General features: G+C 36.7%; 1 protein-coding gene across 2 annotated transcripts; it reads right to left on the bottom strand.

Annotated features, from left to right (window-relative positions):
• Positions 1 to 81,098: 81,098 nt before the first annotated feature.
• hnf4g (hepatocyte nuclear factor 4 gamma) lies at positions 81,099 to 128,724 on the bottom strand. 2 transcript variants are annotated; one of them, XM_004915166.3, is made up of 10 exons: positions 128,527 to 128,724; positions 101,090 to 101,261; positions 98,991 to 99,085; positions 97,924 to 98,030; positions 94,100 to 94,255; positions 90,617 to 90,704; positions 89,544 to 89,696; positions 88,127 to 88,363; positions 86,919 to 87,035; positions 81,099 to 82,318 (listed from the first exon to the last, which is right to left on the bottom strand). In XM_004915166.3, exons 2-10 carry the CDS (start codon positions 101,233 to 101,235, stop codon positions 82,197 to 82,199), a joined length of 1,221 nt encoding a protein of 406 aa, XP_004915223.1. In that variant the 5' UTR covers positions 101,236 to 101,261; positions 128,527 to 128,724; the 3' UTR covers positions 81,099 to 82,196. The 2 variants fall into 2 exon arrangements, with proteins under 2 accessions (XP_004915223.1, XP_002939634.1); XM_002939588.4 differs by lacking the exon at positions 128,527 to 128,724 and adding an exon at positions 103,909 to 104,101.
• Between the last annotated feature and the right edge of the window lie 15,455 nt (positions 128,725 to 144,179).

Below are 144,179 nucleotides of genomic sequence, written 5' to 3'. Positions count from 1 at the left end.
GGATTGCCATGTTAGCATTTCAATTGATTTCTGTACATTTATAATGTTTTTCTGCATTTTATGCTGTACATCTTGAATGGCTGGCTAAATGATTGACAGGGATTTCTTTTTACACAAAGTATTTTACATATGTCCCACTGTTATTTTTTTATATGTATATAATTTCCAGTTTTCTCCTTGAAGGGAGTATTTTTGGCATTTATGCTCTATGGGTGTCTTAGTCTGACTATTTATCTGGTGCTTGAGTATTTGTTTTCTCTTCTGGAATCTCATGAGGGTTCTTTCTTCTGAGAATATCTCCCTCCATGCAAATCACAGTTCTTGCTCTGTAGGTGTCTTATTCGTCCAGCCTAGAGTGCATTATACAGTTATCATCTCCTGGGAGCCCATTTCACTTGTTTGTTGCTTTATACTTGCTATGACTATTCTTTCCTGTCCATCTTTGTGTGAGGGACCTTTTTGTAGGTAAATTTGGAATCTTTGTACTCACCTGTTTAGGGGTGGTTTAAAGCTTTAGCTAGAGAAGGGTCATTTAACTGCACTCAAAGATTGGGACTGGAGGGGGCTAAATCATTTGTGTAGGATGACATAGAAAGGAATATCACAGTAAGTATAATGTCATTTTCCTTCATACAGACCATTATCATTACACGTTCCACTATAAACTATAGCATATCCTCTAATAATTAATGGGCATTCCATGGGATCATATTATTATAATGTAATTATACGATCCCCTGGAATTGTATTATTATATTATAATAACTTGATCCTCTGGAATGCCCATTAACTAGAGGATACACTTAAGTTTATAGTGGAACGTGTGAAGATAAAGGGGTTTAAATAAATGTAATATAAATATATATACTCAAGGTCAAGTGAAAACCAAGTAAATTCCCTTCTGTTAAATAATGTCAGTGATAAGCATATTGTAACATTCTCCTCTGCAGGGCTCTTTAACTAACATAGGATTAAGTTATTGTCTCTACTCCAGCCATAGCATGCATAGAGGGGCACTGTGTACCCCCACAACCTTATGTGTACATATTTGCAGTGCTCTAGAGAAAGAGCTGTCAACTTGCAGGCATTTTTCATCTGGTATACATCTCTTCTTGCTCTTATACTCACTATCCTGTTTAAATGATTATGGATTTTGTTACAGTCTACAAAATAACAACCTTAAAACCCCACTTTTACAGCATGTTGAAGAAAGAGAAAGTGTGTTTCTAAAGGTGTACATATGTTACGATTTGATTAACGGTGGTCTTCTTTTCTCAACAAAACATTGTTCTTTCAAAGTTAATGGATAAATTTGCCCTGCTCTTTCTTTATTATGAAGAAAAGACAAATATGTCTTTTTCACTCCATCTGCTGAGATAACTTGTGCTGATGCCGAAAGGTGATCTGTTTTAATCAGCTTCGTGAAGTCTGATGGAATTACAGGGAATATATTTCATACCTGACACAACTATAGAATGATACAGTTCAGGACAAACACAGGTGACCTGAATAATGCATGACAGACAGATGACCGGGTGAGAAAAGCAATTTTTCACTTATATCACTTGAGTTTCTTTATTAGATGCTGAAACATATTTCAAGTAAAAACAGATTGTTTTGCCAGTTAAAAGCTGCCTTTTCTATTAATAGATCAGTCGCTGCTTACTTGCTACTATATCTGTTCAAATACCTCTTGGGTTCATATGCAAATCAATGTTTTATATCACAAACAGTCAAATAATATTTCTATTAAATAATATTTTTTAAAAAGGCATTATCTGCACAAAAAAACCCTGAAATCCTTATTATAAAGTTGTTTTTGTAGAAATGAGTCAAGAAATATCTTATCAAGATAAAGATGCAGCCAAGTTCTTTTCCCATGTTCGTGTTTCTTTACTGTTATGTCTCTTCCAGCTAACACAGGGAAAAAAATACCAACATCTGCCACATGTAGTGATGGGCGAAATGTTTTGCCAGACATGGATTTGTGGCTGCAACGGATGAAAAAATTTGCCGCGGATAAATTCGCCGCACGTCCAAAAATTGCCGCAAGAATAGTCGCACGTCAAAAGAATAGTCGCGCGTCCAAAAAATGTCTCAAGAATAGCCGTGGGAGTCAAAATAATAGTCATGGGCATCAAAAGAATAGTCGCGGCCGACAATTTTTTTTTGCTGTGCGCCATTTCTGCTGTTTCGTGAATCTTTTGAAAGAAAGATTCGCTTATCACTGGCCACATGGTCTATGATGTTTTCTATTGTGTTTTGCAGGCAAGCCTTTGCACTCTAGCACCATCTAGAGGCAGAATTTAACAATAAAAAAATGGTGTCTGGACATGGTAAATCAAAATGTGAACTTGCTGGCTGCATCTGTAGGAAGATGATTCTTAAAAATGAGTCATACAGTATTTGTACAGGATATACAACTCACCTTGACTTCTCTTTGGTCCACAAAGACAAACTTGTGACAGCCAGCAAAGTTAGCAAATGACAAATGTAATTCTTAATGAGCCTATCCCATTAGGTTCTTTAGTTGAGAAGAATTTGCAGGTATAATATTTTCCTGAAAGTTTTGAGTTAAGTGAAATAATCAAACCTGATTCGTATGTTAGTTTGTCAGAATGTGTTTCAATACTTTCATCTGTCAGATGCCATTCTGATCCAAGACTTTTCTCCTTTTAGGACTTCACACTGAAAAAGTAAGACATTTATTTGACTTCTCTTTACAGAGCAAAAATGACATCCCGAATGGCTGGGGGGTATATCATAGGTGGGGATGTCCATCTAGTGGCAAAAGCATCATAATCAGAGCCCTTCAACTTCAAGCAGACTCTAGTATAGAATAGATACTATTTTCCAAGTAGGGGGTGCTAAATGAAATTGCAATAATTATCCTACATATTGTGAAACATTTCTATAAGTGTTAACAAATTCCAGAAAACATACTGTCAAAATTCAGCAAGTAACATGTCAAAGAGTCACATAGGAGATGAATGTGGCAGTCTATATAATGAGGATTAATAATAACTAGCCTCAAATTCAAGTATTCTATGTTTTCTCTATCAGAATGTAATTATCCAAGAATATGAAACCATGCGTTAAGCAATCACAGTGTTATACTGTTGTCATTCACTTTTAAAATCTTTGCTGGTATGCTATTAAATTGCTATGACATATGTGACGTGTTTTGCTTTATTCTTTTTCATGTGGCTACTATTACTTACTATACTATACCATATTTCTACCTTTAATTAAATTACAGATGCACTTGTAAGACTATGAAATGAAATGAGTTTTATATGAATTCAGTATTAATTTGATTAATTATGTTGAGAAAACATAATTGCAGAAACTATAATGCAAAAATAGTTAATAGTTAATTGTTAATAGGACATTAGTTAAATGAACTATAGTAGGGAGGCCTATTTATTATGCTGTGTAAAATAAAATTCACCGAAAAAATGGTGTAAAAAGCTGGGTAAAAGAAATGGAAAAGTCCGCTGTCAAAATGGCAAATTTTGTGCCATAAGTTCAAGTGGAAGAAAAAATGTGTAAAACAATTACGCAGTTTTTTTATGCCGTTTTGTACATGACAAAGCCTGACGATGTGTGCCAATATTTGGCACTATTTTTTACACTGCATAATGAATCTGCCCCTAAATGTTCTCAATAAGTAGGTTTCAGTCCTATAAATATATTTTAAGTCTTTAATTCTCTTTTTTTCAAAAGCAGTGGTTTTCAGACTTTTTTGGGCACTTAGCAATGTTACACATATATAAAACACTATATCAGTGTTTCTGTTGTAGTCCCAAGAATATCCAGGACAAAAGATACGTTCTTGACAGAAATCTCGCATTCAGGCTAGGCTTCTAGTAATGGTAATTAAACACAAATGTAACCCATGTTGATGTTCTGTTTAACCACTATTTTTGGGAAGCTCTGCTTTGTAGTGTACCTCCCACCCCTCTGTTTGAGGACTTTTTTTAACTGTTACACTTATGACTTGAGTAATATGTATGTCAGTTGCATGAAATGAATAAAGCCAACACATATTAAAATAGGGTCCATGAAAATCAAGAATTTACCGCTGGTTGCATATAAATCCAATCATACATGGGCTGAATTATTATGAAATGTTATCAGTTTTTAAAATAATTACACTTGTGTGCATATGCACCCCACTGAGCAATGATCAAACTGCAATCACGCCAGGGCTCTTTGTACAAAATTGAAACTTGAGCTAACTATCCTCTTGAAACCCATATATACAAGACTCCACAATTCTGTAGAACAATGCAACCAGTGCATCCAAATAGTACACATTTTTTAACTAAAATACAGTTGAACCCTTCCAAATGAACCCAGCACACACAACTTATACTTACAAATCTATACACTCACATACATAAACAATACCTACAACCACTAATACTAAGGGACTGATTTACTAACCCACAAATTTGAATCCGAATGAGAAAAATTCAGTTTGGAAAACGAACATTTTGCGACTTTTTTGTATTTTTTGCGATTTTTTCGTCGCCGTTACGACTTTTTCGGAAATTGACGCAACTTTTTCGTAGCCGTTACGACTTGCGCGAATTGTCACGACTTTTTCGTAGCCGTTACGATTTGCTTGTATCTTGTCGCAACTTTTTCGTATTGAGCGCTCGTAAACTGCGGGCAAAACTTTCAGACCGAAGCTTGAATGAATCCGAAACTTTCGTACTCGGCGCGATGGCTATGAAAAAGTCGCGACAATTCGTGCAAGTTGTAACGCTATGAAAAAGTTGCGACAATTTGCAAAAAAATCGTAACGGCTACGAAAAAGTCGCGACAATTTCCGGAAAAAATGCAAAATACCGATCATTACGAAAAAACGCATTAGGATGCTTTTCGGACGTTCGTGGATTAGTAAATGTGCCCCTAACTGTAGATATTAGTATCACAATAGCCTTGGATATTCTGATAGTTCAAGAACTCATCCAGGCCCCTCTTAAAGGCACTAACAGAATCTGCCATTACCACATCACTAGGAAGGGCATTCCCCAACCTCACTGCCCTCACCGTGAAAAACCACCTACGCTGCTTCAAATTAAAGTTTCATCCCTCTACCTTGATTAGAATAACCTTGATATGAACATGAACTGAGTGGCCCCATTCATATATTGGACAATATTTTGATCTCACAGCGATCACAAGTGTGATCTTGATATCAAAATGTCTAAAAAATGTTCTGGTTTATATAATGTTTGAATTATAGTGTCTTGCTTTCTCCCTACATTGCTTCCAGTAGCATACTGTAGGAACTGCTTTTATTTATGTTCTTCAACTCCTGTGCAAGAGACTCAATTTAAGGCATGAACCATGTAATGTGCAGTTAAAAGAGGTGCCATTTAATTTGCCTTTACATTTTCAGTAGCACAAAGAAAAAAGAGGTAGGGCTGCCTGCCACTAATATAAACAGTACTCACAGCAATTTTAGCACCAATTTAACATCCTAAACAGCATTGCTTACATGAGGTTGAAAAGGACCAGCTAGTTTGAGCTTCAAAGGAATATCACATTCCCAAACTCATACATTTTTGCTATAGTAGCAACTTTTACTGATTGAATTTAAGTGTATATACCAGAAGCAAGGTTTTTACATCCTCAGTTTTCCTCTTAGGTGCCACCAAATTTCATGTCAGAATTCATATTAGGCTTTTAATAAAGATTATTTAAAAAATAAAATCAGGAGAAATTTACTGAAATTCTAACTGACATATCCTTAAGTAAAAACTATACCCCCAAACAATGTAGGTCTCTATAAAAAAAATAAATTGCATAAAACAACTCATATGTAAAACCCATTTTCATAAAAAGATTCTTTTTTAGTAGAATGTGCCATTGGGTATTCTGAAATAGAAATACACTGTTTTAAGTACTAATGGCCCTCTAGGATCACAAGGACACACATACATATTAGGTAACATCAGTCAGTTAATGGACAGAGTTCTGCCTTTTACTCCCACACTACTTCCTGTTACAGTTAGAGCTGCATTATTTCCTGTCAGCTGATCTCTGAGGGAGCACACAGCCATCAAAATGGCAGCTCAAGGGAAAAGATATGAAAGGGCAATATTTACTGATTTATTCCAGTTTGGTGAGATTCTTTAATTGATAATAATATAATATAAACTATATTTTTGTTAAGTGTTCATTTTGGGGGTATAGTAATCCCAGCAATTTAAATGGTGACAAATTTACATTTTCTGACTCTCAGTAAAACATTGCCATCTCTGTGTAAACTTTTATACTTGATAAAGAAATTATATTTGATGGGAACCATACTATTTCAGGTGAATCATGTAATCATGGAACTACTCAACACATTTAAATCTATCTATCTATCTATCTATCTATCTATCTATTTATTTATCATCTATCTATCTATCTATCTACTGTATCTATCATCTATCTAGCTATCTATCATCTATCTATCTATCTATCTATCTATCTATTATCTATCTATCTATCTATCATCTATCTATCTATCATCTATCTATCTTGGAAGAATTACTCTATGTTGCCTTGAATATTAGCATCTCTTCTCATTTGGCTTCTATAACAAAAGCTTGTTGTGACAATTAACTAGGTATTTTAAGTGGTATCTAGTGTTGTCAAGGTATCCAAGGTGACATGGAGTTTTCACAGAATTGTAATATGCCAAGGCCATATTTTTATTTAATCTTTAAGGGTATGCAGTGTTTCAAGTGTCAGTCTTCTCAGTATTGTCTAATCTTGTTATGAATTTGGGCTTTGATATGAATGAAAAGCAATAGCAACGCACAGTCACATCTGAGAGTAAACTACATAGACAAAATGACTTACAAGACTAATAAATCAAATACTATGAACTGTCTGTGAGGATTATGAGAGATTATTTGCATAACTTTGAAGTATTTGTACAGATAAAATTACAATAATTAAAATCAGAGCCATGTCAGCTGCTGCATACCAAAGACATTCAATTGTTAGCATGCAAATCAGCCTTCATGTAAGCATTTACCAGACTTGTTTTCCACTTTAACAGTCATTGTGGAGTCAAGAAAGACTATGTAATGGAGAAATATATAGTGCAGGTAATGCAGGAAAATAATACTTTATAGAAAGTCTAGAAATAGTAGGCATTATGGCATTAACATTTTTTATACTGAAATGTACATTTTCTTATTACTAAATACATTTGTAACCTTCATGTAAAGTTGAAGAATGTAAAGTTGTGTGAATTGTAAGGGAAAGTACTTTATTAAACTTTACAAATACAGATATAGGATCTATGATCCAAAATGCTTGGGTCCTGGCATTTTTCTCTGAATAGGGATCTTTTTGTAATACAGATCAACCTTACCTCAAGTCTGTTAGAAATCACTGAAACATGTTGCTTAAAATGAGAGTCAATTAAGAATGCACTTAAACTTAAATGAACTTTTGGCAAAAAATAAAGTTTTGTTATGTACACTGAGTATTAGTGAAAACTAAATATAACAGACAGATGGATCACTAAATATCTTTATAGGTATATTAAACATGAATATCTGAAAAGCAAAAATTGTTTACACAAAGGATATTTTCTATTGCCATCTTTTATTACATTCCTTCACTATTATTTTATGTCTTAGCACTAACTGTTTTTTTAATGCAGTGAATAGGGATTTGAAGTCTTGTTTAAAAATGTAGAAAAAAAGAACAGACCTTTTTATTACTTAAAAAAAATGTGTGTGTGTGTTTATATATATATATATATATATATATATATATATATATATGCTACTTTAAATATTGTTTTATTTTTAATTTTTTCACAAGAAATCCCAGTGTTGCTGGTCTTTTTTATACTATTGGAACCTTTTACCGAGCACCCGAGGTATGTTATGTAGTGGTGTGCCATCCATTGTGTATATATATATATATATACAATAAGTTCAAGAATGGACAGCACACACTTTAAAGTGCAAAAGGTATATTAAAAGATCAAATTCATACTGTACATAAAATGCGACGTTTCGAGCCCGGCCGGGCTCTTCCTCAAGGCATGTGGGCAGTAATTGCATATACAGATTCCCAAAGGAAGCTACTTATAGTCTACAGAGAGGAAATGACCACATAACATATTATACAAACATAGTACAGGGTTCCATCCCCATTTCAGTGATAACACCATTTATGAAATATACAGAGTACAGAGTTTCATCCCTGTTCGCATACATAACTCATTAGCAAAGTTATAGCATCTCATTATATTATACAGCAGCACTATGCGATCTCAATTATAACAAATCCTTAAAGTTAAACAAACAAATACAGATTATAGTCCTTATTCAATCCATTTGGATGCAGGGAATTTAATCTCTTAATCCACCATACCTCCCTCTGTTTAAGTCTCAATTCCCGGTCTCCCCCCTTCTTCTGTGGGGGAACTCCCTCCAAAACGGTATACCTCAACTGTTCAGGGGTATATATATATATATATATATATATGTGTAAAAAATGGTGATGCACACCAGGAGAATTTCATCAAAAAAAGATACTTATTTTATTTAGATCGAAGTTTTGGTCCTTACCCGGGACCTTTATCTTGATAAACGGGACCTTTTACATTGTTTTTCTGATTTGCACCCAGGTTGTAATCCCTATAAGTGTGTGCCTCAGCCTTTTTATATATAATAATATATAATAATAATATATTTTGCTTTAAAACCATCACTCCAATGGTACTTACAAAACTTTTATTTATACATCTCTTGATGAGAAAATGAAAGAATTAATAATAGGGCTCATTTGCTACTTGGAAGGGGGCAAGAGCACTAAGGGGCACAAAAACTTAGCAGCACTTGCACATCAAAAATCCAGCCCTCTATGAGCACCCCAGCCCTGTCCTCTAAAATTGAGTTTAGAGGTCTGCAGCTACTTGCACAGTAACCCAGTCATTGGCAAAGTGAAAAAAATGGCCGATTGTGGACTTTTTTTGCAATTTGCCCACTGCGGGGAGCATAGTAAATTGGTCCTATTGACGTCAGGCCTATAAACTAGTAAAGTGTCAGGAACCAGGGGCCAAATCTTATCACCTGGGTCACAGGCTCTTAAGGATTGGAGTAAAGTCCAGGAGAATAGACCGAGAACACAAGTTTGCCTACAGGCACACCTGTTATTAAAGGCACCAGAACGTAAACAAGGAAAGAATGTAGGTAGTAACACAAGCAGGGTAATCAGCCAGACAACAGTTGACTACATGCCAAGACAAGGCACACAATGGGTTAACATATTTGCATTGGGCCAAGCCAAGCAGTATACAAGCAGGTCAGGAACAGACCAGTTCAAGAGATCAGAAGGAAAATAAATTGGATACTCCTGGACAGCAGAATGACCGACCATCAACAAGGTGCCCATACAAACTGACAATGTCCATTGGTGTCGGTCTAATTATTCTTAACACCACACTATTCATTAATCTAAGAATAATATATCATCCATCTACAACCAAACCACAAGTGCATACTGTTTCCTTGATTCCTTGATCTGGTTCATACCTTTTATTGTACAATGGATGTTCAGATGTCTTGGGTGCTTCATTAATATTTATTCATTTCAGCATAGAGATGATAAGGCAGGAAGGTCTTTGGAGTGAGGTCCTCTGTTGTTCTGATTCCCTTGATTGTTGATTTACTTATGTTACTTGATGAATGTAATCATTTTATTGTAAGATTCTATGTAGCTAGCACTACATCTCAGAGCCACATCTTAGCAAGTATTTAGAATGCTGGGACTTTTTCCTGTGAGCTAACATCATTTTTAACAGTTCTGCTTAGCATCTCTGAAGGGACTTATTTCAAACCATATAACAAATGCCTTTTATGATGTACTCTTGTTGTATTACTGTAAACTGGCTTCCAATTTCTAAATCATCATTTTATTAGGAATGCAGATTTTCAAATTTTCATACTTTAGTGCATTTTAATGACCATACTGATTTAAAGAAGGGAAACCCCTTGAGAAAATTAACGGTGAGCTCATACAAGACTTAAGGGCCTATTTATTATGCTGAAAAAAACTGTATAAAATAAATGGTAAATAAAGGTGTGTTTTATTTTACACAATCTGAATGCCAGATTGATGCTGTTATTTCTGGTGGAAGTCTCTCTAAGAAAAAATGAATAAAAAATGTACAGTTTTTTTTACACTGCAAAGCCCAGCAATGTGTGGCCAATTTTGTCGCTGTTTGTTATACTGCATAATAAATCTGCCCCCTTAATCTGCATGAGTATGCCAAAGTACAAAAGTCATAAACGGAAACAAATGCACACAAACAAGAATACAAATTTGAATTTTGCAATGTACAGTAATATTGTTCATTAGTAGTGATGAGCAAATTTTTTCTTCAGGCATGGATTTGCAGCAAATCTCCACATTTCGCCATTGGCGAATTGTTTTGCAAAACTTCAGTGATAATTTGCCACAAATTAGCGTGATCGTGTAAAAAAAAGTCAAACACTGAATGTGTTTTGCTAATTTTTGCCATCGCAAATTTTTGAGTGAAGCGAAACGGGACAGATTCGCTCATCACTATTCATTAGATTGTAATTGCATTGCGAATTTTAATTGTGCATTGCAAACTTTTTAAAGGAGAAGGAAAGGCTAATAAAGAGTTAATCTCAAGCTGCAGGCATACCTTCAGTTCTCTCAATAGTGCCCTTTAGTCTCACCATATTTCAACCGTTCAGATAATCAGAAGCCAAACAGGAAAAAAAAACTCTGAGCTGGGTAAAGAAGATTCCCATCATGCCTTGCTCCTGCACCGAGACCCAGAACGGTGTACATGCTCAGTTTTTAAGACTATGAGAAAGCTTCCTGCTGATTGGCTCGGATCCACATTTCTAAGGGGGGGGGTGAGTTCTTAGCATTCTTGAGGGAGAGGGAGCAGGAGAGAGGAGAAAGCTGCGTGTCTCTGGCAGAGGAAAACAGACACAACAAATCTTTTGACAGAGAACTTCTGTGAGTGCTTATGGCTGTATTTACATAGACCTTTCTGATAAAGCTTACTTAGTTTTTATCTTTCTTTCTCCTTTAAGGCATGTTTGAAGGTGGCTTAATCTTTTGAAGCAAACATAACTTTTTCATTAAAAAGTTTTATTACATACGTGTCACAACCTATAAAATTTGCAAACTTTCTTCCACTGTCGGAAGTGGTCGCTAAATAGTTTCTCCGTTTGCAAAGCCCATATGAAATTCGTTTGTCAAATTTGTTTGCACATAGGCATTCATTTTTGTATTGCGAATCTTTTTTCCCGTTACCAACTTTTATTTAATTCCCCCCTAAGCTTCCTATCACATTCACACACACACTATTGTCAGTCTGGAACCACGTTACCTGCCTGTATATATTTGGAATATGGTAGAACACTTTCAAATGATATCATTAAGCATCAGAGAGCTTATAACATTTATAGTAAACATACTTCTTAGTGTTAAAGTGTTAGTTCATGACCAGATCTCTGCTATAGAAAGCAATGGGCAATATATCTTATAAGTAATTTTATATCCGGGTAATCCAAGTGTTTTATATGCAGACCCCAAGAAAGGTCATCTCCCATAAAGGCGACTAATATTCACTCTCTTACTTTATTGAAGGATGGGATATAATAACATCAACTATTAAATGTATGTTTTTAAAAGTTCATCAGTGAAATAAATTGTACTCCAGTTGCAGATAATAAATCATGACAATTTGCTGAATAAATTCATGCCTACAGTTTGCATGATAAATATATTGTTTTCAAATAAAACAGTTTTATTGTTGCCCTGAAAGTCCAAATTCAGTAAATAAAATTCTTATAATCAGGTTAATTTATATTACTTTAAAATTATGACATTTTCATTATTGAAACCATGTTTGTCATTATAAATTCTTTCGACAAAGCTTTTTTAAATGGTCTTTAAACTTCTATTGATCATGACCTTGGCATTCAAAGTCTAATTATAATAAAAACTGCCCTATGCCTCCAGTGTGCTAGAAAATCATTACCTGAAATTAATCAGAGCTTCAGCTTTCTTAATTACAAATTGGTTATTCATAAGCTGTAGATGGGAGTACTCTATTAAAAATAATTTACCTTTATCATATTAAAGAACACTAATCATATTTCTTGGAGACGCTGATAGGATATTGCACAAAGTAGTCTTGTTATATGATTATCATTAAAATTATCCCTTTAATTACTAAAAGCTAAATACTTCATTTCTATTATGATTCACTAGCATATACTGAAATATAACATTTAAAAAAAATGATGTGTTGGAAATTCGCCATTAGTGGCTGAAAGACAGTGTTTATTAAGGGGAAAATGTATGACACAAACTGCTGTGTGATATATTACCACTATTCTGTTTCTTTAGTTTATTTGATAGTGTGTACACACATATATATATATATATATATATATATATACCTGTATATATATATATATATATATATATATATATATATACAGTATATATATATATATATATATATATATAGGCATAGGCAACAATAGCTAACTTTATAGATAGATAGATAGATAGATAGATAGATATAGATTTGCTAGATTTTGGTGTCAAAGATATATACAGGTATAGAATTCATTATCCAGAATGTTTGGGACCTGAAGTTTTTCCATGTAATGGATCTTTCTTAAATTTGGATCACCATAAATTGTCAACTAAGAGAAATTTCAAGAACCTAATAGGATTGTGTTGCCACCAATATGAGTTTATGCAGCTTCGTAAGTACAGATAGAGGATCCGTTATCCCGGGAACCCATTATCCAGATAACTCTGAATTACAGGAAGGCCATTCCATAGACTCCATTTTATACAAACAATTAAAATTTTTGTTTTACTCTGTAATAGTACAACAGTACTTAGCATTTTATCCCAAGATATATTTAATCCTTATTGGAGGCAAAACAATCCTATTGGGTTTATTTAATTTTTAAATGATTTTTTAGCAGACTTAGGGGCACATTTACTAATCCACGAACATCCGAAAAGCGTCCGAATGCGTTTTTTTCATAATGAACGGTATTTTGCGATTTTTTTTTGTAAATTGTCGCGACTTTTTCATAGCCGTTGCAACTTTTTCGTAGCCGTCGCGCCGAGTATGAAAGTTTCAGATTCATTCAAGCTTCAGTATCGTGACTTTCCTTGGGCCAGGTTGGAGCTGCAGAGTGCCATTGAGCCCTATGGGAGACTTTCCTTGGGCCAGGTTGGAGCTGCAGAGTGGCATTGAGCCCTATGGGAGACTTTCCTTGGGCGGGTTGGAGCTGCAGAGTGCCATTGAGCCCTATGGGAGACTTTCCTTGGGCCGGGTTGGAGCTGCAGAGTGCCATTGAGCCCTATGGGAGACTTTCTTGGGCCGGGTTGGAGCTGCAGAGTGCCATTGAGCCCTATGGGAGACTTTCCTTGGGCCAGGTGGACCTGCAGAGTGCCATTGAGCCCTATGGGAGACTTTCCTTGGGCGGTTGGAGCTGCAGAGTGCCATTGAGCCCTATGGGAGACTTTCCTTGGGCCCAGGGTTGGAGCTGCAGAGTGCCATTGAGCCCTATGGGAGACTTTCCTTGGGCCGGGTTGGAGCTGCAGAGTGCCATTGAGCCCTATGGGAGACTTTCCTTGGGCCGGGTTGGAGCTGCAGAGTGCCATTGAGCCCTATGGGAGACTTTCCTTGGGCCGGGTTGGAGCTGCAGAGTGCCATTGAGCCCTATGGGAGACTTTCCTTGGGCCGGGTTGGAGCTGCAGAGTGCCATTGAGCCCTATGGGAGACTTTCCTTGGGCCGGGTTGGAGCTGCAGAGTGCCATTGAGCCCTATGGGAGACTTTCCTTGGGCCGGGTTGGAGCTGCAGAGTGCCATTGAGCCCTATGGGAGACTTTCCTTGGGCCGGGTTGGAGCTGCAGAGTGCCATTGAGCCCTATGGGAGACTTTCCTTGGGCCGGGTTGGAGCTGCAGAGTGCCATTGAGCCCTATGGGAGACTTCTTGGGCCGGGTTGGAGCTGCAGAGTGCCATTGAGCCCTATGGGAGACTTTCCTTGGGCCGGGTTGGAGCTGCAGAGTGCCATTGAGCCCTATGGGAGACTTTCCTTGGGCCAGGTTGGAGCTGCAGAGTGGCCATTGAGCCCTATGGGAGACTTTCCTTGGGCCAGGTTGGAGCTGCAGAAGTGCCATTGAGTCCTATGGGGAGACTTTCCTTGGGCCAGGTTGGAGCTGCAGAGTGCCATTGAGCCCTATTGGAGACTTTCCATGGGCCGGGTTGGAGTTGCAGAGTGCCATTGAGCCCTATGGGAGACTTTCCTTGGGCCGGGTTGGAGCTGCAGAAGTTTGCCATTGGCCCTATGGGAGACTTTCCTTGGGCCAGGTTGGAGCTGCAGAGTGCCATTGAGCCTATGGGAGACCTTTCCTTGGGCCAGGTTGGAGCTGCAGAGTGCCATTGGAGTCCTATGGAGACTTTCCATGGGCCGGGTTGGAGTTGCAGAGTGCCATGAGCCCTATGGAGACTTTCCTTGGGGGGGCCGGGTTGGAGCTGCAGAGTGCCATTGAGGCCTATGGGAGACTTTCCTTGGGCCGGGTTTGGAGCTGCAGAGTTGCCAGTTGAGCTCCTATGGGAGACTTTCCTGGCCAGGTGGAGCTGCAGAGTGCCATTGAGCCCTATGGGAGACTTTCCTTGGGCCGGGTTGGAGCTGCAGAGTGCCATTGAGCCCTATGGGAGACTTTCCTTGGGCCGGGTTGGAGCTGCAGAGTGCCATTGAGCCCTATGGGAGGCTTTCCTTGGGCCAGGTTGGAGCTGCAGAGTGCCATTGAGTCCTATGGGAGACTTTCCTTGGGCCAGGTTGGAGCTGCAGAGTGCCATTGAGTCCTATGGAGGCTTCCAAAATCATGCAAAGTCTGAAAGGTTTGCCCGTCGTTTACGAGCGCTCAATACGGAAAAGTCGCAACAATATACGAGCAAATCGTAACGGCTACAAAAATTCACGACAATTTACGAAAAAGTCGTAACAGCGACGAAAAAAACGCAAAATGTTTGTTTCCAATCCAAATTTAAATGTGCTCCTTAAGGTATGGAGATCCAAACATGGCAGTTGTAATGCTAAACCAGCCACTGCAATAAGGCAATAAGTGCCACAGAGTCATATACCATGGGAAACAGTGCTGTCTCAGCTTGCAAGCCACATGCTAACTACACTTAACTACACATCCCACAAAGTAGTTCCTAGATAATAAAGTACTGTATCCATTTAAACAAAGAAAATATATGGGGGCAAATTTGTGATCTATTGAGGATCGTGAGTGGGCAAATCAATGCTACAAAATGCGAGTTTCTGAATCCTTGATGAACCCTAAATCTGCCCCATACCGTTTATTATAGAATGCTAATTTTCACATCTGGAAACTACAGTATATGTACCATGTCTAGTACCTGTTGATAGTGGTTTAAATTATGCATTAACTATTGCTGTACTATCTGGCCAACCTCCAGTAAGTGTGAGCTGACTTTTTCATTGATCATCTGATTCTTTAAAGTGAAGTCAAAAATGTATTACAGCTTCTGAGAATTCAGTGTCCAGTGTTCCATGATTTTGATGATTTTCTCTGTCTTGGAGAGACATATCCTGCAGCCAGATAAAGTAGGAAAAAGAGTGAGAAGATGTGGGAGGAGGATTCGAATTGACTGTGAATCCGTGTATGGACAGTACCTGCAGGACACAGGTGTTGCAAGTAAGGGTATGGGATCCAGAAATGAGAAGGCTGTCTCCAATAGACTCTATTATAATCAAATAATCCAGATTTTAAAAAAAAATTGTATAATAATAAAACACCTTGTAGTAATAAGAAAGCCCTGGTGTTACATGAAGGTTGGGACCCAGTCCTGGACTGGCAATCTGTGAGTGCTGTTAAATGCCAGAGGGGCTGCTGTTAGATGTCATCGACAGTCATTCTTCATTCTTCTCAACCTGTCTGCAGGTTCCCTTCATCTGATCCTTGCTCTGATTTTTTTTCCTATTCATAATACTAAATGCATTATTTCTACAATCCATTTTATACCAGCAAACACTATAGAAAGGGTTTTTTTATTTTTATCTGAGACGATGTGATGAAACCATGAATTGGTGTTGTCTTAATTAAAGGAAAACTATACCCCCAGAATGATATGAAGAATTTTGCCAAACTGGAATACAGGTATGATCCTTATCCGGAAACCCGTTATCCAGAAAGCTCCAAATTACGGAATGCCCATCTCACATAGACTCCATAAACAAATATTCAGATCAAACTGATTCCTTTTGCTCTGTAGTTACAACAGCCTTCCTTCCACTGGATATTATTTCCTATGGATGCAAAACATCCTAGTGGGTTTATAATGTGTTATTGGATTCTTTAGTAGTAAGGTATGGAGATCCAAATTACGAAGACTCTTATCAATCCTTGGTCCGAGCATTGGTAACGGTCAACTGTATATATTCAGTATTGTTGCCCTTTACAACTTCCTTGAGCCCCATTCATGGCGTGTGCTCCTGAATCACATGGTCAGAAATAATGCAGCAACAGAAGTAGTGTGAGCAAAAGGCAGATGCTGTCATAATTGGTGATGGCCTAGCATGTATGTGTGCTTGTGATGGGCACTGTGAATCCTATGATCCCAGGAGGCGCCCTTAACTCTTATAATGGCCTATTTTCTATTTAGGAGTACCCAATAGCACATACTACTGAAAAAGTATATTTTTATGAAAATGGTTTATTTAGATAAAGCAGGGTTTTACATACAGTATGAGCTTGTTTATGCAATATATTATTATAGAGACCTACAATGTTTGGGGGTATCGTTTTTGGGGTGGCAAACTATTCAATGATTTTCAGAACTCTGTATACACCTACCTAGATACTACATTACATGATTATAATAATTAAGCCACTTAAAGCTATGCTCACGTGTTGGTGAAAAGCAAGTATTGTATTTGAAATCTGGCCAACATTTTGCCTTTCAGCTGCAGCCATTGTTAAGAACAGTGGTGTAAATTGTAAAAGGAAGTATTATTAGCCAATTAAACTGTGAATTGTACATATGCACAGATTTACATATAGCAAAGTAAGGTTAAAAGATGATTAGATGCCATAATGATATAATTGCTTTATAATGACACTCCTAATTAGATTATGTAATTATAACACAACAATAATGTTGTGCTGCAGCTGGGTCCTCACACAGGGGCCTGTACCCACCATTGTAGTCACATGTAAAAGAGCAATACAGGAAATGGGACGATGTGGCAGAAACTGCTCAGCAGATAAATGTTTTCACCTTTTTCACAGGACAATGGGGAAAGCGCTTTTTATTTTCCTTACTAGGCAACTGAAGTGGTAAGGACAATGCCACACTGTCTTGCAAACGATACTGTATTAGAGGTATTTAGGGCTAAAAACATGTTTTATTTTAGTGGTGACATCACTTTTTTTCTTCTTTTAAAAAAAACCCCTAAATTTGCAATATTGCTATGGATTATAAAGAAGGCTGTTGCCATGGATATGACTTCTTAAAAAAAAAAAAACTTGATACTATTATTGTTCTAAATAATAGAGACTTTGAAAAGCAAAGGATAACAAGGATGGTCTTTTGTTTTATTACACTGAGATAGGCCTTTTGTTTCAATCTGATATCCAGGACAGCTAAGCTACGATTGGAAAATGGTCAGCTTGCCTTTTCTATTATGTGGAGTATTCCCGAGGGTGCTGGATATGGCTTTCTAAATTAAACACAGGAAGATGTGTTATGCTCTTAAGCTTTTTAAGAAAAATGTTGCTAAATCAGAATGTGATATGGTTCATATAACTTAGCCATATTTTTAGACAGACAGATAGACAAATAGACGAATAAAGTGACAGATGAGCATGGGAAATACCATACAAAAATTCTGCAATTAGAATTTGTCACATACACACAACAATTTAGTTTTTTTTCTCCTCGGTCAGTACTTCCCAACTCCTATGCTTGACTGCATCTTGTAATTGCTAAACTATAACTCTTGTCTTACTGGGGAGGATAATGGGAGTTTAGTGTTGGTAGAACATTAATTAATAATGATATGATTTCAGGCAATATGGGGATACATAAAAATAACAGCAAGGGTTCCCTCACACAGATGTACAAACATCGCTCCCTTGCCAGTGCCAATGTGATGCATAATAGTCAGATGTAAATAGTACTAATGTAATCCTAGGCAGAAATATACTGATATGGTCATTTTGTAGCCAGGTTTATTGGGCTGCAGTCGGGTTAGTGTCAGTGAATTTAAATGCAGCATACAGCTTTTCAGGTCTGAGCATGTAGCTGTTTAATGATGCTCTTGGGAGTGCAGAAGTGAATGCTGAACAAAAATGATCATGCATTTTCATCTAGTTTTCACCGCTTTGGTTTCTCTGTCATAAAATGCCTGTTAGACTGAACCCTAAGCAGCACCAGGTTTGAAGCAGTCACTGTTGTGGCACGACCTACATGCAAAGTGCAGGCTTAAATGGACACATTAGCATAACATACTTCAGAACCCTACTGGCAGGACACTCTTGGGTCACAGAGGAACCACTTTGGGTGATGTAATCAACTGGACCTTATTTGATGTCCGACCCCCTTATTTTATTTGCAACTGGCTGCTAAGTCCCAAATAAACTTACTGAGTTGAAGAATAACTAGTGATACAGAAAACTTTTTGTCTATGTTTCATTTAATTTAGGGTGAATATTTGCTATTTTTTAATTTTCCTTTTACTTGGTATTGTTTTTCGGCTGCACCGACTCCTTCATTTTATGGCTACCTCATTTTTAATTTGCCAAGTGATGGAATCTCCAACATGAAGAGTTGTCTTTCCCTTTCAAACACAGAAATATTCCTAATTATCTAACATTTCTATAAAGAGACTAAAAAGTAAAATAATATTACTAATTTGATCAAGCTGTTATTAACTAGAACCATACATATTTTCCCTTTAAAAAATGCTATAAGAGGTGTCTGGTGTAGTATGCACATTAGCTAAATATGGGGACTGTGAAGGTTTATGAGTTGAGAACACATGGTTAATTGTCCCCAAATAGGGAGCTATTTCTTGAATTATCCTATTGGGTTTATTTAATATTTAAATTATTTTTTAGTAGACTTAAGGTATGGAGATCCAAATTGCGGAAAGTTCCCTTACCCCAGGTCCTGAGCATTCTGGATAATGGGTCCCATACCTGTATTTGGCTTTTGAGCAAGGAGAAAATAAATTTACAGCATGGTGTGGAAGTGCAGATACAAAGTAATACAGGTTAGGGATACATTATCCAGAAACCCATTATCCAGAAAGCTCAGAATTACAGAAAGGCCATCTCCCATAATCATATAGTGCAAATTCAAAATAAGAATGTACTTGATGCCAACTAAAATATAATTAATCCTTATTGAATGCAAAACATTCCTATTGGGTTTATTTAATGTTAAAATTATTTTTTAAGTAGATGTAAAAGCCAAATTATGGAAAGACCCCTTCTCCAGAAACCCCAGATCCCAAGCATTCTGGATAACAGACCCCATATCGTTATACACTAAAGATTTTTATGGAAACAAAAACAGCTGTAGAACAGAAAACTATAGAATATTCATGGAGGGTAGGCTATTAATACATTCTTATATAATGTATGTAATCTACTTTAAGTTTTCCCAAGTGTTAATGAGTAACACTACCCTTAGGGGCATATTTACTAATCCACGAACACCCGAATGTGTTTTTTATGTAATGATCGGTATTTTGCGTTTCTTTCGTAAATTGTCGCAACTTTTTCGTAGCCGTTATGATGACTTTTTCGTAAATTGTCGCGACTTTTTCGTAGCTGTCGTGCCGAGTACGAAAGTTTCGGATTCATTCAAGCTTCAGTATCGTGACTTTCCTTGGGCCAGGTTGGAGCTGCAGAGTGCCATTGAGCCCTATGGGAGACTTTCCTTGGGCCGGGTTGGAGCTGCAGAGTGCCATTGAGTCCTATGGGAGGCTTCCAAAATCATGCAAAGTCTGAAACGTTTGCCCGCCGTTTACGAGCGCTCAATACGAAAAAGTTGCGACAATATACGAGCAAATTGTAACGGCTACGAAAAAGTTGCGACAATTCGCGCTAGTCGTAACGGCTGCGAAAAAGTCGTGACAATTTACGAAAAAGTCCTAACGGTGACGAAAAAAATCGCAAAAATTATGAAAAAGTCGCAAAATGTTCGTTTCCAATCTGAATTTCCCAATTTCCCATTCGGATTCGTGGATTAGTAAATGTGCCCCTTAGACTTTGTATGGCTATGTAAAGTAGGTTCAAACCCCAAACGTTGGTCTGATATTTTTATCAAATATTATATGTATTATATTTCAGATTTCTGCTGAAATATGATAGTGTTGGCCATTCTACTGAATTGTATAGAACTGTACAGAACTTTTCCACAGCTTTACTTTTATTTTTAATGTTAGGATGACCTAGCTGATTAAAAAGAAATGCCACAGAGGAACACTTAAAGAAACTGTACATCAGACTGTGTCTTACGTCCTTGCTACTTTGTTCTTAGCAGCCTCCGACCCTGTGGCATCACAGCAGGAAGAAAAATGCAAGAGCCTAATAGAGAACACAGGTTAAATCCTTAAAATTTAGATCAAGAAAACATGACAGAGCAAAGATATTTCATTGCTAACCCTAACCTTAAAGCTGAATCCTAACAATGTTAGAAGCCTTTTGCTTTATTCACTCTTTTATATTTTTACCTGCACAAAACTTACAATAATTTAAAAAAAATAAACAATAATTTTATAGGTTTTTATTAATCATTTAGAACACATGTACTCTATGATTGTATTGTCTCCCCGTAGTGAGTATTGTGGGCACTTTTTTCTTATTTTCCAAAGCAATAAGTTCATTGTGCCATAGGCAACGCCATAAGTCAGATTACCATCCTGTTTTCTATAGGTATGCACAACTACTCCAGAGATCTTGACATCTCTGCACACAATGTTTCTGGGGATGCTCCCCCTTCCTTAGGGGATTTCATGCTTTGGGCTCCAGGGTAACAGAGTTTACAGATTTGAGCACCACCTTAATTTTTGAACATTATTACACATGACCCGGAAGGTGAAAATTTATACTTTAGTAATTAGTTATTTCAGCACCAAGTATTTTATCTGTTGCATAATACAACATGTTCCAACAACAAGAACCAGTGAAATGAGGTAGTATATCAATAAACTAATACCTAGAACAATTATTGCTTCTTCTTCAACTAAACACCCATAACCCAAGGTACCAGAGTGTTCAGTTCTATGCCCATTGCACTCAAACATTCATAATCTGTGTTATTGGCTCACATTTCCATTAGAATAGTGGGAGAAATTTTTAGTGGAGATATAAATAATGTTAAGAGCTTTTACCACATTCCTTGTAGAATTCATTTATTTTCTTGAATGTAAATGAGATTTATGTCACCATGGTTTAGTAGCTCAAGAATGGAAACCCTGTGGATGGTCAATGTGGGAGAGCCACTCCATCTTTTCTCTGATTTGCATTAATCTGTACCTTGATTCTGACATGATTTGGTCAGTGAGTTATGAACTTAATACTCCTTAAATCTCTCATCAATAATCATGATATCTAATGTTTTATTGTCCTTGGTTTTAAGTTCACCAGCTTTTATTAGTTAAAAAAAGTAACCAGTGGCAATAAAGTAAAGTTGCAATCCAAAAGATGTTTTCTATGATATTAGAGCTTTGGATAGTGGGAAGCTGATTAATTAGGCAGCCCTATAAACAACATAGAAAAGATTTCTGAGCAAAAATGTGTTTAAAGGGGATAAACCTCTCAGACTGTTTGTGCTTTTAGATGTGTTTACTCCATTATATAGAATAAAGTGAAATATAAAATGGTATGTCTAATGCAGTTCGATAATGTATCAGTAATACATCAATACGGCAACATCAAAATCTTTACACACAATACAATCAGCTGACAAAATATAGATTGTCTGGACAGTCAGTGGGGGTCATTTATAAAATTTTTCACAAATGTTTTTTTGTACGTTTCCCCCGTTGCACTGCTGTGTCCGTCTTTTCCTTTCTTTGCACAAAAATTAGCAAATGGGATTGTGATTTGCATGAGCTACCCTCTGTGCGCATTTATTATGGACAAATATAGCGGCAAATTTCTCTTTGTGGATATAAATTTGCAATTTGCAAATATTTTTTCTGCCGCTAAAGTTGTGGTGTAACTCAAATGCAGAGTGTGCCATAAATTGTAGCAATTAGTGATAGGCGAAATGATTTGCCAGGCATGGATTTGCAGTGAATTTCCGCGTTTTGCCATTGGTGGATTATTTTGCAAAACGGGCGAAAAAATTTGGAGCGTAAAAATTCGGCGCACAACAAATAATTGTTCCTGTGTCAAAAAGAAAATTGTTGCGCACGTCTTTTTTTTTATGTGCACGTCATTTTTTCTGATGCGCGCAAAAAAAAATTGGCATGCAAAAATGACGCACGTGAAAAAATTTTTTGACGCTCAACATTTTTGTGTTCTGCTGATTTTACACTGTTTCACTAGCGAATTTCACAGTGAATTTCCATATTTTGCCATTGGCAAATTGTTTCTCAAAACTTCTGTGAAAATTCCCAGAGGAAAAATTCAGTTGCGCATCAAATTGGGTGCAGTCGAGTCAAAATTGGGCGCGGTTGTGTCAAATTGGCCTAGGTTGCATTAAAATTGGGAGCAGTCACGTCACAAAAAGGCGTAGTTGCACCAAAAAAGACATGGGCGGCAAAAAAGACGCAGGCGAAAAAAAACGAGTGATAAATGCGTTGGCAAAGCAAAACCGGACAGATTTGCTCATTACTATGTTTCAAAAATCTTTTCAAAGCTTTAAGAACATTCACACTGTGAATACAAATTTTGCAATTATGTTTGCACATTAAATGCACCAGTCTTGTTTAGCTTTGTAAATATAAACACGGGCAGGGCAAATATGTTCACTGTGTGAATAATTCTGCCCTGCACAAGTTTAAGAAATGACCCCCACTCTGTCATAACCCTCTTATTGAACTTGCAAAGCCAAAGGAGCTATATTTAGTCAGTTTGTGCAACATTTCTAAAGGACCTGAAGCTGTGACTTCTGTATATTTAAGGACACAAAAATTTCAGGATCCATTAATGCAAAATTTTCTAACACCGAGATCACCAAATGAAGGGCCTGATTCACTAAAGTGCGATAAAAATTATCGCACGCTTTTTTGCGTTAAAAAACGCAAAATAATTTGCGCGCGATTCACCATAGTATTATTGCGTGCGAAAAATCGCCATTTTCGCATGGGTTATTTCTCGCACTAGTTTTACTGCATGCGTTAATTTCCGCGCTGAAAAGAATACGATCGCATGATTCACTATAACTTTTGCGCGCTAAATATTGCATTTGGCTATGCGAAAATTAATACCGGCAGGCAGGCGAAAAATTATACAAAAGTACAGTAAATGATTTTTTGCAATAAAATATGGACTTACAGTTTTATTTATTCAAGTATGTGTTTCCCCTAGAGTGACACAGCCGCCAGTTTGCAGCGAAATGTCATTTTTAATACAGTAATTTTCTGCAAGTATTGGCGTGTATGGCTAACATGGCGTGCGTTCATTTGCGCGACTATTTATATTTGGTTACAAGTGATGAAATGTTTCGCCAGGCATGGATTGGCAGCGAATTTTTGGACGTGCGTTGAATTTTTTTGCGGCGGATTTTTTCATGGGTTTCGCAAAACAATCCGCCAATGGCAAAACGCATGAAAAAATTTGCCACGCAAAAATTCACCACACATACAAAAAATAATAGTCACAGCAACAATTTTTTTGCCCGCACAACATTTTTGCCGTTTCGTGGATCTTTCGAAAGATTTGCTAATTTTTCACTAAAGATAACCAGAACACATTTGCTCATCACTAGTGGCTACTATTTATAAGCATCTACTATTTATATGCTACCATTTATATGTGGCTAATATTTATATACACCATTTATATGCGGCGACAATTTTTATACACTATTTCTAAGTTACCATTCATATGCGGCGACTATTCGCGGGTGTAATTTAGCACATGTACCAGCAAATACCGCATTGAAATAGTCTTCGCGAGTTAAATAACGCATGCAATATCGCGCGTAAAAAAGCGCGAGTATGCTTATAGTGAATCGTGCGAAAAATCGCCAAAATTAAGACGCGGTAAAAATTTTAGCGCACAATAAAAATAGCGCACGTTTTATCGCCCTTTAGTGAATCAGGCCCGAAATGTCCAAAATAGAAAACCATGGGATGAAGAAAAATGATAAATAAAATGTATTAGCTGAAAAACCAGAAGCTGCCTATTTCTCAACATAAATTTGCTTTTCAAATGTTGCTGAGCAGATGCATCTTTTGAGGTTTCCCTGACTACTTTAGAGCATTTTCATCAAGTTACAATGAATTTCTCTTTATTAATGTACAGCGCACTCACACATATAAGTGGAAACTAAACCTTAGAAAAAAGGTCAGTATCTGGCCAAACCGTGACCCAGTTTTTTGGCAGTTGCCTGAGGTAAACAAATGAAGGCCTTATTAGTGGTATGATAAGTGATATGAGAAACATACTATTCAATGAGACCTTTATTTAACATTTTTATGACACAAACACAGAATCTGCTTAAATGGAAAATGTAACTGGCTTAGATATATTTACACAGATAATTCAAACATTATATTGTATTCCATAATAAAGATGCCTTATTAAATTAAATTCATTTGTTTAGAGTTGCATCTTATTTTTATTAAGAAGAGTTTCTATTTTTGCTTGACAAAATACATTTGGAAAAAAGTAGCCAGCTGCCACTTAACTGGCATTTGTGTCTAATCTAAATAATACACAAAATAAATATAAACATGTGTTCAATGATGTTCACTGTGGATTAAATATTTATGGTCACTGATTTTAGCATCCATAACGCCCATGCCTTTTACTCTTTATTACATTCAGTCACTTGACACACTTAATAGCCAGTGGCCCATAACAGAAATTGATTGTGCAATCAGTAAGGCAAAAATCAAGTTGAAAAAAACTATATGTGACATGTGATTTGCAAGCAGCTTTGATTGACATGTTTGAAGAGTCTTAGAAAGGTTAAAACCTTTTTTTAAAAAATAAGGTGTATGTTATAAACATATAATATTCTTACAGTTTTATTAAGGCTGCCCAGACATACAAAGTAACTGATTTATTTATTTATTTGCAACTAATACCAACGGCAGTGTTATCAGTAATAATATACTGACGGTACTAAGAAGAATTGACGTGTATTGGATAGATCTTTAGGTCTATTCCCAGGAGGAACTGACTACATGAACTAACACTTTATTTTGGTTAATTTGGTGACTTCCTTCCACAGAGATCAATAACTACTTCTCTACTACTGACAAATGCTGTTTTCTGTAGGCACATTCCTTCATGAATTCAGAGCAATTGTTGATAGGGCTTGGGAACAATGAATATGTTGGCCATAACCAGCCATTAAATTATGCTTTTATGTATTATAATCTATTGTCATATTGACTGGTTGCTATGTGCTAGAAGAAATTACTCTACTACTACAAAAATGGTTTAAATTAAAAGCAGCATTCAAAATAACATCAAATATACAGTACTGTATTATTACTACAGAGATAAAGCACATGAAAAGTGAAGAATACAGGGGGTAATGTAATAAATTAATCGAAGTATACTACTTGTCTACTAAATAATAAGAGCTAAATAGAATATAGTTGCATTTACTGGTCAGCTGTTTGAACAAACACCCGATTGGCTGCTTTGGTTATGGACACATCACATGACATATCTCTAGAAAATTAATCTATGGGGAATTACAATTCTGTATTTTGGAGCTTTCTGTATAGTTGGTTTCCAGATCCAAAATCTGTCTCAGTAATTGCAGCAAGAGTGAGTGTATAAATATTTATGTGGTATTTGTGAAGTCTACCCAAAGGCCAGTTTGTGTTCATCAGTGTCACTCAAAAACCAGGTAGTGAGATGGTGGCCTTTTAATGCCATTGTAGCAGAAATCATTGAGTCTTTGTAGCAAAATATGGGTGCAACTTAGTTTTTCATTTCACTGTTGACTCTGTATGACTTTAATACTTATTATTGCATAGTGTAGAGTAGAACATATCCAGCCAAACATTATATTATGTTGAAACATACATTTAGCTCATCAGCACTTCCTTGGTCAACCACATTCTATTTTGTGCTAGTTCATAAAAATTCAGAAGTACCAAGCAAAATAAAGAAATCACACCATAAAACCTTCTGACTACAGCATTATAGGAATAAAAATAGATCTGAATTTCTTATGAATCCCTAGCACTAGACATCGTCCATTTTCTGAAGCAAGAAGACGTCTTGCAGGTAAGGCTTACTTAGGTAACCTCCCCTTTATATTGTTACATAGCCTAAAAAGGGTGGAAAATAATGGAGCACTTTCACTTATTTGTGTTTTTTTCTCTACTATTAAAATTTCTCAGGTCTAGTGACTTGGATTGTCATCTTATATTGTGTACTTCATGTATTTCTATTTTAACAAATCATTATTATTCTGTACAAGGGATCATTGTTATCCTGGAATATCCTAATTCCTTCAGAATAGCACCACTTCACCATAAATAGGAGATGAAGGAGACTTCTCTGGCCAATACGCATGTTATGAGGACTCCCAAACTATAGACAGTTGTAATGGAAAAAGTTGGTTTTCAGAGGCAGCCCTGAGTGTATTATTTAGAAGAAGATGTCATCTGGGGACATCCACAATATATGTAAAGATAGAAGATTTTAACAAACAAAATAAAAAAGTGGTTTATATAGACTGCATAAGACAATGAAAGCTCATAGCAAAGTATTTATTAGGCTACTGCTAAGCTTTGTGTATGCTTGCTTTTCTCATAGAACTTAATGAAATAATATTTGGTTGGATAAAACACAGAATTGTAACTATGTTGGTTTTAAAATACTTTTACTTACTGTCCTTATATTGCCCCATTACTTGAGAATACAATAAACTAGTCATTTTCAATGCAAGAAATAACAACAACCATAGATATGTCTCTGTCAAAACAATATGCAAAAGATATATTCAATGCAAGGCCTATTCAAAGGACTCCTGGTCATCCCAACTTATTCTTAAGACATATGGCATTATAGAATATGGCATTCTGTCTCTATCCACAAAAATAAAATCAAACAGATTATATGAGTGATACATAATTCTGTTAATTAAATATAATATATTTGCCACTGCCTCTACTTGTATAAGAGCCTCTCTATTTCTGGAAAGGCTTTCCACTAGATCACGGGTCCCCAACCTTTCTTAGTCATGAGCCACAGTCAAATGTGGAAAGTAGAGATGTAGCGAACTGTTCGCCGGCGAACTAATTCGCGCGAACATCGGGTGTTCGCGAACACGTATGTTCGCAATTTGGGTTTGCGTGGCGTTTTTCCGCTGCGTTTTTTCTCGGCTTAAAAACACTGTGCAAGCCACACATGGCGTTTTTCAGCAAATCCAGTTTCCATGGTGGTAATAGCGCGAAATAGCAAAAAACGCCGCGTATTTCCGCTAGGTCTGCCAACTGCCTTTGCGATTTTACGCAACGCTGTGTCAACAAAGTATTTTTCAGAGAAATTTTTGCCCTTGATCCCCCTCCTGCATGCCATTGTCCAGGTCGTGGCACCCTTTAAACAACTTTAAAATCAGTTTGCTGGCGAGAAATGTCTTTTCTAGGTTTTAAAGTTCGCCTTCCCATTGAAGTCTATGGGGTTCGCAAAGTTCGCAAAAATTTGCGCTTTTTGGCGTAAGTTCACGAACGCGTTCGCAAACTTTTTTTTTGAGGTTCGCTACATCCCTAGTGGAAATGCTTGGGGAGCAACACAAGCATCATAAAAGTTCATGGAGGTGCCAAATAAGGGCTGTGATTGGCTATTAGGTAGCCTCTATGCACACTATCAGCTTACAGGAGGCTTTATTTGGTAGCACATATTGTTTTTATTCAACCAAAGCCACCAATCCAGGAGTTCAAATATAAATACATGCTTTGAGGCCACTGGGAGCAACATCCAAGGGGTTGGTGAGCAAGATGTTGCCTGCGAGCTACTGGTTGGGAATCACTGCACTAGATGCTGGGACATTGTTGATGGGATTTGCTTGCACTGGTTAACATTCAGCCACAAGAGCAATGAGGTTGGGAACTGAATCCTGGTGCTCCAGTTTATATAACAGGTGTGCTGATGGATTGTTCTCAGGGTTCTGTGCAGGCCAATCTTCCACTACCAGTAAAGAAAACTGATTCTGTATGAACCCGGCTTTGTGAATGGGGCATTATTGATTTTACATCAATGTGTCAAAACAGCATTAATTCCACGCAAATGTAAAATCTAAGAAAGAAAAAATGCAGTGTAGGACCCAGTTAATTCTGGTAAAACGTTTAATCCGGGGGCATACAATCCAGGTTCAACTGTCTTTATAAATAATGGTGAATGCTGTTCCACCACCAGTGTTTCTGATAGCTCTTGCATGTTGCTACTAATCAGTATGAAATATACTTATGAAATAACTATCCAGTGTATTTATTAACTTTTTAGCATATTTTCATGTAATACCTTTCTTGTTATTAAAACACCTTTAAAAATCTCTTTGTCATTTGTACAATAATGCTTATTTTATACATTAAAATTACATATATGTTAGTTTCTCTTAGCATAACCTACATCTTCATTTGTCTTTTCTGAAGTTTATTCCTCCAGACAAGGAAACCAAATAATAAATGTAACAGAGAGTAACAAGCAACAGCAGCAATCCTGAATTTACTTGCATTCCTTGACAATTCAAATATTTTTCAAATGCATTATCTGTAATTTTTCCAATGAACAGGAAATATATGTATATATTTAGAAATGTACAGGCATATCATCATCAACATTTTCATTTAGTTTGTTATTAAAATATTAAATCCATCAACTTTACAGAACAACTCATCTACTGTAGATTTCAAGTTCAAATAGACTTAAATTGATGAGGTATGTAATTTGAAAATCTCGGCTTTCTCATTTAAGTGATTACTTTCTCTCAGCGTAAGCAGCTTAGAGCTTTTTCATTTAGAAAGCCAAAATATTTTAGCTACAAAAACATGAAATCAACATAATTTCGTATTTTATACAATCCATTGTTTTAATCATCTTCTTCCAATAATCTAAATGATGATTAGTCTTGTCTGTGAGACATCTTTAGTCTTCTAATATACATTTGAATTAATCCCTTCTTATATTCTGATTTTGTAGAGCAAGTCATTATTAAAACTCCCTCTAACATTGTAACTGCTGTGGCATTACATTTGTAAACTTCATGGGCTCTGTTTGTCATGCTGTATAAAAATACATGGATCTAATACACCAAACAATGTGATACATAGGGGCCCATTTACTTACTCACGAACGGGCCGAATGCGTCCGATTGCGTTTTTTTTGTAATGATCGGTATTTTGCGATTTTTTCGGAAAATTATCGCGACTTTTTCGTTACCAATACGATTTTTGCGGAAAAACGCGAGTTTTTCGTAGCCATTCCGAAAGTTGCGATTTTTTCGTAGCGTTAAAACTTGCGCAAAAAGTTGCGATTTTTTCGTAGTGTTAAAACTTGCGCAAAACGTCACGCCTTTTAAGTTTTAACGCTACGAAAAAATCTCAACTTTCGGAATGGCTACGAAAAACTCGCGTTTTTTCCCGCAAATCGTATTGGTAACGAAAAAGTCGCGATAATTTCCGAAAAGTCGAAAAAAATACGAAAAAGTCACAAAACGTTAGTTTCCAATCCGAATTTTTTCCATTCGGACTCGGATTCGACCCATAGTAAATGTGCCCCATACTAACTGTTATAAGGGTTTTATTTTGACTCTGCATTTTAGAACATCCTCCCTGCAGGTTTATGAATCCCTGTACAGCTGACATTTAAAAATTACCAATACCTCTATTTCTTAATGAAAACTTAATGTTCCAGTAAGGTGCCCAGAAAGACCAGCATGACTCCCTTCTTCTCGGTGCTGAGGACCATCTATGCAGGCACGCATTTGCTTGTATCATGAGGTCACTGAACACATGCTTTGTGACATGCAGTAGTGCTTTGTGATGCTGTGACATCATTGTAGGCACCAAACTTGAAAATAAATACATTCCCTGACCGGCTCTCTTTACCACCGTTTACTGTTTTGATCTTCAGGTTATTGACTTTGTGCTTAGTTCCTGACTCGTTGAACCCTTGCCTAAACTCCACTGGGTTCAAGTTCTCTCCGGGGCCCTAAACGGGTGCCAGGTCTCAGCAGGGCTCTGCTACTCACTAAAGACTGCAATCTTTCAAGCAGTCCCTGCTAAACACATTGTGACAGTTTCCGGACTGTTGTTTGCTCATTAACATTAACGCCATTTTAGGACCTTCAAACCACAATTTGTAGTACATGTAACTGAGCTTCTAAAATCAGAAACCCCATTATCACAGTGTGTAATATCTCTTAATGTCAGTACATCACATGCTTATATTAGAAGCATGGTAAATTTTTTGAGGTGAACAAAATTATGATTGTAGAAAACTTAGAACTGCAATTTACTATACTGAACTATACTATACTGCAATGTAACTATGCCTCCTATGTCCAACCCCCATAACATCTTAAACATAGGCCGTAGCCAACAATAAGTTAAAAATAAAGACGAAAACTAATTTATCAAGTAAATATTAACTTGAAGCCAAACAGATACATTATGCTAGATGCTGCACTGGTCAGCAGGCATGAAAAGAGTAATAACAACCAAGAGTGCACAACAGGCAAAGCCAAGGACTACAGGAAGGCAGTGCAGTGTCCTGTAGGGCTCTGGTACACGGGGAGATTAGTCGCCCGCGGCAAAACTCCCTGCTCGCGGGCGACTAATCTCCCCGAGTTGCCTTCCCCCTGCCATCCCGCCGGCGACTTACATGTCCTTAAGGAAAGGACAATGATAAACACATTGATACACTAACAAAAGATAAGATACATGATAAGTAGTGATGAGCAAATGTTTTCACTAGGCATGGGTCACAAATACTTTTACTTGTTTTGGGAAACTAATGCTAATGTCCCTAACAGTGATTTCCTCACTAGCAAAGAAAAAAAAAAGCTAATTCTGCCCCTGCCACCTCAGTTATGATTGCAGAAACAGAAATGCGTAGGAATGAGATCCAGAAATACCCTGTCAATGTCTCATTGCACATTTCTTATTACTCAAGTAAGTACTTTTCCCCATATCATTGGTAACTGGTACAGGTATAGGATCCCCTATACGGAAATATGTTATCCTGAAAGTTTCAAATTACAGGAATGCCACCTCCAACAGAATTCATTTAAAGCAAATTATAACATTTTTAAAAAATGATTTCTTTTATTCAGTAACATAAACTGCATAAATCTACATCTATGACAAAAACCAATCCGATTGGATCTAGTTTACTGTTTAAATGTTTTTACTAGACGTAAGGTTGGAGATCCAAAATACAGAAAGACCTTTTATCTGGAAAACCTCAGGTCCCAAGCATTCACAATAATAGATTACATTTTCACATTGCCTGTATTTTGTTCTTTTAAAAGGGACATTCCAAGTTTGAATGGCTTTACCCTCACCTTCTCGTCTTTTCACAAAACAGCAGCAATTAGCTAAAATAATAATAAGCTAAATCTTCATTGCAAGCAACCTCAACAGTAACTTTCTTTTTGGTTAAACCGAACACCCACTTTAGCATAACCCAAGCATTTGAACAAATATAACCCTAGGTAAAAGCACTACACTATTCTGAATCGTTGCATATAATGTACCTAAAATAAAAATAAAAAAGTTCAAAAGGTACATCAACCCTAGCTGCAATTCAGCCTCATTTTCATAACATGTTCTCGCCCCCCCCAAATATTGTCCTTTATGTGTTGGTCCACATTCCCACAAAACAAAGAGTCAGATGAATATGCAGAAGCACCGCTGAAGGTAGGAACAAAGCCTTTTATGATCTGTAATGGGTTTTGTTTCATCTTATCATTTTGTGAGTCCTCCAACCCATAGCATGAAGGATAAAGCTAGGAGAGGTTATAACATGATCCCTGTCGACACATTTATTTGAACAGATCAGCATGTGTGAATCATTTGTCCTTTTAAGGCTTGAATAGACAAATAGTATGCAAGGCTGCAAGAATGGAACGTGGGAGCTATCTATTACATGTATACAGCAAAAATAAGCTGATAACACACATAAAGTCCATTTATTAAGTATAAAGTAAATATGGGCTATTGTGTGAAAAAAAATCCTCTTTATTGTACTAGAAGAATACCATATTAGCATGCTTATCTACATTTTGCATAAACATTAAAAGACTGGAAAGACATCAGAGCTGTGTTAAACACAATATGTCTCCTTTTAAACAGTTAAAAGAAGCCAAGCAAATCCTTCAATTTACCATACACAATATGCCATCTGTCTGTAAATCATGTGTAAAGAAAGGCTTTTGGTTTCAAGTCAGTGCTAATTTGACATGTTGAAACATTAATCACCCCCTAAGGCCAATATAATTGTAGCTCTATGTTAATTACCTAACAATTAACAACAGAAATTTCCAAGGGGCAATCAATGAATTAGCTTGTGATTTTCCCACTGACTTTAAGCCCACACTGTCAATCTGAATGCATTTTAAGCTTAGTGCCATGGTTTATCAATGACACTTCTACATATGAAATAAAAATTCATTGCACTCTAACTAATTAGACTCAATTATATCCCTTTGAGTATTGAAAACCCTATACGCGCAAAGGAAATCTTAGCCATAGGCATTTTTACCATTTAAAAATTCATTTTCTTTTAAATTTGAAAGTGACCTGGCAGGAAAACTACCTAATCAACATACTATCTCTAATGAATTCAAGAGATTTAATAAGTATTTTAATTAAGTAATCCTAACAAGCTCTAACTACTCGCTTGAAGCAGGTTGAACAATAACATGTAAATATGTTGTGAGTCTCTATTAGTAAATTACTAATCTATTAGCAATATTTCTCTTACTGTCAGTACTGTTAGAATAAGGCTATTTATAACACTGAATATGCCTTTTGCTATTTTTTTCTTTATTATTGCTATGCTCATTTATGTTAGATGTGAATCCATGGTGCAGGTAACATGTAATATACATATTTTAAAATGTTTTATTGTATTTGCTTTTTATTTATATTAAAACTAAATATTGATATTAAACGTATAGCATGTAAGCCATTACATTAAACCAGCCTTGTCTATGTGGAAAAGTTGTAGAATAGTTGAAAGTAGCATATCTAACAAGGTAGGGCAATGTATATGCTATGGCTGAGCTAAAAATGCTCTAACCACAATGTCATTTTGCCTTTTCATTGACTTAAATGCATTTCAGCAACATTCAGCAGCATTTCAGCAAAAGTTTTGCAAACTTTCATGCAACGCAAAATGCAGCGAGTTTGCTTCTCCCTACTTATGGTGTGATTTTTCATTTATTTGAAAAGTCCCCAGAATTTTTCCCTGCTTCCAGTCTGTCATTGACTTGAATGGTAAATCCAGAAATGCTCACTGCGTGAAAAGAACCATTAGCAATATACATTAATGCAGATAATGAAGAAAAGAAGAGAATAAAAGCACACACATAAACACACAAGCACAAAAGTCCATAGAGTTGAGAATATGTTAACATCATTTATGCTAATCCGCAGAGTGGTCAGAAAGACTTCTTGGAAAAACCATTTCTTACAGATTCCACAGAATTCATTATTTTAATAATATTTAATCCTCATAACCACAAATGCTTTTTCTGCCAGAAAGGAATCCAATTCATTTTAAATCAAACCATTAAATCTATCTCCCTCTAGACTTGGAGTTTCATAGTTTAACTATGCTGGTAATAACAAAGGCCTTCTTAAGCTGATGGAGATTTCTTGACCTGCCCCATCCTGAATTTGAGAAAGGGCAAAACATGGAGTTTGTCTGCATTTTTGCACCTCTAGCAAGAGTATAGAGGTACAGGTTTTTGCCCCCTACCCCCCCACTCCATCAATCGAGTATCCAGCACATTTTTGTGAACTTGTTTGCGTTTGTTTATTCATGAAAGCACAGTTTAGCACCGGTGTAGTAACCCATAGCATCTAATCAGCATTAATGTTAATAACTTAATATGCCCCAACATATTCCACAGCAAATCTCATGAACTGTATTTAATCATCTTCTCTGACATTGAGTTTCATCTTTTATTCCCTTGTTGAAGAAGCCTATGGACCTCAAGCTTACACTATTGAAGAACCATCTTCAATGGCCCATTTCAAGGTATCATGTCTTCAGCACTCTAGAGACCTACATAATGTCATGCTACATCAAGTTGTCATAGACAAAGAAAACTTCTTCATATGCCAAGAGCACTTCTTCCAATGCTAAGAGCAGCTTCTCTTAGTGTTAGCTACGGCAGTACCCAGTGACAGGGATTGTTGAGTACATCTTGTTTTATATGTTGTGTAGTCTGCTCTATATGTACCATAAGTAAGCAATATCTGTAAGTGCTCTTGGAAAACTATAAGTACATTGGTGTTCAATGTCTTGTCTTCAATCTAAACAATCGAGGTGGTCAATATCCAGCAATGGCTGGCAATCATTCCAATTCTGATGATCATGAAAAGACAATATTAACTAACAAATCTGCAAGATCTTAGAAAAAGGCTCCAGTGACAAATGCATTGTTTCTCTAACCTGTGCCTTGGTAAGAGACTTGACCCAGAGACTACTTATCCATTCAACAAGGATATTGTATTGTACTCAAGAAATGCTATACATTTCTTGAAAACTTGGATGAAGGAAGATAGCAACTAAAATCAAATTTGCATCAATGTATTGCACTTTTACTGAGTGTTTTTCTGGTTGCCATGGTTACTAATTGACATGAGCCTTTATGACACACTTGGTTTGTTTTTGCACTCTGAATATTGTGCACTTGACTATTATTATACCTGACCGGCTATGTGAATGCAGTAATTTGCACTTGCAATATATGCTGTTTACAGTGTGATTTGAAATGGGAAATGTGACTCACATTTTACAATGTTTTACAAAATGAATGTTTCTTTGCATGGTCAAAGCAACAAAGATAAAGATCTGCTGTAAAAATAATCATAAATCAAATTAATCAGTAAAGTAATTATTGAGTGGGAGAAACCTTCACCAGTTAGACACTTTAGAGCAGTTATCCCCAACCAGTGGCTTGTGAGCAACATGGTGCTCACCGAACCCTGGGCTGTTGCTTCCAGTGTCCCCAAAGCAGGTCCTTATTTTTCAATTCCTTGCTTGGTGGCAAGTTTTGTTGCATAGAAACATGAAGAACTACAAAACAAAGTCTCCTTTAAGCTGATAGACTAAACAGAAGTTTTCAAATAGCCAATCTTAGCCCTTATTTGGCACCCACATGAACTTGTATGGTGCTTGTATTGCTCCTCAAGCCTTTTTACATTTGACTGTGGTTCATGAGTAAGAAAGGTTGGGGACCCCTGCTTTAGAGAGTGGGAACATTGTTCAAGCCCCCTTAAAGCAAAAGGAATGTAACACTCTATTCTAAACATGAGTCAGTTAAAAAACACATCTGTATAAGAAAGGTGGGTTTCTATACCTAGGTTATCAGAACCCCACTTGGATGAGGGATGGAAACCCATAAAGATGTTCAGATGTCTAAATTAAAGCTAAGAAACTATTCATGACCTCATGCTCTGTGCACAATTTATTTGAGAGCACCTAGAACAAAGTTTGCCTTGAATATAAATGGGGGTCAGAGCTTTGGTGCAGGGCTTTAATGCATGGTTTTGCCTGTAATGGAGAGTAGCAGAAAATTAGAAAACAGAAAAATTAGTGGAATTGTATTTCACAGTGATAGGTGGATTAGGAATATCTACTAGCAGATGCACCCATCATTGGTGCTTAGGGCTTTTACATTTTTTCTCTCTTTTTTTTTTTCTTCCTCCTTAAAAGTCAATATTATCTAACCCTTTCACCACATTTTGTTTTCTTTCTCTGCCCATCCTTTATACAATATTACTACCTTTTATGTTCTTTGACATTTTTTGATCAATGGTAATCCAATATAGGTAAGCAACACTTTGTCCCTATCCTCCACCCTATTCCTCAATTTGGTAATTTGCTGACCTCTCATTTGCATTTTAACACTAACTATTTATGCCCCCGAGCTTGACATGTGACCTCAGTTAGTGCAGCTAACAATACTGACTTATGAACACTAGCTGAAATAATTAGATAAATGTAGGATACATTGCATTTTGTTATGTTTATGGAGTTTGTAAGATATGTATGACTTCATTGATATGTCCAGAGCTATAAATTCAAACCACTTTCATATATAACCCAGATTGTATATTGTTATTTGTCTGAATGTGAATATTTAGTTGCTATTCATTAGCTTTGAAAATAAGAAGGACTGAAGTGGCAAAGCAAGACTGACTTTAAATACCTCCGTAATATTTCTCCTTCATACTGTACATCGTAACATAGCTGGCATTTTTGAGACCAGACACCCATCCCGCAAGCTATTTACTCAAACAAATATTTGTGATCTTCTAGTTGTCTAGACAAAGGCACAAAAAAATAAAATTGTCTTCAGTATATCCCAGAAAAGGATAAAAAAAATCATTCCTGGCTGCAGAAAGGTGATTGCACTAGTCCTTACATCTGCATTATATCACATGTATTAATACCCATGACCTTGTACAGGCATGTAGCTAGAATGCTGTGTCACTATGTCCCCCCATGTAACTCTATTATCCCACATTCTTCCACTAAAATGAAAGGTATGCCATGATACACTGTGAATAGCAACATGCAATACATTCTTCTCTAACTTTATTTTCACTAGATAAGATGGTATTCAACCTAAAATGATTCATTGTAACTATCAATACAAAACTAAGAGGAGAGAACTCTATAACTTTTGTCTGTTTGGTTAAACAGTAACTGTAAAAGCTCTTGCTGAACAAGAAAAAACGTCTTGCTTCTGATTTAATTACAGTAAAACATCCTTAAAAACATTTATATAAGGGCTTATTTGTGTATACGGGATCTCAATGTAACACATTTTCTGCCTATACAGGTATCGGACCCCTTATCCGGAAACCCGTTATCCAGAAAGCTCCGAATTACGGAATGCCCATCTCCCATAGACTCCATTTTAATCAAATAATTCAGAATTTTAAAACTGATTTCCTTTTTCTATGTAGAAATAAAACAGAACCTTGTAATTGATCCCAACTAAGATATAATTAATCCTTATTGGATGCAAAACAATCCTATTTGGTTTAATTAATGTTTTATTGATTTTTTAGTAGACTTAAGGTATTGAGATCCAAATTACGGAAAGACCCCTTATCCGGAATACCCTTGGTCCCGAGCATTCTGGATAATGGGTCCTATACCTGTACTTGGTACCAGGGCATTTAGTGACTGCTTTTAGTAAGAGATTTACCAAATGTCAGACTGTCAAGGGTCAGAAATGTAGAAAGGACTTTGGCGAATAGGCAAATCTGACACCAAGTCCAATGGCCTGGTAACAGAATGATTAATTAGAGTCACAAGTTTGCAGTGATCGTGGTGTGACCAAACACAAAAGCTAAGTACTAATCATACAAAACAGAATATACTGAATTTTCTCTCACAGGTGTTACTGATACAGTTTGCAGTTTAATCATCTCCAAAGCCTCTACGGTTGTTAGGATGACTGCATTATTGTCATTTAGGTGATCCATAAGTGCTATTATGTAATTGCAAGAAGCTAGCAAAGGGTGAGTCCTTGTAACCTGCCAATGCCATCAAAGATTGGAGGTGTTACCTGCAGCAGGATCACTAGGCATACTTATACCTTGTTCCTTGAAATTACACCAGCATATGGCATTAGTCTGTTCTAAGTATGGACATCCTAGTTTACTATTGGATGCCCTCCTGGTGAATGAAACCCCTGGTGCCTCCTGGCAAATTATGTCACAGCATTACATAAATGAGAAAAGAAGGATAAATTACTAGTTGAGAAGTACTCAATTGATATACATTCTTGTATCATTATCTTTTGAGGTCCAATGAACATTTCTGTAGTAAGCATCTGAAATAATTTTGCATATGATTGCATTTTGGACATCAAGTAGTTGATCTAGACCAGTGATCCCCAACCAGTGGCTCAGGGGCAACATGTTGCTCCCCAACCCCTTGGATGTTGCTCTCAGTGCCCCCAAACCACGTAGTTATTTTTTAATTCCTGACTTGGTGCAATGTTTTGGTTGAATGAATACAAGATTTACTACCAAATAAAGCCCCCTGAAAGCTAATAGTATGCATAAAGGCTACCTAATAGCCAATCAAGTAAATGCTTTGTCCAGCTAAGTTAATATAGAGTATTAGTTATGTTAGACTCACACAAGGATGGGCCTCCCCTTTGTGGAAGGAATGAATGAAGGGGAGGTGTACAAACTACAACTCACTTGGGCTGTTGTGTTAAAATGAAAATAAAGGATGCCAGCAGGTTCTTGCAGCAACAGAACAGAATGGATTTTATTGGTTCAAGACAAATCCACAGGGTTTGCATATACTTACGGACAAATAAGGCAAATTAGCAGCAGTAAATCATGAAAAATTTCAGGCAGTTATAATGCATGTGACACCATGTGGAGACAACCTAGGGAAGTGTAAGGTTCACCTTCTAGGGTTTCAGTGCCTCATGCGGTCCAGATCCCATACAGCAGAAATGGATCAGGTAGATAAACCAAGCCTGAAGCCTTCATCAGTACTGCATTCCCTTCACTTGGGCAAGCAGAGGCTGGGGGAGAGCTGCTCCCTGCTATCAATTCTTATTGGAACACAGGCTGCTCTTGAACAGCACAGGCTCTTGCTAAATCTATCTGTCTCACTTTCCTAGAGTGCTATAACAACAATTAACTAAAAACAATTGACTAAAGCCACATTCCCAGGGTCCCTGCTCCCTGACTTCACTAGAGGGGTTGTCCCTCTGGGGCAGACTACTTACTGGGCCTTGTTGATCCCAGGCTCCCTGGGAGCACATTCAGCTGGGTCAGCAACTGAAGGCCAAAAAGATCCTACCCTAACCAAACACTTTAAATTAAAGTGTGGCAGGAAGTGCTCATAAGCCAATAATAGAAATATGGAAATTAGATAAATTAGATATGTGGGCATATAAGGAAAAAAGGAGGATAAGGAAGTGTAGGATTTAAAACTATAGAGACTATTAAACCTATGAGTTCCTACATTGATATGAGTAAAAAATGTTTGCTCATTTACTTAAGGAGTAATGTGCATTCAAGCTCAGTTTGCCATATTTTACTTGCAATACAATGTTTTTTTCAGGATTCCAGGTTATTAGTACATGCCAAAATTATGAAACTTTTTCATTGGTTAGTAAATGGTTTGTAAATGGATACAGCTTGCTCTACTGAGGAAAGAGTCCTGACTGAGGGAAAAGGCATGTTTCTGACAGCATATTGTAACCACCATTCCACTTCATTTAAGTTAAACCAGCAAAGAGAGCCTTACATTTACTGCTTGGTTAAGGCAGTTGTTATATATAGAGCTTGCATTGCCAAGACATTGCCTTGTGCCTTGGGCCTCATACACCAAAGTAGGTGCAACTGGCTTATTAGTACAAGGCAACAGGTATAGATGAAAGCAAGTAGATACAGAATTGCTGTGTATTGTATTTCAATACACCAGATTCAGTGCTGCCCCTTATAATTGTAAATGACCCTTTAGATTTTTGAATATAATCCCTATGTTTGTGAGTACTCCTCGAATGAAAAACATAGAATCTTTTTTTTCATTACTATATTGGAGGTTTGCCTACTAAGTGAACCTTGCTTTTCAGCCAAAACTTTGATACAGGACAATCCCAGCACAGAGACCTAGTAAATCTATATAGCATTGCAATTGCAAGATCAATTTTTATATGAATTGACAGCATTTCCCATAGCACTTTGTCAATATTACTTATTGTTGGAAGATTTGTAACCACTTAGATATCATGTACACTAAGATCTCTGGATTAACCAAGCATGTATAAACCAGATTGACTTTAAAGGAGAGAAAAGGAATTGTTTCATGACACAGTTGGTACTGCAAAATTCTATTGATTAATATTTGTGCAGCTTTTTGTTAATATTAAGGTTGTGTGAGCAAGAAGTAATTGCAGGCTGGAAGATCACACTGAAGGTCAAATATAAGGATTAAAAGTAGTTCATTTTATATTTCTTTCTGTATTCACTAGTGTTATATTTAACATTTAATTTACTAAAATTATATCAAGAAACAATAGACAAAAGTAACCTTGAGAAATAAGGCATTACATGGGCATATATCCTGGTTCATTCTGTCATTTTAACCTTTATACCATTGCTCATTTAAATCTGTGCCCCAAACAAAAATTGCTTAAAGGTACAGGTATGGGACCTGTTATCCAGAATGCTCAGGACCTGGGGTTTTCCGCATAAGGGATCTTTCCATAAATCGGATCTCCATATCTTAAGTCTTAAAAATAATTAAAACATGAATTAAACCCAATAGGCTTGTTTTGCCGCCAATTATGATTAATTATATCTTAGTTGGGATCAAGTACAAGGTACTGTTTTATTATTACAGAGAAAAAGGAAATCATTTTTAAAAATTAAAATGATTTGCTTTTAATGGAGTCTATGGGAGATGGCCTTAATTCAGAACTTTCTGGATGACGGGTTTCCCGATAAGGGATCCCATACCTGTACCTGTACTGACAAATGTCATTTTACAAATGTAAAAAAATGTAACCTGTGGTAAAACCGAAATATTTGAACTTTATTTGAAATTTTATTATTGTAGAATGTCCATTTAATTCCATGCCAATCTATAGGAAAGCCAGAGTTTATTAGTTTGTACCTTTAAGAGTGTAGCCAATGATACTCCCAGAATTCACCCCAGTAATAAATCAAAAATACATTATAAAAAATGCATTTTCTGTAAAATCTAATTATTTTAGGTAGTGAAAAATTCTCTGTCTGCTAGTTGCATTTTATGGCATATTTATTAAAATATTTGTTTATATTCATGTTTTTTTTTTACCACAACTAAACTCAAAAGCATGAATGTCTCCTCATTTATTAAAAAATTCAGTTAAGAAAAGCACAAAAGAAAAAAATAATGGAACAAATACCTCAGAATCCTCATTTACTTTTAGGGGCTGATTTACTTACCCACGAACGGGTCGAATGGAGTCCGATTGCGTTTTTTTCGTAATGATCGGTACTTTGCGATTTTTTCGGATTCTTTACGAATTTTTCGGATCCAATACGATTTTTGCGTAAAAACGCGAGTTTTCCTATCCATTACGAAAGTTGCGTAAAAAGTTGCGCATTTTGCGTAGCGTTAAAACTTACGCGAAAAATGCGCAACTTTTCGCGTAAGTTTTAACGCTACGAAAAATGCGCAACTTTTTACGCAACTTTCGTAATGGATACGAAAAACTCGCGTTTTTACGCAAAAATCGTATTGGTAACGAAAAATTCGTACAGAATCCGAAAAAAACGCAAAACATACGAAAAAGTCGCAAAATGTTCGTTTTCAAGTCGGAACTTTTCCAATTCGGGTCGGATTCGTGGGTTAGTAAATCAGCCCCTTAGAATTAGAGTTAGATTTTCATGAAATTACAAGCAAAGAAAAACACCCAAAAAAACTTGGGCAGGCCCATTTATCAACATTCTCATTTTTGTGGTTTTAGAGGTTTTTGAAACTACAGTTTATTAAAACAGGCTTTTTAAGAAAAACACAAATAAGAAAAACACGTAAAAAACCCAATTAAAACCACAAAATGTTACCGTTTTTTAACAAAAGGAGCATCCAATAAATCCAAAAACATCTATTACCACAAAGCAAAGACAGATCTTTCAGTTGGAATCAAGGACAGCTCCCATTGATTTCTACATGACCTTGACAGATTTTAGATGGTACACTTTACTTTTGGATTTGTTGCAGTTTTGACTCATAATAAATGAAGAAAAAAAAGAATGTAAAAAATACAAATCGTGAAAAAAACCCCCACAACCTTTAGTAAATGCCCCCTTAAACCTCAAAGTTTGCAAAGAACAGATCCCGCTGACTTCTGCATGACCTCACCAGTAGTGATGATAAACAAAGGGCTTGGTTGCGAAAAAAACGGTGCAGTCACGTAAAAAAGGCGTGGGCGACAAAAAAAAATCGTGCAACAAATGCGTTTCGTGAAACTTTCGCCGTTTCGCGAATCTTCTTGCCGTTTCACAAATTTTATGGCGAAGAGAAACGGGACAGATTCGCTCATCACTACCCACCAGCTTTTAGATGAAACATTTTATGTTAGAGTTTTTTGGTGTTTTGAAGCATTAATGTTGCCCAAGACAACCAACCAGCAATTAGATTCAACAGTTAGAAAACTAAAACAAAGCATCTGATTGGCTGCTATGAGCAACATCACCGGTAGAGTTTATATCCACTTTTTACACAGCATGATAAATAAACCCCTAAATGAATTCCATTTTTTGCACTAAAAAGTTTGATTGAGAGAAAAGAAAGAAATACAAACACTAATAAATCTGTCCCTTTTCTCGTTTTCTTATTCATTAATACATATTTATCTGGATTCCCATATCTTTTATATGAATAAATGTATTAATGTAGTGAATATTTAACAGTAATAACTACATTTTGAAAATAACTGGAAAATGTTTTTTTCCATGGGAATGTATTATTCAAATGAACACTGAAGAGAAGACCTCTAAGTTTTCTCTTTATTTCAAGTTTGAGCTCAACATCTTAACCCTACAATAAAAATCATCAAATGCTAAAGAAATGCTTTGTGCTTACCTTGTCGATCCCCTAAAGAGACTTAAAAATTGCTTAATATCCCCTTCAGTCTCCGTAGCTGGAGGCTAAACATGGTTATGGTAGGATAGGCAGTATTTCGTTATAGCTTTTTCTTGACATACCTTTTATTAATTTTGCTGCTATTAGAAGACAGGCCTCACTTCTCTGAAAACATTTCTGTTATTAGCAGAGCCAAAAATGATTTGTGTTTAAATCTCTTTGGATTTTTATTTTTGACTTAAAAATATATAAGGATGCCATTGGGCTTCATTAGAGTAAAATATTATTGTTCTTTGGCAAGATTGTTTTATGCTATAAGATTGGCATGCTATAATAGAATTAAGTGGAACAGCATTAGGAAAAGCTAATCTGTACATACCTGTACTATATTTGTATTATGTATATGATTTAGTTACCCTTCATGTTTGCAGGCAGTTCCCTTAGTTCATAGACAGCTAAGTTGGGTCCTAAATCACAGTTAGGATAGGAAACTGTTTCCTGATCATGTGTAGAGTATGCTCCCCGAGGTTCCAAGGACTTGCAAGGAACATTGTTCTATAGTATAAAAGGGTGAAGCTGAGAGTGTTCACACTTTTTCTCCTTGGAGGAAGATTGGAGCCCAGGCAGAGGCAGGCCTAGTAAGGGAAGTTACGGGGAAAGTAGAATTAGAGCCCTGTGTGTCCTGCCCTTAGGATAGGGAAACAATAAAAAGAAATAATTTTGAGGAAACTTCTGATAATTTGAAATTTTCATCAATATTTCATAAGTGAATCATTGTGATGTTGTCAGTTATAATTGATGTTTACAAAAGTTTTTAAGAAGACTTAAGGTATGGAGATTCAACTTATGGAAAGATCCCTTATAATTCACGTTTTTAAAAATGATTTCCTTTTTCTCTGTAATAATAAAACAGTACCTTGAGCCCAACTAATATAAAAGTAATCCTTATTAGAGCCAAAACAATACTACTGGGTTTAAATACCGTTTAAATAATTTTCTTAGTAGATTTAAGGTAGGAGTTTTGAATTACGGAAAGACCCCCTATCCGGAAAAACCCCAGGTCCTGAGCATTCTGGATAATGGGTCCCATAACTGTATATATAATTGTATGGAAGCTATCTTAATTCATCGTTGTAGCAGGTCAATATGCTGTTGTAATTTAATATTCTTGAAAAAATCTTGTGAGGCTGCAATCTAAAGAAACTCATAAGGCCGTTTAGTAAGTCTTTGCCCTAATTGATCTTATGGAGGGAATGTAATATACGTCACTAACGGAAAAAGGGTTCACAATGCAAATAAATATCCATGAAATTATAAAGATGTGTGTTTACTGTAATGCTGGTATTTCGCTCCATTATTTTACGCTATTATTTTTACAGTGTAACCCATACAAGTTAAAAACTGTTCTTTCCGCAGTATTTTCAAGCAGCCACTGGATGTTACACTGGCTTTTCACACTGCAAATACTCAGCTAGATAAGACACTGCTTTTTACACAGTGATGCCAGGCACTCAGACGGCGCTGTTATTTTAACGTAGTTTGATAAATATGCCCCTTAATATAAAATAGAGTTTCATCTGAATAATCAGGAGCCAACTGTGGGGCCCCTGAAATCATGCTGGGCGGCCACATAACCTCTTTGAAAGCAAAGTCTACGCCAGGAATCTTTTAAATATCTTTTGGTTTTCTTCATAGGAAAAAGCCTAATATAACTTCTCCTATACACCGACACAAAAGACTATAATTTGATCTCTCCTTGGGTTACTCTTTGAAATATAGATTTTTATGTAATCATTACTCATAATGTTCTGACAGATAATGCTATTACCATAGTTCCCTTCGTTCTGTTATTACAAAACTCTTCTAGCTTTGCAGAAATTTTAATTTGTTAAAATGTAATAAAAGTACATCTAAGTCGAGCCATCATTTATGAAAATTTGAGACGTGCTACTCGGCATTCATATCATCCGACATCAACACTTTTGCATGTCAGATGTGCTATTATTAAGATTTTAACTGATTGCATATCGATGTGCATTAACTGACACTATCTCGCTGTAATTTGTATGTGTTTGGCCTTTAAAGGAACAGGTGTATGCAATTTTAATGTCAGCTCCAGCATCACCAACAAGTACCCAGTGGAAAGGTTTAATAGGTTTTCTGTCGTGTTCTTAATTTGATGAAATTACAAAATCAATACTTTCAGATGTAGCTCCAGTTACCAGTTTTACTGCTTGAAGATAAAGTCTACCACAAAGTAACCTTCACTTTCAATTTTTCTTTGCAGAACATAAGAGTATTCTTGGTTACTAACTAGCTGGGCTGCTTGATCCACTCTACCAAATCTCGGGAATGTTCTGTTATCTCTCTACATAGGGACAAAGGCTCTAATTAGGCTGCTGATAAATTCACAGCACATAACAAATGTGTATTAACACCTTCTTTCCTCCATAATAGCATTTTCATGTTTGCAACTCAGCAGGTAGATGAATGATAAATGTGTGCAAAATAAATGCTGCATGCATATCTGTGGAAATTGTAATGTATGACTTCAATGTATATCTCAACCTGTGGAAGATTTACCCATCACAATGTAAGATTCTAATGCAAAAAGAGTAGCACATATGTAAACCTGACCATCACATCTAAAGCTGGTGCGTGTATGGCATGTCGGCGAGTCGACCGATATCGCAGGAAGCTGCTGATATCGGACGACTCGCCGATCGGCCAGGTTAGAAAATTTTGATCGGGCGCCATAGAAGGCGCCTGACCAAAATCTGCCGTCAGGGCTGAATCGGCAGAAGGAGGTAGAAATCCTATTGTTTCTACCTCCTTATCTGCTGTTTCAGCCCTGACTGTGTGTGGCGGATCTGACAATGTTTTGTGCGACCGTTGGTCGCACGAAACATCGTTAGATCGCCATGTGTATGGCCAGCTTTAGAGGCAAATATACGCTATGGACTTCACTTGCAATTTGAAAGCATAGCACATAAGACTAATTCCACATGTAGCATATTCTCTTGCCTCCTACTTGTGTCTGCACTGGGAAGCATTGAATACGCTAGGGTGCAGGTACACAAAGCTGATATCCACCAAAGAACGTAAGACTTTACTTTTTGGCGGATATCAGCTACATGTGCCGGCTCCCGAGTATACTCAATGTTTTTCCGGGTGTAGGCACAAGTAGGAGGATTTTACAGTAGCAGGGCTATGAGTGGCATTAGCCTGAACAATGAGGGGCAGATTTATTATGCAGTGTAAAAAACTGTGACAAAATTTGCCACACATCAGCAGGCGTTGCCGCGTAAAAAACAAAACTTAATTTTTTTATTAATCCTTTTTTAGAGAGGGCTGGGACCTATTATTCAAAATGTTTGGGACCTAGGGTTTTCCAGATAAGGGGTCTTTCTGTTATTTGGATCACCATACCTTAAGTCTTTAATTATATTCTAATAAGGATTAAGTTGGGATTATTATAGACAAAAAGGACATCATTTTGAAAAAAACTGAATTATTTGATTAAAAGAGAGCCTATGGGAGAGGGCCTTCCTGTAATTCAGAGCTTTCCGGATAACAAATTTCTTGATAACAGATCCCATACCCATATACTGAAAATCTATATTTAAAAGAGTGCTAGTTGGCAGGTCAAAGCACCATTTTCTATTGAAAAAAATGCAGTAATAACATCCACTAGCACAGTAATAAAAAAAACCACTGAGGCACAATTAAGAATCTGCAAGTCTTGGCCCAAAATGCAGAGTTGTGCAGCAGGTGTGGAAGCCTCTATGTCTAGCTATCACATACTCTCAAATCTTTACAAAACAAATGTTTCAGATGGGTGAGACCTGGATATGATAAACATATGTCATGTTTGAGAGCCCAACTGTAAAAAGTAGTAAAAATTTAGTACAAGCTGTTTAAGCCTTGTATTGGGATTGTAGCAGGCCCACACCTGATAAACCCAGCAGACTTGCATACACCAAGCAAGAAAAAATTAACATTTAGGGCACAGAGATAATAGCAATGTGCTTTAGCCTTTCTTTAGAGATTCCCACCGATTTTATAGCAGTCATTTTCTTAGACTGAGACTTGGAGGTTAGTGTCCCCTTTACAAATGCTTGTACAGTTACTGAGTGGAACAGGAAGCTGAAGGATCATGCAAAAAAATACATCTTTCAAGGATATAATTCTCTACGCAAAAGGCCCAGAAAGCTGCCATCATGGACAGATTTCCATTGCCAAAATTGTAACTGCCAAGCTAGTAGGTAGCGTTAAAAAAGTGCAACAGGAATTCTCAAACAGAGTCGTCATTAATTTGTTCACACTCAAGTCTCTTGCAACATACAAGCATATCCACACTTACTTTATCCCATTTATGCACATAAGCACCTACCTGCAAATTTCTCCTCACATTTATAGATACCAGTTCCCATACACCAGGGTATTCACAGACCACCACATACTAGGATTCATTACAACACACAGGGCAACATGGAAAGTGCACAAAACAAGTTATTTAAACATGTTATTTGCACTTTGTACCCTTACCCATACTAAGGGGCTGATTTACTAATCCACGAATTCGAATCCGAATGGGAAAAATTCGGATTGGAAACAAACATTTTGCGACTTTTTCGTATTTTTTGCCATTTTTTCGTCGCTGTTACGACTTTATCGTAAATTGTCGCGACTTTTTCGTAACCGTAACGACTTGCGCGAAAAGTCGTGACTTTTTCGTAGCCATTACGATTTGCTCGTACATTGTCGCGACTTTTTCGTATTGAGCGCTCGTAAACGGCGGGCAAAACTTTCAGACTTTGCATGATTTTGGAAGCCTCCCATAGGACTCAATGGCACTCTGCAGCTCCAACCTGGCCCAAGAAAAGTCACGATACTGAAGCTTGAATGAATCCTAAACATTCGTACTCGGCGCGAAGGCTACGAAAAAGTCGTGGCAATTCGCGCAAGATGTAACGCTACGAAAAAGTCGTGACAATTTGCAAAACAGTCGTAACGGCTACAAAAAAGTTGCGACAATTTACGAAAAAATCGCAAAATACAGATCACTACGAAAAAAACGCCTTCGGACCGTTCGTGGATTAGTAAATCAGCCCCTTAGAGTCCATAAGCGCAGGCCTCTCAAACTCCAAAATGAAGAGCAAAGACGTGAGGCTGCCAATGATAATGCTGATGCCTGCGTGAGGGGTGGACATAAGGGGCCCTGTGCTTAACATCTGACATATGGATATATTGTGCTATTTAGTGCTCTAAGACTTGAGGCAGGGGATTTCATAAATCACCATTTTGTACCTAATAGGGTCAGATAAGAAGCCACCTTACCATAGCCTAACTAAAGTATAGATTAGATCTTGGTGCAGAGAAAACATGTGCAGACTAATATATCTCTATTTACTCACCCAAATATGTTAGTAGTGCTCCATGCTATACTCACATCTTCCCTTTTAGACCTGCAGCCATTTAAAGTAGATACCATACTATTCCACCTCTTGTTCACCAAGGTCTTTACCCTGTCCCACCACCAGTGAAGATTTTTTGGAAAACTTTTACTTACCAACTTTACATTGGTCATCAGAATAGTAATGCTATATTAATTCTACATGATTGTTAGTGTGAGAATTTGCTGAACTTAATGAGTACCCTTTCCATATATACACAAAAAAATCTTGTTCTGCACCTTCTGCACATCAGAAGAACGGACCAGAGAATACACTTACCATAGCCACTTAGTTGTAATTGATACATTTGCATAAATCATATATTTATTGCATTTGCATTCATTTGAATTCATCAGGGAAATCGGATTCAAATACAGATTGAAGAAAAGACCCTGGTAAAATACATAGCATTATTTCATTGTTAAAATATAAATCTAGAATTGTGCAGACATTTATTATACAGATATGGGACCTGTTATCCAGAATTCTTGGGACTTGGGGTTTTTAGGAAAAGGGGTTTTTCCATAATTTGGATCTCTATACCTTAAGTCTACTAAAAAAATAATGTAAAAACTCACTATATCTTAGTATGGATCAGGTACAAGGTACTGCTTTATTATTACAGAGAAAAAAATGTCAATTATTTTATTACAATGGAGTCCATAGGAGATGGCCTTCCAGAAGTTTTCTGGATACCGGGTTTCCAGACAACAGGTGTCACATCTGTACTATAAGGGGGTGATTTATTATCAGTCGAGTTTGATATTTTTCTTGATTCGAGTATTGAATGTAAAAATTCACCATGTAAAAGCTTGCAAGTTTCAAATTTCTCGAAAATTTCTCGAAAAATTTGAGATATTCCAGTTGTTTATTTGAGTGAGTTTTCCTTGTTAATAAATAAGCGACCATTCAATATACAAGATTATTCGATTTAGAAACACAAACTCCAATTCCCAAACTTGAAAAAAGCCCATAAATATTTTCATTAAGAGATATTACAAAGAGGAACCTTTAGTTTTGTTGTGTGTTGGTGCTCGGAGAAAGAATTGGGGTACTGAAAGGTATTTCCTGTACTCAGCTGATTAAAAAATGATATATGTATAAATATATATACGTAATTGCTTGGTTATTTATGTGAACCTCAGATATAAAACCAATGCAACATGCAAGCAGACAAAAATCTGTTTGACATACAATAAGATTTTTTTAGATGTCAAAATTTGCATGCACTGTACACTGCTGTGACTATTTATCCAGTCTTCAAAGAACATATAACGTCTGTCGACAAAATGGAAATCAGTATATATTCTGGGCAGTCTTTGAAGCAATTGGTTAATGTCTGAATTGAAAATTGGTGTTTATAAAGAACACATTATGTGGTTTGGTCAGTTTGCTGCTTAAACAGCGCTTTTTCTGATTAAAAAAATTCTCAGATAAGAATGTTAGTAATGACTTGAGATGACTGAATGGAATACTATCGATCCTCTCATTATGAATCATGGCAATTCATGCATGGCAAATCAACTTGAACTTCTTTATATGGGATTCAATGAATTCTGGGGCAATTCCCAGTGAAGCTTTGTAGATCATGGAAAATGGAACTGGTGAGAATTTGGCTGCAAAGTAAAAGTAAGGACAATTTCTCTGGTTATGAATAAACTTGCATTTAATTTACTGATAAGCTGCAACTCGCCTCTATTTAGTTTCTCTGAAGTAATGGCGGAGGGTATAGGTTATTCTGTGACTAGAATATTGCTTCTCTGTGTTTCTACTTTCAACACGTTACTTGTCACGGTTGGGTTCAACCTAAGATTTCGCCATACATCTTAGCAGCAATATCATCATCTTAGGGTCATAAATATATTTCCCAGAAACTGTTAAAAGCAACATTTCTAAGCTATAAAATCCTTACATTTACTGCTGAAATTTTACAAAAAATACCCTAAAATATACAATACAGGAGAATGTTTGCTCTTCCAACATGACTAAGATGCTCTTAAGAAGAATTTGTCTCAAAGCAGTGTCACACTGTATACAAACAACCATTATATAAAAGGATACAGTATATTGTAATAATTGATTAATTAAATACATTTTTTAACATCCCTGTAGCCTCTATATATTACTCCTTCCATATATACACAAAAAAATCTTGTTCAGCACCTTCTGTATCAGAAGAACGGACCAGAGAATACACTTAACTTACCATAGCCACTCAGTTGTAATGGATACATTTGCAAATATCATATATTTATTTCATTTATATTCATTTGAATTCATCAGGGAAATCAGATTAAAATACAGATTGGAGAAAAGTCCCCGGTAAAATAGATATCATTATTTCATTGTTAAAATATAAATCTAGAATTGTGCAGACATTTATTATACAGATATGGGACTTGTTATTCAGAGTAATTGGGACTTGGGGTTTTTCAGAAAAGGGGTTTTTCCATAATTTGGATATCTATACCTTAAGTCTACTAAAAAAAATAATGTAGAAACTTACTATATCTTAGTTGGGATCAAGGTACTGTTTTATTATTACAGAGAAAAAAATGTGAATTATTTCATTAAAATGGAGTCCATAGGAGATGGCCTTCCAGAAATTTTCTGGATAGCGGGTTTCCAGACAACAGGTGCCACACCTGTACTATTAAGGGGTGATTTATTATCAGTCGAGAATTTGTTTCAAAGCAGTGTCAGACTGTATATACAAACAACCATTATATAAAAGGATACAGTATATTGTAATAATTGATTGATTAAATACTTTTTTTTAACATCCCTGTAGCCTCTATATATTTTAATTTATATCCTTTATGACACTGTCGGCAGGGTTTTCCTTTCCACACAGTGATTTTATTGAGGCAGCTGGTACACATTTTTACACTGCTTCACCCACTTAAAGGAATGGTACACTGAGAGTGCCAGATGCATCAATGCAGTCTTCTCCATCTGCTCCATTTTTATATTTATTTCTCTATGGAATAAAATACTTTTTGTAGGCAAGAACATTCAAAATACTGAGAAAAAAAGGGGCAAAGGAGGAGAACATGAGGGGGGAAATGACATATGTGGAGTACAATATCTTTAAGACAAATTTTACTTATGAAATGTATTCATGGGATGCAACAGTGGCCATTGTATCTATAACATTATTATCTAACTTGTTTTGATGCACATTTTAACCGCTTCGCTCAATTAATCATTTTTCTAACATTTCGATTTAACTCTATTTGTAGTAAAAAATGAATGCATGATACTGAATCTATGGTTCACATCAGGATATTTTTAGTACATGTGTATTACATTGCATAAGGCTGATTTTTTATAACTGCAGTATCTAGACCAATAAAGCAAATTGGCACTTTGAGCGCACTATTATAGTTCATCTGCACCAATTAAATTCACCGCAAGGAAATGTAGAACCACTGTGGAATCATCATCTATGTCTGATCCTAATGATGCTATCCAGTGGACACACTGTAGACGTGACCTCCTGCAATTTATAACACTGTGGTAATATATAGGCCCCAAAATTTAGGCAAAAAGCACTCTCTATTTCTTCTATAACTTCTACATTTAGTGCTGTAAATTGGTTTTTGAAGCACTATGAACTAACCTATAACAATTCACCCCAAAGACAAAGTTTCTCTTTCTTTGTTTCTGTGTGGAAGGACTTCATGTCTTTAGTTACCCTGTATGTCATTATAATATATAATAAAACACTTTTTTAATAACACCATAATTTAAAGAAATATTGCAATAATTCTATTATGCTTGTCTTTAATGTGTTATGCTTGACAAAATAAGAAACCTTGTTCAGTTATACGTCCCTAATTATATCTGTGGTTAGTTAATATAATTATTTTATAATCTTCTGTAGCTAGCAATTAAGTGCAAAGTATAATATTATCAAGAGAAGCATAAAATGGAAGCTTTCTGAAGACCATGCTCAAATGGCTTAATATGTCCCGCCATATCCCTACATTAACTTTGCTTATAGGTGCACCTTTTCACATTGAAATCAATACTGTAGTGTAATATATAGTGCAGTCATGTGCCAGTGCATGCTTTGTGCCCCATTCCAGCCACCCAATGGCAAATGTTCTCTCTATCACTATCTATGCGTAGAGGAAACAATTTCATCTTCTGGTGCCTATATGGATAGTGGAATTTCCTGTTGTCTGTGTTTTGAGGCCTTTAGGCCTTTTATTGACATGACATCACAATTGTTGCGATAGATTCCATCTTGTTGCTGTTGTTGTCCAAACCAACACCAAAATTCCAAATCACCAACAATTTTTCTGTCCTGCTTTTTAATGCCCAACTTAGCATCCATAGAATCATGGAGAATGCCACTGAGATACATAAGTACATATTTTTTTAGGTGTTTCATCCTGTTTTTACAAAGGTCTTCGGGTCTTCTTCACATTCTGCTATGGTCCTGAAGGTTCACATGATATTGTAGGTAGGAACACTTTAATGAAGTCACCAGTACAGCTTCTCAAGTAAACGTTTTCACACAAATTCCCCATCAATATGACCAGCATAAGGTATCCTGGGCAACTGGGCCCCAGCCTGATGCCTACTTCCCCTGCTCCTCCCTTCCATTCAGGGGTGCTGTACCTTCTTACAGACTTTCAGCACAGGGGCAGCCTTGCGTTTGAGGCAAACTAAGCCCTACTTAGCCCAATCCCTCTTCCACTGGGTGAGGTACCACCTTGGTGAAGCCTCAGCTGCTCGTCTCACTCATATTCCACCAACTCACACTGACTACAGTGAGCTCCACATATCTTACCTACCATTATCTATCCTAACTAATGATTTTCTTTGGAACCTTTCTATTCTACTGCCTAGAAGTGCTTACTTTTGGCAAGAAAAACTAGTCAGTAGCAAAAATAGCAAACAGATTGCGAAGTGAAGCTATTAAATTATAATTTCAAGAGGCAAAAGAGTGGTTGCACACAGGATCACCAACAGAATTGCCAAGAACTGGGAACCTCTGTGGTAAGGGGGGATGGACTCAAAGCAGCAAGTTCAAGTACTGTAAGATCATATAACAGCACTTTGGCCCCATAGCCTGTTAAAATGAGATCATTCTCCAATCTACAGTCACCAGGAGCAACTGCATGTCATAATATTAATACAGGTATGGGATCCGGAAACCCGTTATCCAGAAAGCTCCAAATTACAGAAAGCCTGTCTCCCATAGACTCCATTTTAATCAAATAATTCAGAATTTTAAAACCGATTTCCTTTTTCTCTGAAGTAATAAAACAGTACCTTGTAATTGATCCCAACTAAGATATAATGAATCCTTATTGGATGTAAAACAATTGGATTTGATTGCTGTTTTATTGATTTTTTAGTCGACTTAAGGTATGGAGATCCAAATTACAGAAAAACCCCTTTTCCGGAATACCCTTGGTCCCGAGCATTCTGGATAATGGGTCCTATACCTGTACTTCTAAAATGTCCATTTTGTTGCAATAATAAAATGATATCATATTTAAAAATTATATTACTAAATTAAAATGTAACACTATAGATGACAAAGTAGAGGAGAAGGCATTTTAACATGTAATTACAAAAGAGCTGTATATGAATCATGAAATAAAAGGTACAAACACTGTAAATTCATTAAGAGTGAAATGTATTGCTATTTGAATACACTGCAAAGCATGGTTATCTGTAGTAAATAGCTTATGGGAAAAACAGTGAATTCATTGTTAATGAGTATGAGGGATTTTATCAGCTGAAAATTAACGCATTATTGAAATCTTGATAATGTAATAAACTAAAACTATATTTTACCAGAAACTGAATTATTACCAGAAGCAAAAATATCCTTCTGATTTAGATGATGTGTGTTTCATGGTACGCTAAATAATATTATACCTCTTGTAAAATTTGCTATTCCTTTTATGCCAGAGAATCATTTAAAAAAAAACAAAAAAAAAAACCACTAAAATGATAATAGGGGAAAAATTAACAGGGTTATGGCACCTATAAATTAGAAGCTTTAACATGATGGATGCATTAATATCTATGTCATTTATTATGTGCATAGATAATGCATAAATTTGTTTAAAATAATGATGAAAGCAGTTTTGTAATAATGGGGCAGCGATAAAGCATTTGGCCTCAGTATCCGCAGCAGATGGGACACTGGTGTTCTTGGAACTGGTCAGCCTTAAAGTAGATAACAGGGAAAAGTAAAGATGTTGTACTGTATCATTGTGTTATAAAATGCAAGGGCTGTGCCACTGTTTGTGTTACCTCTCACAGTAATTGTATCTCATACAATAGATCAGCTGCACAAAATATTCATAGAAATAATCAAGTGCACGTGGATTGTAATAGAAGTAAAATGGCATGGGGTTGGATGTGCTCCTTAGGGCAACAAAATCAGAGCATTCAAGGTTGCATTATAGCAAAGTTACTAAGTTGCTTCAACAAAATAGTGTGGCGAGTTTATTGTGGGTGCTTACAACTACAATGAATTTGTGCGTGTGTGTGTATATAATATGAACAACCAGAAATGGACACTTAATGGTACAGGTATGGGATCCCTTATCCGGAAACCCGTTATCCAGAAAGCTCCGAATTACGGAAAGCCTGTCTCCCATAGACTCCATTTTAATCAAGTAATTCCGAATTTTAAAACTGATTTCCTTTTTCTCTGTAATAATAAAACAGTACCTTGTAATTGATCCCAACTAAGGTATAATTAATCCTTATTGGAGGCAAAACAATCCTATTGGGTTTAATTAATGTTTTATTGATTTTTTATTAGACTTAAGGTATGGAGATCCAAATTACGGAAAAAACCCTCATCCGGAATACCCTTGGTCCCGAGCATTCTGGATAATGGGTCCTATACCTGTACCAAAAAGCAGCACAACAGCCCCCTTTTCATCATGCGCTGGAACCACTCTAATCAACTCTAATGTTTTCAAACTAAGTCTTAAAGTTATTGGAAAGTTTTTATCTTCGATTTCAGGCAGCAAACAGAAACGGAATATTATTCAGAGCAGTGTTTAAGTTATGCATATTCTTATCAAGGCTTATAATAGGGGTGTGTCTATAAGGGATCTGCTCTCTGGACAAAGCACCAAGTTTAAAGGCTAATAAATACATTTAAGCGATAACCATTAAATATAAAGGAGAAAAGTATTATTTACTGTTGGCAAAAATGAAAAATTGTACATATAGTACACTATGGGTATTGAAATTGCTGTATTTTGGAGATTAATATGATTACTGTTTTATGAATAATAGATCCCATACCTTGATACATACTCATATATACATGTGTGTGTGTACTGTAAATATATATATATATATATATACACACACACACACACACATGCACACACATACACATGCACACAAAGATACACTTCAGAATGTCATGAGGAATATAAACATTACTATAAATGCAAAAGGTTGCTATATGGTTGTACTGCCACCTATTGCTAAAAAATGTTAAGCACAGGCTTTCTTATAGCCCTTTTTTAAATTCTGAACCCTATTTTTCATTATCAAATTATTTGCATGTCATTATTGTCCCAAAGTCATTATCTGCAAGACCCCTTAAAACACATCTCATGGTCTAGCAATAACAATGAGTCTAATTAAAGCTACATTAAAAATATAAAAATATTTACTTATACCTATGTGCACAAGTCTTTATTTGATACAAACATTGGCACATTGGCTTATCATTGTGGTGGATCAATAGATAGATAGATAGATAGATAGATAGATAGATAGATAGATAGATAGATGATAGATATGATAGATAGCAGGCAGACAGATGATAGATAGATAGATACATGATGGATAGATAGATAGATAGATAGATAGATGGATTGATATAGATAGATAGATAGATAGATAGATAGATAGATAGATAGATAGATAGATAGATAGATAGATAGATGATAGATAGATAGATATGATAGACACACAGGCAGACAGATGATAGATGATTGATAGATAGATAGATAGATAGATGATAGATAGATACATGATGGATAGACAGATTAATAGAAAGATAGACAGTTAGACAGACAAACAGACAGGCTGTAGACAGACAGACAGACAGACAGACAGATAGATAGATAGATAGATAGATATGATAGACACACAGACAGATGATGATAGATAGATAGATAGATAGATAGATATAGATAGATAGATAGATGATAGATAGATAGATAGATAGATAGATAGATAGATAGATAGATAGATAGATAGATGATGGATAGATAGATAGATAGATAGAATTCTGTATTTCTGTGTTTAACACTGTAGTGATATAATTCTGTTTTTTTACATGTTACTTAATGTTACAAATAGAGATAAAGAATGCTGCTTTTTGTACTATTTAAAACATTCATTTTGTTGATTTAAATTACCAATACCCAGGAGCATGGTGTTTTGTCACTTTAATGTTTGTAGGGTCAGAGCATAAATAATACAAACTGTATAGTGAGATATATGAGGCAATGTATTACCAAATCAAAACATATATCTTGTTGACATGTTCGAGTAGAACGACAGTCATGTACTTAACTCCACCATGGATAATATAGAAAAGGAAAATTAAGGGTTGTTTTTTTTTCAAACTTTTTTTTAAATATTTTTTTTACAGTAAAATGCACACTGAACCACACCAAATCTATCTATCTATCTATCTATTTATCTATCTATCTATCAATCTTTCTTATAAATCTATACATCTTTCAACAACCAAACAAGTTTGTCTATTTATCTAGGTATAGTTACCTCTGTCTATTGATCTATTGATCCATTTATCTCTACCTACTGGTTTTCCAGCCTAACATACAAATTCTTACACGTTCTGCGCAAACAAAAAGATGAAATAGAATGTTATTACATTTGATACTATAATAGGACAGGTTTTGCTTCATAACTGATATATGACTAACATATATTTATACCTAATCACAAAATGACGATATTACATTTTAAATCAACAATTTGAAACTACAGTATTTATATCATTCTTTATTCCTGTCCTTAATTTGGATGCCAGATGTGATTAATAAGAATTATCATGAATTAGTGGGGGACCTGCATGGACATTTTTTTTAGGGTTAATAGGGGGGGCTCTTAATCCCAGGTGTGCAGTACTAAATTCACTTTAGTAGTTTAACAAAGAGTCTCTGGATGCTTCAATGTAAAAGGCAGTCATAAGGTTCCTACCAAATGGTTAAAAACTCAAATTGGTATAAATACAGATCTGAAAACACAGAGATATTTTAATTGAATATCAAAGCAGAAAATCAATTCAGTCTAAAAAATTCAAGGTTTGTTTTAATGTTTTTGTATATAATGAATATATGATTGCATTACTTTGACAATTATTTTATAAACTATTTCCTAATTATTGCTATTGGCAAAGCAAAAACAGAATGCATGTAGTCAGACTGTTTATTAAATGGTCTACAAAAGATTATTTTTTACTCTGAAATATTTGCTTTTTTCGAACAAATGGAGATCATTAAAAAAGCATGAATTTGAAACAAAAAAGTATTTGCTATTTTTCAATAATATTAAACATTTTCATAGGAAATAAATACCGATGATAGAGGCAATAAAGGGTTAGCAGAGACATGCTGCAATATGGGAAAAGAAACAAAGAAAAGCAGATTCTGCTTCTTGTATGAGAATTGTTGGCGTTGGCATTGTCGAATATTGTTAAAAGAGAAAAGACTTGATAAGTTACCAAATTCAGGACTTTTGCATCTTGTCATGCTGCAGATTGTTGCTTTAAATGAGCATCACAAAATCAATGAAGCTTTAATCCCTTCATTTCGTTTTCTTCCCCAGTCTTGTTTTTATTTTATTTTTATTTTTTTTACATTTATTTTTAATTTGTGTGTGTGTCATCATTCTAATGCAAATCGTATTCTTTTCAGCAAAATGAAATGATTAATTCTGTATTTGTGCATGATTAACAATGATGGATAAGCCTGGGTGGATAAACATCTACTAACAATCTCTGCACCTCACATGTCACAATCCTCCTAATCCTAATGACAAGGCACAATTAGTGTGAGTATGGATTGACAAGATGAAAAATAATATATGAGTTGATTATAAACCAGATTGACTAGCCTCTCCAAAAGAAAAAAAAAAAAAACATAAAAGAGAAACGTGAACCAAAAAAAAAAACAATTCTATTCTGCTGAACACACATGCCTAATACATAATATATAGCTTTAAATCTATAAATATAAGTGCACTCTAGGGCATTAAATTAAGAGCAATTTAAATACACAAAAAGTACACACAATTTTTGTACTATGTTTTAAAAAAAAATGCACACACACACACACATATATATATATACATATATATATATATATATATGCACACACACACATAGTGATATTTACCATTGTGCCTCTTCTTCTGTAGCCCTGTGCAATATGCCTTCTTCCTTTTTGACTGGAAAGTCAAACTAGAAGGGGGATATTGCAATACAGAACATACATTCTGCAATCGCCTCTAGACATTTGACCCAAAATGATGCTAAGGAGTCATTCTTTGACCTCCTGCTTACCAGCCTCTTGTGATTAATTCAGCATGTCCTTGAAAGTATCTGCTTGAGAGCATTGCTTTTTTTTTAATTTAGGAGTTTCTGAAGCCCACCTATAGTTTCACCACTGGATTTTTTTTTTCTTTATCATACAAAACCTATTAATCTGTGAACCGAGGTCCTTGGTAACTGAAAGACACCACCTGCCTAAAAAAAGGAAGGGGGGGGGGAGAAAAAAAGCTATAACCACCCTGTTTCCTATGCCAATGTCAGAGAAACATACTGTAAGCTATTGTTGTTTTTTTTTTCATTTCTGCTTCTGACAAATACAATTAGATATATTTAATTCATTTCTGTGATTATTTACAGAAGAGCAAAAATCTGGTCACAAAAATGCTAATTTCTAACCAAACACCATGACAGCAATCACAGCCGTCACAAGGATGGAATAAAGAGAGCAATCTAACATCCAGGGATATGAATTTCTGATCAGTGGCTGGCAGACTGCCGTGAAGGCTTACAGTAATCCCATTGGACAGCTCGGGTTGATGAAGCCTGGGAACAGGCAACCACAATGTAGGTAGTTCACAATTGCAAGCATTTGCCCATAATTTAGAGCTATATGAGAAGTGGAGAGTATTCATCTGAACAACAAGCTGTAATTTTACTACAGTAACATTTACACAATTGTTAACCCCTTACATTCCTGTTCCCTTAAGCAAATGGAGGCAGCTCATACAGTAAAAACCAAATCACTCTGTGACTCTGATAACAGCATTCTGGTCCCAGGAAAGAATGATAAGAAATTGACTTGCTGTTTATTGTAATATTTTTATTTACATTCAGTGTGTGTGTGTGTGTGTGTGTGTTTGTGCTTCATTTTACTTCCAATTTCATTCTCCTACCAGACAAATTACTGTCACAGAATTTCAGAATTGGAAGAAGAGGCTCAAAACAAGTTTGTTTTGTAACCAGGTTCTTTCAGATGCAATAATAGTTTGATATTGGAAATATGTTTATGATAGCTTGCACTCTAAAAAACATACAGTTCATTTTATTAGTAATTATTATATGTCCACTGACCTCATGTTTATATATGTGTCCTATAATGAAATAAGGCAACAAATTATTAGGCAAACACAAACATCCCTGCGTGTAGAAATTATATATTATCTACTTTATTTCACTTATTTAAGGGTGGGAACCTAAACATTTTATTGAAAAAGACCTTTTAATATAGCAATAAAAAATATAAAAAGGTGTTCGGCTACATAAAAGTTTTCAGTAATGTAAACGTGTTCATCTAAATGGGCATAATCGTTATTTCTATCCTGAACATGGGAAAATGTTTTCCTTAGAAGCACCAGTTGCCACAAGCCCCATCATGTCTGTTAAATTCAGCGGTAGATTATATATATTGAGGAAAAGCTAAACTACAGCTATATCTAAATATCACATTTCTGAGTAAATGATAGCAAGTTTTTACATTTACAAATAAAATAAACATTGCATGTGCATTCATGTTGGGGATTTTATATTCCGTTTAGTTGAGCTATGCCTTTTAGCATAAGACACCTTGCTTCATATCTTATTTTGGGCCCATACATATATTATATCCTACACACAATTCCAGCTATACTGCATTGTTCAAACCAATAGCAGCAGCAAAAGTTAGTTGTATAAGAAAAAACTGTAACTGTAATTACATTTTGTATAGTAATGAGTAAAAAAGAGGCATAGACTCCAATATATTGTGAGCAGAAAGGAATTAGAAGCCTCAGATTGGAAAAAGTTGCAGCAAAAAACACCCATTGACTTCGATGCATTTTGTGAATTTTTGCAATTTCAGGAATTCTTTGGTGAAGCAAAATGGGACAGATTTATCCATCAGTGATTCTGTGTTCTAAATGTAAACATTTTTATCACTTTGCAGCTTGATTTGTATAGAATACATATACAATAGCAGTGGCTTTACTACAAAAGAAGCAAATGTGGGGGGTTGGTCTGGGGGAGAGGGGGGCTTCCTCTATAGTTATTAGAAATCCCCCTCCCCAGCCACTCTCTTACCTACACTAGCAAGTGAGGAGAAGGGGGCGTGAGCAGACAGCAGGGCAGAGGGAGTTCCAGTTATGGGCTGCTTGCCAACCCTCTTCCTCCAAAGATTTTTTTTTTGCAGGGAGGGACCACCATAATTTTGTTCTGTCACTGTACATTAGGGGTCATTACAAGCAAGAAGGCAGTGTGCAACATACAAAAAAAAGGCACAGAAACAATTTCTTACAAAAAACATTATTATTAATCATTGCTTGACTCTCACAGGGTGCAGCCTAGTAAAACAATCTTAGCTCCCTGCCATTTTAGGCAGTTACCCTGATATTCACCACTTGGAGCACTCATAACCTGTTAAACTTGCACTTTTGCTCAGTTAGGTGCATCTCAGTGATATCTAAAAGGGGTCCATTTATCAGTCATCAATTCATCAGGTCGTATATCTTTAATGTCACAAACTTGCATTAGTTTGTTCTAAAAAGATTCATAGAATGAGTTGGAGTATTGGAAGCTATTCAGATAGATCCCTGTAGAGGTACTGGGGTATTCTGGGAAATTTTCACCATGCAGGACTTAATTACAATGTGTGAAATCTGGCCTGGCCAGGTCCGATGGAGAATGTGCCATCAGATTAAGCACAGCATGGGAATATTTGAAATGCCCTGCACTCCATCTGCACATATAGTTTTTTTCCTGCTATTGATGTTACACTTCAAGGAAAATGAAAACACGAGTAATTAATGAGAACACCAAAATAGCAATGATAACAAATATATTTATGAGCTTGTGAAAAAGGTAGAGGGGTGATCTCACTGATCTCAGCTTGGCTGTTTGTCTTTCACACAACATCACACTCTTCTTGTAGTTAACTGCTTTATTGTAATGCCCTTTGATTCAAGCTGGGTCAATCCTCTGGGCTATATTCCTATCTTAGGCCCTCCCAATATATTTGCAGAACCTCCAGGGGCCATACAAATCCATTCTGCGCTTGACATGTTTAGTGGCCCTATAACTTCTCACTCAGATGCCACCTATCTCTGCAACCTTTTCTTTACTGTAGTGGGCACCAGCTAATGTATGAGCTGGGCTTTCTACCTCATACAGACACCTATATTTAAGGACATGAAATCTCACACATGTTTAATAGAACTGCATGCTACTCAATCAAATTGTTTTTATTTCTGATGTGCACCACTAAGTTGTTGCTTAGGTGCTCCCTAAATTCCCTCATCTCTCTCATGTGCAGCTGCTCTTCTCCAACATGGCTTCTACTTCTTCAGCAATATTGGTTTGGTGGTACCTCCACTGATTATGAGAATTATCTTTTTTCTTAAAAAAATCACTTGCTATTACTACAGGGTCCCCCATCGAATTCCAAAAGTTAAGGGTGAAAATGCACATTGATTTTGGAATATACCTAATTTTCTTTGGAGCTCCCATGTAATGTAGAGACAAAATGGATTAGAAGAATGTTCTTTTTTTAAACCAGAGAGTTAGTTGTGTTTAACTCAGACACCTTGGTGTCTGCCATAACCTGTATTCTAAAGGATATTAGACGCTACCATGAAGTGCCATGTTCATCATAGAACATTTAACCTAGTTCTACATATTAAATGTGATATTATAGTACTCAGATATCTGTTATATATTCATAACTATTTATATCAAAGAAGAAAAATTATTGAAAGGTTACTACCCATACCAGGTAAACTACTGTTGGATTTATACATCAGTGCCAAGGAAACTCATTTTAACACCAGTTATAACATATTATTGTGACAAACATTTGGATGATTAGAAGGTAAATGTGTCAAGGGGTGACCCTGGATTGCTCAAGGTTTAGTGGGTAAAAACCAATAGTACTTTGATGGCCAACGGTGCTAAACACATTGTACATAAGGCTTTTTTACATGACAGGTGACTAAATGTTAGTGGGTGCCGTTCCCTCAGGCCATGTACCAGGTCCTATATATAGGAGAGGCCAAGGAGTGATGGTGAACTTTTCAATTAGGTGACTCAGAGATCCTTATTGTGAATGTACTGTTACTTTGTGTCGCCATGTGCAACTGCAAAAAAAAACAAAGTGGCAACCATACATTGAAAAAATGTGCATAAAAAGCAGTTACCTTGGGCAACAAGTTTATTTATCCCTTCTTCCTCGTGTCTGTTTTACAATAAATTGCTTCTGTAAAACATATTTAATATAGTTTTCAATAAGTACAGTAAAGAGATCATAAACTGCCCTGTAATATTATGTAAAACCTTATGCCATTATCATGCTATTTTGCCCTGTGAAAAAATCTAATATGATTCCAAAAATAAGAATATATCATTTTCTTTAAGGGAAGTCCAAGTCACCTTATTTTATTTACTCTCCTGATTGTCCAGTGTAAAACCAAAAGTGTGTTTCTATCCTGTTATTAGTGGCTAATCCTTGAAGTGCACAGCAGTGAGCTCCACATAAATTTTACATCAGCATTTTCAGCATTATAATGAAGTAGGGCAAAGAATGACACTATAGAAAGACTTGCTTTCCTGTTACACTTCCCCATCAACCATGACCCAAGTGCTTCGGAACTGAGGGAAGACAACGTGCAGTAGCCACCTTTGTCATTTTCATTCAGGAGTGCGCACAATAAATAATTTTGGGGACATACAAACAATGATAATACTCACATCATGTGCATGACCCTCACCACTGTATAACAAAAGCCAGTTCAAATTAAGCAGTCATTAAATCTGAGGGGAAGCTGTGCACAGCCAGTCCATCTTACAGAAGTGCTTCTTGAACAAGATAAAGGGAAGGTGAGTTTCCTACTGCTGTTCTAGGTTACTGGATATACCAAGCACGTCTATTAAAAATGGAATAATATTTTTCAAATGGAATGCAATTAAATTGGGTATTAATAAAGCCACACCTTATTGTAAAATGTTTAAATAGTGAATGGAAATCATAGATACCAATAATATATTTTCATAATAATTCTGGTTTATACTGTATCCATTGTTTATTTCAAAGTTGAGTTAATATCACCTCCAGCTATATCTCAGACTACATATAAACCCCTCCATGTGTTAGATCAGGGATCCCCAACCTTTTATACCTGTGAGCCACATTCAAATGGAAAAAGTGTTGGGGAGCAACACAAGCATTAAAAAGGTTCCTGGGGTGCCAATAAGAGCTATAAATGGCTACTTAATAGCCCCTATGGGGACTGGCAGCCTACAGAAGGCTGTGTTTGGCGTTATACTTGGTTTTTATGCAAACAAAACTTGCCTCCTTACCAAAAATTCAAAAATGAGCACTTGCTCTAAGGCCACTGGGAGCAACATCCAAAGGGTTGGGGAGCAACATGTTGCTCACGAGCCACTGGTTGGGGAACACTGTGTTAGATCATAGAACTTACTTTCAATGAGCCATAATTTTAAAAGCAAGAGATGAGTTTTTAGATGAATTCAAACAGTGCAAACATTTAATTGCACAAAAATTACAATTTATAAGAAATAGCAAGTCCTATTAAAAGTTTCATTAGAACCTTGCTGTTTAGCAGACAAAGCAATTTTATGTTTCAGATCCCGTAATGAGTATTGCAATGATCAGGGGTTGCTGGAATATCTGCAGTCCATTGTTTAAATGACTATGAAACTGTCTTCCAAAATCATGAGCATCTCTATATTGGGTCTGTTAAGAATTCTAATATGTTTTGATACTGTCATTAAGTTATATTTCAATACCGTTCTGTCACTATAAAACATATGTCATGTCCATGTCAGATGGGTACCAGGGCCTCAATACTATGAGACAGGGATCTTAAAAATTATATGAGATCTTTCTCATTCCTTCAGAGCTGAGACCAATGGATTAGCTCCTTTCCTGCCAGCACTGCATCAGTCCATGACACCACACCATGTACAGTAATGGATCTGGCAACATTCATTTCATATTTAGCTTAATAATGCCTAAAAGGTTTCATTTTAAAAATTCTGAAGAAATCACATTTAATTTAATTTACTTTGAGCTTTTTATCATGGATAAAGACAACCAGTGCATTCTACTTAGTAGACCTTAGTGATCAGAATATCTGCTCCCTCAAAGCATGGGAACATCTAGCAGTGTCTCCTAACATGAGGTCTACACCAATCATGTTCTATAAAGTTAAGCAGTTTGTTTAAGCCTCAGATCAGCGTCTGCATGGCAACACAGCACAAAAGTAAGGACAACACTTGGCAGTGGTCGAATCAGAGCATCTGGTTCGACCACAAAACTAAAAGAGATGCAAAGAGACGCACCTTTGTTTAGTCCGGCATGCCATCTGTCCTACCTACTAAAGTGCTAGCGTAACATCTGATTCAGTCTAGGCACTTATGAGATAATGACTCAACCTCTTTAAATTTCAAGTACTTTTTACCCTTCTATTTGTGTCTGTAAGTTACAACCCCCATCCCACGTTGCCTGTTCTATAGGTATGTATCTGCTCCTTATTGTGACTCATAAAACTTAAATTTGAATGTAATTTTATATACTGTATATATTTATGCTCCATTTCTATTATATTGTTAGTTGTCAGTTGTCAGCAAAAGATAATAATGGCAGTGCCATGTCACTACTTACCTACCCATCATTTTTGGCAAGCTGGTTTTCAGTAAAAGCTATATGATATTTTGACCACACCTATTTTTATACCTTTAAATAGATACTAGTCGTTTACCTCACAGCCAAGCTAGAGTCTGTTTTTGTGAAATCCTGCTGAAGTTCCTATACCTGTTCTGACAATTCTAGTAACTGACCTTGGTCTCTTTTTGGTTCCACTAAGGCAGTGATCTCCAACCTGTTGCTCACAAGCAATGTGTTGCTCCCCAATTTTTTTTTAGATTTAAATGTTGTATATGGGTAAAAAATGTTGTACTAAGGCTTGCTGCCTGATATCTGCCTGACTATATTTTTTTGTTTGGTACAGAAGCAAGGTCTTAAAAAAGTCTCCCATCACACTTCATTAGTTGGAGAATATACTGTATAATGGAAAGGGACGCCTTTAACAATCTAACAATGCCCTCTAACAATGCCCTGCTTAACCAAGCCCTGCTAATGTATACAAAAGTACAAACTATTGTGTACATGGATGCATCTTTTTTGTTTTCGCCAATGCTTTGACCTAGAATAATTTTTGTGTTTTGTTTGCATATAATCCCAGATAGGTAAAAAATACAAAATAGTAAAAAAAGCTATATGTAAATTAGTCCAGAGAGACCAATCACCAGACAGAGTTAGACACATGAGGTGTATATTATATAGGTATATATTATGTTGCATAGTAGAATAATAAAAATGTTTTTTGCATTTTGGTTTCTAATAAAAAGCACAGTTGATGACAAATGTAGATGTAATGGCAGCTCTTTACTGTATTTTATGTTATTGTAGTCAAAGTTAAGGGCATTCTTTGATTTCCATTAAACTCCTTGGAAAAGTGACCCAACTGCACATGTCTGATACAAAAAGAACATGCTTTGATACAGGCCCAGAATTAACCTTCCCTTAAATGGTAGATGATATAAATTAAACAATAAGTAAGTTTACAAGTATGCTAGCAGTAAAACCTGCAAGGTCTGTACATAGAAGAACCAGGAGACAGGAATGGCAGTCAGCAGTCTCCGGGTCCAATAAGAAAAGATAATATGTAGAGATAGAATGCCCATAGACTCCACTGGCCACAAAAAAGTCTTGCAGTAAAAAATTCCCATTGATGTCAATGTGTTTTGCGAATTTTTGCCATTTTGCAATTTTTTTGGCGAAGTTAATAATGTTTCATCTTTCGAATTGTAAAAACACACAGATCCTCCTATGTAATCCCCTGTGTAATGGGAGCAAATAAAACTTGTAGCGCACACATTAACATCAGTGAATGAAACCAATATGAGTGGTTGTTTATTATTACTGGAAATAACATCATGTGCTCCATTCAAAAAATTGCCCCCAAAAGAAGAGTATGCAAGGATTTTTCATTATCAATAGGTAATGGTTTGCCCCGGTCAAACGTTAATATAATTTCATTGAAACTCACACTGAACAGTTTTTCCTCTAATATTATTTTCATCAGGTTTACTAAGGTGCAATGTGACTGATTTGTCTTGCAGCGGCTGGCACAAGTTACTAAGGTGTAAGAGCTAATGACAGCATTTAGTTTGAAGTTGGCACAGTATCAAGGTCAGTTGCATTTTCTGCTAATATTCTTTAGGGGTTTTTGGACTCCAAAATATAACACCGGTCTTATTAAAAACTAGACATCACAAAATGAAAAATGATTTGAAATGATCTAAATAAACAGTTCTTATTTTTATGCAACTTTATTTCAAATTGACTCCTCTTTTTCACCAGAATCATCTTATATTCAGTTATATGTATATACTATGTGGCTTTGTCACCATTGTCGTATTTTATACACACCTCCAAAAATATGCCTCCTGTGTTGTATACGGGTTACCTGCAGACCCAGTATTATATGTATTATATTAAGAGAAGCTAAATCAGTTTCGTCTTTTAAAATGCTGTCTTGTATGATTATTGTGGCATTATTGTGTCCAGGCTAGAAAGAGCAACACAAAGAAACCCCAAGGATTCTTTTTGTCTTCCATATTGTAAAATATGAAAAAATATAACAACCTCCACCTTAGGATCAGAAATTAGCTGGTGGGAATTCAATACTTTCGGAGGACGACAAAACTCTTGACATCTACATCTGTATGGCACCAGTTATCCAGAATGTGGGGACCTGCGGTTTTCCAGATAGGAATTTTTCTGTAATTCGGATCACCCTACTTCAAGTCTACTCAATAATCATTGATAATAAACCCAATGGGATTGTTTTGCCTCCAATAAGAATGAATGATATTTTAGTTAGGATCAAATACAAGGTGCTACTTTATTATAACAAAGAAAAAGAAAACCATTTGTAAAAATCTGAATTATTTGATTAAAATGGAGTCTATGGGAGATGGCTTTCCTGTAATTTAGAGCTTTCTGTATAACGGGTTTCCTGATAAAAGATCCTATTGGCAAACCTATTGTGGTTGGCAAGTCTAACTCCTACTTACTTTTGCTTTTACTTCTATTACTAGACACTCCAAATTCTGATCACACACCTGAAAGATATCAGGTGAATCAGACCTCGCATTACCTTGCCATCCAGACCATGTCCCTCAGACAGTCTTATTGTTAGAAGATTATCATTCCTTGCATCGGTGTGTGGGGATTTTGGAGGAGATATATAGACTGTGAGAACAAATTACAGCCAGTTGATCTTTTGGAAAGACAGAAAGGCACATCTATGAACACATCTACAAGTGCAAAGAAAAAAACGCTCAAAAGTGCACGAATTTAAACACAATTCATAAAGTATATATATATATATATTGATATATTCAGCAGGTGATTGCAAAAAAGGGAAATTGTGTACAATGCTAAAGTTTTAACCACCAGGAGGGGTGCAATATAGGCTGTGACCACAAAATTCATACAAACAGAAACAAGACGTCTGCTGCACTCACTTATTATCAATATATAGGATATAGAGGACTTTGACGTAGTTGGCCAGTTTAAATATATTGCAATATATGGACAAACAATCCCTGTTTTGCTTAAAGGGGAGGTCATTTCATAGTAGCTTAAGGCACAGACTGTATTAATATCCTATATATATTGAGGACATTGAACATTTTCATTAAGAAGGATCCACACAAATAGGGATATGTGGTACTTCCTGTAATCCTTGTTGAAATGATTGTATGAAACATGATTAAAATGGCATGGCATGAAATGATTAAATAAAATATTAAATGGTATCCCAGAAATCTTTGTCAGCATATCCTGAGCAACTGAGGAAAAATCTAGTTTGATCTTGTGCATCATTATTTTAATTAATAGTACAGGTATGGGACTTGTTATCCAGAATGCTGGGGACCTGGGGTTTTCTGGATAAGAGGTCTTTCTGTAATTTGGATCCTCCATACCATAAGTCTACAAAAAAATAATTTAAACATTAAATAAACCCATTAGGATAGTTTTGCCTCCAGTAAAGATTAATTATATCTTAGTTGGAGAAGTTCAAGGTTTGGTTTTATTATTACAGAGAAAAGGAAATATGTTTTAAAATTTTGAATTATTTGATTAAAATGAAGTTTATAGGAGATGGTCTTCCCAGATTTTGTTTTTGTACATACCTATACAAAAGACTGAGCCATACTAAGGGGGCCATTTACTAACAGTCAGATTTTTTTTTCCTGACAAAACTGCGGCAATGCCAAATCCGAAAATACTCCATCTTAAGACCATGTAAAAGTCAATGATAGAGGCCCCTTCCGTTCCCTGGAAGATCTTTCATTCCTTCTAATCTTTGCGGATCTTTACAGGTTTGCAGATTTTTGATGCTGGCTTTTGTGCAACAATAATAAAGAAGAACAAGCCTTCTGTAATAGCAATGGGGCTCATGTCTGAAGTCTGAACATTTTAAAAAGCATGGCGTTTTATACATGAGTTTGGTTAAGTGGAATGGACCTACTCACATACAGAAACATAATATTTTACACAAATCTTTTTACTTAAAGAAAAGCAAAGTGATTACAGTGTTGTTCCCGTAACATATTGTGTTAAGTTTTCTTACTAAAATATATTCACTCATTATAAAACTGTGCTATTCCTACCATTCTGAGCAGGAGCATCATGGGAGTAAACATTTTGCTAGCATTACTTTTTTAATGGAACCTTTCTAGAATAAATGCACATATGCGTGCAATATGCAGTCTGTTATACTTATAGGTCACGAATGGTCAAGAAGGTTTTAATGTGCCTGATGGCCTAATGGATGAGGCTTTAAGAAATTCATGCTCATTATATTAAATGAAAGGTCCCTTTACTCAAAAGGAACCTCATATGGCAACACCTGATCCCTCTGCATTCGACATATATTGTATAAAGCTAAAACTTATTTTAAATATTAATTCATTTCAAACACACACACACAAACATCAGTTCCGCTTTTTGTTAAAAATGCACTGCTGTAGTCAGCTGGAAATATATTATTGGTGCTAAGAGATGGTGATATTAGCTCCTGAAATTGTTTAGGAAGGACATCATTTTATCCAATTTTTGTATTCTGGACGATTTTCAAGTACATTCTGAAATGGCTAAAAAAAGGTGTTAAACTGAAGCCAATTATTAAATTGTGTCTTAAGGATATCCGTAATTACTTCTCATTTCTAAGTATGAATATCAGACAAGTAAGCCAATGAGCAGAACTAGCTCTGCTGCAATGTCACAATGTGTTATTAGAAAACTGAGGATTTTACCATGATAAACAACCATGGAAGAGAGTAAATTGCTTTTAATTTAGCACCTCCGCCAAGACTGCTTTGGATATATATATATATAAATATGAATAAAAAATATATATGAAATGAAGTGACACTGAAGTAATAAAGAAACCTGGTCATACAATAAATACTGGAAAGAAGTGCTGGAAATGTATCTCCTCTATACAGTAGCTTGTAATTGAACAGGGTCTCCAATTTAGCTCATGATTTATGAATTACACAGTTCTAGAAATTAGGTAACACTATTTCGGTGTAAAACACTCCCAAGTAATGAATATAAATTTGTTGTGCTAGATGTTTCTAACAGGATATAGACAAAGCTGTAACGTTCCTTTCTTAACCTCTGCAGGGAACAGAGAGACTTATATTTCCCACCTCGCTTGGAATGAAACAGATAGGAGATACCAAAAAATAAATCTTAAACACAAAAGTATATGTATATTTATTCCCTAAATGCGCATTCCCACGTTGAATGACTTTTACTTTATTCGAAGCGAATTATTGTAAACAAAACGCAGGGATGTTTCACTTGACCAGAGCCCATCAATTACAAAGCTAATTTCTATGCAGCCTATACCTTGCCAGTATACGATTTTCTATAGTAAGGAAATTTCTTTTAAAGAAAATGGTTTATACAGTTCACTTCCTACCATAATCAAGGTCTTTCTAACCTGATATCTGAAGGTTATGCTTCAGTGAATAATTCAGTAGGTTAGTAAAACTGTAGCAAAGAAAAGTGCTAATCTCAGATAGAAGCTGTGAGGGATATTAAGAAACAATTGCAAAAAGTGACATATTTAATAGAGAAAGATTACTCCGTGCTACATCTATTTAATTTGAAATGAATAAATTTTGCCCGTGTTTTATGAGATGCTGTCTGCAAATTATGTGAAAATTCAGAGTGTCACCGAACACTTTGGCAGAGAAGAAAAGGGGGTTTATTAACCGTTTTACTGTGATTTCTGATGACTTTTATTCTTTCAAAAGAGATCTCAAGGAAACTGAAAATTCATTCTCTGCTGGACACTTTTAATTTGATTCTGGAAAGGAGACAAGAAGTAAAAAAAAAGAGGGGTATTTTACACAAGGACATATAACTAGAAGCAACAGAAGAATGTCACGTAATGAGTCTGCTTGATATAACTAAATTCCTTCTGGATTGTGGCTGAGTTAGGGCTGATACGTTCTCAATCTTTCTGGGGAAATGTATTTGATGCCACGGAAGCAAGTGAGGCGAGTCTGAAATTACGAGTTAAATGCAAGAATGGAAAAAGGGAAGAGGGAACTGGGGACTTGGTATTTACATATCCAAATATCTTTGAGTATCACCATAGACCTTTCTTTGAGTCAATTCCTTATCACTTATTCTCCCAAATCAAAAACTGAATGGCAACTCAACTGCTGCACCTAAAGAGTTTTCTGTATGGAACTTAATCAAATTATTGGCTAGTAATTTTGATTGTTACTATTCGTAGAAGTGGAAAGATATATATTTTATATTAAGGACCCTTTCCCCAAACTTTTCTTAATATAATAACTTATAGAATGAATACTATTTTAGAACTATCATTAATAATCATTGGAGTCCTTTAATAAGTAAATAAATATACAATTAGTATTTGGAGTTTATAATTAAGCTTCTTAAAAGAACATTCAAATGTGCAAATTCTAAACTGAGATTAACATAAATACAATTGTTGCGGTAAATTTACCACTGATTTTTTTTCTTTCAAATGTGCTTAGGACCATGAAGAATAGGGGCAAGCTGCCAATATTCGAGTATCTAAAAATAACTGTATTTGTTTGGGGGTTAAAAAAACCCATAGATAAAAATGAATGTTATTAACAGCCAGCGTATAACCTCCACTGAGATGCACAAATGTGAGTAATGCTCTTTCTGCTTATTTGGAAAATGTTAGTGTGAAAACATAAATAAACATTTTGGATTCGTATTTAATCAAATTCATCTGTGTTTAACAATTCATGATAACATTTTATTCTTGCGTCCAAAAAAAAAAATCCTTTGTGCGGCAAAATGTATTGTTATGTCTCCACCTAGTGGTTATGAATTGTATGAAGTAGAATTTTTATAGTAAGGGGAGAACTTATTGACACATTTTTCTTTTTCTTTCTTTTTTTCTTTTTTTTTAAAAAAGGTATTTTGTAGCTATGTATCAGCCTACAATTTTTGGAAGTGTATTTATGGCTTGTCCAGTATACAATGCTATATATTCATGTCAAAAAAGAAAATGGTACTCTCTTATGTACGGAAATTAAACTGCTTTATTCATTGCTGCAGTAAAGGGACCCAAAGGTTTCCTGGGATACGGTAGAAGGCCAGTAATTACTGAGCCCCACAAAGCTTCACTCATGTCATTGATAACTTGTGTGCAGTTTCACTAACATTGTGCTAAATTGCATCAGTGTAGTTACCTACTGCAACCAATAAGATATTTGCTTTTTTTTTTATAAACTCACAGTTAACTAACTCAAAACTAGTTGTTAATTGGTTGTTATGGGTAACCACATTTAGGGCTTATGCTAGTATATAAACCTGGGAGAGTTTTTAGCCCTACTATTTACTAGACCTAAATAACATAAATACTAAGGTATAAAGGGCATAAACTACAACCATAGATATCTATTGCCAAAATCATGGAATACACAGCATTTATAGAAATAATAAGAGCCTAAGAGCTAAATGAATTAAGCTAATATACAAATAAAACACAAAATCAAACCATATCATGCAATAATACGATTTTATGCATATAAAGATATCCATAGTAATTGATGGTATGAAAATAAAGAAAACTGTGGCCCTAATGTATAACCGATGGAATAAGGAGGGCAAGGCATTGCCCACTAGTGTTACTGATATGAGCCATAGGCATGCAGTGGTGGCTCTAGGGGGCAGATTTATCAAAATGTGAGATTAGCGCTAACCACAGGAAATCAAATCTCCCACTTTAATACATCTGCCCCTATGTGTTGCTACTATCTGCCCCTTTTTTGCAAAATATGCTTTTGTTAATATCTGCCGCTTAATTGTCAGCTTGTCTGGGTGATGTTCTATATGAGAGAAGTCAATAAAAGGGGGAGCTCTGCTGCTTATAATGAGGGTCTGAGCCGGCGCAGCCTATAAATCACAGCATGTTCTGACTCGCCCGGCTAACGAATTTGTGACCTAGTTAATCAGCCTCACCTGGGAGTTGATTAGCTCATCAAGTTACTAGAAAGCTGCAGCCACCACCGCCCCCCCTCGCACCCTCCTCTTCCAACAGAACAAAATACATCATGCCCGCAAATATTTGACTGATGTGTCCTTGTTTCTCTGGCTTTTCTCTTTGTTACTCTGTACAAGGGGTTGCTGGCACCGCTCTCAAACCTTGGAATTGTGTTTAAATACTCTGAAAAGTGTCATTGTGCATTTACTGGAGGTGCTGGGTGACACGGCACCCTAAGCACTGAGGGAAGATCATATTGTTCCATCACTGTATCACTTAATCTAATAAAATATTTCAATTCTTCTCCATCAAGGGGTTTGTATTATCAATCACCCTCTCCTTAAATATTCATGCAGTTCCATTATGAAATAAAACACAAACCACCTCTTCCCTTCTAAAGTAAATAATAAGGGCTTTCTTATTTATTCTGGTGCCACCAAATGGTACAAAAAGAGTTTGGATTTTTATTTGGATTTTCACCATAAAGTCTGTTAAAGTAATGGCAAACATGCCATTTCCCTAAGAGTTAGTGGGGCATTTATTAACATTTGTATTTTCGTGGTTTTAGAGTTTTTTTGAAACCAGAATTAAACTCGTTTCCACAAAAACCACAAATGTCTAGTCATTTATTAAAAGATCTGAATGAAAAAAGCACAAATAAAAAACGAGACATGGAAAAAGACCTGAAAAAACCCCAGAAACCATGAAGAAAAGAAAGATTTTTCATTTGTAAAAAGGACACCTTACCAGGGCACTAGGGGTAGGCAGAAGATGCAGCTGCCTAGGGTGCAACGATTGGGGGGCGCCAGACAGGAGCCTCTCCTGCCTACCCCAGTTCAAGCACGGGGGGGCGGGGGTTGGTGCGCGATGCAGGTGCAGGGGCGAGGTGGCCGACTGGGTTGCATCTACACAATTTCGCTTTTTGATGTTGTATTTTTTGTTTTGGATTTGTCGCGGCTTTGTCGCATAATAAATGGTCAAAAATTTTATTTTTTTCCATGACAATATCATATTTTTCTGCAAAACAATACAAATTGTGAAAAAAATTGAATGTAGTAAATGTCCCCTTACTTAATAGTAACTAAGCTTCCTATAGGTGTGTAGGTATGGCAAGCAGTGACAGGTGATAAGGGTTTATTTTTTTTTTTACCAATAAGCACAGAGTGGCAAAAGACATTAGGTGATCAATCTGGAAGTCTTTGTGCCCCTTTGGCTGCACTCTACGTGGAGGTTCGGGTGAAAAATTCAGGGCTCAGTGACAGGAGCAGTGTCAGGACACACCCTGATGCAGGCTGCACCTCAGAGACAAAGGGGCATATTTATTATGCTGTGTAAAATGAATTCGCTGAAAAAACAGCGTAAAAAGCTGTGTAAAATAATCTGAGAAGATCACCAGTTTACACCGTTTTAGTTCCGCTGAAAGAAAAAACGCATAAAACAATTTTTACATGGCGCAGCGTGGCGATATGTGGCTTCCCCCTGCCCAACCTTTACTAATACAGTACTGTTGCACATATGATAATGAATGCAGAGTGCGGGGTAGGGTAAGAGAAATAATTCCTTTTATTGCAGGGAGCTGTAAGTCAACAGGAACATTCACTACTGGACATGGAAACTGGTGCATCAGGTAAAAGTTCCCAAACTTCTAAACATGTACTTCTATACAAGTATTTCAGTATACAGGCAGCATAACATATTAGTGTATAATACTGTTCTGGAAATATAACTTATATCTTGCTGCATAAAGGATCTGTAGCCAGCATTAACTACTGTGCAACATGTGCAATGATTCTGCAGGTTTAACTGTGTGTCTGAACTGTAACTCACTGCAGGCTGTATGTGCTGGAGGCAGTGTAAAACTGGCTTGCAGCGGCACATAAACAATTTTGAATAACTTTATAAACATTGGGATAAGGATTTCTACACATGGAAACTGGTGCACCAGGTGAAATTGCCTACCTTAGCTGTGCACTTTGGTTCCCTCTGCAGGAGCAGAGCAGGAAGTGTTCCTGGCAAATGTCTTATAAGAGACAAAATGTAAGTAAGTGCTGAACTTGCTGAAATACACAATTTTTATAAGGGGGTGTGCATAATAACCTTATTTCTTACAGTACGGAATAACACAGTTAGCATTGTATTTGTAAAGGGAGCCGCAGGCCTTTGAGCTCCAAAATGGAATAGTGGGATATGTGAGGGTTTGAGGCCGCACATGTTAGGGAAACTACAGTAAATGGAGTACCTATTAGGGCATGTTATTTTATTGATATGAGGCTAGTCTGGGCCAATTTAAATTGGCTCTGTTATGTACAGTAGGTGATTTTAATACTGCTGGGATATGGCTGTGGCATATGCATCAGGGACCCTGCTTGAAGATTGTGTAAAAGAATGCATTGTAATTTTAAACTTGCATGTTACTGGCTCTGGGTGCATGTGCAGTACCCGTGTGTATGGAGGCTGATTTGATTTTCTTTTACCAGGGCTGCTTTTTACTCCCAGTCCAGCCCTGTACCCCAGTGAATCTAATTGCTCAGTTCTTACAGGATCTTACCTGGGTAACTTTACTGGGAAGGGCCTGCCAAGTATCCCCTGCGACTGACAGAAAGACCCCTTATCCTAAAAACCTGAGGCCCGGAGTATTTAAGATAATACATCCCATATCTGTATATATATATATATCATTTTGGTTTACTACAAGTATGGCACCCATTATCCAGAAAGCTTAAAATTACAAGACAGCCATCTCCCATAGACTCCATTATAATCAAAAATTCTAATTTTTAAAAATGATTTCATTTTTTTTGTAACAATATAACAGAACCATGTACTTGATTGCAACCAAGATATAACTAATCCTTAATTGAGAGCTTATAATCAGGTTCAGATAATGAACCTGTTGTAAGATCTTTTGGACAGGGCTCTCTTCACCTCTTGTATTGGTTATTGATTGGTGCCAAAAAAGTCGCACAATAGCCGTTTTGTTCATTTTTCCCCATTTCGTGAATCAAAACTTTTTCGGTAAAATGGGACAGATTCACTCATCAATAAAATGTTGGCTTTTAAACAGGTGAATATAAAATTCTATCTGCTGATTCTTTGCTATGGGTTACTGCTCCTGGACTAACTTAATTCCTTTTAGTACATAACCCCCATGTCTAATTTAGATCAAGGAAAGGGAATTGCAGTTATTAGGTGGCCATAAGTGCTACTTATGTGCTTTTTCTACATCTGTTCCATGATTCTCCTGTGCTTACATTGTACAGTATGCTGTGCTTACATTGTACCCCTTATCCAGAAACCCATTATCCAGAAAGTTCCAAATTATTGAACGGTCATCTCCCATAGGCTCCATTTTAATTAAATAATTCACATTTTTAAAAATGATTTCCTTTTTCTCTGTAATAATAAAACAGTACCTTGTACTTGATCCCAACTAAAATATAATTCATCCTTATTGGAGCCAAAACAATGCTATTGGGTTTAATTAATGTTTAAATACATTTTTAGCAGACTGAAGGTAGGAGATCCGAATTACAGAAAGACCTCTTATCCAGAAAACCCCAGGTATTCTGGATAACTGATCCCATACCTGTATAATACACTGGTAAAAAAAAATAACACATTGCACAATTAAGGGCTTATCACGGACTTATTTATTATCCTGTGTAAAAAAAAACAGTGACCAAAACACCCCATATTACTATCTGAACACCAGGCATCACTGCTTATAAAATAGTATACTTGTCAACAATTTGAACTATTAGTAAAAGGCCTCTGACAATTTGTACAAAAAGGCAGTAATTTAGGACACAAGGACAAGCCTAATGAATTTCGTGTCTGATGGGCCCTTACCCATAGGCTAGCCTCTCTGTACTTTAAATAGCTTCATTAGATTAACTTTTCCTTCCTTTTCAAGCAGTCTGAACTCAAAATCATAGAAGTGAATTTATCAAGTTGTTTATTGATTTTCAGTGATGCTGTACCACTGTGTAAAAATCCGGCATAAAAGGAAACAACATTGAAAATGCTCTCTGCTCTGGCAATGTGACCCCATTTGCCCTGCTCCAGTGCTGTAGGGGAGGGGCATCACTTAGGCCACTGCAAGGTGGCAGCAGGGGTTAAATCACCCCTGTTTTTCCAGGATATGATAGGAGCCATGTCAATAGTAGGTAAATATGAGCTGCTTTATAAAAAACACATTCACACCACAAAGCCACCAAAAACAGGCACGTCATAAAACTATTGAAACAATTTGTGCAATTGAATCTTCTTATATTTGTGGTCTTCTCCATTTCTTTATGATTTAGCAGTCCTTCTTCTGTGGACCATTAAGAGCTCTAACAATAATGGCATGTTGTGGTTTCTCTTACTTGAGCATGTCATTATAAAATAACCAAGGGCAAAGTTAATGCCTCATCATTTTCATTCCGGGTCTTGATTAGCTGATAGGCTCATTTAGGTTTCAGTGCAACGTGTTTGCGATGATACTCAAATCAACAAATCGTCTCTAGACTTGCCTTATCTTCTAGCTTGTGTCACCGACTATTTAACAGCAATTACCGAATTTATGTCCTCTTGTGGTCTAAAAATCAACATGAATGAAACTAAATCCTGCCATGTATTCTGTGGGATTTATACATGGCACTGACACATCCTTAATGAATATTTTTTAATTAGCCTTACCCTTCACCTATCTATAAGAAAGACATATATCAATAGTATCAGATTGGTTTGGTTCAAGTCCCAATATGTATCTTATTACATGGCTATTGCTATTGCTATTGCTCTATTAGAATAAAATACACCTAATTCATATATCACCTTAAATCCCACTTTGACTTTAGGCTGGGTTTCTATTAATATTTAGGCCAGTAAAATAATCATTTTTGCCATATGCATCCCAATTGATCATGAGGTGGGCTTCACCAACCAGTGCTTAGGACCCCCAATAGGGGGATCAGCCCTACAGTTATGGAGCCTCTAACACAAGGCAACTGTTAACAGAAATGAATAAAACATATATATATACAGAAGTAGTGTTTTAGAATAACAAAATGTATATTTGCTGTTTCAAGGGTAAGCATTTCCAGAGCCTACCTGTTTGTTAAAGCTTTGCAGCATAAATGTCTTTCTTATTGTCAGTCAGTATAATGATATATCATGAGCACATATAAGCAGCCTATACACAGTGACGGAAAAGAAAAAAACTTTCCTCATATAAAATTACTTTTAATTTGTGCAAATGCCCTTTAAAATAAAAGATGCCGCTTTCCTTTTCTGTTTATCACGTAACAATCATGCTAAAAAATACATCTTTCTTTTTTTTAAGTTGTCAGAACTAATTAGAACCTTGACATTTTTATAGTTCCTTTCTGGGGGTTTTTTCTGAGTGACATTTGCATTATTCTGAAGGGTGATTGCATTAAAAATACATAAGATAATGGGCATTCTTAACATCAATAGAGCGTCAATGGTGAAAGATTAACTAGCATATAAGCAAAAATTTGGCATCTACCGTTTCCCGCCTTGTCTTCATCACTATTCAAGGTAGACTGTATTATTAAATATCCTGAACAACCCTTATGAAACAATGGCAGTTTAATGTGATTCAGATTTGTATAAGGTAAGAGTGTAACTTCGGTAGTCACGTAGTTTGACAGATGCTTTATTTTTCCTTCATGAATAGCGACAATACTTACAATAACTTAATCAGCACATGATGCGATGGACATGAAGTGACAATCTAAATACAAGGCTGGAATCCAACGTTGATCTTTTTTTTATGTGCACATTGTAATTATGTCATTTTGTAATTAAGGTGTATAAAGGGAAACACTGTACATATTTTCAACAATATTATATAGAAAGTTTGCCAGTGTAATTGCTGCTTAGAAGTTGCAACTTGTGCAAAGTTGAGTCTGTCTAGTTTGATTACAAGGTTAAGATAATGTGTGGGTGGAGTTCTATGGAAAAGTATGATCTAGTCATATCATTATATGAAAAGACGTGTCTGCAGATTCATTGACAGTACATTTTAAGCTTTTGGGAAAGGCAATTATGACATACTTTCTATAAAAGATAATTATTAGTACATGCGAAAACCTTCATCTTTTGAAAGTCGTTTCTTCTGGTAGGATGAGTATAGAGCAATATTCCTCTATTGAACAATGGTACAGAGCCACGTTTACACTGTTTCACATAACAAGTTTATTAGACTTTAAGTGAAGGATGCAGAAAGGATGTGGGATGTTAAAAAATGTGGGGAATTGTGTAAGTCAGTGTGTTCCACTCACTTTAAACTGTATTTGGTAAAGTTACTACTCAACTATAATTTTATTTTTATTCCAGTTTATCTTCTGTTTGGAAATGGAACTGTAAGGTGCGGATTTTCTTGAGCATTGTCCATTTCATTCCATTGGTTCCATATGCTCAACAGCACTGTATCTTATTTTGCAGATATTTAACATTTTTAACAAGAGCACTTCCTTTTTAAATATTTGGAAGCATGTATATTTGTAATAGGCAGTGCTTGTCATTTTCTATTTGTAAATGCCAGCAACCATCTAATGCCAATTAGGGAGCCAACACTTCATGTGTATAGTGCTAGTGGCCTTTTTTGGCCCCTGTCATCAGAAAGCTCCAGTGGTGATGTGGCTCCATAACATCTTAAGTGTCTATGTGGTCTCCTAATTGCACCATAACCCTTGTGGTGTGGGGGGGGGCAATATGTTTAGAAGAGGTCTAAAGGGGATTTGTGAACTGATAAAATGAGAAAGCCGAGCAAAGGTAAAGAAAAGGGGTAAGTTACTGTGCAAGTTGAAATGATGTTATACAATTATAGATCACCTAGATTCCCTATGAACTTGCATCCTTTTATCCACCTGAATTAACTTAATTCTTCTCACCTTTTTTCCTGACTTCCCCTCCAGTTGTTTTTTTATTCTATCATCTATCTATCTATCTATCATCTATCTATCTATCTATCTATCTATCTATCTATCTATCTATCTATCTATCTATCTATATCTATCTGTCTATCATCTGTCCAAAAACAGCTGGACCTACACCACTAAGGGAGGAAAATGAAGCAATATATGTAGTATCAGGTCTTTGATAGCAATTAAAGATTGCATTGTTACAATCTACTGGGCAAAGTCCCAGATGCCCAGCATTAGCTACTCCAATGAATAATACATAAAGGAAAAGAACCTTATAATGAAAGACATAAGTGAAAAACAAATTGAGAAACAAGTTCTATTTGTGTGGGGCGGGGGAAAACATATAGCTTCTTTTGTTTAAGTTTCAGAGCAACATTAACTTGAGTAACAAATCACGAGACGTAACCATACTTCAGAGTTTATTTACAGCATATGTTGTTATTTATAATATACAGCAAATAACATGACAGTGCAGTCTATAAAATGTGTATTTGACAGTGTTCTCTAACAATTAAAATACACGTTTACAGGACAAACATTTGGAAATACAAGGGGAGAAGCACCCTCCGGTGTATAAAATCTTCTTCAGATTCATAAGGGGGCCTTCATGCCTGCAAGTACAGTGAGCAAAGCACAATTGCGCAAATGTGGCATTTTTTCCAGGAATTCCCTGGGGGAGTTGTGATGGGCACTTGCACTGCATTGCCAACGAGACACTTCTGCCCTATTCTTTAGATGCAACTGCAATGCACACAGTAAGGCACTGAGGGCACATGCATACAATAATAATAATAATATTTTACAATTTTACTTAACCGCACATCTACAAGCCTAGATAGCCGCGAGGGAGCCTTGCAAAATGCTAAAAAATGGCAGCACTTAGATATAAAGATGCAATTTTTTTCTCAGCAGGAACTTGGTGTGGGGAAAAAAGCTAGTGATTCAACATACTGGGGGGGGGGGGGGGGGGGGGGAGATCCTGACATATTGTCTCCCCAGTGTGTTTCCCTTATATATTAAGCCACCTAGAAAGTTTAATCTTGAACTGAAAGCACTACTGCTTAAGGGAACCATAATTGCAGCTTTGGTCATAATAGTTACATTTTTATTGATCATAAAACCCTTTATTCACATAAATTAATTACAAGAAACCTTTATTGCAGACTTCATATGGATGGTATAAATTAAACATTATACATGTTTATTAAATGCAGGCTTAAAAATTATTACAAAGAAAAACATAGAGCAATATACAGTACAGAATATTAATTATAGTAAATAAAATGAGCTCAAGACATTGGATACAAAATCTACATAATAAAACTTACATTTGTGGAACTGTAAAAGTATTCACAACAAAAACAAGCACATCCAGTTAATCCTATATGTTACACATATTTTCAGGTATCCCTTTCAAAATTCACTTACAATTTTTGGTTTTGCTGTTGGCGAATCTTCTCATTTATGTTCAGAGTTCCTTTATATATATTTATATATATTTCATAACTGTTTCTGCTTTAGGATAGACTGATGTGTGATAACTGTTGCATGGTTTGTGGATATTTTATAATGTTCCTGTGCTGATCCCTGGGGTGGAGAAGGTAAGGGAGTCTCTGGAGTAGCTAAAAGAAATAAATAACAAAGAATAGTTACTGTAAATGGCATAGACGAATTCATTGGTACTTTGGTAAAGGGTGTATTTTAGTGCAAAATCAGTAATTCTTGTATAATTTACCACTGACATATATTCAAGGCAGTGCTTTGTTTGTGTGGGGAAAGTTGGTGGACCCCTATTCTAAAGGAAATGGCAATAACAGCATAAAAGGTAAATTAAGTTAATAGTAGTCCACAGTCACTCAACAGAATGCACATAAAGAGAAACATCCATCACATAAATAGAAAAATGGCACGTTATTCTATACTCTGGTAACAAGAGACATAGATTACTATAATCCAGGGCCAGAACTAGGAGTAAGCAGAAAAGTCATGGGCATGTAACTCTTCTCCCTGCCTTTTACTAGTTCCGGGTGGCACAAAGTAAATAAATTGGTACACGGGTTCTTTTCACAAGTAGATTCATTTTGTTATCTGGAGATTTAATGGCATATGGTTTTAGTGGTGTTAAATATTAATGACCTCAACCCAATACCTTCAACTAGAAGAGGTTTCCCTGGAGCCTGTTGGTTTTGATATTAGGTTTTTGATATCTTAACGGATAACCAGGGCCCCAAACATGGATTTTTTATTGCTCCTTTCTCTGTGTTTTGTTGTTTTTTTTTTTTAACTTGCCTCCAACAACAGAACAGAGAAAGGTAGGAACTAACCAACATTTGAATGAACCCCCTACCTTTAAAAATATTTTAAAGAAGGAAGGGACTTAATTTTATGGAGTGTTTTCAAGTATTTTTAATGTATTACTTTTGAGGAAACTTGCATATGATTGATGTACATTTTGGTAGTACTTATGGAGAAATTCTAGGTTTTAAATTAATTGTCATCCTTCATGTTGTTGCTTAATAGAACACTAAACAAAACAAACACTATATTACAGAGATCAGGACTTTAGTTTGATCATCTATAAAATACATCCAAAAATACTGGCAAAAGGACAAAATGATCTGAGAAATAAACAACATTCTAACCTTTAAATAGGATACACTTTTAAAAGAATATGTTGAAAAGTAGTGTCTGCTGGGTACCAAATTTAAAACAAAAATTATATTTTAACATATTTACTTCAAAGTATTAGGCCATGAGTCCTATAATGTATGTATGTATGTATATCTTTATTTATAAAGCGGAGGTCCCTGCCCCGTAGAGCTTACAATCTATTTGGGAGGGTAACTAACAGACACAAATAGGCAAATATAAGTGCTGCATGTCACAGCGGGTGACACTACAATATAAGTGCCAGTTCCCAGATCAGGTGCTGGGCGAGTGCTCCAAAAGGCAGTCTTTAACTTTAGTTTTAAAAAGACTGAGGGAGGATTCTCCGGAGGAAATCAGGGAGGGCATTCCAAATGTAAGGGGCAGCAAGGCAGAAAGGTTTAAGGCGGGAAACCGTGGTAGTAGTGGGGGGCACAACTAAACGATTGCTCTGCGAGGAACGAAGGAGTCGGCCAGGAACATACGGAGACACAAGGGAAAAGATGTAGTGAGGAGCAGAGGAATGGAGGGTTTTGAAGGTTAGCAGAAGAAGTTTGTAAGATATTCTTTGTTTAATAGGAAGCCACGATAAGAACTTTAGCAGGGCAAGGGCCTGAACTCTCCTGGGTGAGAGGAGGAGAATTCTGGCAGGAGTATTTAATATAGACAGTAGGGGGGAAAGATGGGAGTTAGGGAGGCCGGTTAATAGCAGGTTACAGTAGTCCAGTTGTGACAGGATGAGAGCATGCATGAGCAGCTTAGCTGTTGCAGTAGAAAGAAAGGGACGAATTTTGGCAATATTGCGTAAGAAAAAGTGACAGGTTTTGACAGTGGTGTTAATGTGGTCAGAAAAGGAGAGACTGGAGTCAAAGATCACCCCCAAACAACGCGGCGAATCGATGGGGTTGATGAGGGTGCCATCAATAGAGATAGAAAAGGGGGGGGGGGGGGTAGGACCAGGCTTAGGCGGAAAGATCATTAGTTCAGTTTTTGTTAGGTTCAGTTTGAGGTGGCGTTGGTTCATCCAGTTAGAGATAGCCAGGAGGCAGTTAGAGATTTGAGTCTCAGTTTCAACTGTTAACGAAGGGGTTGACAGATAAATTTGGATATCATCAGCATACAGATGGTATTTGAAGCCAAATGAACGGATAAGATCTCCCAAAGACAGCGTGTAGAGGGAGAAAAACAACGGGCCAAGTACAGAGCCTTGGGGTACCCCCACATTAAGAGGAACTGGAGATGAGGTTTTGTTAGCATAGGAGACAGTGAATGAACGGTTAGAGAGATAAGAAGAGATCCAGGATGCAGCCTGACTACGGAGACCAATCGAATGCAGAATTTGCATCAGGAGGGAGTGGTCAACCGTATCAAATGCAGCCGATAGATCTAGGAGGATTAGTATGGCAAAGTGACCTTTGGCTTTGGCAACCTGAAGATCGTTTGTAACTCTGCACAAGGCTGTTTCAGTAGAGTGCGCAGGCCGAAAACCAGATTGCAGAGGGTCTAATAAATTATGGGCATTAAGAAAGTTATTGATACGGAAGAAGACAATACGCTCTAAGATTTTGGAGGCAAGCGGTAGAAGTGAGACAGGGCGGTAGTTAGAGAGACAGGACTGGTCCAGCGGGGCCTTTTTTAGGATAGGCTTGACACAGACCTGTTTGAAGGAAGAGGGGAAACTTCCAGAGGTCAGAGAAGAGTTAAAGATGTGAGTAAGAGCCGGAGTAATTTCAGGAACGCAGTGTTTAAGCAGAGAAGAAGGCATAGGGTCAAGAGAGCAAGTGGTGAGCGGAGCCGACAAAAGAAGGTGGGAGCTAAGACATGAAGAGGGGGGCTGAGGAAGGAGGAGCCGGTTTGTATTAGTAGAGGGGGGAATCTGATTGCGGATGGACTCCACTTTGTTCATGAAGAAATCAGCAAAGTCCTGGGGAGATTGCATAGAGTGAGGTAATGAAGTCTGTGAGGGACGTAGAAAGGTATTGAAAATAGAAAACAGGTGTCGCGGGTTGGATTTATTGTTGTTTATAAGGGTATTATAGTATTCCTGTTTAGCCTTCGACAGGGCAGAGTGAGTATTGGTTTCAATAGCATTTAAAAGAAGGATACATAATAGAGAAAGTCTATTGCATAGGACTTGCCCTGGGAAGAGCTATGCATGAATAATACTTTCAAGGGATTCTCAAGAGAACTTTTATTTCCAGGAGAATACAGGTGCCACTGCCTCAACAGTACTTGACATTGAAGGGAAAACAAGTGTATCCACCAGCAAAGAAAAGGATTCTCTACAATAAGATATTGTTGTTGAAGAATTTTCTACCTGAAGAAGATGCAATCACTGATTCACTAGGATAACTTAGAACTTTCTTTTACTTTTTTTTTAATTTCTGTGTGGACCTAATTTCGTCAGATTTGTTTTATCTTTTTTTTTTTCAAAACTTTATGATTGCCTGACCTAGGTTATAAAAACATATGAATCAGGGGAAGCTAATGATAACTTCAGTAAAATGTTGAACAGTAATGATTTGTTTGATTAACCTAAGGGTAATTATTGCCAAATATGTTGTGCACATGTGAAATAATAACATTTAGCCAATGTTATTGGAAACAAAAACACACAACATTCCACAGTCTTCTTTGTAGAAGACCACTGTCAGAAGGGTTGCAATTTTTCCAAACTATTGCATGCCCATCATTTGCGTAGCCGTGTTCAGTGTAGGCTTTCTGGGTGGCACAACTCCATATGCCATGACCCCACTACAAACACTGTATTTCCTGTTAACACTATATATTACACTTACTGCACTGGCATTTTGGTTTGTGGGAATGGTGAATCAAAGGATACTAAATTCTCTTCAACACAAATCAAGTAGTTATAGTTGCCACATAATATAGCTCCAATCACTTATATATTTTTTATTTGTTTGGGGGATTATTAAATTTACACTCTCCCAACATAGACTAGAGAAATAGTTTCCTCCACTAGTGGCAAAATGCCTAGGGGAGAAAATGACACTGCAGTCCTGTGTTGTGTCAGGAAAAACTGAGATCCTAGAGAACTGAGATCTGTTACTCAAGTACTAACAAAATTACTTAATATACTAACAAAATTAATATGCTTTCCTGGGTTCCTAATTTCTCCTGTCATCCGTATAAACATTAGATGCATATTTGGTTCTCTAGGATCAATGTTTTGGAAGCACCATTTAAAAAAAAAAAAACACGAGCTTTCACAATTTCAGCAGAAAACATGATTCTACTCAGCCATTTGTCTCTTTATAATTTCTTTTAAGTTTGTACTTTTTCATTTCAAGCATATTACAGATCTTCAAGTGCTCTAGGCAAAGTTTAGTTCTACCTCCCTGGTCTAATTTCTGGTGGATTCGATTTGATCCTATCTTTAGAGTACTGGAACCTAACCCAAGTTTTAATTAAATAACTCAATACTTTTAGTTCCCTTGCCAATGACCCAAAATATGCCAGGTCCTATGGCTAACTTTTACTTCTGGTTCTGTCAGATGTGGGTGATCATTATGTTCTACTATAGCAGTACAAATAATTATAGAGAAAAAAACTTACCAATCTGGTCAGAATGGATAGAAGCAGAACTTATCAATAGAGTCTGACCCAGCAAAGGGTCTTGAGAGAAATGAGGGTGCCCTTGATGATGAATATGACTTGCTTCATTAGCCGAACCTAAGATATATAAAATGTGTTGTTATGTACACATACAAGTAAAATTAGATGAATACTAAAGGGCAGATTTGTGAACAATCACAATTTTGAAAGGACTTAACAAAACTGTGATGAACTTATTTGAGATTTTTTTAGAAATATGCTCACAATCTCAGTTTTATGTTTCAATTAATTTTTATCCATTCACTTGTATTGAAAGGAACACATGGATTAATGATGGGTGGAAAGGAATTGGATTGGTGGTGGTGGACTAAAATGTTGGGATAGTTGTAGGAAGGGAGATCAACATTTTTGGCCAGTCATTAGTTCCTTCAGCCTAATGAGAATTGGTGGTTTTCAGCCAGACAACGCAAACACAACCAAAATGAATCACATTAATTCCTGTTGCTTCAAACACATGGGATGATCTTGCAAGATCCATGTGAGAGCTATATGAAAAAATATTACACTACTTGCTAAAATATGTTTTATTTAGTATTCCAATCACAATACAGAATTGTATAATAAGGTCTATAGGGGTCTTTGCTAATAAATATACTCCATAATATGCTATAATGACATAGTATTATCTACACTAAAGGGTAGATTTATTTTGCCACAATGTAACACAATTGTGATAAATCTATCTGAGATTTTTGCATAAGCACACACACACAATTTTATTTTCAATGAATTTAATCAATTCACAGGTATAGAAAGAAACAAATAGGTTAGTTATGGGTGGAAAGGAAATTGGTGTTAGTGGACTAATATTTTGGGGAAAGCAAAAGGAGGCCAAAATGTTTAGGGCAGTCATCAATAGGGATGGATTTTAGCCAGAAAATGCAAACACAAGCTTTCTGACCAAAAACTCTCAGTATGGGCATTCATTCCTGTTGCAATTGCATTCATTCCTGTTTCTGCACACATATGGGATGATCTTGCAAGATGCAGGTCAGATCTAGGTGTAAACATTAAGACTACTTGCTAAAATACATTTTATTTACACTACACTCACAATAAAACAAGGATGGTTTACTGTAATAAGGTCTTTGGAGCTTTTGCTAATAAATATGCTCCATTATATACTATAATGACATAGTATAACTTACCTCCTAATAACATTTCCTGGAGAAGATTGTCAATCTTTACCATTCCAAACAACTTAACAAACTGAACCTGTTCAATCATCTGCCAAGTAATACTCTGTAGTGTGGGTAAAAGTAGAAGCAGTTCTCCAAATCTTCCTCTTGAATCATATTGTCTGTCATTAATGTAATCTTCCAAGCTGATTTGAACTTGATAACGCATAGTCTTAATCTTTATAGGATCGCTTAGTCCTTTGGCATCTGGAATGAACAAAAAAAATATATATTTTTTGTGCATTTGAACTTGGTATGACCGAATGCATCAAAGTAACTCAATTACTTTGCAATGTCTACAAAGAATAAGTCAGTGGAGGTGGTTTCATATCAGATGCAAAGATATAAGGAATAATGTACCTCTTTTGTAAAATATGAGGAAATTAGAAGTCACCTCTGAGTTCAAAGTTACCTAGTGGAACTATTCAGTGACTTTTAGGGGCTGATTTCTCAATGTTTGAATTCAATTTAAATGCAAAAAAGTTTAAAAAATTCTAAAAGCTTGTAGGTTCATAAAGAAGTTAATAGGAATTGTCATAGGCAAAACATATCCGATATTTTGTTTTTCAAGTTTTTTGTTATTTTCCATTTTTTTAGATTTTGTATACTCTTTAAATATAATGTAAAAAACATGAATTAGATGCACATTTGTTCACAGTTTAATGGGATTTTTATATTCAAAAACTCTAAAATTCACAAATTATAATAATAAGTCTTTCAATGTCTTTGTATTTTACAGTAGTGGGTATATTATCTTTGCCCTGATTCTAAAACTAATATATTGTTTATTAATCTGCTTTGCTTTAAAAAAAATATATTCATTAATAGATTCAGCATCAAAATTCTTGGGCAGCCTTTAGAGTTGTAATCATCGTATAAATGCATTCAACCTTTTTCACGAAACGGCGAAAAATTCACGAAACGCATTTGTTGTGCAAATTTTTTTGTCGCCCGCATCTTTTTTGTCGCCCCCCCGCCCTGTTTTTTGTCACCCACATCTATTTTTTGTCGCCCGCAATTTATTTGTTGCAACAGCGCCCATTTTGACGCGACTGCACCCTTTTTTGTCGTGACCGTGCCCATTTTGACACGCAACAAGAAAAATAGCGCGCAACAAATTTTTCAGTTGCGAATTTTCACGGAAGTGTCATGAAACTATTTGCCAATGGTGAAATGCAGAAATTTGTTGCGAATCCATGCCTGGCAAAAAAATGCACTCATCACTAATTACAATGGGGTACTTTATTTACTATATTAACTGTAGAGATAGATAGATAGATAGATAGATAGATAGATAGATAGATAGATCGATTGAGAGATAGACAGATATATGTAACTATGTAAATAAATGCATTCCAAAAAAAGTTATATGATTGGAAATAGTTACCTGGATCAAAAAATACAATTGCTTTTAAGCATGCATACTCATTGTCATCTATCTGTATTTCTTGGAAAGGCAGCACAAGTTCATCTAATACTCTGCTGGCTACGCGACTTATTTCCATTTCTGAGCAATTCCGGTGAATGACATAGTTGTTACCTTATGGAAATAGAAATATTATTTTGCACGTGAATGACAAACACAGGTGTAGTTTACCTAAGTGTCAGTTAACTACTACAACATTTCAAATGAAAATGATTTCACTTTAATCACACTCATTATTTTACCATCGACTGGTATATTTTATTGAGCTGTAACTTTTACAATGCTACATTGACTAAATTATATAAGACTGTGTTTTGGATTCTTCACTATAATAAGTTGCATCAAACTTGGTGTTGTAATCTGACTGGCAACATTTTTTGTGAATCTGCGCTGCCATTTCAGCATGTGTTTTGTCTTGGAAAAATAAATTTCGCCAAGGAAAAACATCCACTGACTTGATGGATTTGGCGTGAGAAAAAAACTAGAGAAAAAATACCTATTGTCTCCAATGCATTTGGGGTGAGATTAAACTTGAGAAAAAAATGCCTGTTAAGAAAAAACACCCATTGACTACAACGCATTTTGCGTTAGAAAAAAACTCCCATGAGGCACCCTCCCATATATTCCAACTTCTGTCAGGTGATCAATAAATGGGCAACCACTTTTAGCTTTAGAAAGCAGGTTCCAGATAAAACAGTCACTGTAGAAGTTGTCTAATAAAATACTAACACTCATCAGATGAAAGTGATTGTAGGACTGGCCAAACCGGGGATGACTTTGACTTAGTTGGCCAGCTTGAAGTATATTGCAATATATGGACAAACAATCCCTGTTTGATTAAGTGTTTCTTGGTAGCTTAATGCACAGATTATCTTAATGTCCTATCATGTATATAAATATATATATTTATATACATGATAGGACATATTGTTAATTGTGCTTTTATTAAAAAATACTGGTTTGTAATCCTGTTACCTCCCTGTATAAACTTTTTTTGTGGTCATCCAAGTAGGGTCAACATAACATGCACTTACCTAAAAATAAAATATCTTTGAAAACCATAGATCGTTTGGTCACCCCCAGCAAGAGCTGTTCTCCAGCGTGTGCTCTCAATAAGGCAACCTTTGTAGGAATAAAAATAAAGATAAGAATAATTCATTAGCAATATATAAATTAATGAGCTTATTATTTGTTGAGTTTTGTGAAATGTGAGAGTTTTTCTCTACTTTAAATAAACCACAATTTAAAACAAAAATAACTCAAATGTTTGCTTATTTATTAAAAATAAATATATAATAATACAGGTATGGGATCCCTTATCCTGAAACCCATTATCCAGAAAGCTCCGAATTACGGAAAGCCTGTCTCTCATAGACTCCATTTTAATCAAATAATTCAAAATTTTAAAACTGATTTCCTTTTTCTATGTAATAACAAAACAGTACCTTGTACTTGATCCCAACTAAGATATAATTAATCCTTATTAGATGCAAAACAATCGTATTGGGTTTAATTAATGTTTAATTGATTTTTTTGTAGACTTATGGTATGGAGATCCACATTATGGAAAGACCCCTTATCCGGAATACCCTTGGTCCCGAGCATTCTGGATAATGGGTCCTATACCTGTATATTAGAATCATATAATAATAAATATGAAAAATGTAATTGAATAAAATTGTGTAAAAAAAAAACTTGAATGCCTTGTATTTGTGAGATTACAAGTTTAAAAAAAAAACTCAAAAACCACCAAAAATCTCAAATTGCAAAAATGGCTTGAATTTTGCCTAGGGCAACTCCCATTGACTTCTACATGAACTCACAAGCTTTTACATACCAAAGTATTATATTTGAGTTTTTCAAATTTTTGCACTTATTAAATATCAAACATTCGATAGGGACCTTTTTAATAATGTGGATCTCCAAATTTTTAGGGTACTAAAAAATTTTTTAATTTTAAATCCATTAGGATTGTGTTGCCTCCAAAAATGATAAATTATTAGACCCCATTTTAAACAAATGCATCACATTTTTAGAAATGATTTATATTATCTCTGTAATGATAAAACAGTGCCTTGTTCTTGACCCTAACTAAGATATAATTAACCATAACTGGAGGCAAAACCATCCTACTTGGGTATATTTAATGTTAAACTTATTTTTTAGTAGACTTAGGGGCACATTTACTAATCCACGAATCCGAATGGGAAAAATTCGGATTGGAAACGAACATTTTGCGACTTTTTCGTATTTTTTGCGATTTTTTCATAGCGGTTACGACTTTTTCGTAGCCGTTACGATTTGCTCGTATATTGTTGCGACTTTTTCGTATTGAGGGCTCGTAAACGGCGGGCAAAACTTTCAGACTTGCATGATTTTGGAAGCTTCCCATAGGACTCAATGGCACTCTGCAGCTCCAACCCGGCCCAAGGAAAGCCTCCCATAGGGCTCAATGGCACTGTGCAGCTCCAACCTGGCCCAAGGAAAGTCTCCCATAGGGCTCAATGGCACTCTGCAGCTCCAACCCGGCCCAAGGAAAGTCTCCCATAGGGCTCAGTGGCACTCTGCAGCTCCAACCTGGCCCAAGGAAAGTCTCCCATAGGGCTCAATGGCACTCTGCAGCTCCAACCCGGCCCAAGGAAAGTCTCCCATAGGGCTCAGTGGCACTCTGCAGCTCCAACCCGGCCCAAGGAAAGTCTCCCATAGGGCTCAATGGCACTCTGCAGCTCCAACCCGGCCCAAGGAAAGTCTCCCATAGGGCTCAATGGCACTCTGCAGCTCCAACCTGGCCCAAGGAAAGTCTCCCATAGGGCTCAATGGCACTCTGCAGCTCCAACCTGGCCCAAGGAAAGTCTCCCATAGGGCTCAATGGCACTCTGCAGCTCCAACCTGGCCCAAGGAAAGTCACGATACTGAAGCTTGAATGAATCCAAAACCTTCATACTCGGCGCGATGGCTACGAAAAAGTCGCAGCAATTTGCGCAAGTCATAACGCTAAGAAAAAGTCGCGACAATTTATGAAAAAGTCGTAACGGCTACGAAAAAGTCACGACAATTTACAAAAAAATCGCAAAATACCGATCATAAAAAAAAAAACACATTCGGACACTTTTCGGACGTTCGTGGATTAGTAAATGTGCCCCTTAGAGAATGGAGATCCCAAGGTACTGTTTTTTTTATTACAGAGAAAAAGGAAATTTTGCATTTTTTTTTTTGGAGTCTATAGGTGATGGCCATCCCATAATTTGGTTTTAGGTTTCTGGATAACGGATGCCATACTTCTATTTTTTAAAAGTTTCATTCTGTGAGCAAAATTAGTCATCAACAATTGTCATTCAGATCAATTCATAATGATCATTGCAAATAATTATATAAAATCTGAACAGATCAATGTTGTTCAGAAAAGATAATAACATAGTTCTCAACAGAATAATATTGTTTCTATGGCATTATATATTTGAGACCAAATGTTATTTTGGAAGTCTAAGATGATGATTTCCTGAAGGCTTGGCCTAAGATAAGTAATTTTAAACAGATAAGTTGAATTGTACAGATTTTTTTTTTTAAATGTCACAGATCAATTACAGAACTGTCAACCAACCTCATGTCACGAGGGAGATAATTATCTACTCCACACCTTATTAGGACCTTATTTCATGTTATAATTTGGTGTGAAGAGGAATTTGGATCTAAAAAATCAGGACTGGATCATTATCTCCCTTATGACATGGGGCTGACTGACAGCTCTGCAATTAGCTAGGAATGGTACTGGAATTCTGGAGTATTTCCCCATATGATGTTTGATAAATCAAGCAGTGATGAGTAAATCTGTCCCATTTTGCTGAAAAATGTGTGAAATGGCAAATATTTGTAAAATGCATTGAAGTCAATGGGTGTTTTTAAACAATGACATTTTCCATTCTGCAAGGTTATATATTTGTAGCCATGGGCTTTTTTTCTTGGCAAGACCTGGCAAAGAAATTTGCTTATCACTAGCACCATGGTCATGGATCACAACGATAATTATAAGTTGTCACAAGTAACCCTTGACAGGTCATGGCTCCAAAAAATTGTTGCAGAAAGATTAGTAAAAGCAACCAAAAACATATGCCCGTCATAAGCCATAGGCCTAAAGTAGCAGATATACTGTATGTTTATAGGAGCCATGTAAATATGAATTCTCAAACATGTTTTCATCTTATTAAAACATGGATAGAAATCATTAAAAAACAGCAGCAAACACCAGCCTTAGCTTAGACAATAAAACTATATGTGTATATCATGAAATTCCTTGAACTCATGCACAATTACATTTATGGGAAAATTCTCTGGAAACTAATGAAGTGACCCATGGCAGGTCAACCTCAAGACCCTTAGCTGTTCTTATAAACCCTATATAGGTTTTTTATGTGTTACATGCATGTTTGATATGTAAGTTGCACCCAAACAATTATTACAGGTGATCATATTTGGTGGGACTACAAAATATTTCAACATAATGACATCATTTTTTTTACCTGATCATCCAAAGGCAGCTCACAAAAGGCAGGGATGTATTTTGCCCACTCAACTAACACCAGCAGTTGCTCCTTCATGGACTCGCAAACATCACTAATACTTGCAATTTTCTTAGTATTTATTTCTGTATTTGCATCTGGGCTTGAGGCAGTGATCTACCCATGTTGAAAACCAAAATAAAGAAGAGAAGAAAAATACAATTAATAAGGAAAACTTAACTTAAAAACCAAAACCATATAAAGTAGACAATGAAACTTGTAAATTTAAGCCAAATTGAACTTTTTCTTAAGGCACCCAACCATGATCTTGCGATCCCTCTGTTAAATTTATTTTAAATTTTATATGTCACTTGTTTAAATCAAGAGGAGTGTTTTTTTCTCCAAAAGAAGTTGCTGGATAAAACCAGATGACCATCATTTTCAACATAATTTTGCCAGTGCTTTGATTTTGTTGTTTTAGGGGCAGGTCTATTAAAATTTGAAAAAGAGTTTTTACTGCAATTCACATTTTTTGCTCATCAACATCGCAAATTTGAATTTAAGTTTCTGAAACTGACATTTTCGAGATTTTTTAAACTCAAAAGACTCTTTTTTTAAAGTTTTAAGCTTTAGTTTTTGATTTACAAGTATTTTAATACACAAGCAGAGTCAAGATTTTCAAGATTTTCTTCTGAATTTGAAAAAAAAAAAACCTAATTTTTCAGACTCATTTTTTCCCTTATTTTTATTTTTAAGAAGCCATGAAAAAACTCATTTATATGAGTGGCAGCAATTTACCAAAAGAGCTAAACTGAAAAAGTACGAAGGGAAAAAAAGTGGAAAACTGTAACTTTTTTTTTCATATTGTCGCACAAAAGCTAGCCCCCCCACCCAAAAAAACCTCTAAAACTACAGAGTAAAGAAAGATCTTTTAGTTGTAAAAGGTACATTGACTTCTACATGATCTTGACAGGTTTTAGATGGAGTATTTTTGGATTCAGAATTGTCAGTTTGTCGCATAATAAATCTTGTTAAAGTTGTGACTTCTTTTTCCACAACTTTTTCAGGTTTTTGGCAACAAAAAGCCCAATCTGAAAAAGTCATGGATACAAAATACCCGTCAAAGGAGCAGGTTTTTTTTTTCTCATCTCTAAAAAAAAAGTTCATTTTCTACGAATGAGAGTTGCTTTTCAAAAGATGTGAACTGAAATATGTGGAAAAAGTCATGAGAACTGGAATTTTTTCGACTTGTCTCACTATAACCACGCCTTTTCGTATTGTCGCACAAAAGCCAGTGTGAAAAAACCTGAAAACTTCTAAAACTACAAAGCAAGAAAGATCTTCCAGTTGTAAAATGGACATCTGCCATTGACTTCTGCATGATCTTGACAGGTTTTATATGGAATATTTTCAGAATTGTCACAGTTTTGTTGTATAATAAATCAAGGACTAGGACTTTTGTTCCACGACTTTTTCAGGTTTTGGCGACAAAAAGCCTGACCCGGAAAAAAATTTTGGCTTAGAAAATTGCCCTTTGATTATTTATGGATTAGTTCACTTTACTTTGGCAAATAAAAATATATAGCAGCCTCCACACATATTAGCACACGCAAAATAATGCATTGGACGCACATGCGTATTTGAGTTTATTCCCAGCATGCCTCCAACATGATGTCGTTTGTTTGTTAGGAACTCAAATAGCATTAGCTATGCTTTTACAACTTGCGCTGCAAGATGTTTGAAGAGGGGATGATATGAATCTCACTTTATCTAGGCCTTGACAGAAAAGTCAATAGATGTTAAAAAACAATACCACTGTCTCTCTAATATTATTGTGTAATTGTTTTATCAGTAAAGATTTTTTTTGTTGCCTTGTTTTTCAATCCCTCACGACAGGAGGTTCCATAATATATATTATATTTCCTCTGATATAAAATCCTTTGATATTTATTTACCTTTAGCTGTTATGACTGTGGCACATGGATCACTTTGTTCACTGCTATTTGCCCTATGGCACAGGTAACAATTCTCCACTGCATATTTTTGGGTCAAAGGGCCAATAGGTCAGATAATGTGGGGGATCAGTGTAGTTTCACTTGAAGACTTACAGATTCTAACAACTATATCCTTATATACACATTTAAGCACAAAGAGACACAAACTTGCCAGGGGAACAGTTATCCACCATCTGACCAGCGCAGAAGGCCTAGGGGGCACTCTAAGTAGGGTTTTAAGAGGGGGGGGGGTTAATTATGTTTCTGAGGAGGAAGGGAAGCACAAAATATGCTATTGCATGCCCCAATATATCTAACTGCTTAAAAAAAATTCACCAAGTCTGGCTGCAGTGACTTGCATTTAAATCCTTAAATCCTTCTGCTGTGTGAGCCGACCCATTACCCCTCCAGTGTCGTCGTATAAATACGGCCCTGGGTACACCCCTGTTTTTCCATTAGCGCATGGGCAATACACATATGGGTGTATTTATTAACATTGAAGACAAACATCTCAGATGATGTTGCCCTTAGCAGCCAACCAGATCTTGTAAGTGACCGTTCAAATCTAATTGCTGATTGGTCACTGATAATGTTTGTCTCCAGTGTTAGAAAGAAATATGCCTGAAACTGGAAGCACATCTCTGCTCGAGCTTAAATAGATTACAAATATATATATTAGATAGATTACAAAAATAGATATTTTATAATGTGGGACCCAGCAATTTGAATTGAAGGCTTAACAAACTTGGCTGGGGAAGTTTCTTAGCTGTCAGCACAGCCCCGGACGACTGGTGAGGGCAGGATGGTGGATTTGCAGAGCAGTTTCTCATTAAAGCCACCTTTATATTTAATTAAACCGCAGCCTCTGCCATGTCAGCTCTCAGAACATGTCAGAACTTTGCTGCGAAAAATGAAAAATATCTTACAAGTCAATGTTAACTATGTAAGTAAAGTAATGAGTTCTTAATCAATGTAAATGCATTTTTCCCCATTAGAATGACCCTTGGATCTCTTTCTAAGCACATCAAATACAATTTTAGAACTTAAGAAGTTTGCTGGCATTAAAATAGCTCTGCCATTGTCCTTCAGTTGTTACATGATATAAGACATTTAGGGGGCCATTTACTAACAGCCGTATTTTTTTTTCTGATTCAGATTGTTTAGCACTAAAAGTCGCTGAAAAATAGTCACGACTTTCCGAGATTAACTGTGCAACAATATTGCCACAATTCCCAATTGGACAATTAGCCATATAAAACTTGTTGAGTAATGATGGGCGAAATGTTTCATCAGGCATGGATTTGCGGCGAATTTCCGTGTTTCGCCATTGGCGGATTGTTTAGCGAAACAGATGAAAAAATTGTTACAAGAATAGTCGTGGGCGTCAAAAGAATAGTCATGCATCAAAAGAATAGTTGTGGGCATCAATTTTTTTTGGCACACATAATTTTCGCCATTTCGCGAATCTTTTGGAAGATGCATGAATTTTTCGCCAAAGCGAAACAGGACAGATTCACTCATCACTATTTTTGAGATCATGTGGAAGTTAATGGCTGATGTCTCTTCCCTTCCCTGAAAGATCTTTCTTTCTTTGCTGTGCAACTTAAGAGGATTTCGGATTTTGGTGGAGTTTTCGTGACTTTTCCCACACAGTTTATTCGAATTTTTAAAAATAAAAAAATGAGAAATGTTAGCGTTTTAGTAAATCTGCCCCTAAATGATATCAAATCGGAAATACAAAGATAAATATTTGACATCTATCCAACCTTCCATCTGTTCATCTATTTATCTTTCTTCCATAATGTATTATTACCCATGGCACATGTTAAAAAAAGTCTAATTGTTCTGTACCTGCCGAGAGAGAACCTCTGCCTGTGACAGTGTGTTAATGGAGGGAATGATGCTTCCTTCAAATGCGCTTTTCCGCGTGCTTATCCGATCTCTTTCATTTTGAACTGCTGCAATGAAATATATAAACTCTTACTGTCCTTGTAACATGTTGATTTGCCTCAGAGTAAGTACACATATAAATGATTAACCAACACAAGCAAACACAAGACAAAAAGTGGTTAATGAGCATAGGTTGGACTAAATATTCCTAGTTTTACAAGGTTGTCATAGAATAATTAAAACCCATAACACCTCTATTAAGCCATGTTTAGTGAGAGATTGTAGCATTTAGCCACAGTGCACAGAAGCTAGTCTGAGTTGTACCACAAAGTGTACAAAGAAAAAATAAAGGCCAAAGAACAGTATGAATAAAAATACTGTGTTGTATATATTGAATTTATTGCTCTTATAACAGTAATAATGATTTGTCGCTGACTCTGCACATGATCAGTGTGCTCTGGGCTCAAGGGGTCATCAGAAAAAAATCAAAACCTTAGCAGAAAATTAGGTTAGGCTTGTAATAAAGCATAGTAAATCATTCAAAATATGTTTAAAAATAGACATGAAAATATAAACGTGTTATTTTGGAGCTTTTCAGTTAACAATAACTACAGAGCTATTAACAATTAGACAGAGCTCCTAAACAAAGGAAGCATTAGATAGCATTTCAAAATTCTTTGTTTTGCAGCTCTGTATTATGGAATATTAAATTTATATGCAACCCATTTTCAAGTTTCCTTTTCATATGCCTTTTCCTCTTTAATGTCAAAATGATTAGCTTGATCAGAAAGCCAATGCAAAATAAAAAGCATGCTGTATCGAATATGACCACTAGATGGAGTCATGTTACCAGACATCTGGAGCAATGTTAGCAATTAGCTAATCAGCTTCCAACAAATGAAAATTATGCAAGATAACTCCTAACAATAAAAATACCGTTTTCCATAAAGTCACGTACAATTATTACCCTCCTTGAAACATATTGTATTGTTATCAATTTTTTTCACACATAAAAAAACAAAAAGTACCTTCTTTCTTCATTCCAGCCCTGAAACATTTTTTTAGACGGCAATATCTGCACTGATTCCTTTTGTCTTTATCGACTATGCACTGCCGACTAAACCTGGTAAATGCAAGGCAAATAATTAATTTGAGATTATTCTCCAAATGTTGTTTTAGAATATTTATTCAGTTTGCAGGGACACAGGCACAGGACTCTGTAAATGCATTGTAAAGATATAAAATACAATTTTTTAGTGTTTGACACTTGTTCTTATTAATATTGTGGTTGTGAGAAATTGTTAAATGCATAAAAGTGTATCACACGTGTACTGTGGCTACATTTGTATTCATATGCACTTTAGTAAGTCACTAATGTGCTCCTGGCCAAAAACCCATTGCAACCAATCAGATGATTGCTTTCAGTGATCAACCTGCTGCTGGCTAAAAAAGCAGCTGATTACTGTTTGGTTGCTATGGGTTACTGCCCAGGTGCAAATTTGCCCAGTGTTTATGAATGAGCCCCAGGGTCTATCAAACATTTCTTCACCCAAGTGCCATATGTCTATTGCAGTCAGCAACCTGTCCTCACCCATTATCTGTTATAATATGTTTATTATCTGTTATGTATATGTTGTTACTTCAGAAATTTAGAAACCAGAACAAATGGAAGGTCTTTAGACTCCATTTCTAGGTGTCAGCACCTGCCTTTTCTGGACCTTACAATGTCTGAAAAGGCATTTTGTGGTTCTGAATGACCAAATTTGTTAATATTTATGATATGGTTATATCCACAGCCATTGACATCCATCTGCCAGCTGAAAGCAATCAGGTAATTGCCTTTATAAGCCAGCATTTTCTTCTTTCCCTGTGCCCTTCATTATAAAGCTGTTTGCCTGAGGCCTAGCTAGTTCTGCTTTGTTCTGCCCCTGCCTTTTTTCTTTGCTTATTTTCTGTTGCCATCCTTGACCACTGCCCTGTTCATTGTACTCTGTACTGTCCATGTGTGTATGAAGTATAATCCCCATTTACAGCAATTTCTGGTTTTCACATGTTAGTCAGCAGATGGTCTCCAGCCAACCTGCAAGCAGTATTTCATGACACTTACAAGCCATTTCAGTGAAGTAGATGCAAAAATAATTATGCTTTATAATTAGAAGCAGCATGAAATGCATTGAGGCCTGGACAGAACTGCAAGCCAGCCTCACCAGTAACTGTGCTCCAATCCTCAACTTTACACCATGGAGTCAAGTTCTTTACCATATTATCTTAATGAACCTCTAGAAAGCATTGTTTAATTCTATGCATGCAAATTGTGATTAAATATAATAGAGTGAATTGGTAAATCTTGAGGAATGCAGACATCTAGCCAAGCACATCATATCTGGCCCTCCCTTTTTAAATAGCAAATCTAAGTATTGTAGCCCTTGGTGGCTACTGGTAAAAAGAGTCGGAGGAGAGCACAGGTAACATAAATCAGTCAGGAGATGGAATTAGCGTTGCCACCTTTTTTTCCCCCATAATAATGGCCTTCGGGTGGGGGGTGTCTTGTGATGTCCTTTTGGGGGCAGGGCTATGACATAAGAGGCAAGGAAATGGGCAGACTGGGCAGGGAAATTGGCAGGACAGAGGTGGGCCTGGGATTATAAAGGCTAATCAGCACAGAGAAGGTGAGGAAAAGTGGAGGATTTATAGAGTATTTCAAATTTATTGTCAAGAACATTGCCAGTAAATTTGTAATACCAGTGCCGGCCCTAGCTAGGGATTTACCTGCTAGGTTGGTTAAATACTGGCCAGGTGGCAACTCAAGATGTTACTGTGATGACACCAGGCCGGCTTTGTTTCAGTAGTAAACACTTTGCTTGCTTTTGTTGGACTCAGACACTGCCTGGTGGTAATGTTTTCAATGATCTCGTTTTATAGTTTGCAATAAATCTTTGTATATATCTATTAGTGATAAGTCTAAAGCCACATGACTTGCTGAGTAATCTTCAGCTGCTTCTTGCATTCATCTTTCATTATACAAAACAATGTAATCCTATATATTGAAGGGTAATGGGAGTTTAATTTCCAGTAACATCTGATGATTCACTGTTAAGAAACCCCACTTTAGACCCACACAGAATACCTGCAGGAATAAACATGGCATTTCCTAATGCTTCTTCTGAAGAATCCTTTACAGCCATCACAACTCGATGCACCATAATGCTTTCCAGTAGCTCTGTCTCCACATATTGCACACATGCTGTTAATCCCATTGTCTAATGAATTCATGTTGGCCGATCCTTCAGGGGAACTATCTAAAATAGAGAGAGAAAGCAAATAAGTGTGATATATTTTGTCAGTTCAGGGGCAAAGCATGAGCGGTCCATATGCTTACCCCCTTATAGAGTACCATTCTGCAAGTGCTTGGGGGGGGGATACCTTATGCTGAAACACATTTGTCTTTGTCTCGATGGTTGGGCATATTACCACAGGTGGACTTTTGCAATAAACCACTAGAACAATCATGGATAGGAGCCCTTAAACACTTAAACATAAATAATTTCTTTTTATTCATGAAAGTCTACTTAAAAGTGACATTTTTTTGCTTCTGTAAAGTTGACCATAAATGGGCAGATGTGACAGTATGTACTATACACTGGCATATTTAAGCTGCCAATTTGGGCCCTCCAAACTGATTTGTCAAATTATCTGTCCATGTATAGTGCCCTCCAATGGGCCTATTTGAAATGTGTCCATATGTAATTGGACTTAATTTTCCCCTCGTATCCAATGGCTAGTATTCCTTTTTGTTGTAATCGATCATTTGGCTCTATATCGGCCACCTTAGGTGGGTATATTGGGGGAACAATCTGTTCATTTGGCAACCTTGCCAAACAGATCTTAAAGCATAAAGCAACTTAAGGAATACTTACGTGCTAGAGATATTAATCAGTAGGTTTTATATAGTAATATGCAAAAATCTGTAATTTTGGCAAGCACAGTCAATATAAATAACAGCTGGGGTTTAAACTTTGATTTTTTATGATTGTGGAAGGTATAATAAGTGTGGGTTGTCTATATGCATACAATGAAAAGTCTGCCTAACTTTAGGATATGTAAGAGTGATGGACCATGGGGAGATTAGTCCCCATGTTTAAATCTTGACTAATGCAGGCAACTAATCTCCATATGCCTTTCCACCAGTAATTCACTTTATTGTCAGTGGAAAACCATTTCTGGGAGATAAGCCACCCATGGTAGCCAAGTTAACCAAGGGCGACTAATCACCTGTGGGCCATCACCCTAAGACACAAGTGCAAACCAGACTATTTGTTACTGGGTTAGCATGTTTACTTTTTAATAAGTAGGATGGTGGGGAGTCAATTCTAGGATAGATCTGAACCCCTGAATAATTTAATATACATTTAAAATGGGTTTTACATGATGACTTATACTTAAGGCTATACAAATAGTGTAACATATTGCAACCTACAGCTTCCCTTTGTATAACTAATTCCCTAACTTAATCAATTCATGGTGCTAAAAAGACCATGCCATCTTATGTATCTGGTTCTAAAATGGCCTGGTTTTCATGTAGAATAAGCATTTCTGGGTGGGCGAGTCTCTATATCTCACTTTATCTGTAGCTTTTCTTGCCCTTATACTATAGATGAATACATTCATTTGATTATTATTTTCAAATTGATCCAAAGGTGGCCATTGGAACTGAGACTCTAATCACTATATACCTCCCAAATTATTATAATGTTATTGATTACTACTGTTAAATGATACAGAATATTGCACTGAAAGCCACAAAGAATCTTAGAATTTCAATTCATTACCAGAAAACCTTTGCAGTCAAATAGCCAATAGCAGCAGGCAGTTAGTAATTCATTTTGAACAGTCTGCCACAAGTTGTTAAATAAAAGCAAAGGCCTGATCGGTTGGCATTGGCACTACTACTGGCAACTGCACTTGTGCGCTTTAGTACCTACATTTATTAGTCCTAATGACTGAAGAAATGCAAAATAAAATATATATATGTGCCTCCTCTAGTGAAAGCAAAGGAGGAACATTCATTAAAATTCTCATTCCATTCCAGCAGCACTACACCACCCAAGCCCTCCATCTCTGTTAGAAATTTAATTGCGTTCATCCTCTGACATTTTTGTGGATTGTGGGAAGGACTTTGCTAATGCTTCTTGAGCAGGTTAAAGCCCAACTGCTCCCTTCAGAGGAACATAAGCACTCAATAAACCCTGTTAAACTAATATGACACACAAATGATCATACCGTCACAAAAGAGCAATAAATTCCCATTCTTGTCATGCACTAAGAATAAGCTCTTATCATCCAAGAAGTGCACGCAGAACAAACCTCTAAAATTTAACCAATAGTTAAAAAGTTACACAAGATAAATATTTAGTGGGTTTGATGGCTAACCATTAGCCTGCAGAGGGATAAATGTGTTAACAACAGCCTTTTCTACATGCACACTTTACAATTCTTATACGCCATTATAGAGCACTAAATGTCTAATTTGTAGAATGTTATAAATCACTACAATTCCTTTCATACCTTTAACTGTCTAACCAACACTTTAAATAAGTTGGATAGTGCAGTGCAGGCTGAATGGTTCAATAGCACTATTATGTGAATATATGTTACAATTACAGTTAGTCAGTCGTTGCTTCTGTATCAGCTTTATTTAGGATACTCTTGTTCTGTTACATCAAAGTCCAAGCTAGGGATGGAATCCTGAGTCCTCTTTAAGAATTTTAACCTACGTAGAAAAGTATATTATATAAATAACGTTAGTATTTAAATATTCTTATACAATGTTGTGTTCATAGGGTGTCATGAGAAAACGAGCACATTGTAGAAAGCCATAATGTTGGATTAAAGCATATAACATAAATCCGTAGTCTTTTGTCAAGTATCACTTTGAAACCAACTTACCACTGTCATTGTAAAGCAGTTGCATGTTTTCGAATTCCAGAGATGTGTAGGTTGGATCTAAAACCTCACCATAGTTGGCCATGTCCATCTCCAGTACTGTCGTGGAAAGTTTCATTCCTTAACATGGAATTGAGCAACTGGCCATGCAGTGCTCTCAGTTCAGTTTGGTGAGTTGTGTGGGATTGATAAATCCCTGCAACTAAATCTTAGTTGTGGGAGGGACTTGGAGAGTGCTTCTTAATTCTCCTTTGCCTTCATTTTTATGGTACTCTGAGGTAATTCTTGTGATAGTCTTGGAATGTACGGTGAATGCTCTTATCAGGCATTCTGTGGGTTATATTGTTTTTTGTAAAGAGAAATGTTTCATAGATGCAGAACAGCTAATTCTGTTATAATAAAGTTCATGTTAGCTTTAATGGATTATATAGTTATCACCATGGCAAAAAAATGACAACTTCTTAAACTTTGTTTTATCATTAAGGGTAAAATTCAAGATTTTTCTAGAAACCTTATTTTCAGTGTCTGTTTTCTGATCAGTGCTCCTGTGGTAATATTTTATTTCACTAAAACCATTGAGAACTGAGAACAACTATATGGAAGCACTCAGAGTGCATTTGGACGCAAATACCTTTAATGAAAGTGGTTTTAGATGTAACTCACTTTTTGATAAGGCATAAATTGCCACTATATCTGCGGACATAAACAAGCCCTACTGAACAGAACAATGTAATACATACATGTGTATGACCACTCGCATCATATCCATCTGTTCTGCCTGTGATAAGCTAGATATGATGGGTGCTCAGGAATTGGCTACCATATATCTCAGAGCATCTCCCTTCAAGCTTAACAACTGCATGAAATATTCAGAAACAAGTTTATGTTCTTTTCTATTTGATTTGAAATAGACCATGATAACTTAACACAGGTAATACTGTACATTACTTCCTGTAATTACATTACTGTTGCCACCTGAGAGTGCTCACTCTACATTCTATGGGAGTCAGAGAATGTGTTTTTGTTTTCAAGTGGTGTCTGTGTGTTTTAAGCTCTTATAATGTACAACAGTGGAAAAAGACATTCTAGCTGAAAGCCCAATGGATTGGAACTGCAGCAAGTGAAGAGGAGCTGTGGTTACCACTTCTCTACCTTATCTGCCAATGCACCATGGACCCGCCAACATGGTGTGTCAACAGATAACATTCTGAAACTGGACAGATTATTTGTGTTCTAACAGGATGGCAGTCTGTTGAAACTGACCTTGTCCCACTATACATTCCCAGGTCATCAGGCAGCATGGTCAAGCAACCCAACTAAATATGATCAATATGGCCATCTTTATCCAGTTCACAGTTCTTACTGTGAATTTCACATTTTAGGATGCTGACCACTGCTAAGTGATATCCAGGCTTCACTGAACATCTAAACTTCTCTTTTGCTCCTTTGCCTGTTGCTATTATTTCATTTTGTCAGAAATAACACTGCAAGTTAAGCATCTTTACCAAGGCCTGATTTTCCCTAGTTAGAAGTAGCAGCAACTAATCTCCTTGGGTCACAAGACTTCAAGTGCGTTTTCAGCCTTTATGGGCAAAAAATACTTTCACTTGCTTTTTCCTTACCATGGTGAAAATGTATTTTTTTTATGAAAAATTATGCTTTTTGTGTTTTCCAGTTCCAAAACCAAAGCGAAAGTGAAGGTTGTGCACCATGTGATGTGTGACATGAGAGGGGATATTGTAGCCTAATTTTATAGAAAGACTATGAACTATGTACTAGAAACCCTGCATGGTGCAATCTGGCATGAGATGAAGGTAGCAATGAAATTAAATATCCTAGTATTTTACTGCACAAATCTAAATAATCAGTATAGTGACAACAAACAAACACAGCACTTGTGCTGTCATAATATCCATAGTAATAATAGCAAGAGGCTACAGTTCATTACCAACGTTTGGGAATATCACACCAGCAACAATATGATGGCTTAAATCAGCCTCAATCCACCTAATGAGGAGGTCAAGTGATAACATATAGTTGAGTGCTATCATTGGAAACATATTGTAAAAGTGCTTGGGTTCTTTATGTTCATAATTTTGGTTGTGTTATCAAAAGGCCCAGTAAGAACCAAAGAGCAGGAATTATTTAGATGTTTTTTTAATATTATTTCTATAAACGGAATCTGCAAACAAACTATTTTTTGGTTGCAGCAGTAATATTTAGTATAAGAATGTTTTGTATCATTGAATTTTAATTGCCCATCAGCCTGGGCAACACGTTAGACACTCCTAGGATCACTGACCTTAATCTAAACTGTCATTACTGAGACCACCTTCCCAACCCTTCTTCTCCCACACATATACCAGCTACTGGGACACTGATTTTCACTATATGCTTACACTACAGTTTTGACCAACTACTTAATGTCTCTCTCCCTCTTGTTTTGAGATTGTAAGCTCCTGTGTAGTATTTTTATCCTAAGCAAGAACAATGCTTAATGCTTGGTTAAAAAAACAACAAACACAACACTATTTTCCATTTTCTTTCAATTCAAAGAGATCATTCAATTTGTTAATCCCCACATTAATTTGTAACAAAAATGAACATTTTAAAAGGGTATTATAACTCAAGGCTGTCCCTCAGCTCTAATAGCCTATGACACAGAATGGTGTTTGACTACAAAAACTGCAGTCAACTACACAGATTAAGCTTCCTGACAGTTGGGAAAGTGTTTAGTAAATAGGATTACACTCAGCTTGGCAGAAATCCTTCAGAATTTCCTAGATTAAATGATGGTAAATCTGCCCCATAGCTTTGTAAAAATGCAGGGTAACAAAAGAAGAGTATTCAAATGTACTGTATATGAAGTCATTGGTCCATCAAGCAGGCTATTTACATGGGCAGTTTAAAAGGCCACAGCAATATGTTTATGATTTGTATTACTTGGACATAGGGTCATCCCAGGTGATTAACAAATATTTTTTATATTAAAACATTAGTACATAGTGCTGTGTGTAATAATCCTGTGACCCATGTATGAGTTTTATTAAAGCAAATATAAGGCATGTGTATACATTGAGCAAAGTGCAATTTAGAGCAATCACCATGTTCTTCTTTCCACAATGCGGCGTTTTTTCCTACAATTCCGGAGTCATTGCAGTCATCATACTCTTGACGCAACTGCACTGCTCCTACCACAATTGTGTCTGATTCATCCAAATTTATTTAACTGCACATGCACTTTGTCTCAAATAGGGCACAGTTGCCCTGATCTTATTTAAGAGTGACCTGCTCCAACAGGCACAGCGGTGCTCCATTTGAAATGGAAGCCAGGAAGGACTGAGTGGTCGTTTTACTCACAATTGACTGCGAGGAAAGTGCAGGGACTGCACTTTTATTATTTCTGATTCCTAAGAGACTACTTCATTTAAAATGAAGGCATTCCATTGGCAGCAAAGGTTGGGGAAATGTGGCACCACAAGTGAATTGAAATCATAATAACGTTAAACTAAGTAATTTATAGATATCACAGTGCCATAATTTGTAATTAGCAGGGCAGGCTACATGTGTACATGTATAATACAAAGGCAAAGAATTCCTTGTCTATGTTCAGCTTGTCTATTTGCAGATATAAACCAAATTGACACATTAATTGTGCTGTGTATACGTTGTATATCAAATTTATTTCAACACTAATAAAGTATGTTTCTGAACTGAAAAATATAACATACTAGATACCTATACCTATACTTAATAGGTGTAAAAGTAGCTTTCTAGTTATTGAAATAGATGGGGTATTTAGAACTGATCTGTTCTGTTCCAATATTCTGATATGTACAGGTGTTCGATCTATAAACTGGACTCCACTTATCCAAAAGGCATCAAAGTGCAACAATTCTTTTTTCAATTGTGCAGTACATTATACTTGATGGTAACTAAACTAGTTTATATCCATGTTTAGGACAAAATAATTCCACTGGGCTTTTTAATTTTTAAATGTTTTATGTATCCTGTTGTAAGAGTGCAGAAGCCCCAACAAGCAATTACTTAATATATATAGATATGGGATCTGTTATCCAGAATACTTGGGGAATGTGGGTTTTTAAGTAAGGGAAAGGGATTTTTCTGTAATTTGGATCTTTATACCATAAGTCTACTAAAAAATAATTTAAACATTTACTAAACCTAATAGGAGTGTTTTGCCTTGAATAAGGAATAATTGTATCTTAGTTGGGATCAAGCACAAGGTGCTGTTTTATTATAACAGGAAACAAAGAAATCATTTTCAGAGTAGAATTATTTGATTTAAATTGTATAAAATATATATGATTTTTGGTAAAAAAAAATATATAGCTGGCCCCAGCTCTTGTAGGACGAGACAATCTAACCTGCATAGTTGCTGTGAGCAGCACTCAGCATTGGCTTACTGGAGAGCCAGTGTTTTTTATGGTCAACAATATCCATACCATCCTTACTCTTCATTATTGTGGCAAATTATATCAAACACACATATAAAGAGCAGGTTTGTAGGTTCTATGTACAGTACATATCTTCTTTGTGACAAATATGAAAGCAATACTGCTGTATGCTTAACAAAATGAGCACTGTTATCAGCTACAGATTAGAGCTAGAGCTTTTTTCTATCTTATCTATAAGACTATTAAACTTGTACTGTTTTCTCATTAGATCTAATCATGTCCAGAAATCACAGTGAAGAGCAGAACACAAGCCAACACCGCTGTAATAAAAGGGGGGCTTGCTGATGTAACATTTTTGTATGGTTCTTTTAAAAAAAAAATCATCATTGATATTATCGTTAATATAATGGATACATGTTACCCCCAAGGACATATAGCAGCTTTGTTTTAAAGAATTGCAGTACATTGTGAACAAATACAGCTAGAAATGCCATGTTATTTACATTGACCATCTCTATAGTTGTAATCATGCAGGACTTAAGACTCAAATTTGTCAAAGGAGCTCCCTATTTTGGATTTTGTTAAAAGTGTCAGTGACACTCACATGCTCAGTGGGCTCTGGGCAGCTATTGAGAAGCTAAGCTTAGGGGTTGTAAATTATGAAGCAGAAAATGAGGTTTGCCCATCATAGACACTGATGCTACAGATCTGACTATTGCAATTTGATGCAGAATGCGCTGGTTTTAGAGCTGCCATTTACTTATAATCTGTATTATTTTCTAATCAGCCTTGTATCGTGACATTTATATTCTATATTATACAGCATATTCTATATATACAGTATATAATGAGTTGCTCCCTAAGCTCATGTAAGTGACAGCAGCACAGAGCATGTGCAGGGAATCAGCAGAAAAGAAGATGGGGGGTTACTGGGGGCGTCTTTGGGTGCACAGATCTTCCCTGCTAAAGGGCTGTGGTTGCCTTGGGCTGGTACAGAAGCCCAAAATATAATGTGCAACATTTCTAGCCTACGTCTTTAGTTAGGCTTTAGTTCTCCTTTAAGGGCTTGGGGATTTTTCTTGCCCTGTTTTCCTTCCTGACTGCAAAACTTTCAGTCAATAGTCTTATGTGTAATGAAATTATGTTTCTTGCATTAACCAATGAACAGCCTTGCGGCATGCCTGTACATGTTTGTAAGGCAAGGGGTTACTCCTTTAATTTACAGAAAATGATGTAAAATCTCCAGAAAAACACTTCCAAAATATCTTACATCATTTGTTATTTCATTGCACTGCAAAAAGCAAATGCCCATAAAAATGCTGTTTAAGCATATATCTTAAGTTACTTGGTAGACCTTTGTTATTAAAAATAGGGAGTTTACCATGCATGTAACATTGATTGACTGGAGGGACTGGCAGTGTAGTTGGGCAGAGTAGGAGTGACGGATAAGATGGATAACTGGTGGGTAGCATGATCAATCCATCTAACTGCATGCAGCTCTGCAGCTTCCCCTCCTTAACAGGTGCCCAATAAACCAACATAAACCTCAATGGGAAGCAGTGATATTATTTAAGGGGAATACTGTTCGATAATAAATAAATCAAACATAAAACCAAGGTCTTCATAGGTCAGTCTAAATGGAGATCACAATGGTAAAAATAAAGAAATCTCTCTGAGAATTCAGCAGGGAAATATTATTCAGTAATTATTCTTTAATAAATGGTGCCTTGTACTTGTACCCAACTAAGATATAATTACTGCAAATTGGGTAAAACAATCATACTGGGTTTATTTTTTTTTTGTAACTCAAATTTTTTTTATTTGAAAAATTATCATGTGAAATACATAGTACCTATAAAACATTGCTGGTTAGGGCATCTTGGTAGTTAGTACGTTGTACTTTACTTTTAATACATATATGAAAATAACATAGGTTCAACAGTTGTAGAAATAATAAAACAGTGCATACTCTGATCATACTGGGTTTATTTAATGTTTATATGATTTTTTTTAGTAGACTAAAGTGTATGGTAATGCAAATAACCGAAGATCCCTTATCCAGGAATCCCAGGTCCCGAACATTCTGGATAACAAGTCCCATACCTGTATATATTGTTTTGTCTGAGATTTTTCCATGAAATATACGTACCTGTTAAGGTACGAAAGCAGCTACAGAGGGAAGATGTCTCTACAGCTATAGAGGAACCAGGCCCTGCTGCCCAAGCCCCCTGAAACAGGACAAACCTTGATATATTATGCAAAATGTTTAGTGGAAAACCTGATTTCTAGCTGCACCAGATTCATGAGCTCTGGCAGTGTATGGGTATCAGTAATCCCACTAACCTATGAAGAGGCAGCACAACATGATAAACATATAAACTTTATCTAGTGAAATATAAAAAATCAGTTAAGTCTTGTGTGGCAAACAACCAATGGGATATGCTGACACAATTTTGTTTGCAACTTATTTTTATATTCTCAGTACTCTTTCATAGCTAATCCTACACCCATTAGTAGTGCAATAAAAAAACGTAAATCGAACACAAAGCAATAAAGTAATCATATTACAGTGTGTTTATTTAGTCTTGCTTGTTAATGACAGGGACCTTTGTACCTGGTATTACCTGGAACCGTGCAACATTACATGCCAGTTTTGGGCCATTGCAAAAATATCTTTTTTTTTTTATAGACTTTTATAGTATCTAGTGTAGTTTGTGAAAATAACTGTATTTATATAGCTTTTAATGCATTTATACTATGGGAACATTTGTATAATGGATGGCAAAAGTGCTAGAGAATTAGATAAACATATAATTAACATTAACAGAATCTTGGAGGCAGAGGAAGTGAAAGAGATAGGGGCTCCCGGACAGGTAGCAGGGTGTGGGGGAGAAAGTCTTGACAGGGATAAGAGGGCATGAGGGACACCGAAGCCAGGTAGGAAAAGTACATCAAGCAGTGTAGGAAGAGGAAGTCAGGCAGTGTAGGAAGTAGGGATGTAGCGAACCTCAAAAAAAAAGTTTGCGAACCTGTTCGCGAACTTCCGCCGAAAATTGCGAATATTCGCGAACTTTGCGAACCTCATAGACTTCAATGGGAAGGCGAACTTTAAAACCTAGAAAAGCCATTTCTGGCCAGAAAACTGATTTTAAAGTTGTTTAAAGGGTGCCACGACCTGGACAGTGGCATGCAGGAGGGGGATCAAGGGCAAAAACTTCTCTGAAAAATTGACACACGCCGTTTTTCGAAATGATCGGTAATTTTGCGACTTTTTCGTAATTTCCAGCGCTTTCGTAAAGTTATCGTAAGTTTAGCGACTTTTTCGAAGCATTCGTAACGTTATCGTAAGTTTTGCGACTTTTTCGGAGCATTTGTAACGTTATCGTAAGTTTTGCGACTTTTTCGGAGCATTCGTAACGTTATCGTAAGTTTTGCGACTTTTTCGGAACAGTCGTACCGTTATCGTAAGTTTTGCGACTTTTTCGGAGCATTCGTAACGTTATCGTAAGTTTTGCGACTTTTTCGGAGCATTCGTAACGTTATCGTAAGTTTTGCGACTTTTTCGGAGCATTTGTAACGTTATCGTAAGTTTTGCGATTTTTTCGGTGCCGGCGAACCCAAATTGCAAACATCACGAAAAGTTCGCGAATTTGCGGACTTGCGAACACCCGATGTTCGCGCGAATTAGTTCGCCGGCGAACAGTTCGTTACATCTCTAGTAGGAAGAGGAAGTTAGGCAGTGTAGGAAGAGGAAGTCAAGTGTTGTTGTGAAGGTACTGGTATAGGATACATTATCCAGAAAACTTCAAATTACAGGAAGGCCACGTCCCATACACTCCATTTTAATAATATAATTTAAATTTTTCTTTGTAATAATAAAACAGTACCATGTACTTGATCCCAACTAAGATATAATTAACCCCTATTTGAGGCAAAACCAACGGGTTTATTTAATATTTAATTGGTTTTTGGTAGACTTAAAGTATGGAGATCCAATTTATGGAAAAGACCCCTTATGCGGAAAACCCCAGGCATTAAGGATAACAGGTCCCATACCTGTATTATTGGGCATAGACGTTCTGTTTTCCTGCCATTTGTCCCTGCCACAACTTGTGGGGAAGTGCTTCCAGGCATTGACACCTAAGGCCTGGGTTCATGCATCTAATAACTGACAGTTAGGTCTTAAACAAGCATGAGTACTAGGAGATAGCCTGCTTTACTTGCCCACTCAATGTAATTTGGTTTGTGTGGCCATCATGGCAGGCAGTCCATAATGGGATGTGGCTTTAGTTTTATTGCATGCTTTCCCAAGGGTTCATTGATAGATGTTCTACAATGTTTGTAAGAATTATGGATTGTACCTGTAATAAGGGGATTTATTAGTTAGTTTTTTAAAACCATGACTAAACCAATTATCATGAATGTCAGTCAGGTATCAAAAGATCCGAATTGAAAAAGCATGAATGAAAAGTCATGGAAAACTACAACTTTTTCATAGAGGTTTTAGAGAAAAGTAAAGAAAGATCATCCAGTTGTAAAAGGGACACCTGCCATTGACTTTTACACAATCTCATGGTTGTATGCATTCAGATTTGTTGGGGTTTTGTGACATAATAAATCAAGAAAAAAATAAAGTTTTTCCCACAACCAAAACAATCGAGCCCTTTTAGATGCCCTCTTTAATATAGCTTTGGTCTTTCAATTTCAGTGGAGGGGGGGGGGGTCTCTTTTAATACAACGTATTTTATTCTTTATCTATTCTAATCCTAGCAAAAATGCGAATATGTGGCCACCTTCCCACCACCAATGCCTCTCCTTATTTTATAAAATATTTTCACACCTTTTATAATGATGCTTTTATTTATGATGCTCATTACTTTTGTTTGTGTAACTAAAATCATCACATTTTACACAAAAGTGATTTTTCTAATACTATGATGCAAACTTAAATATTCTTTATTCTTTTCTTAAAGGAATGGTTAAGTAAGTTTAATAAAAATTTTCTTAAATGTTACCTACATTGTTAGCTTATAGTACATTGTGTTAAATAAACTCAACACAGGTATAGTGGAAGTTAGCAGGCAATCTGACATGACTTGCAAAGAGAATTATGTATATGTGCCCCCTCTCAAACACGTCTCACTGACGTAAGGTGCACTAAGCCACACTGAAGCCACCTTGTGTCCTATTTACACTACTACAGTTTCTATCATTTATTTATTTTCACTTTGAGCACTTCTCTATTGTCGAGGTGCTTGTTTATTAACAAGCTTCCAGACAAGTTTATTCTCCGCTTTACAAGGATTTTTCATCAGTCCCTGCCCAAGTGAAAAATCATTATTTAGGGTCCCTATCACATTAGTTATTTTTCTGCCTGTATGGGTAATTTTTGGAGTGTGGGAAGAAACCCACTCACTAATGTCCATGCCAGCATTGAACTCTGGACTACAATAGTGCAAGGCAGAAATTATATCAAATGAGTAGTGTTTCATGAAACGGGGAACATGACATGCATAAAAAAAAAAAATTGTCGCACAAATAAGAAAAAAATCACTTGCACAACAATTTTTTTAGATGTGCGTCATTTTTTTAAGGAGCAGCTAATTTTCTCACAAAATTTGCCACAAATCCAGCACCCCAGGCAGTTTGCATTACCACTGCCAACAACCCACCCCCGCTCCTCCTGGTCACTCGCTCCACCACCCTGAATGGCTGCACTAGGGACTAGGCGGGAGATTCCAACAGCTGTCATAATCTTTGTCACCCTAGGCCCGGGCCTCTCAGGCTCTTGTTATTTTTTTACCAGAACAGAAATAAAAATAAGTGGTCTTTTTACAAAACCAGTAGCAGGGCTGCTAAACTAGCCACCAATGTTCCCTCTAATTCCTTCTTGGTTATGTACACAAAAAAATTATTTTATGTGCACATTTTAAACTTATAGAATAAATGAAAAAGTTGGGGTTTTCGCACAAAATTCTTTGTGTGCACTTGCCGCAAAATTTGTGTGAGTGCAGACAAGAGCACAGCCTAGAGGAAACATTGCTGGCTGCAGTCAGTTGCACAAAAAATCCCATGAATTAAAGGTATTTGTGTCAACATAACCTCCTTGTCTATCCGAATACTTGCACTCGGCGCTGCTTGTTAGAGATGTGTGGGTCGGCCAGGAACCCACGGGACCAGCATTCACACATCTTTCATTGTTTGGGGCAGGTATGGGCCAAACCTTTCTATGTGCCTTCCTGCCCGCTATCTTACTATGTCCCAATTCCGCTTCCATACATTGATATTTACATACTCACACCTGCTTGCCCTGCCCCCTTGGTGACATAAATGATCCCTTTATAAATCACCCCTGTGGTCTCATGAGTTCAAATAAATATGTTCAATTATACGAGGCTGAAAAAGTGACTTTTTTTTTTCCTCCCAAAACAATACTGCTATACTTAATATGACATATTGTAAATATTCATAATTTTATCTATTTTACCATCAAAGAATTGCCAGTTAAAATTCTCAATGCCTCTTTCTTTCACTGAAATAGCAGGGAGGGATATTTGCTTTAATTTGACTATAATTGGCCAGTTAGTGTAATTATTGTCAATATAGCCCAGTTTTATAGCACTACTCTCACTTACTGCCAGCACTACTACTAAACTAGTACAATCAATAGCAAATCAATTGTAAGGAGTTTGCACTTTTATCAGAGCAGCAAATGACATTCAGAAAATTTTTAGTAAATGATATGTAATTGCAACTACAGGTGTGGGATCCCTTATCCAGAAACCCATTATCCAGAAAGTTCCAAATTACGGAAAGGCCATCTCCCATAGACTCCATTATAAGCAAATAATTCTAATTTTAAAAAAATATTTCCTTTTTCTCTGTAATAATAAAACAGTACCTGTACTTGATCCCAACTAAGATATAATTAATCCTTATTGGAGGCAAAACAACTGCAAAAATCCAAAAAGTAGGAAAAAAGCTTCAGCAGATTTACTGCAAACCATTTATTGTGGGTACTACCCACAATAAATGGTTTGCAGTAAATCTGTTGAAGCTTTTTTCCTACTTTTTGGATTTTTGCAGTTGTATTTGGTTGCAGCACAGAGCAACAACTAGGAGCTAAAGCTTTTTTCGTTAGTATTTTATACAAAGTTCACCAATCATTTTTTATTTTTGGAGGCAAAACAAGCCTATTGGGTTTATTCAATATTTAAATGATTTTTAGCAGATTTAAGTTTTGGCGATTCAAATTACGGAAAGATCCCTTATCCAGAATACCCCAGGACCTGAGCATTCTGGATAACAGGTCCCATACCTGTACTAAGTTTCTGTTTAGATTGCTGTGGAATATATATTGGGAATATGTTTTAAGCAACAAGTTCAAAGGATAAGATGAATAAGCTTATTCAAAGGAAAAGCATTGTGAGTGAGGAGACCCTTCCCTCGTTTGTATGCAAAGCAAAAGGAATTCAGGGAAGTTTGCGCCTAAAATCTCCATTTACCTTAGCAGCTGTCCAGGCGATGTGTTTTGGTTTTTGTGAATTTTTTCCAGTTTTGCATATTTCTGTTTCATCACTAGCGACCATTAGTTTAGGTTAAAATATCTTTTTCAAACACCTGGCAAAATAGTCCAATAATAAATGGGACTTCTGATTTTCTAAAAATACTTTTGTACTGAATATCTAGTTTGTCAGCTGCTAAAGATCTCAAACGTTATTGAATTCACAGAAATTTTTTAAAAAGATTGGACTTTTTGTTTTCACAAATTAGAAATATTAAAATTGTGTTAACACGTTTTGGTCAATTTCCTACATTTTCTATATATAATTGGCCTACACCTGATCTTGGCTTTTGCTTAGCTGTTCCTTGACCTTCATGGACACTGCCTTTCTTTCCTTCCACTACTAAAAATCATTTTACTGTGCTCTACCCATCCCTTACTGTCTTCTCTTATGATCTTATCTCCAACGAACCCTATCTTGATCTACACTATATCCAGTGGCATCTGAGGGTGCCCCTGGACCAGTGCCGCTAATTAAATTGAGGTGATGGTGCCAAGTACTCTACCGTGAGTATCAACAAAAATAAAAGTTGCTGTGGTTACAGGCAGTGTCGGACTGGGACCTCAGGGGCCCAACAGAAAACCTGAGACCCTAGGCCCACTCTCCAAATTATTTTTCCTCCTTTTCTCGCCCAACCTCTTTATTCTCCTAGTCTCTTTTATTTACATGCTAGCATCTATTCTTCCATCTATTTCTCCTCTGTGTTCCCATTCAGAAATAAGGAATGACCATGAAGCAGGCCAAATGGTTTGGAGCAGGAGGGCCCACTGACACCTGGGCCCACCGGGAGTTTTCCTGGTATCCTGGTGGGCCAGTCCGACACTGGTTACAGGGCAAACGGCCAGGAAGTAACACCTACATGTCCTTCTCCAGCCCCTTGTGAATACAGCACTGCTGAAGGCAGGCACCATTCAGTGCTTTGGGGGAGTGAGCAATGTGCTCCCTGCTCTATTTTGTTAGAGACAGGAGAATGCTAAAAGACATAGGAAGAAAATTTTAATTTATCAGTATAAATAGTTTATTAGTACACAGCACATATTTGCTTTACAAACTATATTATCCCTTAAAAATAATGGCCTAAAATAGGGAGAACCAAATTATCTATGCAAAACCTGTGGGTATTTTATAGACATAGCATAGCCCATATCTATTTACATATGGTTGTATTGTGCAGGGTTTCCTCTAAACACTTAAATATTCCATTGCTTTCCCCATCATTCTGTTCTTTGCGAATCCCAAGATGCACATTGGGCACAAATATTCACAAGATGGGACACTGTGCATGGTTGTTGTACGCAAATATAGTATTAATTTAAGTTGCAAATATAAAACTGTTGAGACCTATTATCTCCAATACCAAAGTTGTGGTGTACTTGAATGTAGAGAAATGCTTATTTGTAGGTAAATATTAAATTCTGCCATATTTGAAAAAGTTCTTAAGCACAATCGCTGTGCTTAAACTAATTCTCAATAAGATTTGGCCATTAAAGGCACCAATCATGCTCAGCTTTTTAAATATAAACAAGCACAAAGCTAATTTGTTCCTCACTGAATTTTATAATAGAAGTGCCAAGGTACAGAGCGCTGGTAAGGCCCCATCTAGAATATGCTGTTCAGTTTTGGTCTCAAGTGCTCAAACGGGACATTATTGAGTTAGAGAGGGTCCAGAGAAGGGCAACTAAGCTGGTAAAGGGTATGGAAAGTCTCGGTTATGGGGAAAGACTGGCCAGGTTGGGTCTGTTTACACTGGAGAAGAGGTGACATGATAACTATGTATAAATATATAAGGGGATCATATAATAACCTTTCTAATATTTTATTTACCAGTAGGTCCTTCCAACGGACACAAGGGCACCCACTCCATTTAGAAGAAGGGAGATTCCGTTTAAATATTTGGAAAGGATTTTTTACTGTGAGAGCTGTGAAGTTGTGGAATTCCCTCCCTGAATCAGTCGTGCTGGCTGATACATTATATAACTTTAAGAAGGGGCTGGATGGATTCTTATCAAGTGAGGGAATACAGGGTTATGGGAGATAGCTCTCAGTACAAGTGAGGGAATACAGGGGTATGGGAGATAGCTCTCAGTACAAGTGAGGGAATACAGGGTTATGGGAGATAGCTCTCAGTACAAGTGAGGGAATACAGGGTTATGGGAGATAGCTCTCGGTACAAGTGAGGGAATACAGGGGTAGGGGAGATAGCTCTCAGTACAAGTGAGGGAATACAGGGGTAGGGGAGATAGCTCTCAGTACAAGTGAGGGAATACAGGGGTAGGGGAGATAGCTCTCAGTACAAGTGAGGGAATACAGGGGTATGGGAGATAGCTCTCAGTACAAGTGAGGGAATACAGGGGTATGGGAGATAGCTCTCAGTACAAGTGAGGGAATACAGGGGTAGGGGAGATAGCTCTCAGTACAAGTGAGGGAATACAGGGGTATGGGAGATAGCTCTCAGTACAAGTGAGGGAATACGGGGTTATGGGAGATAGCTCTCAGTACAAGTGAGGGAATACAGGGGTATGGGAGATAGCTCTCAGTACAAGTGAGGGAATACAGGGGTATGGGAGATAGCTCTCAGTACAAGTGAGGGAATACAGGGGCAGGGGAGATAGCTCTCAGTACAAGTGAGGGAATACAGGGTTATGGGGATAGCTCTCAGTACAAGTGAGGGAATACAGGGGTATGGGAGATAGCTCTCAGTACAAGTGAGGGAATACAGGGGTATGGGAGATAGCTCTCAGTACAAGTGAGGGAATACAGGGGTATGGGAGATAGCTCTCAGTACAAGTGAGGGAATACAGGGGTATGGGAGATAGCTCTCAGTACAAGTGAGGGAATACAGGGGTAGGGGAGATAGCTCTCAGTACAAGTGAGGGAATACAGGGGTATGGGAGATAGCTCTCAGTACAAGTGAGGGAATACAGGGGTATGGGAGATAGCTCTTAGTACAAGTTGATCCAGGGACTGGTCCGATTGCCATCTTTGAGTCAGGAAGGAATTTTTTCCCCTCTGCGGCAAATTAGAGAGGCTTCCGATGGTTTTTTTTGCCTTCCTCTGGATCAACTAGTTAGGCAGTTTATATATAGGCAATAGGTTGAACGTGATGGATGGTTTGGGTATCTAATTAAACCATGAGAAATAATGATTATTCAGTAAATATTAAAATATTAATTATTAAATACTGTAAACAATGGTGATTTACAAATCAATCTGCATTTCAAGTTACTAATAGTTTAAAAATTACCATTACCAACATTTTTCATAATAATCAAGTGCTGTTTAAAAAGTTACATAGAAATAGATTTTTAACAGACATTCGGGCTCATTGCATTATTTGTGCCCAGCACCACTGCCTTCCTGCCTTCTGTTCCAAACTGGGCACTACTGCACCTATTCACACAGGGGTTACCACCACCTCTTGACCCGGCAGTCACTCCAGGGATCCCTCAGTGCCCTGTATCAATAGGTGCAGCACACTTGCACTGAAAAAATAGGGGGCACGTTTCACTCGCATGTCAAACACCAGAAATGATCCCAGACAGATTTTGAAAATATTTGTCACATTGCGCCTTATTTGCACATGAAGAAGCATTTATTTTGGCAAACTGGACACAACTGCTGCAGGTGCAGTGCAATTGCATTAAATGAATCTCCCATTTGCATCTGTAATGATGCTATATTATCCAGTTATCGGTTGCTAGGGTCAGTGGAACCCCAGAAATTAGATAACACATTTAATAGTTGCAGCCCAAAACACTAATTTAAAAACTACAATTAATTAAAATGAATTAAAAAAAGTAGAACATTCTCTCAGAATTCCACTCTCTACACAATATTAAAAGTCCATTTCCAGCACATAAATTTTAACAGAACGTTCCTGACATTCTGCGATGAGTTGATTAAAGAGGCTAAATGATGTGAATACATATCACTGTAAAAACCGTGCATTGTGTTGATGAGTCCCAAATAGGGCAAGACTAGTCTGCATTTGGAAATCCAAACAGCAGAATGGAGTATTTAATGCAAATGGAAAGAGCATTTAATGTAAATGGAAATCCTGGGCTTCCTTCCCAGAGTTCCATCTGCTTTGCATACAAACGAAGATATCTCTCTTTAACCAAAATTCATTTTTAGTGGATCCATTTTCCTGGCTCTACATTTTCTAATTGCCCTGATGAGCCCCAATAAGAACAAAACCGCTCTACATTTGGGAATCCAATCATCATACTGCCCTGGTATATACCCAGATGATAGAGGTATATACCATTTTAGGAGCAAGCTTGGACTTCCTTCCCAGAATTCCCTCTGTGTTGCATAGGAAAGAGGGACATCTCTCCTCAACCAAAGTTTTCTAGCTTTTCTAGTGGATAACCTAGCATGAGCAGAGTGTTGTTGTTTGGATAAGCTGATAATCTGATTCCAATGTGATTGTCCCATTGCGATCACCAAACCTGCTTCTTGAACCCCTTCACTAATGATAAATTTGGCAGCAAGTAAGATTATTTCTTACCTGTGTTTGTATCTAAAAACATAAATGTAACCTAGGAGCCTAGGATACCAAACATCTAACTACTGCTATAAAAGCAATATATTAACTCTTAGTTCATTCAAATCATAATAACTCTGTTCTAAATGTCATCAAGTATATTGTCAACACCTTATTATCGCCTATTCCCGTTCTGTACATTTGTGATTAGGGACTTTTTCATGAAGCTAGTTGCTTTGCAGGAGAAACCCTGGTATTTTAATTTGCATTTCTCAAATAGAAAATGTCTATGCACTGCTGTGCTGACAGATCTGCAACTGACATGAATATTAGAAAGAGCAAAGAACTATAACAATCAAGGTAATTTTGCCATTGTAATGTCATAATCTTGCACATGTTATATGTATTATGTAAATAGAAATTGGTGTGAATGAAAGCTTCACTGTCTCACAACCAAATGTGAGCAGGATAATTTGCAAAGTGACACACCAAGGAGAAATGAAAAAAAAAAGTTCTTTACCAGTCAGGAATAATTTATTGCACAGTAGGTTTAAGAAAATCTATTTGCATGCTTCCTTTTCCATTAACATTCGTGTAATGTTTTCAAATGAAATGTGTAGATTTTGGTGACAGAGGTGCCATCCAGCAGACAGCTTAGAGCCTGGAAATGCCATTCAAAATGGCCAGCTCAGGGCTGTGTGAGATACCGGTATAGTGTTGTCTATGGGTCCTATGTTGTTCATACGTTACACCAAAGGCTTCAGGAAATATGGAGGAGGAGGCTTGGACTCATAATAACATTATTCTGTGTTAGGAAAACCAGATATGTTACTAGCTCAACACGGCCTTAAAGGAGAATACAAGTCAAAATGTAAAAAGCATACTGCCCAATAGTCCTCCTATTGTTTAGTAAAAACGCCACACTTTTGGCTCACCTAATCAAATATTTACTCAGTCACACTTACTTCACATTTTATAGAACAGGCAGCCATCTCTAAAAAGGTATTCTCCCTTCCTTTCCCTCCTTGCTTCATACTGCACATGTGTTTCATTCCCTCCCCCCCTCCCCTCTGCCAGATCCGCTTCTGATTGGCTGGTGGGTATGTGTAGCTCAGAACAGGAGACAGGATCAAGTTACACACATGCTCAGAGAATAGGAAGGCTGCCGCTGGCACCTACAGGAAGGGGAGAGAGATTTCAGTGATGTCACTGTAGTCTTCACACTGCTGTAGACTGCCAGCACCATATCTCAGAGAAGCAAGCAGGGATCTGGGAATTTAGCTATGCAGTAAGTACTTAAAAAGAATGCCTTTAGACTTACTTTTAATTGATATTAACCTTTCATTGTCCTTTAAAGGAATAGTTCAGTGTACAGATAAAAATTGATAGACTGCGCAAAATAAAAAATGTTTTCAATATAGTTAGTTAGGCAAAAATGTAATCTATAAAGGCTGTAGTGGGCAGATGTCTAACATAATAGCCAGAACTCTACTTCCTCCTTTCAGCTCTCTAAGCTGTTAGCAATCAGTAACCAATCAGTGACTTGAGGGGGGGCATATGGGACATAACTGTTCAGTTAGTTTGTTTGAATCTGACCTGCAGAGATCAGTAGGCTGGTTTTCCTTTTAGAAGAGACAAGACTGAAATTTAAACAGACAAGGATTGGGGGGCGGGGGGGGGGGGGGAGGGTTGTAGATAACAAGTTGTCTAATTCCAGGCAGTATCATTCTGTGGCTACTAAAGCAAAGTGCTGTCTTGTATAAAAAAGGGCATTGACTCAAGGGATGAAAACATAATTTTACCTCTTTATAGGTCCCTGGTAAGGCCTCACCTTGAGTATGCAGTGCAGTTTTGGGCTCCAGTCCTTAAGAAGGATATTAATGAGCTGGAGAAAGTGCAGAGATGTGAAACTACACTGGTAAATGGTTGGAAGATTTAAACTATGAGGTTATACTAGGTCGGGGTTGTTTTCTCTGGGAAAAAGGTGCTTGCGAGGGGGGCATGATTTCCCTGTACAAATACATTAGAGGGGATTATAGGCAGATAGTGATGTTGTAATGGCAGATTCTGTTAATGTCTTTAAGAGGGGCCTGGATGAGTTCTTAAACAAGCATAGTATCCAAGGCTATTGTGATACTAATATCTACAGCTAGTATTGATGTTGGTATATATGGTTTATGTATGTGAGTGTATAGATAGGTCAGTATGGGTCTGTATGTGAGTGTATAGATAGGTCAGTATGGATCTGTATGTGAGTGGATAGATAGGTCAGTATGGGTCTGTATGTGAGTGTATAGATAGGTCAGTGTGGGTCTGTATGTGAGTGTATAGATAGGTCAGTATGGGTCTGTATGTGAGTGTATAGATAGGTCAGTATGGGTCTGTATGTGAGTGTATAGATAGGTCAGTATGGGTCTGTATGTGAGTGTATAGATAGGTCAGTATGGGTCTGTATGTGAGTGTATAGATAGGTCAGTATGGGTCTGTATGTGAGTGTATAGATAGGTCAGTATGGGTCTGTATGTGAGTGTATAGATAGGTCAGTATGGGTCTGTATGTGAGTGTATAGATAGGTCAGTATGGGTCTGTATGTGAGTGTATAGATAGGTCAGTATGGGTCTGTATGTGAGTGTATAGATAGGTCAGTATGGGTTTATGTATGTGAGTGTATAGATAGGTCAGTGTGGGTCTGTATGTGAGTGTATAGATAGATCAGTATGGGTCTGTATGTGAATGTATATATAGGTCAGTATGGGTCTATATGTGAGTGTATAGATAGGTCAGTATGAGTCTGTAGGTGAGTGTATAGATAGGTCAGTATGGGTCTGTATGTGAGTGTATAGATAGGTCAGTATGGGTCTGTATGTGAGTGTATAGATAGGTCAGTATGGGTCTGTATGTGAGTGTATAGATAGGTCAGTATGGGTCTGTATGTGAGTGTATAGATAGGTCAGTATGGGTCTGTATGTGAGTGTATAGATAGGTCAGTATGGGTCTGTATGTGAGTGTATAGATAGGTCAGTATGGGTCTGTATGTGAGTGTATAGATAGGTCAGTATGGGTCTGTATGTGAGTGGATAGATAGGTCAGTATGGGTCTGTATGTGAGTGGATAGATAGGTCAGTATGGGTCTGTATGTGAGTGGATAGATAGGTCAGTATGGGTCTGTATGTGAGTGGATAGATAGGTCAGTATGGGTCTGTATGTGAGTGGATAGATAGGTCAGTATGGGTCTGTATGTGAATGTATAGATAGGTCAGTGTGAGTCTGTATGTGAGTGTATAGATAGGTCAGTATGGGTCTGTATGTGAGTGTATAGATAGGTCAGTATGGGTCTGTATGTGAGTGTATAGATAGGTCAGTATGGGTCTGTATGTGAGTGTATAGATAGGTCAGTATGGGTCTGTATGTGAGTGTATAGATAGGTCAGTATGGGTCTGTATGTGAGTGGATAGATAGGTCAGTATGGGTCTGTATGTGAGTGTATAGATAGGTCAGTATGGGTTTATGTATGTGAGTGTATAGATAGGTCAGTATGGGTCTGTATGTGAGTGTATAGATAGGTCAGTATGGGTTTATGTATGTGAGTGTATAGATAGGTCAGTATGAGTCTGTAGGTGAGTGTATAGATAGGTCAGTATGGGTCTGTATGTGAGTGTATAGATAGGTCAGTATGGGTCTGTATGTGAGTGTATAGATAGGTCAGTATGGGTCTGTATGTGAGTGTATAGATAGGTCAGTATGAGTCTGTATGTGAGTGTATAGATAGGTCAGTATGGGTCTGTATGTGAGTGTATAGATAGGTCAGTATGGGTCTGTATGTGAGTGGATAGATAGGTCAGTATGGGTCTGTATGTGAGTGGATAGATAGGTCAGTATGGGTCTGTATGTGAGTGTATAGATAGGTCAGTATGGGTCTGTATGTGAGTGTATAGATAGGTCAGTATGGGTCTGTATGTGAGTGTATAGATAGGTCAGTATGGGTCTGTATGTGAGTGGATAGATAGGTCAGTATGGGTCTGTATGTGAGTGGATAGATAGGTCAGTATGGGTCTGTATGTGAGTGTATAGATAGGTCAGTATGGGTCTGTATGTGAGTGTATAGATAGGTCAGTATGGGCTTGTGTGTGCTGGGTTTACTTGGAAGGGTTGAACTAGATGGACCCTTTCTTCAACCCTATGTTACTATGTTACGATATAGGTGAGAAAAGAGCAGCCAAAAGTAATCTTCAAAAGTCAATAAAGGAGAGGTTCTTTACTGTGAGGATAGTGGAGTTAAGGAATTCACTTTAAATAAAGTTTTAATGTGTAAAATATTTTTGCTGCTTCCTACATTTAAAATTAGTATCTTGTGTAAACACTTTCAATAAAATTCTAAGCATTGGAACGGCAAGGCTTTTTGGTTATGCTATATTCCCCAAGAGAAGGTTACTGCTGACATGAATACAGTTCTTAAATAATGTGTGTAATTATTTTGTAAAAAAAAAAAACCCAATATAAGCTTGTTTAAATGCCTCCAAGATCAATGAACCTGAGAACATAAAAAAGAATTGACCTGAACGGAATCAATTCACATTTGTTGTATAAAAAGCTATTTTACTAATATATACATAATATTTCCTGTATTAGCTATCCCAGAATAGACTAACGAAATGCTAAAGATGCCAAAATCGCTGTAGCTGGGATTATTTCCCTGCATGAAATCTACTCTTTCTCCAAGAACCCTTTGCTTTGCACTTTTTAAGTTTCAGTTTTCAGAACTAGAAGAATAAAGCAATTTTCTCAATATACTGTACCCTTTTTACTTTTTCTTGGACTGAGACATCCTGTACAAACCACAGTGTATGATCAAAAAACTTACAGTTTCTGTACATACATTCTGTAAATACAGGTATGGGACCCGTTATCCAGAATGCTTGGGACCTTGGGTTTTCCAGATAAGGGGTCTTTCCGTAATTCAGATCTCCTACCTTAAGTCTGATAATAAATTATTTAAACAGTAATTAAACCCAACAGGATTGTTTAGGCTTCAGTAAGCATTAATTATATCTTAGTTGGGATCAAGTGCAAGCTTGATTTATTTGATTACAATGGAGTCTATGGGAAATGGCCTTTCCGTAATTTGGAACTTTCTAGATAATGAGTTTCCGGATAAGGGGTCCGATACCTGTACTTTGATATTTATCTTTTTTTTTTTTATGGAAGAAAAAATTAAGGAGATTTAGGTTGCCAAGGTCCATTCAAACCAATGGCTATACCAGCATTTTATTAGTAACCTTTGTATTTCCCCACTGTCACAAGAATTGTCAAGGTGTTTTACTGGTAAGTCCAAGGGAAACATGCAAAATGTCAACATTTTCTTGAGTGTTTTTACTGTCCCAAAATTTCAAATGACGAATTTAAAAAAAACAAATAAACTGAGAAAATCTCTGCTAAATAATGTGCGAGGAGCACAGACAACAATCAAGAGGAGTTTTCAGATTCTAAAAGATATGCCCACAGTATACATAGCATATTACTTTACAAGATTAGAGTGATAGCAACACACGTGCACCCTGGACACCTACAAAACTTTATTATCTAGTGAATTTCATAACTTCTCATCTCTGCTCCTTTGTCGTAACTGAATGTAGAACAAATTATCACAACTTGACATTGAATAAATAGCAGCTGTCACACAGGTGCCCTAAATCACTTATGGTTATATATGTGGGAGAAGGTGTGCCTTTACTGCCACCCATCCTCCCTTCCCTCTCCCTTTTTGACTGTTATTGCCACCCGCCCCCAGACATTTGTTCTATATAGTAACACACTAAGTGCACACACTTATTGAATTATGAATATTACTATTATATATTTCCTTAGCTTTGTGTTATTAACTTCCTTACTATTTAGACAGCAATTAGTCACTTATCAGGGTTGCACTAATTAATATTAATATTAATGGCCCTGCTGCCTTAAAACAATAGTTTGAATTTCCTAGTAAATTCCTCAAGTTTGCTGCTATTATTAATAAACTTTTTTGAAGACTAGGCATAAGAACAATTGGTAATGGTAATACATGGCTCTTATTTAGAAAAAAGGGGGCACGGTGCAAGGTGCAAAATAGCAACCCCAAAATGTCATGTTATTTGCACTTTGCACCTTACCTTGCCCCTGGAATGTTATCTTAGTGCCCTCACATGTAACTGTGCCCTGACATGTGTGGCACCTCTAACTTGTTGTGATACAGCCTTTGCACAACAGATTGTTCTACATAAAGAAGGGCTGGCACATGTATGGGGGGGGCACCTTGGCACTAGGGTTACCACCTTCCAGATTCAACTCTACACAGGGGGGCAGGGAGGTGATGGCTGTTCTCAGAATAAGTCCTGCCCAGTTTTCTTAATTTGTTAAACCAGGCAGGCAGTTTTGACCCGGACAAAACCAGGGTGTCCAGGTCAAAACCGGGCAGGTTGCCACCCTACTTGGCATGCCTCTAGCTTGCATGTTTTTAAGAAGCCAAGAAGACCATGGGATGCAGAGTGCCATGGAGCCATGTATGTTGTATTTATTGCCAACTTTCTTATGACAGATATTCCTGCCATTGCTGTTCCTACACCTCGAGCTGGGCATTTAATTCTAAATGTACTGCTGGAAGTGGTAGCCTCCAGTGTTTTTTTTTACAAGGATGAACTAAGGGATCTTACAAACAAGTTTTTTGTCTGTGTGTTTGAGACACATCTTAACACATGAGCATTTTATGCTGCCTGGTTGTTTCCAGAAGCACCCAAATCTATATCAATATATTCATGTTAAACTAAAACGCACCTTGCTGCGGTAAAAAAAATGCACATAAACACAATACACAGTATGCATTTTGACATTCTCTGCGTACATTTTTATATGCACAAAAGTCTGTAAGAGCCCGTAGGCTGAAGATAGAGTAGAGATCCAGGCAACACCTGCCCCTGTATGTGCAGTGACAAAAATAAATGAGATCCGCCAGTCACTGCCTACAGGGGCAGATTTTGACCAGCATTTTCTATATGAATCTGCCTTGTGTGAGCAGTCAGGTTCCTGTCACTGCACCCCTACATGGGACGGTTGGGGATGTACTATATGTGGTGCAAGTTTGTGGCCCTTCAGTGCCCATACATTAGTCCTTCATATATGCCCCTGGATTTGTTTTAATCAAGCAAATGTATTTTTATATACTTATAGTATTTCTAATGCTCTGATAAATTGTATGGTTTATTATGCAGGGCAAATCTTTTTATATAATTACAAGTATAGGTATCGTATCTGTTATTCCGGAACCCGTTATCCAGAAAGCTCAGAATTAGGGAGCAGGCCATCTCCCATGGACTACATTTTGACCAAATAATACAAATTCATAAAAATGATTTCCTTTTTCTCTGTAGTAATAAAACAGTACCTTGTAATTGATCCTAACTAAGATATAATTAATTATTATTGGAGGCAAAACATTCCTCGTGGGTTTATTTAATGTTTAAATGATTTTTGGTATGGTGATCCAAATTTTGGAAAGACCCCTTATCTGTAAAACCCTAGGCCTCGAGCATTCTGGATAACAGGTCCTATAGGTTCCAGTAAAGTGTAAAAGCTACGATATACCGTTATTGCACAGTAGTACAATCAGGGGTGAATCAGAGCCCCTGTCTCTCTAATGCTTTTGGGAAAATGGGCTTCTCCCTGGCAACAAGTACTTCTCAGCCATTGTTTTCAGCCATAACCCACAGCACGTTAGACAGAATTTTCAACAACATAACAATGCACATAAGAGGATATTTGTAATATTTATATGGTGTGATATAAATGATATCTTCCGACATATCTGGACACAATGACAGGTGTAAGCTCATGATTATAAATATCACTACGAACAATCTCCCCCTCCCCATGTCTCATACTACACATAGCGAATCTACCAGACTGAAATCTGGAATATACGGCTCGGTGACAGGGAAGTCACATGACCCCCCCACAAAATAGAACTGCCCGAAACTGTTCTTAGAAAGCACTTGTCAAGGCCCATTACCCACAGCATTTTCTTTTATCATCCACTTTATAAATAGAGCGACTTTCCCAGAACATATACATTCGACTTGCTCTCCGGGCACCACAATAGCACTGTATGTATGGCACTTACCCTTTTAGATCTGATGCTGTAATATGAGATCACCGCAATTTCATTCCTCTGATTACAGAGTCCAAATTCTAGTCTGTCGTGTCAGGGGATAACTTTTCCCAGTCAGGATTTCTATATTTTGAAATTCCCTGGAGGAGTCTCAGCCATATGCTATAGAATATTAGCTTTGCTCAATGGCGACAGGGCTGCCTTCCATCAGATCGATTTACTAAACAAACTAAAAACGTGGGTGGGGATGTTAAACAGTAACTACTGTAGTAAACCAGACTGAAAACCGAAAGCTACCAGTTTGCCATAGTATTTTTACAGGAGAAAGCTTTTCTTATCCCTCACACAAAGGGAGGGGAAGGGGGAAAAAACTGCTTATTTTCAAGAAAAAGTATGTGATTTAAATCACATTTACAGGTGTTTACATGTGATTTACTGCATACCAACACAGTTAGTCCTTCCTATAACAAGGTAAGGTTAGCACTTACAGGAATAGCTTTTATCCTTGGGAAAGGTTGTGCCTAAAATAGATAAATATTCAACTACACTTAAATTACCATACGTACTGAATTAAGTCCGTTGATTTATAAATACCGAAATAGACGCATAAATACAAATACAAATAGTGCACATGTATGTGTCTAACATTTAAAAATAAATAAATAAATATATATATATATATATATATATATATATATATATATATATATATATATATATATATATATATATATATATATATATATATATATATATATATGGATTAATAAACTTTTTTTGCTTTTTTTGAAGTCCCTGTGTGAGCGGCATTCTATTCCTTTTATATATATAAAGGAGAGAGAGAGAGAGAGAGAGGGATATACCACTTACTGTATTATAAACAAAGAGAGGTAATGATAGATAGATAGATAGATAGATAGATAATAGATAGATAGATAATAGATAGATAGATAGATACATGAATAGATGATAGATAGATAGATAATAGATGATAGATAGATAGATAGATAGATAGATAGATAGATAGATAGATAGATAATAGATAGATAGATAATAGATAGATAGATAGATACATGAATAGATGATAGATAGATAGATAATAGATGATAGATAGATAGATAGATAGATAGATAGATAGATAGATTGATTGATTGATTGATAGATAATATATAAATAGATTGATAGATAATAGATAAATAGATTGATAGATAATAGATAGATGATAGATAGATAGATAGATAGATAGATAGATAGATAGATAGATAGATTGATAGATAATAGATAAATAGATTGATAGATAATAGATAGATGATAGATAGATAGATAGATAGATAGATAGATAGATAGATAGATAGATGATAGATAGATAGATAGATACATGGATAGATGATTGATAGATAGATAGATAATAGATAGATAGCTAGATAGATGATAGATAGATAGATAGATAGATGATAGATAGATAGATAGATACATGGATAGATGATTGATAGATAGATAGATAAATAGATAATATATAGATAGATTACAGATTTCAGCATATAATGCTGTATTTTACTGCATTCAGTTACTAAATTTAAAACAACATAATTGTTTTGTTGATATAATTCATATATTTTCATAATAGGCTATTTACTTATTTTTATACAGACTCCCTTGACTCACAGGAAACAAATGTGATGGCCAAAATAACATACTATTATATATACCGTATATACTGTATCTTGTAATGCTACCATTTATGTCTGTAGGGGGCAATGTGTGCACTGTGGAACCATATTTCTGGGCTACAATAAAAGGCTGGGTTTAAAACTCCAAAAGTGGCCCTGTAGCCATTACCTATAGGGATAAGCACGCTAAGCTGGGGCACAAGTAAAGGTTGCTGTGACCTTTTAATACAATACAATAAAATCTGTAGTAACATAACGTTAATAAAGCTTGTTTAATGTATTTAATGGTAGATTTATTATAGAGGGAACTGGGGGATCCAGAGTGATTCCCAGCAGTTTGATCATGTTTGCCATGTATCAAAACCTGACGGTCAGGAAAGGTTTTAACAAATGGATTGGGCACATTTATCAAAGCCGATGCCGATGAAAGTGGACATTTCATGTTATGCCACAACAGTATACATTCTGGTTGGTAATTAAATACCCACTTATAAATATGAACCTGCTTAAAAAATAGTAAGTAAATATTGTTTTAAAATATATATAATTGTAATGAGGACTATAATGGTGGCTTTGGCAGTAGAAGGTTCACGCAGGCGTGGCCGAAAATTGCCCAATTTAAGGTCTGAACAAAATCTATTCACAAAGCTACTTGCACCCATACATGTGCCTTGTACCTAATGTCAATGCACCTGTTTAGCCTGCGTTGATGAATTGCACACAAGGCGACAGGGACACAAGGGAGCCCTGGAAATAACACCTGCCTTATGAACCACCTATCCACATGCACACACACACACATATTATATTTATATATAAATATAAATCCAATTTCTGTAAAGCAGAATAAACCATTGTAGATAAAAAAAAATGTTTAAAGGCAGCATAAATCAATGACTTGTAATAAAAATGTGCACATTTTAATGCCTTATTGTTTCAATCCTAAACATCCCAGCCTAGGCCAGAAAAGCAATAAAATTTACACTTCTTCTTTGCAAGGCATTTATGAAGTATATATAAATATATATGTGCATATGTTTGTGTGTATATGTATATATATAGATGATAGATAGATCGATAGATCGATAGATAGATGTATATAATGTTTAGTTCATTACATTATTGAAAGGCTTAAAAACCCAAATATTAAATCCCAAGCAAAGCATTTTGAAACACACTGAAAGTTTATTGCCGTTTATGACCGTATTATTTATGCTATGTGCAATAAAACTTTTGCAATTCTACTTTTGTGATAGAAGCTTTTAAGCCTTGATGTATTGTTAAAAAAATGTACTACGTGTCCATAGCAACTATCTGTTGGTGCCTTTTTTGTTTGCACAACACACCCTACCCAGCAATGAAAACTTCTGCAAAAAGGCTTTTTGGTTCTGTGAGTAAATTGCTTGTTAAACAGAATGCACTGGGCATAGCTGATATACATCAACATACGGGGATGTGTTATTAATTAAAGGCTAAGTTAATCTAGCCTTGTGGTGGTCCTGAAATAAATCAGATATTATATCACCCTATCATCAAGGGATATTGCTGCAAGGTTTCCTTTTTGTGTAATGTGTATTTATTTGTAGGGCATCAAAAACTGGGGAAAAGGGTCCCAAAAGCAGGTTGATCTGGATGGACTTGTATTGTTTATAGACTGTTTACAGACACATGTTTCAAAATAGCATTATGGGTATCCCGCCAATAAAACGGTGTAGTCTCCTTATTAGCAAAATGCTAAATTCTCATTTATTAAAACAATCTGCAGGAACCACATAAAACACCATAAATACTGTATAATTAATCCATTCATTTAACCCTTCCTCTGACCTCACTTCCTACCATGCCTGTCATTCACCCACAATCCTGCCCAGTTTTTGGGGATGGCAATAGTTCATTGTGCATTAAAACAGGCATGCCTGATCAACATGGTGAGGCTCAGTGATTGCAACTTTACTTTATTCATAATTTAATTTTTTTTTTATAGTTTTTTAGTTATTTGCCTTCTTCTTTTAACTCTTTCCAACTTTCAATCAGGGATCACTGACCCCAGCAGCCAAAAAAACTATTGCTCTGTGAGGCTACAATGTTATTGTTACTTTTTGTTACATATTATTTTTATTCAGGTCCTCACCTATGAATAAATCAAGCTCTTATTTAAACCACACCCTGGTTGCTAAGGTAATTTAAACCCTATCTACCAGATAATTGCTGAAAAAAAAGTGAAATAATTAAAAAACTACAAATAATAAAAAATGAAGACCAATAAAAAATTGCCCCAGAATATTACTTTTCATCATACTAAAAGTTAACTCAAACAAATCAAGTGTGCGTAATCGACATCTGGCTGATTTTTGGCCAGATATCTGTCAGGGAGGCCTGTCAGAGGGCCACATACATGGGCAGATAAACTCGCAAATTGGTCCAAAGGATCCCAATCAGCAGCCCATGTATGGCGACCTTTAGTTAGCAACTGGCATATTGCTTTGTTAGGTGGTAGGAGTTGTAAAAGGAGTAGAAGTGGTTGTCAATTAGTCTGTTGTTATTACTTGATTTAGACACTAGGTGGCATCATGGACAAGGGAATACTCTCAAAACCAATCAGGCAGAGGATTGCCCTATAAGTCCATATAAGTAATAGAGTTGACTGAATGAAAGTGCAGTGCGCAAAGTTTTGGGAGCGGCATTGTAGCTCAACACTGAATTGAGTCTGTCTCAATGGTGCCTTATCTGTCAAACTCAATTTTGGGTGCCCATTTTGACAAATTGCAGGGGGAATTGTGTCCAAAGTTTTGTTATTCCTGTTACTCAGTGTTGTGTTTACATGCTGATTGCTGCGCCAACTGATGCAGTAGGAATTACGGGCAACTTGTAGGGTTCCTATCTGCCAATAGGCGAGCTTGCAAGCAGCGTGGAACAGGAGGTGGGACAGCGGCACTAGTGCTCAGTGCAACTAGGGAGTCGCTTACTGCACAGGTACCACATAATGAATAGTGTATAATCAATGGGTGCAATGTGTGTCTGGGACTGTAACTGTGGTGGTAAATGTGCCCTATAGGGTTTTCCATTTGCACTCTAAATACATACAGGTAGGATTATTGGCCTCTGATAAAACTGACCATAGTGTCATGAAGCATGGAAGAGGCACCTTAGATTGCAAGCTCAGTAGAGGTGCTGTAGAATATATTATATCATATACTGTATATATATAAGCGATGAGCATATTTATTCACCAAGACAAAAAAGACAAAAATGTTGATACAAAAAATGCCCAAATTACATTAATGTATTTGGAGTGAGAAAAATTAGGGTTGATTCACTAAAGTGCAATAATCGTTATCGCATGATTTCTTGCGGTAAAATTGACACGAAAAAAAATGCGCGATTCGCTAGAGTATTATCGCATGTGTACGTTAAATAGCGCGCAACCGAATGCTTAAATTTTACTGCATTGCGTTAATTCTCGCGCAGAAATAACACTAACGCATGATTGACAAACACTTAGAAGCGCTAAATATCACATAAATCTGTGCGAAAATTAACACCTACTTGGGGCAAGCGGTAATTATAGAAAAGTACAGTTAATGAGCTTTTGGCAATAAAATATGGACTTTGCAGTGGGATTTATTCAAGTCTGTGTTGACCCTAGAGTGATGCAGCCTCCAGTTTGCAGGGAAATGGGCATTTTCAAAAAAAGTAGTTTTATGAGCATAATGGTGTGTGTGGCTAATATGGCGTGCGCGGGATAAGTAGCGTGCTGCGTTAATTAGCCTGCGTTGCATCAAATACCGCACGAAAATAGTCTTCATGACTTAAATAACGCAAACAGCATCGCGTCTAAATTAACGCAAGTATCCTTTTAGTGAATCATGCGTTAAGACGCGAAAAATAAGACGCAATAAAATTTTCAACACATGCTATGAATAGCGCTTGTTTTATCGCACTTTAGTGAATCAACCCTATTGAGTTTAATGCAGTTTTTGGAGTAAAAATAAAAGTCACGCGTAAAAATGTTGACCACGTAGAATTTGTCGCACTGGCGTGTCTTTTATGACATATGGGTGATAGAGTTCTTAGAACATTTAAGCTGACAGTCTATCCTGTGGGAGGGGCCCTGCAAATTAGTATTCTGATAAAGAGTTCAGCTTGTGGCTGAGCCCCTATAACATGGCTGGACAAGCAGGCTGGAGAAAGTGCTGCCCTTACTGCAACCCTCACTTAATATTCTCCTTTCTTCAGAGAGCAGTAAATCTCCGAGATAAAGAACAGCACGGGACTGAATGCTGCCCAAGACAGACAGCTTCAAGGCTGTTGGAATAAATATAGCCCAGGTGGCTTCATAAATCTCACGCTATGCTAAAATGTCATTGCAATGTTTATGGCTTGTGTTATATGGCAGTCACAAATACCACTGCAGGGATTATAGCAGATTATCTGTAATGCTCCTGATACACGAGAGGGACAATTAAATATCTCACAAAATATGTCATTATACTGGCAGAATCAATGCATGGGGCTGTTTAACCCCTTTCCAGCATTTCAGTGCAGAATAGAACAACCCCTCACCCCAGACAGGCCCGGATTTGTGGCGAGGCCACAAAGGCCTGGGCCTAAGGCGGCAGAAATGTAGGGGCGGCATGCCGCCCAGCCGCACCAAAATAATTTGCCCCCATGCGGAGTAATGGGGAGAGGACGCGCAGAAACTTTAGCGCGCCCTCTCCCCACAGCTCCGAAAAGCGAATGAACTAAGTGGCGCGCATGCGCGACGGGGGCGGGGATTGCGTGCGGTGCGCATGCGCGAAGCTGGGTGCCGAGGTGGGTGGCAAAAGGGGGCGGCCTCGGGGCACCCAAATGAGAAATCCGGCCCTGACCCCAGATCTGTCATGAGGAACTGCTGGCATAGAAAGACCAGAGAAAGGCATAGATCAATAGATAGATGATAGATAGATAGATAGATAGATAGATAGATAGATAGATAGATAGATAGATAGATAGATACAGACAGATAGACAGAGGAAGACAAATACCTTGAGAAAAACAAGAAGGGTGCTTGTTAATGTATCTCATGCTTTGTTGACCTTTAGTGAATCAACCAATAAAAGTTAATTTTTAAGCAAACTTCCCCTTTACAGGCAGTTTGTTTTGCTCTGCTCGTCCTCCATTAAAGTGTATATGCATATAGAATATCTATTATATGTTGAGGTTAATGCAAGTAAAAATTATGAATAAATGCTAACCCTAAAATAAATCCAACTATACAATATTACAATTATCTGCAATCATATAGATTGTAAGCTCTACGGGGCAGGGACCTCCTTCCTCTTGTGTCCTCGACTCTTAACTTATTGCAGCTGTATTTATCTGTATTTATTGTTATACTTTGTATTTATCTATTATCTTATTAACACCCTGTTTGTATTAATGTATTCTACTGTACAGCGCTGGGTACATAAGTAGCGCTTTATAAATAAAGATATACATACATACATACATACATCTGCAGAAAAAACAATAAAAAGTGAATTATAGATCCATAAAGGATTTATTAAGAGTCACTGACTGCACACGGAATCACTGGGCAATCTCTTTATAATTTCATATGGATAGGCGGCTGCTGAGGGGTCTCCTGTCATTGAGTGGGCCCATTAAAGTATCCAGAAAAAAAAGAGTCCACTTTTGTTTTATATTTATTTGCATAAAAGATTTTGAAATACCTGTGCAAACTTGTAGTGCTTTTAACTTCCACCAGATGGCAGCATAAACTAATTTTTCTATACCAGGAAGGCATCAGTTTGTCTTTCCTTGCAGAGTACACAAAGGGCCTGACTCACTAAAGGGCGATAAAACGTGCGCTATTTTTATTGTGCGCTAAAATTTTTATCGCGTCTTCATTTTGGCGATTTTTCGCACGATTCACTATAAGCATACTCGCGCTTTTTTACACGCGATATTGCATGCGTTATTTAACTCGCGAAGACTATTTCAATGCGGTATTTGCTGGTACATGTGCTAAATTACGCCCGCGAATAGTCGCCGCATATGAATGGTAGCTTAGAAATAGTGTATAAAAATTGTCGCCGCATATAAATGGTGTATATAAATATTAGCCACATATAAATAGTATCATATAAATAGTAGATGCTTATAAATAGTAGCCACTAGTGATGAGCAAATGTGTTCTGGTTATCTTTAGTGAAAAATTAGCAAATCTTTCGAAAGATCCACGAAACGGCAAAAATGTTGTGCGGGCAAAAAAATTGTTGCTGTGACTATTATTTTTTGACGCTTGTATCAATTTTTGTATGTGCGGTGAATTTTTGTGTGGCAAATTTTTTCATGCGTTTTGCCATTGGCGGATTGTTTTGCGAAACGCATGAAAAAATCCGCCGCGAAAAAATTCAACGCACATACAAAAATTTGCTGCGAATCCATGCCTGGCGAAACATTTCATCACTTGTAGCCAAATATAAATAGTCGCGCAAATGAACGCACGCCATGTTAGCCATACACGCCAATACTTGCAGAAAATTACTGTATTAAAAATGAACATTTCGCTGCAAAATGGAGTCACTCTAGGGGAAACACAGACTTGAATAAATAACACTGTGAGTCCATATTTTATTGCAAAAAATCATTTACTGTACTTTTGTATAATTTTTCGCCTGCCTGTAGTAGGTGTTAATTTTCGCATAGCCGAATGCGATATTTAGCGCACAAAAGTTATAGTGAATCATGCGATCGTATTCTTTTCAGCGCAGAAATTAACGCATGCGGTAAAACTAGTGCGAGAAATAACCCGCGATTTTTCGCACGCGATAATACTATGGTGAATCGCGCGCAAATTATTTTGCGTTTCTTAACGCAAAAAAGCGTGCGATAATTTTTATCGCCCTTTAGTGAATCAGGCCCAAAGTGATATATTTGGATATACCATACATGCTAATATACACAGAATTGTTTAGAATTATGCAAACTTATAAAGTTTTGTTAGTAGTTTGTAAAAATGTGTGGTCTTGTGTACATTTCTTTTAAGAGGGTTTAAATTGAACAGAAGACTTGAAAAGACCAGCAATGGGAGCCAACAAATTTTACAGTGTTTTACTTTTTTATACCAGAAACACTTTGGCGGTCACATGAATGCAGGTGCAGTTTGCAAAGTGTAATCCCCATATTTTTACCCATAATGTAGCATTAAGTGGTCCAAGTTCCATCCAACACAATTGCAGTTGGGAATTTGTCCCACAGTTATCAACACCAGGTTTGGGGGAAGGTTCATTAAAGTACGAGTTTGAATCCCGAAATGGGATTTGAGGGATCTGAGGGAAAATGGATTTTTATTTTTATGGAATCATGTAATGTGGGTTGCTGGAGTACTGATGGAGTATTTTGTAGGGATAGATGGGCAATATGCTTCTACATGGACCCCCACCAGGGTACTGAGAGCAAAGGAATGTTTTGTAGGGACTCATAGGAGCTTTACATTATCTGTCTAACTCTATTGTTAGTTTTCTCACTCCATGGATACTCTTTGTTTCTGTTAAGGATCATTATAGCCATCATAACCCATGATGAGTAACTTGTTCTCATCTGTCTCACTGGATGCTGGAGGTTATTATTAATTTACAAAGCTCTTATAAACAGCAAGAGGCTACAGAAACTTCAGCTGCCTAGAAGTCAATAGAAAGTAATGTGAAAATGTTTCTCTGGTGGCTTCTGTCCTTATTAGGAAACCTCATTGGATTTCCCTGGGGAAATCCTTACTGTACCGCTCCATCATTTCTCAATTAGTAAAGGCACAGTACAAAACGTGAATACTAAATATCATTATCTAGGGGACCCAATGGGTGAATTCCCCTAATGGTCCAGGAAGTCCCTGTAGTTGTAACCCATGCCCTGTAGTTGTAACCCATGCCCTAGGGGAGGGATGTGTTGCCGCAGCCCAGGGATGGTGTGAGTTGTTGCTGGTTAAAAGTTTTATAAAGCACTATTATTTTTATATTTGCCCTTGCCCTGTTCAGATTTTCTGCTTGTGCCCTAAGTTGCAGCTCTTCCACCTAGAATGGAACTATAACCAGGTGTTACATATAGCACCATGGGAAATGTGCTTGGAATAGAAAGCAATTTGTAAGCAGGTGAAAGGGGTTTTGCAAAAGTTATATGGCCATAATTACTATTTTTTTGCCACTAGATGGGAGTGCATAGTTAGGTTAGATATATGTTAGTTATAATTGTTGTGTTTGGGCGCTAGAGGGAGCTAGTGAGTAAAGGAAATGCCTTGAATGATAGAAAAACTGCAGTTAGCATCCAACTTAGCAGGGAAGCAAATATAGGTTTAGCTTTCTTATAGCACTCCGTAGCAGTGCCAGTCAGGCCAGGATAATGAAAATGGGCAGCTCTAGCGCCCCTCAGGAGTGAGCGGAAATAGCATCTAGCAGGTAGTCCGCCAGTTAGGGTTTGAGCAAGTAGGATAAGGTATTGTTAGGCACTGAGGTATTTCAGGTAAGAGACCAGGAAGGTGTTGGAGACCCATTGGAGACTGCCTGGCAAGACTGGTGTTGTGAGCTCAGCCCTGTAGAGGGGAATGTGGAGGTGGGTCCTCTGGATTGACATTGGAGGCTGATTCAATGAAGGGAGGGAGAACACCAAGTAGTCATGAATAATTATAGGTTTAGAGTGTGAAAAGTAATCAGAGGGAATTACTGCGTATATATTTGCACCTAGCAAAGCTGTAGCATTGATATATGGGCCCTCCCATCTTTAATGTTTCTGAAGCTAGATTTATTCTCATTTAATGGTATTTTCATTGCCTTGTCTCATCCTTTATTCATACTCCCGTTGTGTGCAAATGGTAAAACCAGTCACTTAATCCAACAAAGGGTTAAACCAAAGGTTATCATCCATCCCCAAGCGTTAGGGATCAACTCGATTTCGCAGCTGCTCTCCACATGCAATTTGTCCCCTTCGGCAGTCCCTTTGTGATGAATAAGGCCCCAGGAATCCCCTTAATTTTCAGGCTTTTAAGGTGAAGACACATGGAGGTACAAGTAGCAGCTTCTTATTGTGGCTACTAAAAAAGACAGTGCTGATCATTTACTCTGCTTGTGTTTCAGCAGAGGCAATTCTCAGTATTGTCTATGGCAGGGTATTTTCTGGTGTTTAGTAGCTGTGAAAAAAGTAGCTACTGCTAGTAGCTCTGTGCGTCTTTACCCTTAGGCTGCCAGCTGATCACGTCCTTCAGGGTGCAAATTGATCAGGAGCCACGAGTAGCAGCAAATTCGATTTGCTATATAACCTGCAGTGCCAGCCTACCCTGCAAGTATCCACAAATCAGACCTGTCCTACCTGAATACTAACTACTGTGAGTAAGCGCTTCCACTATACTTTCATTAGGAATGACAGTTTTTAGCAGATGCCAGTATAATGTGCATTACTACACCTTGAATTTCAGCTTATAGGAGCTCTATGTAGCTTCTTAGTGAGACATGTTTATCTCTATAGCATCGTTCATTATTTAGAACAGGGTTGATAAAACTAAAACAGAAGCACATCAGACTAGCAAGCAAAAATACTGCATTCAGAGTTTAAATCTTATTTTACCAAAATCTGAGAACCATGAAACTAGTATGAACAGTGTTTGTTTGTTGGCATTTGCACTGTGCCATGTGGGTGGAAATGCACAGGTTGTGGGTTATTGTTTGTTGTTAGCAAATAGTGCTGGTGGTTTAATCTGTCCCTGTCAACAAGTGAACTTTTATAAACTCCTCTTCTTCATACTGTATATATGAATGTGCCCTGGAAACCTCAGTGATGTAGGTGGTTTAATGAGAACTGGCTTTAAACCTGCATTTGGTTTAAAGTAGAACCAATCTCTAACATATTAAAGCAAATGGAAAGTTCTTTATTAGTGACCCTTTCTCAGGCATTTCATAAACCTTTTTTTAAATGGTACTTAAAGGGGTATTACAGAATCTGAGATCATCTCACATTAAAGTACAGCGTATGATATTATCTATCTATCTATTAGTGATGGGTGAAATGTTTCGCCAGGCATGGATTCGCAGCTAATTTCCGCATTTCGCCTTTGGCGGATTGTTTCGCGAAATGGATGAAAAAATTAGCCGCAGAAAAATTTGGCGAGCGTCCAAAAATTGTCACCTGCGACAAAAAAATAGCTGCAGACGACAGAAGAATAGCCTTGCGACAAAAAAATAGCCTAGGGCGACAAAAAAATAGTCGCAGGCGACAATTTTTTTGATGTGCAACATTTTCGCCGTTTCGTTAATTTTTCGGCGTTTCGCGAATCTTTTGAAAGATTCGCAAATTTTTCGGCGAAACGGGACAGATTCGCTCATCACTACTATCTATCTACCTGTCTGTCTATCTATACATTTTGTTTTACAATTCTTTAAACCAGGAGTGCTGTCCTAATTCCAGTTTACAATGACATCAATAAATAAAATATCCCAAGTCTTATACACTCACCTAAAGGATTATTAGGAACACCATACTAATACCCTTCTCTGACCTCTAGCATCAACGAGGCATTTTCGCCCACAGGACTGCCACATACTGGATGTTTATCCCTTTTCACACCATTCTTTGTAAACCCTAGAAATGGTTGTGCGTGAAAATCCCAGTAACTGAGCAGATTGTGAAATACTCAGACCGGCCCCTCTGGCACCAACAACCATGCCACGCTCAAAATTGCTTAAATCACCTTTCTTTCCCATTCTGACATTCAGTTTGGAGTTCAGGAGATTGTCTTGACCAGGACCACACCCCTAAATGCATTGAAGCAACTGCCATGTGATTGGTTGATTAGATAATTCAAAAAGGGAAAGTTGTGCTCAACCACTAAATTGTAAACCATTAAGCGGGGGTGCAATGAGGCTGTGACCATAAAATACATATAAACAACCGCAAAAAATCCTCTGCACTCACCCATTATCAATATGTAGAAATTGGACACTAGGGCATTTCGCTACTAAGAAATGCCTTCCCTCCCCACCTCAAAAAGAGGGATTGTTTGTCCGTACATTGCAATATACTTCAAGCTGGCCAACTACGTCAAAGTCATCCCTTCTGGCCAGTCCTACCCTAACTGACCTATATAAGTAATTTAAGATTAGTACTGAGCAAAGGGACTAAGTTTTACCTGCAACATGCTTGCGTATAAGGTTAAAACTCCCATATGGTTGCCCTTTTATTAGCTCCATTGGGATCACCTGACTGTAGCTGGGAATAGTGGGGGCTACAACATGGAGCTGGCCACTGCTCCTGTATAAACAATAACACAAAAAGGGAAAGTTGTGCTCAACCACTAAATTGTAAACCATTAAGCGGGGGTGCAATGAGGCTGTGACCATAAAATACATATAAACAACCGCAAAAAATCCTCTGCACTCACCCATTATCAATATGTAGAAATTGGACACTAGGGCATTTCGCTACTAAGAAATGCCTTCCCTCCCCACCTCAAAAAGAGGGATTGTTTGTCCGTACATTGCAATATACTTCAAGCTGGCCAACTACGTCAAAGTCATCCCTTCTGGCCAGTCCTACCCTAACTGACCTATATAAGTAATTTAAGATTAGTACTGAGCAAAGGGACTAAGTCTTTGCTCAGTACTAATCTTAAATTACTTATATAGGTCAGTTAGGGTAGGGTAGGGTAGGACTGGCCAGAAGGGATGACTTTGACGTAGTTGGCCAGCTTGAAGTATATTGCAATGTACGGACAAACAATCCCTCTTTTTGAGGTGGGGAGGGAAGGCATTTCTTAGTAGCGAAATGCCCTAGTGTCCAATTTCTACATATTGATAATGGGTGAGTGCAGAGGATTTTTTGCGGTTGTTTATATGATTAGATAATTGCATTAATGAGAAATTGAACAGGTGTTCCTAATAAACCTTTAGGAGTGTAGATAACTATTACAGGGTGGGCCTAAATTTGTCCCTCTGCTTATGCCATGACATGGGCTTTTGTGTTTCTTGTATCTCAGACTGGTGTAAACAAATACGGAGAGCATAATTACCTGCTGCGCTGGAATTCCATAGTTAGGCTATATAAATGGGAGAGAAGTGGGACACTTCCTCTTTAGCAAATGTGCAGAAGATAACATTGGACGAGTCCATGGAACCCGAGGCCAGCCATATCAGAGAGATACCAAAGCAAGCCAAGTAGTTAGTTTAGGAACTATTAAACTAGTTTTGTGTACTGTACGTAGTGAGAGATAGCGGCTCCAACAAGGAGTAAGCTATCCTGACAGTCCTGACCTTGACAGTCAGGGACCCAGTGTAAGGGGAGCATAGATTTAGATCATGGTCATGTTGCCACATGAAGGAAAACCCCTAATGTAAGCTGTCTTTGGTGCCAGATACCTTTGAGCCACAGATCCACCTGACCTGAAGAGAAGAGGTTGGAAGGTAGGCAGCACAAAAGGATCAAGCAGCCCAGGAATCCTTCTATTGTATTTGATGATGGTTATTATTATTATTATTATAAGTGAAGGTGAAAAAACCTGTCAACAACTCATACAGACCTGGAATATAGTTTATTCCAGTCTAAGTGTTCTACTTCAAGTCTCCTGTTCCCTGTTACAGTGGTGTATTCTCTAAACTGTTAATTCAGCCATTGACTACAAAAGTTATTTTGCACCACGTAACGTGGTTTGTGGGTTTGTGGATGGGGAGGCATGTGTGTGTCTCTCAGATACAATGCAATCTCTCATTTTTGTAGACCTGTGGGATTGATTTTGACTTTTTGGCTTAAGCCTGATTCCATAGTGTTGGTATTGTGAGGGACTAGTCTAATACTGATGGAAGATACCTTAGTAAAGCAACTGTCACACACAAATTATACTTAAAGCTCAGCTTTACAGCAGAGTGCCAGTCATTAACATTTTGGCAATTTTTTTTTCTTTTGCTTTGCAATATATTGTGTGTTTGCCAATTTTCTTGTAACACAAATCTCACACTAAGACATAAAGATGATTTTTCCCAGTTTGAAAGGAAGCCACTACCTGTCTACCAATACATGAGCCTGTAGGGTATAACTATTCAATGCAGCCATTTTGCTGTATCGGTTGTTCACCAATTTTTATACAAACTCTTGTATGTCTAAATCATCACTTATTCAATATAACATTAGGAAACGTTATTGTTAACCTTTATTTATACAGCACCAACATATTCAGCAGCGTCTTACAGATGTTTCTACATTAATCCATGCCCCAGTCCAGCGGAGCTTATAATCGAAGTTCCCAATCATGTTCACACACACTAGGGTCAATTTTTTCAGGAGCCAGTGAACCTGCCTGCATGTTTTTGGATTATGGGAGGTAACCAGAGCACCCAAAACAAACCCAATAAAGCACAGAGAGAACCTACAAACTACTTACAGAGAGTGCCTTGTCTGAAGTTGATCACAGGACCCAGCACTGCAAGGCAACAGTACTAACCATGGTACAAAAACTGGCATAAGCAAGATATTTAAGTTCTAATATAATTTAATAACAATGGCAGTTTTTGCAGACATTTAATACTCCCTTGCTTCTTTTACCTTTCATACCATGCATGTATCCTCTTTCATTTAGGTACTTCTTCCTTATTTAAAACCTCTGTCATTGCTAGAATCATTTCAGAAGACTATGGGCATAGCTATTATAGTGTGTAAGCCAACATCACTGGTGATCTTGCCTACAGCAACCAATCAGCAATTAGATTTGAACATTTATCTACTAGTTAGAAAACAAAAGCAAAGATCTGTTTGGTTGCTATGGGCATTATCACCAGTGATGTTAGCTTACACACTATAATAAATATGCCCTTTTATTTGTGAAAGAAATAAGTACATATATTGCACACAATATTTCATAGGAGGTTTTCTTAAAGGGGGCATGAACTCTGTATAAAAAGTTACTTTCATTAGAATGATAACCTTCAGTAATAAATTAAAATTCACATAAAATCATGAACTTCCCATCACAAACTTACAATT

Source organism: Xenopus tropicalis, chromosome 6 (genome assembly GCF_000004195.4).
Source record: "Xenopus tropicalis strain Nigerian chromosome 6, UCB_Xtro_10.0, whole genome shotgun sequence".
NCBI lineage: Eukaryota > Metazoa > Chordata > Amphibia > Anura > Pipidae > Xenopus > Xenopus tropicalis.
Note: the sequence above shows the minus strand (reverse complement) of the source record. Positions and strands in the feature narration are given on the sequence as shown.

Bases quoted from the DNA above. Each gene is read 5' to 3' on its own strand.
- hnf4g (XM_002939588.4), bottom strand. From the start codon at position 104,023: ATGAAACTTTCCACGACAGTACTGGAGATGGACATGGCCAACTATGGT. The intron at 89,697-90,616 runs GTAAGTGCATGT...TATTTCCATAAG, and splicing joins CAAAGATATTTTATTTTTAG to GTAACAACTATGTCATTCAC. The intron at 82,319-86,918 runs GTAAGTTTTTTT...TATTTCTTTTAG, and splicing joins TATCCATTCTGACCAGATTG to CTACTCCAGAGACTCCCTTA.